Source organism: Bos mutus, chromosome 8 (assembly GCF_027580195.1).
Source record: "Bos mutus isolate GX-2022 chromosome 8, NWIPB_WYAK_1.1, whole genome shotgun sequence".
Lineage (NCBI taxonomy): Eukaryota > Metazoa > Chordata > Mammalia > Artiodactyla > Bovidae > Bos > Bos mutus.
In genome coordinates this window covers 73,670,779-73,814,957 of record NC_091624.1, presented here as the reverse complement: position 1 = coordinate 73,814,957, position 144,179 = coordinate 73,670,779, and the positions used below count along the sequence as shown (strand labels likewise).

The 144,179-nt window shown below is 38.8% G+C and overlaps 1 protein-coding gene and 1 pseudogene across 2 annotated transcripts; one reads left to right on the top strand and one right to left on the bottom strand.

The window, feature by feature from the left end:
- Positions 1-26,111: 26,111 nt before the first annotated feature.
- On the bottom strand, positions 26,112-105,801 carry IL33 (interleukin 33). Of its 2 annotated transcripts, XM_070375863.1 has the most exons (10): positions 105,580-105,801; positions 58,254-58,305; positions 48,673-48,828; positions 45,840-45,947; positions 34,429-34,551; positions 33,812-33,952; positions 32,544-32,651; positions 31,631-31,681; positions 30,703-30,800; positions 26,112-27,675 (listed from the first exon to the last, which is right to left on the bottom strand). In XM_070375863.1, the coding sequence occupies exons 4-10, from the start codon at positions 45,934-45,936 to the stop codon at positions 27,469-27,471; spliced, it is 825 nt and encodes a 274-aa protein (XP_070231964.1). In that variant the 5' UTR covers positions 45,937-45,947; positions 48,673-48,828; positions 58,254-58,305; positions 105,580-105,801; the 3' UTR covers positions 26,112-27,468. The 2 variants fall into 2 exon arrangements, with proteins under 2 accessions (XP_070231964.1, XP_070231963.1); XM_070375862.1 differs by lacking the exon at positions 58,254-58,305.
- Positions 34,558-39,729, top strand: LOC138988910 (mitochondrial import inner membrane translocase subunit Tim8 A pseudogene; annotated as a pseudogene).
- Positions 105,802-144,179: the final 38,378 nt, after the last annotated feature.

Genomic DNA, 144,179 nt, shown 5'->3' with positions numbered 1-144,179 from the left:
AAAACACTTGGTTAGTTATGGGTTGAGAGAAATAGGTTGTCTGTGCTCTGCCAAAGAACCCAGGGTTTTTTTGTGTTTCTCTAGTCAGGATATAAAAACTAGGAGGATTCCTTAAAAAGGAAGCAGGGGATTATTGAAAGACATTTTGACACACTTGCTTCTCACTATCACCCTCTTCCCCAAGTAACACACTTCCTGAAGTACCTGCAGTTTCAACAAAGGCACAGACTGCTGTTAAAATGTGTATAAGGGACCCAGATTACTTGACACTTTAACTAAGCAGGAAAATTTGTCTGGAGGATGTTGAGATTTTGAGTACACCTTCCCTCAAGTGACTGGGCGCAGATTGGACATCTACAGAGAGAACAGATTAGAATCTCATGTAAAGGCTGGCCCTGAGCATAGAAGACTCCAAGAAGTAACTGGAAAGACTTGGCAGTGGAAGGTGTGCTTAAGTCCTGAAGCTTGGCCCTGAGGATTTAGAACTAGTGAAACATGGGGGCCAAAGCAGTTTGACTCACTTGTATCCATAGGCTGCAGGGGCCTGGGAACAATCAGGCTACTACCAATAGAAAATTCACAGTCTTTTAAAGGTTATGGCCATTGTGGTGAATTTGTCATAACACAAAAAGCCTAAGGCCTGGACTCTACTGCATAGTTGCCTAGCTATTGTCTTAAAACTGTCATGCCTTCTGTAGCAACAGCATAACTACTTTATTTCCTTGATTCTGAGACACAATCAATTGTGAGACACATCTTCATTTTAATGAGGTTTCTAGGAGGAAAAACCTGTATTAAATCCTGCTGATTAAATCATTCAATCCCAATTTTAGAAACATTAAAATGTCACAAAGTGTGAATATTAGAAGTGAAGAAATACAGTAGTAACAAAGCAAAGTATAAACATTAATGGCTGTGCTTGATTCTTCTATTGGAATTCCAAATGGACCTTCATTTGCACTGGTTCCTCTTCTCTTTTTGAAAGAAGGGACAGAGGGAAATTAGCATTTATTAAATACCTGCTACAGTAGTAAAAATAATGGTGATATCTAATATTTATTGATTACTTACTATGTGCCAGGAATTGTTCTAAGTGCTTTCATATATGTTATTTCATTTAATCCTCATAATTTGAGAGAGAGAGATTAGAAATACTGTTAAACTCTGTGAAACTAGTTTCTCCATTTCTGCAGATCAAGAAACTGATAGACACAGAAAATAACTTGTAACATAGTTATTAAGTAGCAAATTTGAGGTATTAATCTGTAAACTGAGGGCTGCTTCACTTTTTAAACTCACATTTAATCTTTTCATTATCTTCTCAATTCTGAAAAATATTATGCACACAAAAGTATATATAATATACATACTTCTAAAAATTATAAATATAACTATGTACTCACCACTCAACTAACAGTGTTTCCCGTGTTTTTGAAGCTTGATACATCATGTCCAACTCATTCTGTTTCCTCCCCAGTTAACCTCTACTCCAAATTTTGGGGTGATCATTCCTTTTTTTCTTCATAAGTTCTTACCAACTTTGTGTCTATAAATAATGTATTATTTAGTTTTGCCAACTTTTGAACTTTATTTTTATTGAGGTATAATTGACATAACAGTTTAGGTGTACAACATAATGATTTGATATTTGTGTATTTGTTGATCCTTGAACAACATAGATTTGTACTGCACATGTCCACTTATACATGGATTTTTTTCCCCAGTAAATACATACTGTAGTACTGCATGATCCACAGTTGGTTAAATTCATAGTTGTAGAACCATAGATACATAGGGCCAACTGTAAATTATATGTAGATTTTCAACTGTGTGGGGATTGGCATCCCTAACCTCCATGTTGTTCACGGATCAACTTTATTGTGAAATAATCACTATAATAAGTCTAGTTAACATCTGTCACCATTTTTGAATGTTATATAAATGGAATCATACCTTATGTATTCTTCTGTGACTTGTCCACGGCTTTTAAGATTCATTCATTTTGGTGTTATTGCTATAATTTATCCATTTTCAGTGCTGTATAGCTGGATGGCATCACTGACTCGATGGACGTGAGTCTCAGTGAACTCCGGGAGTTGGTGATGGACAGGGAGGCCTGGCGTGCTGCGATTCATGGGGTCGCAAAGAGTCGGGCACGACTGAGCAACTGATCTGATCTGATGCCTATAACACAATGTATTTGAACATTCTATCTATGAAAGTTCTTTACCAAGATGCTGAGTGACTAGAAGGCGAGTTTTTCTGGTATACCACCCCAGATTAGAGGCCTGTCCTAAGTCTATTCCTGCATATACATTTAATATTTTCTTGCACACGTGACTGCATTTGTTCACAGTAGACTCTTCTTTCCTGAAATGCATCCTGAAACATATTTGAGGTGTTATCTTTCCATCCACATTTCTTTCACTTCCCATCATACACTTTATACTCCAGGGCTACATTATTGCAGTTCTGAAAACTTCAAGTTTACTGTATCCTTTTGCCTATAGGCCTTGGCACATGTCACTCTTTCTGCCTGGAATGATTATTTCCTGGCCAACTCTTGCCCACCTATCAGGAGTTGTCTGATTAGAGAAACCGTCTTCCACTACCTTCTGGTTTGGAGTTTCTCCTTGAATTAATAGAGGGGACTTCTGCTGTCATCTCAGGGTTTAGTCAGAATTAGTTTTCTGGAGTATCCAAAGTACTATTGAATAAAACTGTATAATTATACTTGGTGCCTATAAAGATTGTATGAAAGGTCTGTTTTGTATACTAGTAACTCTAATAAACAGGAAATATGGAAATTCCATTGTTAAAAAATGTCCTTAGGTTGGGGGTAGGGCACGAATCATATCCTTGTTGGTAAAAGAGAGATGGAAAAATACAGATTATTTTCATTTGCTTTCAGGTCTTTTGGCTAGATTCCAGAGAACTTTCTCCAAGAGCAACAAGATAAAACCCACTTTCTTTTCCAGGAGTTTTTTCCTGGCATGGAAAGAAAATCTCTCATTTGTTTCCCTCTTTGTGTTTTTCTGACACTAGCTGCTTATCTGTTGGATATCTCACCAAGAAGTACCTCAAAGGATGAGTGGAGATGGCAAGTAAAAAATCATACATTTGGTTATATATTTTAAAAGAAATAGCCTTTTGATTTTTGAATGGTTTTAGATTTACATTTTTTAAAAAAGGAGTTTATGCAGACCATTTTTATTTATAACATACATTTTAAAAATGTTTTTGTAATTAAAAATTTTATTGGAGTATGGTTGATTCACAATGTTGTGTTAGTTTCAGGTGTATAGCAGAGTGAATCAGTTATACATTTACCCACTCTTTCTTAGATTTTTTTCCCCATGTAAACCATTACAGAGTAATGAGTAGAGTTCTCTGTGCTATACAATAGGTTCTTACTAGTTATCTATTTTATATATAGTATTTGGAGAAGGAAATGGCAGCCCACTCTAGTGTTCTTGCCTGGAGAATCCCAGGGACGGGGGAGCCCGGTGGCTGTTGTCTCTGGGGTCGCACAGAGTCAGACACGACTGAAGTGACTTAGCAGCAGCAGCAGCAGTATGTATGTGTCAACCCCAATCTCCCAAATTTATCCCTCTTCACCTTACCCCCTTGGTAACCATCAAGCTTGTTTTCTATCTATAACTCTATTTCTGGTTTGTAGATAAATTTATTTGTATCTTTTTTTTTTTTTTAAATAGACTCCATGTATAAGCAATAGCATATGGTATTTGTCTTTCTCTGTCTGACTTCACTCAGTATGACAATATCTGGGTCTATCCATATTGTTGAAAATGGCATTATTTTGTTCTGTTTTATGTCTGAGTATTATTTAATTGTATATATGTACTGTGTCTTCCTCTTCTTTTGTTTTTTTTTGCCGTGTTGTGCAGCATGCAAGATCTTAGTTCCCTGATCAGGGATCAAACCTGTTCCCCCTGCAGTGGAAGCACAGAGTCTTAATCACAGCACTGCCAGGGAAGTCCCTGTACCACATCTTCTTTATTCATTCCTCTGTTGATGGACATTTAGGTTGCTTCCATGTCCTGGCTATTCTTTTTGAACCATGATTTTCTCCAGATACATGCTCAAGAGTGGGATTATTGTGTCATATGATAGGTCTGTTTTTGGTTTTTAAAGGACTCTCCATGCTGTTCTCCAGAGTGGCTGCACCAATTTACATTCCCACCAGCAGTGCTAGAAGAGTTCCCCTTTCTTCACACCCTCTTCAGAATTTATTGTTTGTATATTTTTGATGATGATAATTCTGACTGGGGTGAGATGATACCTCATTATAGTTTTGACTAATTATTAGAGTTTCTCTAATAATTAGTGGTATTGACTATCTTTTCATGTGCTTTTTAGCCATCTATATGTCTTCTTTGAAGAAAGAAGATCTTCTATGCACTTTTAAATTGGGTTATTTGTTTTTTTAATATTGAGCTGCATAAGTTGTTTGTATATATATATTTTAGATTTACATTAAAGTTGCAGAAATAGTTCAGAGCATTCCTATATTCACTCACTCAGTTTTCTCTTATTAGTGTCTTACATTACTGTGCTATATTTGCCACATCCAAGGAACCAACATTGGCATATTTCTGTTAAGTAAATTCCACAATTTGAATCCTCTAATGAATCCCTGATGTCCATTTTCTATTCCAGAATTTCATCCACCATTTGTACCGCATTACATGATAATAATGATAATATTTACTGTAGTAAATTAGTAGATAATTTTTTACTGTATTAAATTGGATAATATTTACCATATTAAATTAGTAGATACATGAACAACACTTAGAGTAGTGTTTGGCACAGAGGAAGTAGGGTATTGAGAGGGTAACAGGCAGGAAGGCCAGGGGTCTCCAAATGGAGGAAATAGGCTGCAAGTGTCAGACATTTATTATCTCTCCCTTAAGCAGCAGGAGGAAACAAAGTTCAAGTGTCAGATTTTTTCTTCCTTCTCCATACAAAATTAAAAGGAGGTTTCTCTTAAAATTCTCTGTTGCCATGCCGACACCTGGTTCCACCGGAACTTAACTTTTCTCCAACCTTGAGCTAAGCAATGCATTTTTCTTATGGAAATGTTTTTCTTAAGATATTCGAATGAAACTATGCCTTTGCTTTGAGATTTGCCTTTCTTCAAAATGATTCCACCTAAGACTTTTTTTTTTCTTTTCTCAAACCTTGGGCTGATAATAGCTCAACAAACCAGTTCTGGTGTCAATTGTTTTGTGGCTAAGGGATACCACACCCTGTGCTAAGCTATCTCAAAAATGCATATTGTGGGAGAGCGGTGTGATGAAACTCCTCTTCAGCTTTGAGGTGTCTCTCTTATCTGATTAGGCCCAAGCAAAAGAATTACAGGGTTTATTTCAGCTTTTATTAGTATACAAATGAAGATTTATTTACCTTTTCACCACATAGTTAATGGTTGATCTGAATATCTCCAATAAGGGAAGTCAATTGCATTTACAAACTTGCATGTCCATTTTCTGATGCATTTTCCAATTTCCTATTTGAAATTCTCAGTGAGAATTAAACATATTTTTGAATTGAAATAATCCATGGGGTTGCAATCCATGGGGACACGACTTAGCGACTAAACAAGAATAGTTGATTTACAGTATTGTGTTAATTTCTGCTGTACAGCAAAGTGATTCAATCATACATTCTTTTTAAAATATTCTTTTCCATTATGGTTTATCACAGGAGACTGAATATAGTCCTCTGTGCTATACAGTAAGACATTGTTGTTTATTCCCAAGTGATAATTTTGAAAACTGATGATGAATATTGAAATATGTTCTTTTGATGTTAGAATTTTTGAAAATCCCATTGGAAACTTCACAGAATGTTTTATGCAAATTGAAATATGCATACTTTAAAATATTTTTGTCTAATACTTTATATTTTCCCTGGAAATGGTGTAATTCTGGCTGTTAGTCTCTTTTCTTTTTGCTTTATTTCTTGGTAATTTTGGCCAATAGAATAGAGGCATTTGTAGAGAATCTGTGTGTATGTGTCTGTGTGCGTATGTGTATGCATGCATGTGTGTGTGCAAGTGGGTGCTCAGGCATGGGCATGCTCCTGTGTTGGATCAAAAAAAAAGAATTTCTGTGTTTACTTATAGCAGCAGAGAAATTTTTCCTGAATACAATACCTACTAACTATTACTCACTTACTCTTTTAAGCACTTCACCTACTTTATCTTGTTTGATACTTACAATAATCCTGTGATATCAGTACTCTTATTTTTCCCATTTTTACAGATGAGAAATCTGAGACAGAGCGAGGTTGGATAACTTGCCCAAATTCACAGAGCTGATAAGTGGCAGAGCTGGAATTCAAACCTAGGTCTATCTGACTCCAAAGTTCAACCTCTTTACCATTTCATGTTACCTGGAACATCCGTATTATTTTTCTCTTGAGATATGGTATATATAACTCTCATAATTGGAGAGGGAAATGGCAACTTGCTCCAGTATTTTTGCCTGAGAAATCCTATGGACAGAGGAGCCTGGCAGGCTTTATAGTCTATGGGGTTGCAAAGACTCGGACATGATTGAAGCGACCGAGCATGCACACATGCACACACATATCCTTCCAGGCTTAATTTTAAAAATTGAGACATAACATATATAAAGTGGTCAAGTCTTGAGTGTATATCTCAAGATAATTGTACATATGGACACAACTATGTAACATCCCCCCAGATCAAGACATGGAGTATTTCTGACACTCTAGAAGACTATCTCATGCCCCTTTCCAGTCACAGCCATTCTTCCCACAGAGATAGTCACCAATCTGGCCTCTGTTAACATGAATTCTGCCTCTTCTTGAACAGTCTATAAATGGAATCATGTAATAAACACTTTTGTGTGTGTGTGACTTCTTTTATTTAAATTTACGTCAGATTTATTTATGTTGTTATGTGTTTATTTTGTTATGTCTTTTTTATAGCTATATATAATATCCATTTAAAGCTAACAATTCTTTCTAGCTGCAAAAGAAAAGTTTTCATTATACCCTGCCAGGCTTCTTTCCCTCTGTGCATATATGATTACTAGATTTGGATTATATATACATTTCTGTTTTATAACCTGTTATCTTCTCTTATCAGTTTATCATGAACGTTTTCCATGTCATTAAATATACATTCTTTTATTATGATTTTAAAATACTTTAAAAACATTTTTATTTTAAAAATTGTTCTTTTGTGTGTATGTGTGGTGATGGGAGAATATGTAAATCACTCACAAGACACAGAATTCAAAAGATACTAAAAGATATGCAATGGGAAATCTCCTATCCTTACCCTACCCTACCCTACCTGCTTCCCACCCCTACCCCAGGATCCTATGTGGCTATTTTCTTTCTTTTTTTAAAAACTTTTTACTTTATATTGTAGTATAGTTAATTAATAGTGTTATGCTAGTTTCAGGGGTACAGCAAAGTGATTCAGTTATACATACAGATGTATCTATTCTTTTTCAAATATGCCGCAGAAGTTTTTCCCCTGGAGTGAAAGTTCTGAGCCACACATCAGGCTTCCCAGCCTGGGGGTCTGACAATAGGAGAAGAAGCCCCCAGAGAAGCTGGCTTTGAAGACCAGTGGAGTTTATTTACAGGAATTACACAGGACTGGGGGAAATAGAAACTTTGCCCTTGGAGGGCATGCACAAGGACCTGTGAGCACCAGGCCCCAGGGGAAAAAGCAGACTGGGCTAGACCTACCTGCTTGTATTGGAGAGTCTCCTGATAAGGCAGGGTCAGCTGTGGTTCACTGTAGGGACAAAGACACTGGCAGCAGTGGTTCTGCGATGTACTCTTTAGTGTGAGCCCTCCCAACAGCCTGTAGTCTCCAGTGCTGGAAAGCCTCAGACCAAGCAAGCAACTTGGAGGAATCACAGCTCCACTCATCAGAAGACAAGCAGACTAAAGTCTTATTGAGCATGGCCCTGCCCACCAGAGGGACAAGATCCAACTCTACCCACCACCAGTCCCTCCCATCAGGATGCCTGCACAAGTCTCTTAGCCTCATCCACCAGAGGGCACAGAGCACAAACATGAAGAATTACAATTCTTATGGAACCAAAACCCCAATCACAGAAAGTTAGACAAAATGGAACAGCAGTGGAATGTATTCCAGATTAAGTGACAAGGTAAAACCCCAGAAGAACAACTATGTGAAGTGGAGATAGGCAACCTTCCAGAAAAAGAATTCAGAATAATGATAGTGAAGATGATCCAGGATCTCAGAAAAAGAATGGAGGCAAGGATCAAAAAGATGAAAGAAATGTTTAACAGAGACCTAGAAGAACTAAAGAACAAACAGAGATGGACAATACAATGTATGAAGTGAAAAATATTCTTGAAGGAATCAATAGCAGAATAATTGAGGTAAAAGAATGAATAAGTGACCTGATATATATAAAAATATATATATATAAATCAGAAAAACTTATAACAATTAACACTCCATCAGCAGAATGTAAGAGAGTTTATTTTCCTGTGTTCTCATTAACACTAGGTCATATCATTAGTCTGCCAATTTAATAGGGAAAAATTACATTTTACTGTTTAATTTATATTACTTTAATTACTAGTTGAACTTAAGAAAGATCTTCATTGGCCATCTGTGGCTTTGTTGTTTTGCAAAATTATCTCCCAGTTTGAGTACAAAATCTTTGCTCTCATTTGTGCCTTCAATACAAAAACCCTATTTTACCCTTTCCAGACAGTAAACTTTCAGTATTTTGTGATGATTTTGACATAGTTGCTTGACCACAGTTGGGGGAGGGGTTGTAGGAAGTCTAACTCCTTAACTGAATTTTCAACCTGTCTTCATGTTTTTAGTCCCATTTTCATTCCACCACCCTCCTTGTTCTACTTCCAGAGACAGCTGGTACTGCCACTTCTTAAACCTTTGGTAGTCATGCAATGTAACTTGCTTTGATTCTTGACTTTCTCCACTACCAGCTTAGGATTTGTCTTCCAAGCAAGTTACTACTCTTCCCTCTGCTTTCTTCATGTTTGTGGTGATTGTCTCCTCTCTCTCTTTGTCCTTATGGCTTGTGCCTTAAAAGTATGTAATTCCTTCTATTCTTATTTTGGTGAAATCATCGGAGGATGTGGAGTTTTAACAGAAGTCCAGAGTTGAATTTGTTGAATTTGTATCTTAAAGTTGAAAGTGTTTTACTGGACCTTGTTATATTGGTAAGTACTACAGATGTCTCATAGACTCAGAAGGGTTATAAAAGACAGCTGTATAGACCAGAAAACCTTGAAGTTTCCCATATCATTGTGAGGAAGACTCCTCTATTGATGAAAATTCTTTCCATAACCTCTTAGAATATCTTTGCATTGACATGCATAAAGGTACTAAACAGTTGGGTTGCTCATACAAAAACATTTATGAACTTGTTCATTTGCATACAATTTGATACATCAGACAGATACACATTTTTACATTCATAATTCAGGTTAAGCCTCCCAGGAATATAGCAAATTATTTAATAACTGATGATGCATGAGCATGGATAAACAGAATGGAGAGTGGCTGGAATAGGGTCCAGAAGACCTTCTGCTGTGCTGTTTATATGCTGAGTCATGAGATGATCTGCCACTGGGGATGTCAGTGAGGGAGAGGGGTGAGGAGAGGGGGACACTTTGAAGGCTCATTGCAACTGCTGTTTGCAAACTAGCATGGAAGTATTTTCATATTTTACAGTAGGTATTGTTATAATGGTATACATAACTAATTGTCAAACCTGAGCCTTTCTCTTTTACTTTAACCATGTTGTCCTTATGTGAATCATTCACTCTCTTTAGGATCCTTTAGATATTACTTTAGCCTATGTTGTCTATTACTGCCTTATTTTGTCACTCAGTGTTTTATCCAGCTCTGCAGATGATGTATCTTATCTGTTAGGCTCAAACTCTCACCAGTTCCTGAGTCAGCCCTGAAAATGGCAATCTAATCAACAGTATCAGTAACCTAGTGTTTGCTTTCCAACAAGAGCCCAGCTTGTCTAGACAATCCCCTGTTGTAGTTTTCCCTCCATCCCCTAATTTTGGCTTTATTTGTAGGGTAAGTTTTGCTTCAGTTTTGCTCCCCAGTGTGCTTGGTACCTGATTTCTTTTTTTTGCATTACACAGGACTGGAAAAGGTCAGTTTTTATTCCAATCCCAAAGAAAGGCAATGCCAAAGAATGCTCAAACTACTGCACAATTGCACTCATCCCACATGCTAGTAAAGTAATGCTCAAAATTCTCCAAGCTAGGCTTCAACAATACGTGAACCGTGAACTTCCAGATGTTCAAGCTGGCTTTAGAAAAGGAAGAGGAAGCAGGGATGAAATTGCCAACATCTGCTGGATCATAGAAAAAGCAAGAGAGTTCCAGAAAAACATCTACTTCTGCTTTATTGACTATGTCAAAGCCTCTGATTGTGGATCACAATAAACTGTGGACAATTCTTCAAGAGATGGGAATACCAGATCACCTGACCTGCCTCTTAAGAAACCTGTATACAAGTCAAGAAGCAAAAGTTAGAACTGGACATGGAACAACAGACTGGTTCCCAATAGGAAAAGGAGTATGTCAAGGCTGTATATTGTCTCCCTGCTTATTTAACGTACATGCAGAGTACATCATGAGAAACACTGAGCTGGATGAAACACAAGCTGAAATCAAGATTGCTGGGAAAAATATCAATAACCCCAGATATGCAGATGACACCATCCTTATGACAGAAAGTGAAGAACTAAAGAGCCTCTTGATGAAAGTAAAAGAGGAGAGTGAAAAAGTTGGCTTAAAGCTCAACATTCAGAAAACTAAGATCATGGCATCCAGTCCCATCACTTCATGGCAAATAGATAGGGAAACAGTGGAAACAGTGACAGACTTTATTTTCTTGGGCTCCAAAATCACTGCAGATGGTGACTGCAGCCATGAAATTAAAAGACGCTTACTCCTTGGAAGGAAAGTTGTGACCAACCTAGACAGCATATTAAAAAGCAAAGATATTACTTTGTCAACAAAGGGCCATCTAGTCAAGGCTATGGTTTTTCCAGTAGTCATGTATGGATGTGAGAGTTGGACTATAAAGAAAGCTGAGCGCCGAAGAATTGGTGCTTTTGATCTGTGGTGTTGTAGATGACTCTTGAGAGTCCCTTGGACTGCAAGGAGATCCAACCAGTCCATCCTAAAGGAGGTTAGTCCTTGGTGTTCATTGGAAGGACTGAAGCTGAAGCTGAAACTCCAATACTTTGGCCACCTGATGTGAAGAGCAGACTCATTTGAAAAGACCCTGATGCTGGGAAAGATTGAGGGCAGGAGAAGGAGATGACAACAGATGAGATGGTTGCATGGCATCACCGACTCCATGGACATGAGTTTGAGTGAACTCTGGGAGTTGGTGATTGACAGGGAGGCCTGGCGTCCTGTGGTTCATGGGGTCGCAAAGAGTCAGACACGACTGAGTGACTGAACTGAACTGAACTTCCTTTGACTCTCCCCCTCCCCTGTCACTTTCCTTAGTCTTGTTACAAATGAGTAAATATAGTCTGGGATCATGATGTAGTAACCTTTGTGGCTTTGAGAATACCTTCCATTTCCACTCTGCTCTGTACTCCTAGATTGTACTCCTTTGGTACTGACATTTGCCTAACTCATGGCCAAGAATTGCTGTGCCTTTTGGAAGCTGTGTTATAGGCTATGCAGCTGCTCCCACAGGACTATGTTTCATACCTTGGATTGAGGAAATTTACCATTCCAAAGAAAAACAAAATGGTGTTCTATTAGCAGCTGTGTAGGGAAGAATGGTCAACAGGTTAGCTATCAAACAACTTTTGGCATACTTTATCACATACTGGCATTGGAGATTCCCAGTTAAACAGACTCTCTGAAATATCTAATGATGAAACTCACAGTGAGCGTATGGCACCCAGGTACTCTGGACATCCAATTAGCTTTTTAGTTCTGCTCTCTTAACTGTGAGAAGACAACTAAAGAATATCAGAAATTTGAGGAAAGCTGTGTACACAAAAGGAAGCTATTAATACCAAAGCATGCAAACTAAGTAATAACTTAGAAAACAGAGACAATGTAGGAAGAAGGAAAATAGTTTAAAAATGATCATTAATATTTTCATAGAGATAAGATACTGTAATCTTGAAATAAGAGAACACTATAAAAGGAATATTTAAGGAATAAAAAAGAACTCTTGAAAACTAAAAATATGATTACCAAAATGATAAACTCAGTATAAAAATTAGGCAATGAAACGGAAAACATCTCTGAATGTAGAGCAGAAAACAAGGGAAATGAAAAATAAGAAAAGAAAACATTAATGTGTCATTCTAGCAGATTTAACAGCTGAACGTTAGGTTCCAAAAAAGAGAACTGCAAAAATGGAGGGGAGAAATTTGTCAGTAACTCAAGAAAATCCCCCAGAACTAAAGAAATCAGTTTCAATCTAATTTCATAAGGGACTTCATTGTGAATTTTCAGAACTCAAAGCAAATATTGGTGCAGAGAGAGGGAGGTGTGAAATACAAGAGGCTAGAAATCAGAATGACTTCAGATTTTTCACAAGCAACACTGGAATCTGGAAGGCAATGGAACAGTGCCTTCGAGATTTAACCCATAATTCTGTACCGAGCCAAATTATCAATCACCTGTGAAGATAGAATAAAGACATTTTTATACATGCAAGGTGTCATATTTTATTTATCATGCACCCTTTCCCAGAAAGTTACTGGAGGATATGCTCCACCAAAACAAGGAAGGGTAAAACATAGGGTACATGAAACAGGTGATACAAATGAGGTCAAGGAATTCCCAGGATTGATAATGACAGATGATCCCAGAATGAGAGTTATGTACCGAGGCATTGAAGTTAACTACCCCAGATTGGAACATCTCAGAAGGCTCTGGAAGATATAATTGATTGATTACCTGATACATATGGATTTCTCAAGTCAGATTCACGCTACTAGCAAAGTGCTAGAGATTAATTCAAACTTGGGAGACAAAATTAGGCCAGAGAGAAAGCCAACAGCGGATTCAGACATGGGAGATCGTGCAGAGTAGGAAGTATCAGCATAGTAGAGATACCACCTAATAATAGGAAAGTGAAGTCGCTCAGTTGTGTCCGACTGTTTGCGACCCCATGAACTGTAGCCTCCGTCCATGGGAGGACTGGCTCCTCCGTCCATGGGATTCTCCAGGCAGGAGAATTGGCATGGGTTGCCATTTCCTTCTCCAGGGGAATCTTCCCAACCCAGGGATTGAACCCGGGTCTCCCGCCTTCCAGGAAGACGCTTTAACCACTGAGCCGCCAGGGAAGCCCCATAATAATAGGAAAGGGATGCTTTTTCTCCAAGAGCCATGTATTCCACCTGGATCTTGGAAAAAGAACATCCCTTTCCTGACTGTGCAATTATTGGTATTTTATTCCTGTATAGCTTATTTCATCCTCACTTCTTCAGAAAGAAGTGGCCTTGAGAAATAAGTGACCACGAATATAACAATTATGGTTTTATTATTGCTTTCCATTAGGACCAAAACCGTCAAGCCCCTGGGCCTTAAGTCTTAGAATTGTGTCCCTTCTGTCTAGGTAGTTCCCCCCCAAAGACTCAGCTTTTCTAAAATATTGTGATAACAACTAGGGGCTTCCCAGGTGGCACAGTGGTAAAGAATCCATCTGCCAATGCAGGAGATGTAAGAGACCTGGGTTCCATCCCTGGGTTGGGAAGATCCCTGGAGTAGGAAATGGAAACCCACTCCAGTATTGTTGCCTGGAGAATCCCATAGACAGAGGAGCCTGACTGGCTACAGTCCATGGGATTGCAAAAGAGTCAGACATGACTGAACACACACATATTAGCAACTATGGGATTTATGTAACATGTGAACATCCAGATAGCAATATCTGCTTTGGTGACTCTAGGTAATGGAATCTCTACTGTAACTATCATTTAAAGAAGTAACAACTTACTAATTTAGGTTGGCCTTGATCTTTTTCTGTGTCTGGTTCTCCAGGAGGTGATTTGCTCATTTTCTTGTATCACGAACTTCATACTAATACCACTATTTTTCAGTCCTTCCACCTGAACAACTACTACATTTAATACAGTGCCTTCAATAACTACATGAAAATTTATAGCCCTTTCTAAAAAAAGTTCTCTCTCAACCTCTCTCTGTCTCACTCTCTTGTGTGTTGCTCTGAGCTTTCCTACACAGGCAGGAGGGGTATTTGGATCCCCACTTTTTGAAAATAGAACAGATTCCAGGTTTTGAAAAAAGACTGTTTAGAGCATTGTCTTAGCCCAATTGAAACATATTAAAGGGTACAAATGTCATTTCCTCAAATGAACCGCTAGATGGTAGTGTGGACTCTTCTCATGATGGCCTCTTCAGCTATTCCAAGGTGAATTCAGATTTGTGTATTTGCACCCTTGTAATGTTTTATCTATTGATATTTCCCTGTCGATTCACAGAGCTTTATTCCTATCCTGAAGGAACTATTTCACATGATTTTGCAAGCAGGATACATTTTTTTATTTGATACCTCTTTTTCAATCTGTGTGGAAGAGAGATTTAGAAAAATAAATACTTATTGCTTCTGATATCCCCAAAAGGACCTCATTTTACATTCAGTATGTCTTTCTTTCCTATATTATTTTTATATGACTTTAAAGAATTATTTTCTGTTATTTAATTATTTAACATTTAAAACTATATTTCTTTCAGAACGGGGAGTCTATGTGGGCCATTTTTGTGAATATAAACCCCAAATCTGAAACATTTTTATATTTATTTTCTCCTGAGAAAGAAAATAACTACTCTATAAGATTTTTTTTTCCTCCAGCTGTAGGAGCGTTTGCCAGATAATTTATGCATGTACTTGGAGCTTCTGAGGGAGATGAGCATGAAGACAAATGCTGTTTGTTGGGGTTTCAGGGTTAAACAGACTGAACAATTGAGCCCTTCTTCAACCACACCTTCCTCATAGCTTAAGCTTGCAGAAAAAGAGAAAAAAACAGATGGCTATTCTTGAAACTTTCTTTCTATCCCCCTCTCCCTTCTCCTACTCAAGTTCTCCTTTAAAAAAAATAATTCAAGAGTGTAGAAAAGAGAGGAAAGGATAAGTGTGATGGTTAATTTTATATGTCAGATTGGTTGGGCCATGGTGCCCAGGTATTTGGTCAAACATTATTCTTGATGTTTTTGTTAGGGTATATTTTGGATGAGGTTAACATAGTAAAGTAGATTGTCCTCTACTTTAATGGGTGGGTGAGTCTTATCCAATCAGTTGAAAGTTTCAATAGACTTGACACCTTTCCTTCATCCTCCCCAAAGTAAAAAGGAATTCTGCCAGCAAACTGCCTTTGGGCTCAAACTGTAGCTCTTTCCTGAATCTTCAGCATGCTGGCCTACCCATCATATTTCAGACTTCCGAAGCCCCCTCGATCGTATGAGTCAATTCCTTAAAATCTCTCTCTTTCTCTGTATGTGTTATACATACATTCACAGCTACACATTCATCCATTTGGTTTGTTTCTCTGGAGAACTCTGACTAATACAAGAAGTAAAAGGATAAGTAAGAAAGATAGGGGACTTCAGAATGGTTAACGCAGCTTACAAATCAAAGATTCAATTAAAGCAAACAGAAATACAATTAGAACACTGCTATTCTGTCTTCTGTTCTTTTCTCACTATTTCCTATTTTCTAAAGCCTTGACAAATCCAGGGACTTTTCTGTTTCCTGCACCATTATATCCTCAGTGTTTACCACAACTTTTTCCATATTCAAGGCTCTTGGTAAGTATTTGTTGGTTGAATGAATGAATTAATTAATGGTTAAGATTCTTAATTGTAGAACAGGTAGGACTGAGTGCTCAAAGTCACAGAAGATGAAAATGTATGACAGGTTTAGAGAATAGTGGATCGTGCCGTGTTGAAGGTGTTTGGGGATAAGGTAGCTAGAAGTGAATCTGGAAGGGTATTCTGCCAAGAATTGGGACTTTATCCTTGTGAGAAGCAAGGAACTATCAGGACATTTTAAGGATTATGTCCATGTTTGAACCTCAGAATGATAACCAGAATTTTCTGAAGTTTTAGCAAAGCTCTAAGGCTTTTATTTTTAATTTTTACTTTGGGTTAGATTGTCTTAAATACAAATGTATCCCCTTGCTTCTGCCTAATTTAAGTCTCTCTGGTTAAATTTTTGGCCACTGACACAAATTGATTTAAAAAAAAAAAAAAACATGGGTCTTGGATTAATGTTGAATCCTGGAGTTATCACTTAAAGGCTTTATGATCTCGAGCAACTGGTTTACTGCTGAGCAGTATGATTTATTCAGCTTTAGATATAGGCATAATTCAGTGTTGAAATGTTGAAAGAATTTGCTTTTAGATTAGGAACAAGAAGAGTGTCTATCATCTGCTTTCTTTTAATATGGTACTGAAGGTTCTAGCCAGTGTGATATAGCAAGAAAAAAGAATAAAATGTATAAAGATTGGAAAATCAACAGATAAATTACTAGAATTAATAAGAAAGTTTAGCAAGCCTATTAGGCACAATATAAATATGCCAAAAAAAATTACATTTCTATACAATAGCAACAAAAAGTATGCTTTAATAAAATTTACAATAAAATTAAGAAATGTTAAGTTCTGGAGCAAACCTAACAAGGTGTGTCCAAATAAGTTTTGGCATAAATTATAAAACATTACCAAAAGACATTAGAAAATACCTAAATGGAGAAATAAATCACATTCATGGATTAGAAGATGTGTTATTGTAAATATTTACCTTGTTCCAAGTGATCAGCAGATTCAGTGCAATTTCAATCAAAAGTCTCAACTGTTTATTCATTTATTTATAATTTAAAAAGACTTTATTTTACTTTTTATTTTGGCTAAATGGGTCTTGGTCGTGGTACACAATCTTTCTGTAGTTGCAGTGCCCAGGCTTCTCTTATTGTGGAGCACAGGCTCAAGAGTGCACAGACTCAGTAGTTGCAGCGCGTGGGCTTAGTTGCCCTGTAGAATGTGGGCTCTTAGTTCCCAACCAGGGATCGAACCTGTGTCTCCTGCATTCAAAGGCAGATTCTTAACTGTTGAACCATCAGGGAAGTCCCCCAATTGTGTATTTAAACCTGATGAATCAATTCTAAAATTCATGTGGAAATGCAAAGAACTATAAGAATACATGTCATTCTTGAAGAAGTATTAGATTGGGGGACCTGCTGTACCAAAATGCTATTAGATATCAAGACAGACAAATAGAGTAATGGGACAGAATAGAGGCATAAGAAACTGGTCCATGTAAATATGAAAACTTACAGTGTATATGAAACCTTACAGCAAATAAGTGAAGGAAAGAATGAATGTTTAAAGAAATGATACTGGGAAAATCAATTATCCACATGGCAAAAATAGGCTGTAGATGCATTCAGATTTCAACATGAAGAGCAAAATTATGAAATTGTTAGAAACAGTATAGAAAAATGTCTTAATGATGTGGATGACATGGAGTAGGGAAGGATTTCTTTAAAAAATACAGAAAACATAAATCAAAAAAGGTGCATAAACTCAGCTATGTTAAAATTAAGAATTTCCCTTTACCAAAGACAGCACAAAGAGAAATTACTAATATAGGGCACTAATTGGAAGAAGACGTTGGCAACTGATAAAACCGACAAAAAGTCAGTATCCAGGATATATACATAAGTTCTACATTTAAGTTAGAAAAAAGTTCATAAAGAAACAGGAAAAAGCTCAAAAAGCATTTCACAGAAACAGAAAGCTGCATAACAAATTAACCTATTAAAGAATGTTCTACCTCAGTAGTTAAGGAAATACAAATTAAAATCATAACATAGTACCATGTCATTTTACCCATGAGACTTGCAAAAATAAAAAGGTAACAATAAGTAGTTTTGGTTAGAATGTGAAATAAGAGGAATACTTAGACTGTGGATGGGGATGTAAATTGGCATAACCACTTTGAAATTAAAGAAAAGTAATATAATACCCCATGATTCATCAGTCCCACTCTTAAAGAGAAATTTTTGCACATTTGCCCTGGAAGACGTATAAAGAAAGTATAGGAATATTAACAGCAGTGCAGCTTGTAACAATGAAAAGCAGAAAACACTTCAGATGTCTTTTGAAAATGATAAGCCTCATTATTCATGAACTAAGAGGAGGGATGGTCTTGACTATCCCACATGTTATGTAGATCATGAGCAGTGTCTGCTATACCATACAACAGGAAGATTCACAATAGCTCAAATTACTTCTTAAATCCAGGAAGTGTTAACATAGTCCATTATGTTCTTTTTTCCTTTCATTTAAAAAATAATTCATAGGTCTTTAGGTATAAAGAGTATGGTGTCAACAATTGGCTATGTGAGAGGAATAATTTGCCAAATTGAACACTGGTATTCTGGAAAGTCTAGAGGGAGAATATACAAGAAAATACTTTAAAAGACAATTTCAAGACCAACATTGAAGTCAATTTTGGCTGTCTCTAATTTGTATACTTCAGTTCAGTTCAGTTCAGTGGCTCAGTCGTGTCCAACTCTTTGTGACCCCATGAATCGCCGCACGCCAGGCCTCCCTGTCCATCACCAACTCCCGGAGTTCACCCAGACTCACATCCATCGAGTCAGTGATGCCATTTGTATACTTACTTTGTATTAACTTTGAGACTGACTTACACACAGTAAAATGAAACCATATGAAGGGTGTGGTAAGTTGTTTTGCAAAAGCAGAATGTCCTTTCCTCATAGTCTACTTGAGTAACTAATGAATATAACAGCTGTTGTAACAATAGTTCATACCCCATCCATCAAATCATAATGGTTTTATAATGAAGGCAAATGAGTTTTATTCCAGTACCAGACCAGAGTGACTATTTTCTCTCTGTAGCTCTCAGTTAGTAGCATATTTAACAGTGCCTCGAGAAAGCCAAAATTAACCAGTATCATTGGAATATTTGATTCTTACCCAAGGCAATGGCACCCCACTCCAGTACTCTTGCCTGGAAAATCCCATGGACAGAGGAGCCTGGTAGGCTGCAGTCCATAGGGTCTCGAAGAGTCGGATACGACTGAGTGCCTTCACTTTCACTTTTCACTTTCATGCATTGGAGAAGGAAATGGCAACCCACTCCAGTGTTCTTGCCTGGAGAATCCCAGGGACGGGGGAGCCTGGTGGGCTGCTGTCTATGGGGTCGCACAGAGTCAGACACAACTGAAGTGACTTAGCAGTAGCAGCAGCATCCTTCCTCATCCATCACTCAGATAGGAATTGTTTGGGTTTTTTTCCAAATGAAAGTAAGAGGAGAGAGAAGGAAAAGGGTTGGGGAGGAAATCTAGTAGAGAAAAAGGAGACTTGGGACTGGGGAGGGAAGTAGTATTTCATATTCTAGGAAAAGAAAATGCTGCTGCTGACATTTTGGGTGGTCATGTTGCATAAGATGACCTCCAAGAAAACAATGAAAGATCGAAGAGTTCAGATAAACTTGACTTCTAGTCCTAGCTTTATTAGTCACTAAGCTGTGATGCCAAATATCATTAAGAAAATGCCTTAATCTTTCTAAGCCTTGGTTTCTTCATTTGTAAACTAGGCAGAGTAACAGAATCACTTTGCAGAATATGATAATGTATGTAAAGCATGTAGCCTAGCACATCGGTGGGTGCATAATCAACCTTAATTTGAAGGCCCTTGGGTTCATGAGCTCAGTGATCCATTTCATTTGTTGAAGTTTGCTTTGTAAGTGTTTTTATAACAAGTCTTTAAAAAGAGTTTCCATACTGCCAAGCTTATGCTAGGATTTAAGCTGCAATTTTGTGGCGACTAAATCTAGAAGATACAGTGATGAAATTGCTCTCTTACTGAAAACAGAATTAGGTAACAGTAAATCAAGCCCCTTATGATTATACAGTGGAAGTGAGAAATAGATTTAAGGGACTAGATCTGATAGACAGAATACCTGATGAACTATGGACGAAGGTTCGTGCTATTGTACAGGAGACAGGTATCAAGACCATCCCCATGGAAAAGAAATCCAAAAAAGCAAAATGGTTGTCTGGGGAGGCCTTACAAATAGCTGTGAAAAGAAGAGAAGCAAAAAGCAAAGGAGAAAAGGAAAGATATAAGCATCTGAATGCAGAGTTCCAAAGAACAGCAAGGAGAGATAAGAAAGCCTTCCTCAGAGATCAATGCAAAGAAATAGAGGAAAACAACAGAATGGGAAAGACTAGAGATCTCTTCAAGAAAATCAGAGATACCAAGGGAACATTTCATGCAAAGATGGGCTCGATAAAGGACAGAAATGGTATGGACCTAACTGAAGCAGAAGATATTAAGAAGAGGTGGCAAGAATACACAGAAGAACTGTACAAAAAGAGCTTCACGACCAAGATAATCACGATGGTGTGATTACTCACCTAGAGCCAGACATCCTGGAATGTGAAGTCAAGTGGGCCTTAGAAAGCATCACTACGAACAAAGCTAGTGGAGGTGATGGAATCCCAGTTGAGCTATTTCAAATCCTGAAAGATGATGCTGTGAAAGTGCTGCACTCAATATGCCAGCAAATTTGGAAAACTCAGCAGTGGCCACAGGACTGGCAGAGGTCAGTTTTCATTCCAATCCCAAAGAAAGTCAATGCCAAAGAATGCTCAAACTACCACACAATTGCACTCATCTCACACGCTAGTAAAGTAATGCTCAAAATTCTCCAAGCCAGGCTTCAGCAATTTGTGAAACGTGAACTTCCAGATGTTCAAGCTGGTTTTAGAAAAGGCAGAGGAACCAGAGATCAAATTGCCAACATCCGCTGGATCATGGAAAAAGCAAGAGAGTTCCAGAAAAACATCTATTTCTTCTTTATTGACTATGCCAAAGCCTTTCACGGTGTGGATCACAATAAACTGTGAAAAATTCTGAAAGAGACGGGAATACCAGACCACCTGACCTGCCTCTTGAGAAACCTGTATGCAGGTCAGGAAGCAACAGTTAGAGCTGAACTTGGAACAACAGACTGGTTCCAAATAGGAAAAGGAGTATGTCAAGGCTGTATATTGTCACCCTGCTTATTTAACTTCTATGCAGAGTACATCATGAGAAACGCTGGGCTGGAAGAAACACAAGCTGGAATCAAGATTGCCAGGAGAAATATCAAAATCCTCAGATATGCAGATGACACCACCCTTATGGCAGAAAGTGAAGAGGAACTAAAAAGCCTCTTGATGAAAGTGAAAGAGGAGAGTAAAAATGTTGGCTTAAAGCTCAACATTCAGAAAACAAAGATGATGGCATCTGGTCCCATCACTTCATGGCAAATAGATGGGAAACAGTGGAAACAGTGGCTGACTTTATTTTTCTAGGCTCCAAAATCACTGCAGATGGTGACTGCAGCCATTAAATTAAAAGACGCTTACTCCTTGGAAGGAAAGTTATGACCAACCTAGATAGCATATTGAAAAGCAGAGATATTACTTTGCCAACAAAGGTCTGTCTAGTCAAGGCTATGGTTTTTCCAGTGGTCATGTATGGATGTGAGAGTTGGACTGTGAAGAAAGCTGAGTGCCGAAGAATTGATGGTTTTGAACTGTGGTGTTGGAGAAGACTGTTGAGAGTCCCTTGGACTGCAAGGAGATCCAACCAGTCCATTTTGAAGGAGACCAGCCCTGGGTGTTCTTTGGAAGGAATGATGCTAAAGCTGAAACTCCAATACTTTGGCCACCTCATGCAAAGAGTTGACTCATTGGAAAAGACCCTGATCTGGGAGGGATTGGGGGCAGGAGGAGAAGGGGACGAGAGAGGATGAGATGGCTGGATGGCATCACTGACTCGATGGACATGAGTTTGAGTGAACTCCGGGAGTTGGTGATGGACAGGGAGGCCTGGCGTGCTGCGATTCATGGGGTCGCAAAGAGTAGGACACAACTGAGCAACTGGAATGAACTGAACTGAACTGACTGAAAACAACTATGATGCAGATTATCTCTGTGAATAGTGTCTCTGAGCTGCAGAATTGAAACTTGTTTTGGTATCTACATGTGGGTACATCAACCATCTCAAACTATTCAAAATGAAGCACTTGTTCATTCATCTGTGAATCTGTTTCTCTTCAGGTTTTGCCATCTCAGTGCCTTTGTGCGTCTCTGCTCAAGTCAGAAAACTGAATCATTTCCAAATCACTTCATCCTTCAGTTCTCAATCCAGTTCATCTCCAAGTGCTGTTTAAAATCTTTCAAATGTATCTTCAATCTGTGCACTCATTCCATTGTCTACTGCTGCTGCTGCTAAGTCGCTTCAGTCGTGTTTGACTTTGTGCCACCCCATAGACGGCAGCCCACCAGGCTCCGCCGTCCCTGGGATTCTCCAGGCAAGAATACTGGAGTGGGTTGCCATTGCCTTCTCCAATGCATGAAAGTGAAAAGTGAAAGTGAAGTCGCTCAGTCGTGTCCGACTCTTAGCGACCCCACGGACTGCAGCCTACCAGGCTCCTCCATCCATGGGATTTTCCAGGCAAGAGTACTGGAGTGGGGTGCCATTGCCTTCTCTGCCATTGTCTACTGCCATCACCTTAAACCAAACATCATTTTAAAAACTTGGATTATTGTAATAGCTCTCCAAATAATCTCTCCACTTCTTTTCTTCCTTCCTTCCTTCCAATCCACTGAATCTCGTCATCTTGCTCGAAAGTTTGATGGATTCCCTTTGCACATAGAGTAAAAACCAAATTTTTAACATGACTTATAAAACCCTGAATGATATGTTCCATGCCTAACATTTTAGCTTTATCCATCAATATTCACTCCCTTACCCCGTTAATGTGGGAACTGTTTTCCCAGTGTGAGTATTTTGCATCAGTAATATGGTACACTTGAGAAGACTTTACCAAGATCTAAAGAATTAATTTGTTGTTCCATCATGCAGTCCTGTCCAACTCTTTGTGACCCCATGGACTATAGCACACCAGGCTTCCCTGTCCTTCACTATCTCCTGCAGTTAGATCAGACTCATATCCATTGAGTTGATGATGCCATCCAACCATCTCATCCTCTGTCACCCACTTCTCTTTTTGCCCTCAATCTTTCCTAGCATCACGGTCTTTTCCACTGAGTTGGCTCTTCAAGTCAGGTGGCCAAAGTATTGGAGCTTCAGCTTCAGCATCAGTCCTTCCAATGATTACTCGGGGTTGATTTCCTTTAGGATTGACTGGTTTGATCTCCTTGCAGTCCAAGGGACTCTCAAGAGTCTTCTCCAGCACCACAGTTAGAAAGCATCAATTCTTTGGCACTCAGCCTTCTTCATGGTCCAACTCTCACTTCCATACATGACTACTGGAAAAACAATAGGTTTGACTATATGGATCTTTGTTGGCAAAGTGATTAACAGATGTTTGAGAAGAGAATGACATAGGACAAAGAAGTTTGGCATATTCTCTGAAAGATGTGTTCTGACAAAAGTTTGCTATAATCCTGAAATGAAGATACAAATAAGAACAGAATAAAATTAACTTGTCCTAGTTATAGATCACTGTGTGTCCTAGAAGGAAGATTAAAAGAAAAAAGAACATGTCCTCATGGTATTACACCCCTTTATGGAAGATAAATTATGCATACATACATTGCTAGGCAGAATACAGTCAACTTTGTCACTACAGTCAGAGTCATCCATAAATCTTGAAAAGATAATAAGATGATGGAGACAACTGGATTTTGAAGGAAGCATGGGAAAGACATTGATAGAAAAGAATCAAGAAGATATATCAGATGTGAAAAAATAGACTGGTAGGAATGAATGTTTCAGGTAGAGGAGCAATAAGGAGTCTGCAGGAGAGAGGCATCCTTAGAAGACTAGCAGGTTTGGCCAAAGTGAGCCAACACCTGTTAAAGTTTAATATGAAAAAACAAAGGTGACTAATGCTAAATGTTAAATGTGTATGAGTTCCAAACTTTAATCTGAAAAGATAAATTGCTGAGCATCAGTCGAGTGGTTCTGAACTGGTGATGGAGTTGTGTTAAATCATCAATATCATGTAACTTAATTCTTTCTAGGAACAAAGGCACTTATATGACAGATGGTTACTGTTGCAAAGAGTTTAATCTACTGGAATCTTTTTAAAATGAGATATAATTGACATAACATTATATTAGTTCTAAGTGTGCTTTATAATGATTTGATATTTGTTTATATTGTAAAATGTAACAAATATATAATTATAAAATATTCTTCCATTCCAAGAAATTGGTATATCTTTCCATCTGTTTGTGTCTTCTTTGATTTATTTCATCAGCATCTTACAGTTTTTGGAGTACAGTTCTTTTGCCTTCTTCAGTTCAGTACAGTTTAGTTGCTCAGTCATGTCCAACTCTTTGCGACCCCATGGACTACAGCACACCAGGCATCCCTGTCCGTCACCAACTCCTGGAATCTACTCAAACTCATGTCCATTGAGTCAGTGATGCCATCCAACCATCTCATCCTCTGTCATCCCCTTCTCCTCCTGCCTTCAATCTTTCCTAGCATCAGGGTCTTTTCAAATGAGTCAGTTCTTCACATCAAGTGGCCAAAGTATTGGAGTTTCAGCTTCAGCATCAGTCCTTCCAATGAACACCCAGGACTGATTTTCTTTAGGATGGACTGGTTGGATGTCCTTGCAGTCCAAGGAACTCTCAAGAGTCTTCTCCAATATCACAGTTCAAAAGCATCAGTTCTTCAGCACTCAGCTTTCTTTATAGTCTAACTCTCACATCCATACAAGACTACTGGAAAAACCAAAGCTTTGACTAGACGGACCTTTGTTGATAAAGTAATGTCTGTGCTTTTTAACATGCTGTCTAGGTTGATCATGGCTTTTCTTTCAAGGAACAAGCATCTTTAATTTCATGGCTGCATCTGCAGTAATTTTGGAGCCCAAGAAAATAAATTCTGTCACTGTTTCCCCATCTATTTGCCATGAAGTGATGGGACCAGATTCCATGATCTTAGTTTTTTGAATGTTGAGTTTTAAGCCAACTTTTTCCACTCTCCTCTTTCACTTTTATCAAGAGGTTCATTAGTTCTTCTTCACTTTCTGCCATAAGGGTGGTGTCATCTGCATATCTGAGATTATTGATAGTTCTCCTGGCAATCATGATTCCAGCTTGTGTTTCATCCAGCCCAGCGTTTCTCATGATGTATTCTGCATAGAAGTTAAATAAGCAGGGTGACAATATACAGCTTTGACGTACTCCTTTTCCTATTTGGAACCAGTCTGTTGTTCCATGTCCAGTTCTAACTGTTGCTTCCTGACCTGCATACAAGTTTCTCAAGAGGCAGGTTAGGTGGTCTGGTATTCCCATCTCTTTCAGAATTTTCCAGTTTTTTGTGATCCACACAGTCAAAGGCTTTGGCATAGTCAATAAAGCAGAAATAGATGTTTTTCTGGAGCTCTCATGCTTTTTCCATGATCCAGCAGATGTTGGCAATTGATGTCTGCCTTTTCTAAAACCAGCTTGAACATCTGAAAGTTCACAGTTCACGTACTGTTGAAGCCTGGCTTGGAGAATTTTGAGCATTACTTTGCTAGCATGTGAGATGAGTGCAATTGTGCGGTAGTTTGAGCATTCTTTGGCATTGCTTTTATCCACCATCAAAACACAGGCATCTAAGTGACAAAAACCACCATACATTTGAATATTTTAATCAAATAACACTGACTATAGCGATGACAGAAAGTGTTTTTTAAAGGAAAATTAATCATGTAAAATAAGAAAACCAGGTTGGAAGTCTTAGGTTAAAATTATAATGCAAGTATGTGTTGGCTGTTTGATCTTGGGTTTAAGCCACTGAATACCTACTTTGTGCTGGCCACCATGATGGGCACTGGGAGTGCAAAAATGAAAAAGACACAATCTCTTCTCTGGAAAATTTTACTTACTTTTGAATCACCAAAAATATTAGAGAAATAACTTCCTCCACTTACTAGCATTGATGGATTAGGGTATGTGTACTTTCACTTAAGAATTTCACAATATTGAGTCATTTTATGACAAAATCACTCTGGTCTCATATGCTTTTGAAAAACACAGTTTATTTAAGAATATGAACAATGTAATGGATATATTTGGTTACTTAATAGTAATCATTTTAAGTATATTATACAGATACACATCATCAACATTTAGTGTTTTTCAGAGGGAATGATATAGATTCTGTTTTTATTGTTGTTTTTATAGTTAAATTATTGACAAAGTAATGAAACAAAGATATATTGTTCTATAAGTTTTTGCCCTCATATAGTAATTCACAGCCTCTTTTATGTTGCACCAGCAGTTATAGTCAATATATCTCAACAACTTAAAAAGCCTACACTTTCAGAAAAAGTCTTATTTTGTAAGTATTTTGTCATTATGTTTATCATTTATTGTCAGTATTACACCTATGAAAAATTACAGTAGAAATTGCAAAGGTTTTAAAATAAGCAAAAACTAGTAGTTGAGAAATGTTATTATATGATTGACTATAAACTTTAGTACCTTAGTAACAATAAAACACAAAGATGTTTAATGAAAAATATTGCCACCAATAGGTTTATGTAAAATTCTACAGCATCAGGTAGAAAAAGCAGAGTAAACATATTGGCATGAGAGATCAGGTGATGTAGAAGTGAGGTCAGGGAGTACAAAAGGACACAGTTGGTCAAAAGAAAAGAGGAAGGAACAAGTCACACATTCCATAGTAAGCAGGGTCATTGGAAAATCAGACAATAAAAGGAATTGTGCATGTGAGAAGAAAGGATTAGAAAAAATTTTGTTTAAGGTGATGAATATATCAAAAGTCATGGGTTCCTGAAAGTCAGGGTCAGAAGGACATATGAGGGATAGCCAGTTATTGAAATTGTAATATTAATCCTGTGTCCCATGTAAGCTCTAGTAGGCTGAGGACTCCTGGCCCTTCCATAGCACTTGCAGTCCATGGTACTTGGATGCCTGAACATATGTTGTGGCTCAATGCTTCAAAAAAAAATTCTAGTTTGTTAGATATTCCTAATAATTTCAGTTTTATGTCTGAAATAAAATTTATTTTACTTTCTAATGTAAGAATGCCTTACTTAAAGTTAATGCAATCTATAAAAATTGGAATTTTAAAAATGAGAGATGAAATTATTCACTTTTAAATACTAGATTTAATTTTCTTAATTTTAAAATTATTCTTGCCTTTTCACATATTCATATTACCTGCTTAGCCATTTAGGCATCTGAAATTTTGAGTATTTATAAACAATCTTGATGTTTTACTCTGGTTGTGAAATGGTCAATCTGTATAGCTTCGAGTTGTCTTTTTATTAGTGCCTCTGTCTCTTTATATCTCATCTTTTTTGCAGTGGTAGCTATTTGGGCTACTCAACCCAAGATCTGCAGCTTTCCATCACATTAAGTTTGAGAGCTTAAACGTGATATTCTGTGAATTTGAATCCTCAGGGTGTTCCCCTCTTTTAATTAGAGCTAGTTGGTTATCCTTTACTCCTAGAAACACTCCAGGACTGCTCTTACATTCAAATGAAACACACTGGGAGGACATCTCATGAAGGACAAAGAAGGTTTGTTCTGGCAACTGGTTTTCACATTTTTGTAGCTGAGGAAAACAAGAGAGAAAGTAACCAATATGTGAGTGGGAAGTTCAGAGTCAACTTTACATCCCTGTGTTGAAAACTAAAACAGAATAATTATTCATAACTTGATATTTCTAGCAAGCCTGCTTACTGGATAGGGGATAGGAAGTGGGGAGGAAGTGAGCAGAGGGCCCAAGTAGGGGAATTTGATTTGATTCACTGATAGTATATTTTGAGAGACATAATGGCTTAGAATAAGTGGATCTTCATGCAGTAGTTCTGGATTCATACTTCTCTTTTTGCTATGTGGTATCTCTGAGAACTAGACACTTTGCTTTATGTTTCAAGTCTCAAGTTTTTATTGCAGCCAGTTTTCTAGTTCAACCCCTAACTTACCCATAGATATGTGAGTGATATAAATGAGTATTATTTTAAGTTATCAAGTGGTTCGTTACACAGTGTATCTGACCAATACAATGACTTCGTAAGAGAGAATTACTGTGAGAATTAAATAAGACAGTACTTAACCTTTAGCACACAACTTGGTATATATAATAAAGCTCATTAGGAGTCAGCTTGTATTGTTGAGTAATTATATATGCCAAACACTGTTATATAAACTTAGAAATGTTTTGTTAAGGGAGATGCATCCAGAGTTTACATTAGTACCTTGCATGGCTATACTGCTGTTGTTGTTCAGTCACCAAGTCGTGTCCAACTCTGTGATTTAATGAACTGCAGCACGCCAGGCTTCCCTGTCCTTCACTATCTCCCTGAGTTTGCTCAGACTCATGTCCATTGAGTCAGTGATGCCATCCATTTTACCCTCTGTTGTCCCCTTCTTCTCCTGCCCTCTATCTTTTCTGGCATCAAGGTCTTTCCCAGGGTATCGGCTCTTCAAATCAGATGACCAAAGTATTAGAGCTTCAGCTTCAGCATCAATTCTTCTAATGAATATTCAGAGTTGATATCCTTTAGGATTGACTGATTTGATCACCTTGTTGTCCAAGGAACTCTCAAGAGTCTTCTCCAGCACCACAGTTCGAAAGCATCAATTCTTTTGTGTTCAGCCTTCTTTATGGTCCAACTCTCCCATCTGTACATGACTAATGGAAAGGCCTTAGCTTTGGCTATATGGACCTTTGTAGGCAAAGTGATGTTTCTTTTTTTTAACAGACTGTCTGGGTTTGTCATAGCTTTTCTTCCAAGGTACAAGTGTCATTTAATTTCATAGCTGCAATCACCATCTACAGTGATTTTGGAGCCCAAGAAGATAAGTCTGTCACTGTTTTCATTTTATTCCCATCAATTTGCCATGAAGTCATGGGACCAATACCATGATCTTAGTTTTTTGAATGTTGAGTTTTAAGCCAGCTTTTTCACTCTTCTCTTTAACCTTCCTCAAGAGGCTGTTTAGTTCCTCTTTGCTTTCTGCCATTAGGGTGGTTGTCATCTGCATGTCTGAGGTTATTGATATTTCTCCTGGCAATCTTGATTCCATCCTGTGCTTCATTCAGCCCAGCATTTCACATGATGTACTCTGCATATAAGTTAAATAAGCAGGGTGACAATATAGAGCCTTGATGTACTTCTTTCCTTAGTTTGAACCAGTCCATTGTTCCATGGCTGGTTCTAACTGTTGCTTCTTGACCTGCATACAGGTTTCTCAGGAGGCAGGTCAGGTGGTCTGGTATTCCCATCTCTTTAAGAATACTCCACAGTTTGTTATGATCCACAGAGTCAAAGGCTTTAGCCTAGTCAATGAGGGCAAAAGATGATGTTTTCCTGGCATCCCCTTGCTTTTTATATGATCCAACAGATGTTGGCAATTTGATCTCTGGTTCCTCTGCCTTTTCTAAATCCAGCTTGTACATCTTCAAGTTCTCAGTTCACATATTGTTGAGCATTACCTTGCTGGCATGTGAAACAAGCACAATTGTGCAATAGTTTGAACATTCTTTGGCAGGGCCCTTCTTTGGGATTGGAATGAAAACTGACCTTTTCCAGTCCTATGGCCACTTTTTGAGTTTTCCAAATTTGCTGGCATATTGAGTGCAGCACTTTCACAGCATCATCTTTTAGGATTTTAAATAGCTCTGCTGGAATCCTATCACCTCCACTGGCTTTGTTTGTAGTGATGCTTCCTAAGGCCTGCTTGACTTCATACTCCAGGATGTCTGGCTGTAGGTGAGTAATCACGCCATTGTGGTTATCTGGGTCGTTAAGATCTTTTTTTTGTACAATTCTTCTATGTATTCTTGCTGCCTCTTCTTAGTATCTTCTGCTTCTGTTAGGCCCATACCTTTTCTGTCTTTTATTGTGTCCATCTTTGCATGAAATGTTCCCTTGGTATCTCTAATTTTCTTGAAGAGATCTCTAGTCTTTTCCATTCTATTGTTTTCCTCTATTTCTTTTCATTGTTCACTTATCATGACCAACATAACAGTTCTATTTACTAACTGAGGAAGACAGGGAAGTGAATCCTGTGATTAGAATGTAGGTTGTTATGCTATCTCTATATCTTGGCATATGGAAATGTTTATGAACCCACCCCTTTAGCAGTTTCAGACTATAAAATGACTTTTCAGTTGCCCAAGATAATGATATTTTACAAGGAAATACTGCCTGGAAGAAAACAGCAGTTCCTACAGCCAAATAGAAAGGATTTTATATCATTCTATTCAGCAGTGCTTCTCAAACTTTAATGAATCTATGTACCTATGAGTACCTATGTACCCAGGAGTACCTATGAGTCTCCTGGAGATTTGTTAAAATGCTTATTTTGATTCAGTTGTGAGGGAGTCTGAAAGTCTACATTTCTAACAAGCTCCCAGGTAATGCTGCACTGCTGGCAGAGACCAGACTTTCAGTAGGAAGGCTACACATGCCAATTTTACTCCCTTCCCTATTTCAGAAGCAAGGTATTAATTGTAACTGATTTTGTTTTATTTACAATATTACAAACAAAACTTCTTCGAAGTACCGCCAACCCCCAAATCTGCACAGATGAGTAGAGTCAATCATGACAATTAGGTGCATGTTTCTGTTACCTCCACAGAGTGCTCCTTACTGTTGGCATGCAGCAAGAAGTCTTTGTCTTTTGTGGGGCTCAGGTTTACCATTAACTTCCGATGACTGCCACCACCATCTTGCAATTAAAACACACAAATTATAAAGTTAAGAATTGTAACTCATTTTAATTTAAATGAATTTAACACCCAGGAAAAGAGACCAAGATGTAAAATGACTATTTCTTTCACCAACACATCTATTAGAAATATTTGTACCCAGATAAAACTAAAGAGTCATTGGACAGTAAGGTGTAATTCTAAGGCCCTTTAGGAGAGAAGTTAGTTTTCTTATATGCTTTCTAATAGTAGAATTGAGACTCTAATGGGTATTGCTCTCAGTGTCAGCTTCCGTGTCTGCATAGAAAGCCACTGATAGTTGTCTCCCAATATCTAACTCCTCTAGAATATTTCCAAGCCTGCCTTATGTAGCAATATGTCTTAGTTCTGACCAACATGAGGTGAATGGTACAACTTCCAGGTTGTGTTCTTAAAGGAAATAAAACTCATAGTTTGTCTTCCTCTGTCCTTCTGATAAGATATTTCATGGTGGCAAGGAATCTTGAATCATATAGATGCTACAGAGCCACAAAGATGAAAGGAGCTTGGTCCCTGGGCAACATGTTGAACTGCCATTATGCCCTAGCTAAAACAGAAATAAAATTTGTGTAACTTAAGACACTGTTATTCTGAATCTCTGTTAAATGCAGCCAGTTTGTCCTAATTATTAAACTGCAAAATGGATGAGATGGAATAAGTCCTTTTAAAATCTAAAATCCAATATTTTTTACCATGAACTGGGTAGGAGAGAACCTTCTGAGACACCTTCCTTTCCCATGGAACATGTTTGGATTTGTCTTTACCAAATTTAAGAATTCTAGCCCCAGAGCTACCCAGCTTCCCAAATTACCTGTTTCACTTGAGGGGAATTGGGAATCATAGTAACGGAGTAACACCTTGTCTGAAAGAGAATGCATAAAATCCCTTTAGTGAGATATAATTTTATCAAATGATTTCGGTTTCAACATATATAACATCAGAAAACATCCTCTTATTATGTGTCAATAAAAGCAAAACTTTTGTGGCTTTGAGAAAGGTCTTAAAAATGTATAAATATGCTCTGAGGATTTCTCCAACAATGTTGGTATTAAAATATTTAAAATGTTGTTCATAGCATTGGTATACTCTTTTGCTAAAATTACACTCTATTCTATGCTATGCTATGCTAAGTCACTTCAGTCGTGTCCGACTCTGTGTGACCCCATAGACGGCAGCCCACCAGGCTCCCCCATCCCTGGGATTCTCCAGGCAAGAATACTGGAGTGGGTTGACATTTCCTTCTTCAGTGCATGAAAGTGAAAAGTGAAAGTGAAGTCGCTCAGTCGTGTCCGACTCTTCGCGACCCCATGGACTGCAGCCCACCAGGCTCCTCCTTCCATGGGATTTTCCTGGCAAGAGTACTGGAATGGGGTGCCATTGCCTTCTCTGGAATTACACTCTAGTGGTATTGATAAAACTGGAAAGACCTAGTAGATATTAATAATTTAATGACAGTAAATATGTGTGGTACTTCCTTCCATATTTCACAACAGATGCGACTTCTCAAGATCATCATTCTTCCTTGATGAACCCTGAATAAGCTTCTGAATCCTCCCCAATACAGTGATATTCAAGCATCTATTGCCAGTGCATTGGAGTAAGCACATAGCATGAAATCTATTAGCCATATCTGAGTTAATCTATTGTTTACAGTTTGCTAAGTTTATTAATTTTTACTTTACTAGTCATCATTATATTATTATAGACAAAAGGAAATAGTCTACCTTTCTCTTGGTTGTCTATCAAGTCCTCCACATAGATCTCATAGCTTCCATCCTCCAAAACAAAAGTAATGAACTGATCGTTGTATGTACTCAGGGAAGCAGAATGTTCTGTAACAAGTAAAAATCTTGTCATTAAGAATTTAAAAATTTGTTTCCATGAAAAATCTTTTGGAAATTAAGAAACCTTCTAAATGTGTTGTGATTTTTTTTTGTTTGTTTGTTTGTCTTTGCAATTTGAGTTGTACTTTGTCTATCACCGTTGAATAGATGAAAGTCTCAGGCACAAACTTAACATAGCTCAAAGGTTGAGCTACGTTATGGGATCATAAGATGCTAACCATCTGCATGAAGGAGATCAAAGATGCTAGCCTCCTGTGTGAAGGCCGTGGGAGGCCATATTAGTGTGCTTAAGGGGAGGGTTTGATGGGGAGAAAGAAACCGGAAAAGTGATAGACGTTGCCTGAAGAAAACTCTGCTTCTTAATTTATATGATCTAGGGAACTGTGGACAACAGGGGACTGTATTTTGATAGACATGGATAAGTGAATACCCATCTATAAAGATGGAGTTACTTGGAGACTTTCAACAATCCTGGAGGATGCAAGTGTGAGCCTCATTTTGTCTTCTGGCTAAAAAAACTGCAACACTTAAATCAGTACTCTCAATTTTTTAAATATATCAGCACATGCAAAAAATGATATTTCTGCAGCATGCTGGGGTAAACTGGGTCAGATTTAGAGACTACATATATAGGCCCTAGAGGAAAAAAAATTATATTTTATTTATAGTGTAAAATTATGCTAAAGAAAATAATATATAAAACATTAAGAACTTTAAATATTGAATTTATTCACATGTGTGTGATATAATTTAAAACAATCAACAATTATTTAAAATTTTTGAGTTGAAATTGTATTTGAAAATATAATAGCTCTTCCTTTTCTTTCATTGTCAAAATGTTGAAATTTGGAGAGATAATGTGTTTTTTTCCCCCCCCAAAAAGGATAATATATTTTTCTCAGGAATTATGTAGATGAAATTCCAATCCATAGCAAGCATTTCAAAACAATAGTATAGTTCTGACTATAGAGTGCACAAGTACTGTTACAGCAGATACCCTGTACTACTTTGGATACCACTTAAAAAGGACAGAAGTTTCTGATATACATGAAATTGTAGAGTTGGGGCTGCTTCTTGCACCAGCACTTGCGAGGGTCCCATGTCCTGCCTCTCTTCTCACCCTCACATACCCCTGTGACCAATCTTACCTTTGATACTTGGAAGGCCAGTTGCTGTAGTGTATTTCGGGACCATCGTTTTACCCAAGGTGAAGCCCTGCTCCACAGACTGTTGAAGGTGGTTCAGCTGCTCACAGGCAACTAATGCCAGATGCTCTTTGTACTTCTCAGCTGCAGGACGGGGGTGGGGATAGGAGTGGACTGTCAGTCCTCATTCAGTGCAGACCCCTTCCCATCACCCCTTTGAGGACTTCCAGTCAAGGCTGCTTGCTCACAGTGATGACTGGCTTTGGTCATGCTATGGTCTGAAGGGATCAATACTTTCTACATACTTTTATCCCAATAGGACACACTCATTGGAGTCCAGGCATTAAATGAAAGAAAAAACATTTAAAAATATTATAAAATATATTTATAATTTTGTATCCTCTATTTTTACTTAACATGATATAACCATTTCTTCCACACTATTAAAAACTTTATATGCCCTTCTGAAAATGACTTAAAAATAGTTTTTCATCCTTACTCTTTTCCAGAAGGAATTTGGGTGAGGAAAGAAATTACGTATCTTTATGTGATAAGTGAAGGCAAATCAACGCCCATCATTATGTTGAAAAATTATCAGGAAATGCATAGTTTCTCCTTACCTGTTGATGAATGCCTTTTGGTGGTTTCTTTCCTAAAGTAACAGACCTTTTTTTCTATTTTAAGGCCAGAGCGTAGCTGCATATAGTACATCTGACAAACTTCTTCAGCCTTCTGTTGGGATTCTAAGTAATTGAAAAAATCGTGATACCATTTCATTCCATCCTTCTTTATCCTTTTACAAACCCTGAGTGTAGCAGATCAAGAAAGCAACCACAGTCCACAGTATCTTATCACAAACCTTGGGGCCAGTTGTTTTTCAAAATTCAGTTTTTTTAGATTTTAAGATTGTCGTGTAGAATACATATTGTCTATAACTAGCACACCCAGCGGGGACTAGGGGAGCACACCCAGCAGGGACTAGGGGAGCACCTCATAATAAAAAATTAATGACTTTATAGTGAGCACAGGAAAATATACATTAAGTGAAATAAATAAAGACATCATGTTGGTTTAGGTCAGGATTTAACTGTTAATGCTGCTGCTGCTGCTAAGTCGCTTCAGTCGTGTCCGACTCTGTGCGACCCCGTGGTCGGCAGCCCACAAGGCTCCCCCATCCCTGGGATTCTCCAGGCAAGAACTGGAAATGAATTCAGGCCATATTTTGCTATCAAATGAGTTATGAAAAGTTTTAGGTCTTTAGAAAAAATTTTGGTTTAAAAACTGACATAAGAGTGTGTGGCTCTACATCCAACATATATCAATCTTTGCCTAGCTGGCAGGGAGCTCTTTGGTTATATGAAATCTATAATCCTTTCTACTTATCTAGAATCTATTTTTAATAATTTTAGAGAGATGACTATAGTCTGTAAAGGTTATTAAGAATAGCTGACCCGTCTAGTCAAGGCTATGGTTTTTCCAGTGGTCATGTATGGATGTGAGAGTTGGACTGTGAAGAAAGCTGAGCACTGACGAATTGATGCTTTTGAACTGTGGTGTTGGAGAAAACTCTCAAGAGTCCTTTGGACTGCAAGGAGATCCAACTAGTCCATTCTAAAGGACATCAGTCCTGGGTGTTCTTTGGAAGGAATGATGCTAAAGCTGAAACTCCAATACTTTGGCCACTTCATGTGAAGAGTTGACTCATTGGAAAAGACTCTGGTGCTGGGAGGGATTGGGGGCAGGAGGAGAAGGGGATGACAGAGGATGAGATGGCTGGATGGCATCACCGACTGGACGGACATGAGTTTGAGTGAACTCCGGGAGTTGGTGATGGACAGGGAGGCCTGGCATGCTGCAATTCATGGGGTCACAAAGAGTCGGACACAACTGAGTGACTGAACTGAACTGAACTGAACTGACCCAGGTCAGGGAGCTTTTTGACTATGTTTTCTTCTAGGAGTTTCATGGTTTCAGGTCTTACATTTAAGTCTTTAATTCACTGTGAGTTAATTTTTGTGAGTGGTGTAGATAGGGATTGTTTCATGCTTTTACATGTTATAATCCAGTTTTCCCAGCACCATTTATTGAAGAGACTATTTTTATTCCATTGAGTATTCTTGGCTTCCTTGTCAAATATTAGTGTGTCTACAGTGGGCCAAGCACTGTGCATAATTTTCATTTAAACCTTCACAAATAATATTACAAGGTAGGTATTATTCATTTCATTTTACAAATGATGATTTGAAGTTCTTAGCAGTCATGATATTTGCCAAAGTTCTGATGAGAAGTTGTGACTCAAGTGTGTCTAATATCAAAGCTATACCTCCATCTACTCCATCTAAGAAAATGCTATATTGCAATTTTAGAGACTAACAAAACACAAACTGAAATTAAATCAGTTGAAGTAAAAAAAATCAGTTATTCATTAATTCTTATTTAATTTATCCAAATAAAAATTAAAATTTCAAATAAAAATTAAACTTGCCACTTGAAAATCATTTTTAAAAAAGCCTTTAAAAGTCAAATAGAAAAGAAAGTGATAACACCTAGGTGATAAGATCTCGATTTTCAAAATTATAGCCAATGGGTGGTTCCGGTTCCACCGCGGAGACACGTGAAGGTCGGTGAGTTGGTGTGGAGTTCGTCTCCGCACGTGTGACCGCGGTGGGATGGATTCCTCCTCGTCTTGCTCCGCGGCGGGTTTGGGCTCGGTAGACCCGCAGCTGCTTTCGACCTTTCATTGAGGTGGAGACACAGAAGCAGCGCTTCTAGCAGCTGGTGCACCAGATGACGGAACTTTGTTGGGGAAAGTGCATGGACAAGCCTGGGCCAAAGTTGGACAGTCGGGCTGAGGCCTGTTTTTGAACTGCGTTGAGCGCTTCATTGACACAAGCCAATTCACCTTGAATCGACTGGAACAGACGCAGAAATCCAAGCCAGTCTTCTCAGAAAGCCTTTCTGACTGACCTGAGCATTACCTCTTTGGAAAAGGAAGGTAGTTCAAGAGATGAAGAGCAGTTGATGGGGTAGTTGAAGAAAAGGCTATGGGGGAGTTGGCCCCCACCTTTGTCACTCTTGGGACATCCTGTCATCTGAGAATGAACAAAGACCAATTTTTGATGTGGGGGATTTGAGGGTCAGATGTATTTGGGGTTGTGTTTTTATAATGCTAATCTTGTGAAACAATTGACAGATGAATGAAAAACTCTACTAGATGCATATTACTGTTTGTGGGATGATGCTTTTCTTGTAGTCCCATTAACTGCTTCCTATAATTTTAATGGTGGAATTGCTCTATAATTTGATACTGGGACCGGATAGGTAATAATCTGTTATTTGTGTGGATTCATTTCAGATTTTGGGGGAGATCAGTATACATCTTTGTGTCTCTCAGAAATGGCAGCAGTAGGGGAAGAGTAATTTGGTACTCAACTGTAGGCCTCCTTATCCAGTGTTTAATTATCAGTGCTGGAAAAAATATATTTCAACTTTCTAGATTCTCTGTCTCCCTTATACCATGATTCACTTAAATATCTATATGACATATGATCTCGAGCTAGTACAGGTTGCCTGAGAGTCTAGAGGCCTTTAGTTAAAGGAATCTAGCCAGTGAAAGTAATTTTCATACTAAACTGCAACAAGGAAGAAGTTAACTTACCCTGTGTATCAGGGTTCAAAAAATTTTAATGATGTGCCTCAATGAAAAAAATTAAGATTTGGGCCAGTCAGAAACTAACAGCAGTATCAGGTCAAGGTGCATGCCTAATGTAAATCAGTGTAGTTTCCACTTACTGCATCTTTTAATGACTGAAATAAATGCTACAAGATTCAAAAAAAAAATTATAGCCAATGAATTATCAAGAAATTTATACAATATAGCCAAATTCAATAATTGACAGTAATTCAGAAAATGAAAATAATTACTTGTGATTTTCAGATATATCCTATGATCTTTTTTTAAATTCTGTAGATTTGCCTTCCTAATATGATTATCAAAATTAAGTGGAATAAACTTTTGTTAGTTACTGGTTTGACTTTTCTATATCTTGCCTCCAATTCGGATGAACATCTACCTTTAGGTGTCTTCAACTGTTTGAACAGGGTAAGGCCATTTAATCGTACTCATTTGCCCTGGAAATTCCTAATATTCCTTTATAACTTTAGATATGTCAACTGTGGTATTTTACCTGTATTTAAGGCAAAGATAATTTACAAAGCTGTGCCAGAGTCAACCCTGAACTTGGCCTTCTGACAATAATTTAATACAATATGTTATAAATTGTATGTTTTGTGCTGATCTTAGCCTGTTAATAATAACCAATGTTGGATTTGGACTGGCCCTTAATGTTCTTATTATGATTGCAAAATGCCCTTCAGCAATAACCATCAGGAAATTGAAGAAATAAAGGTTAATTATTTGTTGTTGTTGTTTAGTCACTCAGTTGTGTCCGACTCTTTGTAACCCCATGGACTGCAGCACACCAGGCTTCCCTGTCCTTCACCATCTCCCAGAGTTTGTTCAAACTCAAGTCCATTGAGTCAGTGATGCCATTCAACCATCTCATCCTCTGTCATCCCCTTTTCTTCCTGCCTACAATCTTCCCCAGCATCAGGGCCTTTTTCAATGAGTCAGTTCTTCACATCAGGTGGCCAAAATCTTGGAGTTTCAGCTTCAGCATCAGTTCTTCCAATGAATATTCAGGGTTGATTTCCTTTAGGATTGACTGGTTTGATCTTCTTGCAGTCCAAGGGACTCTTAAGAGTCTCCTCCAACGTCACAGTTTAAAAGCATCAATTCTTTGGCACTCAGCCTTCCTTATGGTCTAATTCTCACATCCATACATGACTATTGGAAAACCCATAGCTCTGACTATAATTATAGGATTTGGAAATTACACTGCATATCTGGGACCACACAGAGAGGTCACAGGTAGAGAGAGTGCATGGGCCTGAGGTTCTGCTTTTTATTGGGATTGAGTGTGTGATCCTAGGATAGTGAGAGCTCACTGTTTATTGGTGAATTTAAAATATACAAGCAGGAATTTAAAGCATGGGAAGAGTAGGAAAAAAAAAAAAAAGCAAGTAGTCCAAACTGTCAGTTATGGAAATCAACCAAGATCTTCTGATCTTTATCTAGTTTTGTGACTGGCTGTGTATATTTGGGCTTCTCTGGTAGCTCAGTTGGTAAAGAATCTGACTGCAATGCAGGAGACCCCGGTTTGATTCCTGGGTCAGAAAGATCCACTGGGGAAGGAATAGGCTACCCACACCAGTATTCTTGGGCTTCCCTTATGGCTCAGCTGATAAAGAATCTGCCTGCAATGTGGGAGACCTGGGTTCGATCACTGGGTTGGGAAGATCCAACAGAGAAGGGAAAGGCTACCCACTCCAGTATTCTGGCCTGGAAAATTCCATGGACTATATGTGTGTTTATTTGAGATGATCGTTTTTGAAGTAGGTGCCTCAGCAATCAAAGCTTAAGTCAGGCACTTGCATTACAAAATAGAAAAGCAAAATCCAACTGTCATGGCTTACACTATATTGTATCACATTGTCTTTTCTGAGTTAAAAGGCATAAGATGATACTCTAAACATGTTCATTCCTTATAAGCTTATCTTAATGAGTAGTGTCCCATAGGGCCATGCCAGGTATGTCCAATATTGGAAGTGGACTCTGTGGGGAGTAGGATATGGGTCTTGGGCAGTTAGAAGTGAAGGTCATAGTACTGAGGAAATATTGTGGATGTGAAAGAGGATTAGGGGCTGAAGATAGTAGTGTAGCAAGTAGCATCTAGTAAGACAAAATCTGGATATAATTCCTTGGGAGCTGACTGTGTTTGAAGTAATACTTTCAGTTCAGTTCAGTCACTCAGTCATGTCTGACTCTTTGCGACCCCATGAATCACAGCACACCAGGCCTCCCTGTCCATCACCAACTCCTGGAGTTCACTCAAACTCATGTCCGTCCAGTCGGTGATGCCATCCAGCCATCTCATCCTCTGTCGTCCCCTTCTCCTCCTGCCCCCAATCCCTCCCAGCATCAAGGTCTTTTCCAATGAGTCAACTCTTCCCATGAGGTGGCCAAAGTATTGGAGTTTCAGCTTCAGCATCATTCCTTCCAAAGAACACCCAGGACTGATCTCCTTTAGGATGGACTGGTTGGATCTCTTTGCAGTCCAAGGGACTCTCAAGAGTCTTCTCCAACACCACAGTTCAAAACCATCAATTCTTCAGCGCTTAGCTTTCTTCACAGTCCAACTTTCACATCCATACATGACCACTGGAAAAACTGTAGCCTTGACTAGACAGACCTTTGTTGGCAAAGTAGTATCTCTGCTTTTCAATATGCTATCTAGGTTGGTCATAACTTTCCTTCCAAGGAATAAGCGTCTTTTAATTTCATGGCTGCAATTGCCATCACCATCAGTGATTTTGGAGCCCAAAACAATAAAGTCTGCCACTGTTTCCACTGTTTCCCCATCTATTTGCCATGAAGTGATGGGACCAGATGCCATGATCTTTGTTTTCTGAATGTTGAGCTTTAAGTCAACTTTTTCACTCTCCTCTTTCATTTTCATCAAGAGGCTTTTTAGTTCCTCTTCACTTTCTGCCATAAGGGTGGTGTCATCTGCATATCTGAGGATTTTGATATTTCTCCCAGCAATCTTGATTCCAGCTTGTGCTTCTTCCAGCCCAGCGTTTCTCATGATGTACTCTGCATAGAAGTTAAATAAGCAGAGTGACAATATACGGCCTTGATGTACTCCTTTTCCTATTTGGAACCAGTCTGTTGTTCCATGTCCAGTTCTAACTGTTGCTTCCTGACCTGCATATAGGTTTCTCAAGAGGCAGGTCAGGTGGTCTGGTATTCCCATCTCTTTCAGAATTTTCCACAGTTTATTGTGATCCACACAGTCAAAGGCTTTGGCATAGTCAATAAAGCAGAAATAGATGTTTTTCTGGAGCTCTCTTGCTTTTTCCATGATCCAGCAGATGTTGGCAATTTGATCTCTGGTTCCTCTGCCTTTTCTAAAACCAGCTTGAACATCTGGAAGTTCGCATTTCACGTATTGCTGAAGCCTGGCTTGGAGAATTTTGAGCATTACTTTACTAGCATGTGAGATGAGTGCAATTGTGCAGTAGTTTGAACATTCTTTGACATTGCCTTTCTTTGGGACTGGAATGAAAACTGACCTTTGCCAGTCCTGTGGCCACTGCTGAGTTTTCCAAATTTGCTGGCATATTGAGTGCAGCACTTTCACAGCATCATCTTTCAGGATTTGAAATAGCTCAACTGGAATTCCATCACCTCCACTAGCTTTGTTCGTAGTGATGCTTTCTAAGGCCCACTTGACTTCACATTCCAGGATGGGAGAATTTGGAAGAAGGTATACTCTGATGTTTGAAGTAGCTGAAACTGGTATGAGGGTTGTGTTCTTGAGAGGAAAGCATAAAGCTGGCATGGCTATGAGAACTCTGTTGAAGAGAGTGTTCCATTAGGGTCAAAGCCTTTCAGACTTACTGTTGCCATTTCCTATGTCTCCATCCTGCTTGATATCCGAGGGCACTGTCTTTAAAGGCTTTTAAGTAAATTCTCATAACCTATAATTTTATCATAGCAACAGCATGATGAAATCCCTCAGGCATGTCATGGGAATGGGCCCAGAAATTTTTTTTTAATTCTGCTACAGAGAGAGCCAGACCATGGCTGACAGGAACTGCCGAAGTGAGTGACTTCATCTTTCTTTTTTCCCCCAAGCACTAATTTCACCAAAGGTCTCCCCTCACTGTTTACTATCTTTGACCTGTCTGTGATATTTGATCTGGGGACCACATCCTTTCTGAATCCTTCTTCCCTTACTGTTGTATCATCACTCCTCTTGGATTCTTTTTGTTCCCCTCTGATCACTCCATCTCTGTCTCTTTGTTGTTCTTCCTTCTCTGCTTGCTCCTAAAATGTTGGTCTTCCTAAAGGTTTTGTCCTTTGTCTTTCTTCTCAGTTTAGACTTTCAGGGCAATCTTGCTTGCTCCAATGACTTCAATCATCTTTTTATATGTTGATGATTCCCCAAACTGTAAGTAGACCTTTGGTCTCTCTCCCAAGCTTTGTATCTTTTGTTTTTTCTGCACAGAAATTTTGATGCCATGGGGCATTTTGACTTAAGTTCCCAAGAAAGGCAATGCCAAAGAATGCTCAAACTACTACACAATTGCACTCATCTCACACGCTAGTAAAGTAATGCTCAAAATTCTCCAAGCCAGGCTTCAGCAATACATGAACCGTGAACTTCCAGATGTTCAAGCTGGTTTTAGAAAAGGCAGAGGAACCAGAGACCAAATTGCCAACATCTGCTGGATCATGGAAAAAGCAAGAGAGCTCCAGAAAAACATCTATTTCTGCTTTATTGACTATGCCAAAGCCTTTGACTGTGTGGATCACAATAAACTGTGGAAAATTCTGAAAGAGATGGGAATACCAGACCACCTGACCTGCCTCTTGAGAAACCTATATGCAGGTCAGGAAGCAACAGTTAGAACTGGACATGGAACAACAGACTGGTTCCAAATAGGAAAAGGAGTATGTCAAGGCTGTATATTGTCACCCTGCTTATTTAACTTCTATGCAGAGTACATCATGAGAAACGCTGGGCTGGAAGAAGCACAAGCTGGAATCAAGATTGCTGGGAGAAATATCAAAATCCTCAGATATGCAGATGACACCACCCTTATGGCAGAAAGTAAAGAGGAACTAAAAAGCCTCTTGATGAAAGTGAAAGAGGAGAGTGAAAAAGTTGACTTAAAGCTCAACATTCAGAAAACAAAGATCATGGCATCTGGTCTCATCACTTCATGGCAAATAGATGGGGAAACGGTGGAAACAGTGTCAGACTTTGTTTTTTGGCACACCAAAATCACTGCAGATGGTGACTGCAGCCATGAAATTAAAAGACGCTTACTCCTTGGAAGAAAAGTTATGACCAACCTAGATAGCATATTGAAAAGCAGAGATATTACTTTACCGACAAAGGTCTGTCTAGTCAAGGCTATGGTTTTTCCAGTGGTCATGTATGGATGTGAGAGTTGGACTGTGAAGAAAGCTGAGCACTGAAGAATTGATGGTTTTGAACTGTGGTGTTGGAGAAGACTCTTGAGAGTCCCTTGGACTGCAAGGAGATTCAACCAGTCCATTCTGAAGGAGATCAGCCCTGGGATTTCTTTGGAAGGACTGATGCTGAAGCTGAAACTCCAATACTTTGGCTACCTCATGTGAAGAGTTGACTCATTGGAAAAGACTCTGCTGCTGGGAGGGATTGGGGGCAGGAGGAGAAGGGGACGACAGAGGATGAGATGGCTGGATGGCATCACTGACTCAATGGACATGAGTTTGAGTGAACTCCGGGAGTTGGTGATGGACAGGGAGGCCTGGCGTGTTGTGATTCATGGGGTCACAAAGATTCGGACACGACTGAGCAACTGAACTGAAAGCATCCCTATTTCTATCTATGTAGAACCTCCTGAATTCTAGATATCTTGACCCAGATGACCTACACCTACCCCAAATGCAAATACATTTACAATTAAAAAAAATAAACTTTTTCTTTCTCTACCCCCAATATATTCCTGAAGAATTCCCCATCTTTAAAAATAGTACTGCTCTCTGCCATTATCTGCCCAACTTTAAAATCAGAAAGCTGAGAATTATCCATTTCCCCGCCTATCTCCATTCTTCAATTTATTCAGTTTGTTATTAAGCCTTATTGATTTCATTTTCTGAATGTATCTGAATTTTAGTTTTTCCTTTGCATTCTGTCATCTTAGGTCAGGCCCTCATCATCAGTCCCCTAAGATGAATGCAGTAGACCTCTGACCAGTCTCTGTTTCTTCTCTTTCCTCTTTACTCTATCTTCACTACCACCAACATGATCTATCCAAAGTAAAAATGTCTTATTATTTCCCAATTAAACATTTTCAGTCATTCCCTGCTATCCACAGGATAAAGTTAAAGCTCCTTCACTGTAACAGAAGATTATCTTATAGACAAATCCAAACTAAAGGGGAGGTCCCTACTCTGTTCTGCCTCCAGCTATTGCCATGTAGGGATATGTGGGCCCAGTTGTTGCTAGATCTTCAAATTTCTCCTGAGAAGCTGTAATTCAGATTTTTATGCAAAATCTCCCAATTTTTATATGTTACCTCAATTGAAAAACAACAGTAACACTGTTCAGGCCAACTAAAATACTTCTGTTGGATGGATATGGGCCAAGGCTTCCTTATTGTGACTTCTGAATAGATCCATAACGACACTGGATTGTCAGGGCAGGGAAAGGATTAATGGGTATGAGGGAGAGGAGATAGTAGGGGAGAATGGGCTAACTCTAAGGAGTAGCTTCCTGGAAAGGAGATACATTTGGGGAGAGGCTTTCCTCTAGTTTCCTTCAGAACTCCTGAAGTTCTGTACTGTGTTGGCACTAGAGGTGAAATGCTCTGGTGCTGACCAGAACTCATGTGGGATCTGACTGTATGGATACTGGTAGAGGTTAAGTACTGAGTTTTGTGGCTTTTCCACTGTGTAAGATCCTGCTAGCCCAGGGGAGGAGAAGGTATTAAAATGGACTTTGTTGCTTGGGTACTCAGGGCAGTTTATTTACAAAAATAAGGTGTGACATTTCTTGCACCTTCAGTTTTGAGAAGCAGTTCATATCTGTCAGATACCACACATTTATCTGTTGAAATTTTAGCCAAGAGTGTTTAAATAATGACAATTTTAGTATTAAACTGAACCAGTTATTATTGGAAGGGAAAAATCTGCTAAGGAATGATAAAAATAGTGTAATGTGACTTGGGGATAATCTTAATCATTGTTTCTCTAAATGGCATAAATAAGCTGTTGGGTCCATTGCACCCTTAAAGGATGGGTTACGTTTTCATTTTCTATTAATGCCAGTGACTCTGGTGTATATTCCCAGCCTGCTGCCTCATATCAGCATCTATAGAGAGCCCACATCTTCTAGGGTACAAAGAAAATGCATTCTTTATTAAGAGGGAATTTGGGGGCACAGAGTCACTTCTAATGAGTCACTGTTCCTGAAAGGAGCATTTTGACTCAGACATAAATAAAACAACTAACTTAGCTGTGATTTCCTGGCGATTCAGAAACCACAGCAGATTGGTCTTCCTACTTATAAGAGAGGAGCATTAATGGGCCAGAGCCTCAGGGAAGACAGAAATGATATTCTGTCTGACATTGTTTTCTCTTCTAGCCTTACATGTTCAGGGAAATGAAGAGGAGCACAAAAGACAAAGATATGGAGTCCCACTACCATTTTTCATTCTCTTTTTTCTCTCAGTACACCAGAGCTCTGTTAATTCTCTTGTGTTACTGCTCTCAAATGAAAAACATGAGTGTAAATTTGCATAATTCTTTCCTAGGATAGATAATTTTAAGAATCAAAGATGTTAATAATTCTTTCATCTTGAAGATATGGCTACTTTTTGATTTTATCTGCCCTTCGACTTATTTCAGACACTTTGAGTTTGCCACTAGATAAACTTGAGCATCATTTGGTCAGTTCTGCTTTATTTGGTGCCTGGATTATTCAAATACCTTCACTTGTTATTCTCTCCCTTATCTGAAGTCAAGAACAAAAACTTGATATACCAAAGGTCTTAAAAAATGTTTGTTGAATAAAAGTCAGTCAGTTTAAATTTTTGTTAGGTGATCTGGGAAAAGTTTTGGGATTCAGTGGCAGTAGGTTTGGGTAGAGAAGGAATTGATATGACAGGCTGTAATTATATTTATCACTATTAGCAAGTTTAAATCACCTAAGCCACTCCTGTTCTGTGATATATCAAATAAACAAAAGTTGGCCCTTTATAGTCTGATTTTACAACCAAAGCCTTCTCTATTATACACTTATGAGCCATCTTAGTAGTTTTTAATAAGTTTGCATGTATAAACATTGGAATAATAAAGATTTGGTAACAGATAAACAATAGTGTGTAAAACAATCAGAAAGACTTAAGTCCTTACTTCTCAACTTGGGAGATTTTACCAAGGCTTTGCCTGCTGAGCATTTCATCTTTGCTGGAGAAATTTTGGTGGTTGAATACTTCATTTTAGGCTTCATTTTTCAGGCTTCTGTTGAATTAAAGTATAATGTTAGTTCAATTGTCTCAACTTGAAAACAAACAGAAACAACTGTGGCTAACTCAATGTAAAATTGATAACAAAGCTACATAGAAAAATAATTCAGTAAAATTTGAATATAGTATTCTGTATACACACACACACACACACACACACACATACTAGAACTATTGTCAGAGGGTGAAAAGAATTCCAATCTTAAACTTTACTTTGTGGGCTTGTTGTTAGTGGAAATATTGGTTTTGAAATTCTGAGACTTTTTTGCTATACTATGGAATAGAACAATGTATTGGTGTTATAGGATTTTCACTGCAGGGAAAAGGAGATATAAATATAAAATAAAAATAGAAAAGAAAATCCCTCTAGTGCTAAATTTGAATTATCAATATCAATGTGCCTGTATCTTAGTTTCTAACTACCTTTTCCACTGAAGGGAACAAGGATTCTAGATCTGGGTTGGGAAATAATAGAAGTGAATACTGAGTATGTCATTGTGCCAGAAAGCAGTGAATCATTCAAAAACTAGTGAGATTGTGTCAAAAGGACATAGGAGTCCCCTTGAAGGGTCTCCTGTTGCACAAATTTGGCATAGTTTGAGCATCAGAAAAAATGATGGTAATTGACCATAAAGCATTTTATTTAAAAAAAAAAAAGCTGCAAGTCCATAACATTTCTTAAGAATGAATAAGATTTATTCATTATGGAAGGAATGATAGAATTAGAAAAATCACCATTTGCAGCCCCCAATTTAATATTTGATTCAGGCAAGGATCATCAATGATGCTGTTCCTTAATTATCAAGCTGGGTCATAGTACCATTTTGAAGGAATATGGAGTTGTCCTATAAATTGCCTAGGTCAGGAAGATTCCCTGGAGAAGGGAATGGCTACTCACTCCAGTATTCTTTCATAGAGAATTCCGTGGACAAAGGAGCCTAGTGGGCTACAGTCCGTGGGATCACAGAGTCAGACATGACTGTGTAACTAACGTTTTCACTTTCACTTTCATGTGTTCTTTCAGTAGGGTACTGCAACCAGGCTTCATGGTCAAGGTAAGGCACTGTTGCTGTGGTTTGTGGAGGGAGCAAGATTGCTCCTCCAGTCTTAAACTTTCTCTAATATTACCTGAAGTTCTATAATAGTTAATACTTCTTTTAGTAAGCATTGCTTTCTTTGTGCTAGATTTTAAAGAAATTGAGTCCAAATTATCCCAAGAGTGGTTATTATTTAAATCTCTTATAAACTTCATTAGGACCAGTTCTTCTAGCAGAGTAAAGGAGGAACATTGAGTTCCTGGGTTAGAGGACTCATTGGAAAATAAACTTCCTGCACCTTTACTTTTGTCCCTTGCCAAGTCCCCAGTAGGCTGAAATTCCAAATTTTCTTGTTTAAATGGAACTAGAATCTTACATAAAGCCATTCTATTTACAGCCTGTCTGATGAGCAAAATCCTTCAATGATAGCATAATTGAGATTCCCTATTCTGCCCCTAGAAATGAATGTATCATCCATGGGAGTAAATATTATCCTCAAAGAGCATGAGGGACTCGCATCAATCCTTACCTTCTTCTTCTGATTCTGCCACCTTTATTGATCAAGAACAGTTGAAGATAAGAAGCAGAGAAACTTAGACATCATTTACTGAGCACCCCACCCTCCCAACTCTAGTTGAGTAGGCTAGGACTGAAAGGTTAAGTGCCTCGCCCAGGTTCACAGAAGCAGAACCAGGACTAGAATCTAGTCTCGTGATTTCCATCTTTATGCCAGAGCTTCCTGACCCTGGCTATTCTCTTCTCCCTCCAAATGTAGAAAGAAAGTAAGCAGAAATGAGAATTCAGCTTCAAATGCTCAAGCAATTGTCCAAATTCTTTTAAATAATAAATTTCAGAATATGATATTTAATTTCTAACCATAATGTGGGATAGTGCATTTTGGTAGCTTTATTGTGTTAAATTTTAAATTGTACAGAAAATAGTTCAAATAGTACCCTGCACACAGTAGGTGTTCAGGTAATATTTTACTGATAACATGATGATTACATTGCAGGATTTGTTTTTCTCTTTTATCCAATAATCCTTATGTCCTAGAAAAAAGATCTCTTGGATAGACATTTTTAAAAGTTGTATTTTCAAATAAATCTGGGAAATATTTCAGTCTATATTCCACTTCTTGGAAAGTCAGAATTCATATTAGCATAGTAAAGGTGCTAACATTCCCTCACTGTAGAATTTGGATACTTTTGTTTAACTAATTATTTTCAGTGATTATTTGATCTCGAATAATCTCCTCAACTCACTCTGTTAACATTCCCATGGTTAGTTTGAGAGAACACACTTGGAGGAACTCTGTTCTAAACCAGTATTAGCCTGCGGATTCATGTAAGATAGATAAGAAAATGAAATATAACATTTAAAATGGAGTCACGGACACAGAAAAGGTCAACTGCTTTTTAAGGAGCATGCAATAAGTCAAAAACAGGAAATATTTTCTAATCTTTGTCTGAAAGACAAAACATTTTCTTTAAACAACCTACAAATCTTTTACCTTAAAAAATACAATCACTTAAAAAAATTTTACACTTAAAAATTTACTGTTTATTCTCTTATTTTAAAATCAGAAATATTAGAGTATGGCATTGTAAATGCTACTGGTTTTTTTGAGCTGCTCTTTCCAATAATATATGGCACATATTCTCGCATACTGGTTATGATACCCACCTAAGTTATAAATGTGAAGGGCTGGTCTCAAATGATGAGGCTTCCTGTTGTCCACACTTGGTAGTAGTTGATGCAGTTATATTCCAACTCCAGTTATATATACACACTCTTGGATTAGGCAACGTTGGGTGACAGCATTAGATGAATGAGGCAATCCTAACAGAGCCAGTTGAATGGGTTAGAATGGGTGGGAATGCATTCTCATTCCCACAACTAAATCCTAAACAAAGCTTTTTTTAGATTATTTTAGCCATAGCACTTTCAATGAGTTATACTCAGTTAATCATTAACTTTGATAAAACCTCTATCATTTGGACTCTACATACTGTTTGTTACTCACTGTAGAGCATATAAGGACCCAGATTATTTAATTGCCTTTCTCTTTCCTACAGAAAGTTGAGAACTTTTCAAGTAATCTTTTTCTGGTTATAAAAATGATATATGTACACTTAGAAAATGTGTAAATGACAGGAAAGCATGTATACTGTGGATCCTAACATTCTTTTTTTCAGTGAATAAGTACTATATATATATTTTAATAAAAAGTAGAATCATACTGCTAATGTTATTTTGTAAGCTTTTTCATTATACAGTTAACACGCATCATAAGCATAAACATGACATTTCTACATGTCAGAATAATTCTTTTTACAGGAAGCATTACAAATTGTCATTTAACAGACCGATTCCTGCATGCTGTTTTCTATTTCTCAAGGATTTTCTGTTCCTTATTGGTTCCTATTTGGAGAACGAGTAGAGCTGCACACAGTTCTCAGGACTGAAGTCATAGGATGAGACATGCAGTGACTCTTTGCAGCGTCAGCGACCTTGTATGTATTAGACTATCCATATTGTGGCTATTGATAAAAATTCATCCTGTGTAATAGCTGAGTAATCATCTTCAGTTCAGTTCAGTTCAGTCGCTCAGTTGTGTCCAACTCTCTGCGACCCCATGAATCACAGCACGCCAGGCCTCCTTGTCCATCACCAACTCCCGGAGTTCACTGAGACTCACGTCCATCGAGTCAGTGATGCCATCCAGCCATCTCATCCTTTGTTGTCTCCTTTTCCTCCTGTCCCCAATCCCTCCCAGGATCAGAGTCTTATCCAGTGAGTCAACTCTTCGCATGAGGTGGCCAAAGTACTAGAGTTTCAGCTTTAGCATCATTCCTTCCAAAGAACACCCAGGACTGATCTCCTTCAGAATGGACTGGTTGGATCTCCTTGCAGTCCAAGGGACTCTCAAGAGTCTTCTCCAACACCATACTTCAAAACCATCAATTCTTCGGCGCTCAGCTTTCTTCACAGTCCAACTATCACATCCATACTAGAAAAACCATAGCCTTGACTAGATGGACCTTTGTTGGCAAAGTAATGTCTCTGCTTTTGAATATGCTATCTAGGTTGGTCATAACTTTCCTTCCAAGGAGTAAGCATCTTTTAATTTCATGGCTGCAGTCACCATCTGCAGTGATTTTGGAGCCCCCCAAAATAAAGCCTGATACTGTTTCCACTGTTTCCCCATCTATTTGCCATGAAGTGATGAGACCAGATGCCATGATCTTTGTTTTCTGAATGTTGAGCTTTAAGTCAACTTTTTCACTCTCCTCTTTCACTTTCATCAAGAGGCTTTTTAGTTCCTCTTTACTTTCTGCCATAAGGGTGGTGTCATCTGCATATCTGAGGATTTTGATATTTCTCCCAGCAATCTTGATTCCAGCTTGTGCTTCTTCCAGCCCAGCATTTCTCATGATGTACTCTGCATATAAGTTAAATAAGCAGGGTGACAATATAAAGCCTTGATGTACTCCTTTTCCTATTTGGAACCAGTCTGTTGTAAAGATATATAAGCCTGCATTTCTGCTAATAAAGCACCCTTGCTCCATCAGAGCTTGGGTCCCCGTGTCTGTCTTTCTTTCTCTCTCTCTCTCTCTCTTTCACTTTCTTATCGTCGACTCCGGACCACCAGGTTCCGGTCCATTAAAGGACCACAAGAACAAATATACATAATCATATAAATATACTATAAGCAATCTTGTATTGATTAATTCTTTGGCTGTTTCCAGTTTTTCCCTTTTCTTCTTTTCTGCTATAACCAGTGTTGTAACTGACAGGTCTATGTGTGTGTGTGTTTTTGTGTTGTGATTCTGGTAAGCCTTTGTAAGTTCATTGGTAGCATACATTCCTTGTAGCAAGATTTCTGGATCAAACTGTATAAGCATCTTATATTTTGATAGATATTATCCAACTGACTTCAAAAAGTTTGTACTGATTTATAATTTCAGCAATTCAAGTGTGTGCCCTTTCTCCATTGCCTTAGCATCAGGGGTCCAGTGGGGGTAGGGGAAGTCATCACCTTTAAAATGTTTGCTTTCTAAAGAGTGGGAAATAGCTCATGTTTTGAATTTTGTTTCTTTAATTATTTAGTGAGATTTAACATTTTTTTTTAAAACATATTTGTTGTCAGTGTCTGTAAATTAATGACTTACATGGACTCTTTGTAAATTAAGAGGTGAAATTGTTGTCTGTGAAAAAATTTCCCCAGTACCAATTATTACTTTATTAATTGCATTTAAATTTTTTGACAAAAATTTTCAAGTATTATGTGGTAAATTTTTTAAAGATATTTAAAATTTTTATTTTTAATTGAAGGATAATTGCTTTACAGTGTTGCACTGGTTTCTAGCAAACATCAAGATAATCAGCCGTAGGTTTACTCATGTTTGATTGATTTTTTGCCAATTTATTTATTTTTTAATTGAAGGATAGTTGCTTTACAGAATTTTGTGGTTTTCTGTCAAACATCAACAAGAATCAGGCATAGGTACACCCATGTTACATGGTAAATTTTAATCAACTTTTCCTCCTATAACTTCTGGATTTTGTGTCCTGCTTTGAAGATGCCCCCTCCTCAAAGATTATAAATTAATTTCTCATGCCACTTTCTAAAAGTTTTATTCTTTACTATTTAATATTTCAATCTTTAATCACTTATTATGTCTAGTATAAAGAGTAATTTAGGGATTTTTTTTTCCCCCAAATGCTTATCCCAAACACCTTTGTAATCCAATTTAGATAAAGTGAGGCTTCATATGTTATGTGGGGAGTAGAATGCAGGGAGCTGCGAATATAATGGTAAGGAGTTTGAGTTTTACTCTGTAGCTAACAAGAATCTTTTTTAAGTTTTTTAAGCAAGTGAGAAATATCAAAGATGTGTTTTATGAATGTAATTTTATGGCTGTATGAAGGACTAGAAGAAAGGAAAGAACGCCAGTTAGGAGGCCAATTAAATAACCCAGGCAAAAAGCAGTGAGAATAGAGCTAGGGCAGTGTCAGTGAGACTAGTCAGGCAGGGATGAAGGTGATTAGTGCTTCAGGCGTATTTCATAAGTCCTTGAATGTTGAATGAGAAAGGGCTCCAGAGATCCCTGGTCCTACTTCCATTGTCACATAGCTCTTTAGTGGCTGAGTCAGGATTAGAACCAAAGTTCATTCACAGTTCAGTGTTGTGTCTGCCACAGAGCCTCCATAGCTCTTTTTGGATGTGGGTATATCAGCTCTGGACAGGGGAAGGGAAGGCAAAGGGAAGTGAAATTGGTGCCAGTGGTCTGGTTAGGAAACTCATGTGAAGAGTTTCATTGACAGGAACAAGTAATGAGTAATATAGGGCAAATGGTATCTCAAATTTAAGGAACAATTATATGGAAATTTCAGCAGGGAGCTGGAGCTGGGTTGTGGGTTGAGAAGGCCAGACTTAGCCATGTGGATTTGTTCATTTGTGAAAGCATAACTGTTAATTATGTGGGAGCAAAGTGAGATTGGCTCAGCTGAGTGTGGAGCAGGAAGAGAAAGCTGTGTCTAGATGGAACTGTGGAGACTCTTACATTTAAGGGGTAAGAGAAGAAAAGGAGTTAGCAAAGAACATCAGAAAGAGAAGGAGAAAAAAAAAAAAACAGGTCATATTATGAAGGCTAAGAAAGCAGATCCTCTCAAAAAGGAACATTTGATGAGCAGTGCAGAGAACTAGCAGATTAGAGACCTTGGAGAGAGTCCTTTAAACATGGGAGGAAACTGTAGTTTACTGCACAGTGTGAAGAAGAAAGGAGAAAGACTTTTAAAAAAGTATAGTAATGAAAGGGAAATGCAGAGAGAATGGTATCTTGACAGCAGCATGGAGAAGGGAGGATGCTGCTAACTAGTCAGGTGAAAAGTCTAGGGCAAGTTACGTGATGTCTCTAAAGCCTCAGTTTCCTCATAATAACACTTTTTCTTATAATATTTTGAACTCATGGGATTTTTATGAGAATTATATAAGGAGGTACATTTTAAGCACTTAGCATAATAGCTAGAACATAGTAAAACTTAACACATTATTATTTTTTTTTATTAGAATATTAAACTCCTAGGTGTATTTCAATGTAGAGAGAAAGTAGTGAATGAGAAAGAGAAAACTGATATAGTTTTCTATATCAAAACTATATAAATAGTTTTCTATATCAAAGTCCCAGAGGAGACAGAAGAGAGAGGGGGAAAGAATACTAGTGGAAGGTCAGCTTTGAAAAGGAGGAGGCATATTTCTTTGTGTAGGAGAGGAGGAAAAGTGAGAGAATGGGGGAGATGTGAAATGTCAGGTCTAGGAACATGAACTTGAGGATCTTGTAAAATGGCTTGATTCTTGTTCATAAAGTAGGTTGTGAGAAGCTTTACAGCGATTAAGGGGAATATAAATATGCTTAAAAGACTTAACTAGGGAATGAGATAATGCTGTTCATGGATATCAAGCTTCATTTTTGGAAGATGAAAAAAATTTTGGAGCTGGATTATGATGGTTGCTCACTAATGTCAGTGTATTTCATATACACTTAAAATGATTAAAATGAAGATCAGATGTATTATATTTATTGTTACATTTTAGCACAATTTCTAAAGGTTTTAAAAATGGGAGTGGGAGAAGTAAAAATACAGATGCTTGTTTTATATTATAAACAGGTGAATTCCAGTGTTCTTATCTTGGAGGTAGATATGTTCTGATGATAATGGTGGTCAGGATGAGGCTTTGTGAGTGATCTGTGCATTGCAGGCGGGTTCTTTACCACCTGAGCCACCAGCAAAGCCCTGTAGAGGACTGCTGCTGCTAAGTCGCTTCAGTCATGTCCGACTCTGTGCGACCCCATAGACGGCAGCCCACTGGAAGGTTTGCCATTTCCTTCTCCAATGCATGAAAGTGAAAAGTGAAAGTGAAGTCACTCAGTCGTGCCCGACTCTTAGCGACCCCATGGACTGGAGCCTACCAGGCTCCTCCGTCCATGGGATTTTCTAGGCAAGAATACTGGAGTGGGGTGCCATTGCCTTCTCCGTGTAGAGGACTAAAGAATCATTAAAACAGGCAATGAAGTCAACTGAGGGTGATGATAGAGGAGGCAGCTCAAACAGAAAAGGATGTTGGGATCCCTGGTAAAAAGAATGGAAAGACATTAACATAAGTAGTTGGGCCCAGGGTTGAGGTTACCAAGGGCAGTGGAAAGTGAGAAATGTGCCGCTTCCTGTATTGGTGCTGGGAAATGGGCACACAATGAAAGAGAGTGGGTTTAAGAATAGTGGTGTCACCAGGGGAAAGCCATGTTTTAGACAACACAAGGAAAGAGAAGGAACTTTTTAAGAAAGAAGGAGAAAGAAGAGGGTAAGAGTGTACGTGTAGTGGAAAGGAACATTCCAGAGGAAATGACATACATTTAAATCACTAAACCCTGGAGAAGGAAATTGCCACCCATTCCAGTATTCTTGCCTGGAGAATTCCATGGACAGAGGAGCCTGGCTGGCCTCAGTCAATAGGGTCACTGAGAGTTGGATACGACTGAGTGACTAACACTAAATCACAAAAAAGTAAGATAAAAACCTGAAATGAGATTTTAATCAAGGAATAGTATCTTAAATAGAAATTCATTAGTTGGTAATTCATTTCTGAGCAACAACAACAACAAAAATGTATGCAATGTCATTTCCAAAGTTGCCATGTGTATGATTGCTTCTTTGGCTGGCTGAAGGCTCCAGATTGGATTGAAATCCAATCCAGAGTTGGATTTCATTCAAAGTGCAATGGGAAGCCAAAGAAGGGTTTTAAGTAATGTGGAATATGACTTAGTTTTTTAAAGAGTGCTCTGGCTGCCATGTGAGGAACAGATGGAGGGCAGGAAGAGAGAAGGAATGAAACCAGCAGGGAGTCTGCTTTAGTCTACATTCCACAAATACTGAGTGCCCATTAGTTGCCAGGGACTGTGTATTCCATCAGCATTAACCCGTGGGACACTGCACAACAGTTTTCATTTTACTTTGTCATATAATCTACATTTGATCACATGGAAAATTGTTTATTGAATCAGTAAATGTCTCTTATATGTCAGGCGATGCTCTTTGATTAGCAATTTCTCTCTTCCAAAATACTGATACCCTTAAGAGTGTTAAGTTGGCTGCTGGTCTTTCTTTCCTCTTTGTGAATTTTACTTTTAAAATAAATGAATTTAATCAAATTGGAGTGAGGAGTCTTGTTAAAATGCAGAGTTTAAGAGAAATTTTTATTAAAAATATATGTTCATTATGGAAAATTTGGATGATACAGAAAATAGAAAGTTTAATCTTTGATGTCCTAGAAAGTAGTTAAATGCTTTGAAAAGAAATATAGCTAGTAATCATTATAGAGAAATCCCAACCTCTCTGAGGTCCCGAGTTCACAAGTAGTATGGATTTGTATCTGCACAGAGTGCTAGGAATAACGATAATAAATCAAACACTTTTTTAGTGCCCAGCTAGGTGCTAGGGATACAGTAGTGAATAAAGCAAACTTCTTCCTGCCCTCCTGGAGTTTATTCTTTTGGGGGGAGATATATTTTGAGAAAATAACCATACAAATAAATTATTTATGAATATGATAAGTAAGAATTAGATTGATGAGGAAGTTTAAGGACTAGAATGGTACTAAGATAGTGTGGTCAGAGAAGGTGGCATTTAAGCTGTGCCCAAAGGGTGTGAAGAACATATGGCCGAGAGGGGACAGAGGATGACTTCTGGATAGAGAAAACTCCAGGGGCAAAGGCCCTGACAGAACTTGCAGTTTTTAGGGAACTAAGAGCGCCAGTGTGGCTGGAGCAGGTTGGGCAATTGGGAGAGTATAATGTAATGGGGTTGGAGAAGGAAGGAGGAAGAAACCAAGTAGGGCTGGGCCCTGGAGGCCAGGGGAAGGAGTTGTATTTCATTCAAACTGCAATGGGAAGCCAAAGAAGGGTTTTAAGTAATGTGGAATATGACTTAGTTTTTTAAAGAGTACTCTGGCTGCCATGTGAGGAACAGATGGAGGGAAGGAAGAGAGAAGGAATGAGACCAGCAGGGAGTCTGCATTAGTTCAGACTCTTAATAATGATGGTGGTGGCAATGACACTAATGGTGATAACAGTTACAGTATCTTGGGCATCTTCTGTGGATCACATGTTTTACATACATTGTTTATAATAGTCACCATATCACCAGTATTTGATATTATTTCCTCCATTTTAGAAGTGAGGAAATAGAGACTCAGAGTGATTAACTGTCTTGCAAAAGGCCACATAGTCAGTAAGTAGCAAAGGCAGAATTTGAAATCAAGTCCATTTGGTTCTTTCTCTTATTCCATGGGAGCCATTGGTAGAATAAGGTGAAACTGAATTCCCTGGCCTTCGATTCTATTCACTGTGTTGTCAGGCTTGCATGTACTTGTTTGTGCAGAGGAACTCTGAGGGTATGGTGGAATTATACTAACCCATTGTTGGGTACCAGAAAATTATTGAAAGAAGTCAGCACCCCAAAGTTGATCTTGGCTGGTAGGAGAGAGGGGAAATGGAAAATATGACTAAGCTTGGCAACACTGAATGCCTTAATTCTGAGAGATTTTACAGGGAAGCAGAAGGGAAAAGATAAGAGGGAAGTGTGCTCACACTGACCCTCTCCTCCACTGGTTGTGGTGGCTTTAATTTTTTCTTGGGGGAGAACTGATACAGAAGAAGGGGGCAACAATGAGATAGCACTCAAACTGAATCACTTCCTGTTCTCCTTTCCCCACCACTCTGAAAATTTCTACGTGCCGCCTAGGGAGAGGAAACACTCTATTAAGAAATCTGGCAAATCAGTCTATGACTTAAGCCAAATCTTTTGTGAGTTTTCAGGGAAGGGATGATGTGAGTTTCAGGGAGGGATGATGTGAGTTTTCAGGGAAACTTTCTTTTATGTATTCAAGGTAAATAACAGCATTTGTAAAACACTCTATGCTTTCTTACAGTTCCTCTAGATGCATCTTATCCAATCATTTTTATACCCTGGTGTGACCCACCCTTTCAAACTTTCTGGTCTCACACACCCCCTTCCTCATTACCCTGTACATTTTAGACCCACTGGATGATTTACTGTTCCTCAAGTTACCATGCGCTTTCACACCTGCATGCCTTGTTCAAGTTATTCCTCTTGCTAAATTTGTCTCTTCCCCTTTACATGGGAAACTTCTACTTAACCTTTAGAGCTCAATTGAAATGATTTTGTCTACCAATCCAATGGAATTTATTGCTTCCTTCCTTACTTGCTTATCATATCCAACGTTGTTTCTCTTTGTTTCCTCCATTGGCTGTTATCTCCTTGGGAACGAACATTATACCTTAGTCATCTTTTGTTTTCCAAGCAACTACTCATGAGCAGACACTCAATAAAATGTTGTATAATTTGTATAGGTCCTTGCAGAAACCCTACAAACTAGGCAAGGCAGGCATCACCAGCTGGACAGATGTGGAAGCCCTATCCAAATCCCAAAGATCACCACAGAGTGGTGTAGCAGGAACTGTGGGTTGAGCATTATGAAACTGGCACTACTGAATTTTGACCTATAAAAATAACACTTTTATATGACTCAACCTGATAGAACCCAGGTCTTCTTGTTCTTGGGTCAGTGCTTGTTCTAAAGCATTTAAAGAAGCTGACTTTGTTTAGTCTCTGGCTCTGTGGTTTTAGTGTGATCAACATTTTGAATTATTCAGTTCAATGTATTGTTTTATTCCCTTTGGTTTCCCCACCTCATGTCTCACATATGTGACAAATAGATTCAAGGAATTAGATCTGGTAGACAGAATGTCTGAAGAACTATGGACAGAGGTTCCTAACATCGTACAGGAGGTGGTGACCGAAACCATCCCGAAGAAAAAGAAATGGAAGAAGGGAAAGTGGTTGTCTGAGGAGGCCTTACATATAGCTGAGAAAAGAAGTGAAAAGCAAAGGAGAAAAGGAAAGATATACCCAATTGAATGCAGAGATCCATAGAATAGCAAGAAGAGATAAGAAAGCCTTCTTAAGTGAACAATGCAAATAAATAGAGGAAAACAATAGAATGAAAGAGACTAGAGATCTCTTTAATTGGAGATACTAAAGGAACATTTCATGCAAAGATGGGCACAATAAAGGACAGAAATGGTGAGGACCTAACAGAAGCAGAAGAGGTGCCAAGAATACACAGAAAAACTATACAGAAAATATCTTAATGACCAGATAACCACAGTGGTTTGGTCACTCACCTAGAGCCAGACATCCTGGAGTATGAGGTCAAGTGGGCCACAGGAAGTTTTACTGTGAAAAAAAAAAAAACTAGTGGAAGTGATGGGATTCCAGCTGAGCTGTTTAAAATCCTAAAAGATGATTCTTTTAAAGTGCTGCACTTGGGGGGCAGTCCTAAGATGGCAGAGGAATAGGACGAGGAGACCACTTTCTCCCCCACAAATTCATCAAAAGAACATTTGAACGCTGAGTAAATTCCACAAAACAACTTCTGAATGCCAGCAGAGGACATTAGGGACCTAGAAAAGCAGCCCATTGTCTTCGAAAGGAGGTAGGAAAAAATATAAAAGATAAAAAGAGAGACAAAAGAGGTAGGGATGGAGCTCTGTCCCGGGAAGAGAGTCTTAAAAAAGAGAGAAGTTTCCAAACACCAGGAAACACTCTCACTACTGAGTCTGTGGCGAGCCTTGGAACCACAGAGGGCAACATAAACAGGAGGAAAAATAAATAAATACTTAAAATCCACAGATTACATGCCCAATGGTAACTCCCCCAGTGGAGAAGCAGTGCAGACGCCTGCACCTGCCACTAGCAAGCAGGGGCTGGGCAGGGAGAAGCGGGCTACATTGCTTAGAGTAAGGACCAGGCCTGAATGCCCCGAGGGCAATCTGAGGAAACTAACTTGGGAAAGCAAACCAGACTGTGGGATAGCTATCGTGTGAAAAGCCCTAACCTAAGACACCACCAGGCCTGCTCACAGAACAAAGGACTGATTAGAGCTATGTGAAAAGCCCTAACCTAAGACACTGTCAGGCCTGCTCACAGAACAAAGGACAGGCAGGCGAGGGCAGCCAGAGCCGGAAGGGGGCAATCATGGCCCCAGAGAGGCATTATCTACCAAACTGCAAACAGGCTTTGTTGCTAACCAAGACTTCTTGCACGGTCAACATCCGCCTGAGAAGGTGTGCCTGTTGTACACCCAGAAAGCCAAGCGGCAGGGATGAGGGAGGCAATAAGTCACAGCGACCGCGCTCGCCAAACACCTGGTCACCTGAGCTGCTCAGACCTGGGAAGGGCACAAAATGCAGGCCCAACCGAGTCTGCACCTCTGAGGACTACCCAAGTACCTGAACCTGAGTGGCTTAGACCTGGGAAGTACATACAACCCAGGGCTGGCCTCAGACGGTTCCCGGCAGAACAACCTAGAGCCTAAGCAGTGTAGACTGGAAAACCACACATGCTGTGAGTGGGGATAAACCCAGCTGAGACACTGTGAGCACACACCAGTGTTATTTGTTTGCAGCGTCCCTCCCTCCCCACAGCATGACTGAACAAGCGAACCTAAAAAAGTGTCTACCACCACCCCCTTGTGTCAGGGAGGAAATTAGACACTGAAGAGACCAGCAAACAGAAGAAGCTAAAACAGAGGGAACCTCCTTGAAAGTGACAGGTGCAATGATTAAAACCCTAGTTAGTACTGACTACATAGGAAGGGGCCTATAGATCTTGAAAATTTATGCTGGGTTAAGGAATTATCCGAAAATGAATTGACCCCACACTGCCCATAACAACACCAGAGAAAGTCCTAGATATATTTTTACTATTTTTACTATCATTCTTTAATCTTTAAAAAAGTTTTTTTAATTTTTAAGTCCTCTATTACTCCTTTAATTTTCATTTTTGTAATCTACTATTACTTTTCAAAAAAAAAAGAGAGACCTATTTTTTAAAACAAACTTCATATATATATATATTTTATAATTTTTGTGACTTTTTTTCTTTAATATTGTATTTTTGAAAATCTAAACTCTACTCTAGATTTTTAATCTTTGACTTTTGGTATTTGTTATCAATTTTGTACCTTTAAGAACCTAATCTTCAGTACCCATTTTCACTTGGGAGTGAGATTACTGGCTTGACTGCTCGCTCCCCCTTTGGACTCTCCTTTTTCTCCACCAGGTCACCTCTATCTCCTCCCTCCCCCTTCTCTTCTCTACCCAACTCTGTGAATCTCTTTGTGTGTTCCAGACGGTGGAGAACACTTAGGGAACTGATTACTGGCTGGATCTGTCTCTCTCCTTTTGATCCCCACCCCCTTTATCCTCCTGGCCACCTCTGTCTCCTTCCTCCCTCTTCTCTTCTCTATATAACTCCATGAACATCTCTAAGTGGTCCAGACTGTGGAGCGCACATAAGGAAGTGATTACTGGCTAGCTTCCTCTCTCCTCTTTTGATTCCACCTCAAATGGCAACCCACTCCAGTGTTCTTGCCTGGAGAATCCCAGGGATGGGGGAGCCCAGTGGGCTGCCATCTATGGGGTCGCACAGAGTCAGACACGACAAGCAACTTAGCAGCATCTCATCCTGGTCACCTCTATCTCCCTCCTCCCTTTTCTCTTCTCCATGTAACTCTGTGAACCTCTCTGGGTGTTCCTCACTGTGGAGAAACTTTTCATCTTTAACCTACATGTTTTATCAGCAGTGCTGTATACATGGAGAAGTCTTGAGGCTACTGTAAAAATAAGACTGAAAACCAGAAGCAGGAGGCCTAAGTCCAAATCCTGAGAACACCAGAGAACTCCTGACTCCAGGGAACATTAATTGACAGGAGCTCATCAAATACCTCCATATCTACACTGAAACCAAGCATCACCCAAGGGCCAACAAGTTCCAGAGCAAGACATGCCACGCAAATTCTCCAGCAACACAGGAACATAGCCCTGAGCTTCAATATACAGGCTGCCCAAACATTTCATAACTCATTACTGGACAATTCACTGCACTCCAGAGAAAAGAAATCCAGCTCCACCCACCAGAACACTGACACAAGCTTCCCTAACCAGGAAACCTTGACAAACAACCCATACAATCCCACCCACAGCAAGGAAACTCCACAATAAAGAGAACTCCACAAACTGACAGAATACAGAAAGGCCACCCCAAACACAGCAATATAAACAAGATGAAGAGACAGAGGAATACCCAGCAGGTAAAGGAACAGGATAAATGCCCACCAAACCAAACAAAAGAGGAAGAGATAGGGAATCTACCTGATAAAGAATTCCAAGTAATGATAGTGAAAATGATCCAAAATCTTGAAAACAAAATGGAATCACAGATAAATAGGCTGGAGACAAGGATTGAGAAGATGCAAGAAAGGTTTAACAAGGACCTAGAAGAAATAAAAAAGAGTCAATATATAATGAATAATGCAATAAATGATATAAAAAACACTCTTGAGAGAACAAATAGTAGAATAATGGAGGCAGAAGATAGGATTAGTGAGGTAGAAGATAGAATGGTAGAAATAAATGAATCAGAGAGGAAAAAAGAAAAACGAATTAAAAGAAATGAGGACAATCTCAGAGACCTCTGGGACAATGTTAAACTCCCCAACATTTGAATCATAGGAGTCCCAGAAGAAGACAAAAAGAAAGACCATGAGAAAATACTTGAGGAGATAATAGTTGAAAACTTCCTAAAATGGGGAAGGAAATAATCACCCAAGTCCAAGAAACCCAGAGAGTCCCAAACAGGATAAACCCAAGGCAAAACACCCCAAGACACATATTAATCAAATTAACAAAGATCAAACACAAAGAACAAATATTAAAAGCAGCAAGGGAAAAACAACAAATAATACACAAGGGGATTCCCATAAGGATAACAGCTGATCTTTCAATAGAAACTCTTCAGGCCAGGAGGGAATGGCAGGACATACTTAAAGTGATGAAAGAAAAATAACCTACAGCCCAGATTATTGTACCCAGCAAGGATCTCATTCAAATATGAAGGAGAAATCAAAAGCTTTACAAACAAGCAAGCAAAAGCTGAGAGAATTCAGCACCACCAAACCAGCTCTCCAGCAAATGCTAAAGGATCTTCTCTAGACAGGAAACACAAAAAAGGGTGTATAAACTCGAACCCAAAACAATAAAGTCAATGGCAACCTTTTTCTCAAGCACACACGGAACCTTCTCCAGGATAGATCACATCCTGGGCCATAAATCTAGCCTTGGTAAATTCAAAAAAACTGAAATCATTCCAAGCATCTTTTCTGACCATGATGCAGTAAGATTAGATCTCAATTATAGGAGAAAAACTATTAAAAATTCCAACATATGGAGGCTGAACAACACGCTGCTGAATAACCAACAAATCACAGAAGAAATTTAAAAAAAAATCAAAATATGCATGGAAACGAATGAAAATGAAAATACAACAACCCAAAACCTGTGGGACACTGTAAAACCAGTGCTAAGGGGAAGGTTCATAGCAATACAGGCATATCTCAAGAAACAAGAAAAAAGTCAAATAAATAACCTAACTCTATACCTAAAGCAACTAGAAAAGGAAGAAATGAAGAACCCCAGGGTTAGTAGAAGGAAAGAAATCTTAAAAATTAGGGCAGAAATAAATGCAAGAGAAACAAAAGAGACCATAGCAAAAATCAACAAAGCCAAAAGCTGGTTATTTGAGAGGATAAATAAAAGTGACAAACCATTAGCCAGACTCATCAAGAAACAAAGGAAAAAATCAAATCAATAAAATTAGAACTGGAAATGGAGAGATCACAACAGACAACACAGAAATACAAAGGATCATAAGAGACTACTATCAGCAATTATATGCCAATAAAATGGACAACGTGGAAGAAATGGACAAATTCTTAGAAAAGTACAACTTTCCGAAACTGAACCAGGAAGAAACAAAAAATCTTAACAGACCCATCACAGGCATGAAAATTGAAACTGTAATCAGAAATCTTCCAGCAAACAAAAGCCCAGGTCCAGATGGCCTCACAGCTGAATTCTACCAAAAATTTAGAGAAGAGCTAACACCTATCCTACTCAAACTCTTCCAGAAAATTGCAGAGGAAGGTAAACTTTCAAACTCATTCTATGAGGCCACCATCACCCTAATACCAAAACGTGACAAAGACGCCACAAAAAAAGAAAACTACAGGCCAATATCACTGATGAACATAGATGCAAAAATCCTTAACAAGATTCTAGCAATCAGAATCCAACAAAACATTAAAAAGATAATACATCCTGACCAAGTGGGCTTTATCCCACAAATCAATCAATTCTTCAATACCCACAAATCAATGTAATACACCACATTAACAAATTGAAAAATAAAAGCCATATGATTATCTCAATAGATGCAGAGAAAGCCTTTGACAAAATTCAACATCCATTTATGATAAAAACTCTCCAGAAAGCAGGAATAGAAGGAACATACCTCAACATAATAAAAGCTATATATGACAAACCCACAGCAAACATTATCCTCAATGGTGAAAAATTGAAAGCATTTCCCCTGAAGTCAGGAACAAGACAAGGGTGCCCACTTTCACCACTACTATTCAACATAGTTTTGGAAGTTTTGGCCACAGCAATCAGAGCAGAAAAAGAAATAAAAGGAATCCAAATTGGAAAAGAAGAAGTAAAACTCTCACTGTTTGCAGATGACATGATCCTGTACATAGAAAACCCTAAAGACTCCACCAGAAAATTACTAGAGCTAATCAATGAATATAGTAAAGTTGCAGGATATAAAATCAACACACAGAAATCCCTTGCATTCCTATACACTAATAATGAGAAAATAGAAAGAGAAGTTAAGGAAACAATTCCATTCACCATTGCAAAGAAAAGAATAAAGTACTTAGGAGTATATCTACCTAAAGAAACAAAAGACATTATATATATATATATATATATATATATATATATATATATATATATAAAAAACTACAAAATGCTGGTGAAAGAAATCAAAGAGGACACTAATAGATGGAGAAATATACCGTGATCATGGATCAGAAGAATCAATATAGTGAAAATGAATATACTACTCAAAGCAATCTATAGATTCAATGCAATCCCTATTAACCTACCAACAGTATTTTTCACAGAGCTAGAACAAATGATTTCACAATTTGTATGGAAATACAAAAAACCTCGAATAGCCAAAGCTATCTTGAGAAAGAAGAATGGAACTGGAGGAATCAACCTACCTGAAGTCAGGCTCTACTACAAAGCCACAGTCATCAAGACAGTATGGTACTGGCACAAAGACAGAAATATAGATCAATGGAACAAAATAGAAAGCCCAGAGTAAACCCATGCACCTATGGACACCTTATCTTTGACAAAGGAGACAAGAATATACAATGGAGAAAAGAAAATCTCTTTAACAAGTGGTGCTGGGAAAACTGGTCAACCACTTATAAAAGAATGGAACTAGAACACTTTCTAACACCATACACAAAAATAAACTCAAAATGGATTAAAGATTTAAACATAAGACCAAAAACTATAAAACTCCTAGAGGAGAACATAGGCAAAACACTCTCCGACATAAATCACAGCAGGATCCTCTATGACCCACCTCCCAGAATATTGGAAATAAAAGCAAAGGTTCTGCACAACAAAAGAAACTATAAGAAGGGTGAAAAGATAGCCTTCAGAATGGGAGAAAATAATAGCAAATGAAGCAACTGACAAAGAATTAATCTCAAAAATATACAAGCAATTCCTGCAGCTCAATTCCAGAAAAATAAACGACCCAATCAAAAAATGGGCCAAAGAACTAAATGGACATTTCTCCAAAGAAGACATACAGATGGCTAACAAACACATGAAAAGATGCTCAACATCACTCATTATCAGAGAAATGCAAATCAAAACCACAGTGAGGTACTATTTCACGCCTAGATATCCATCAGCAGATGAATGGATAAGAAAGCTGTGGTACATATACACAATGGAGTATTACTCAGCCATTAAAAAGAATACATTTGAATCAGTTCTAACGAGGTGGATGAAACTGGAGCCTATTATACAGAGTGAAGTAAGCCAGAAAGAAAAACACTAATACAGTATCAGATCAGATCAGATCAGTCACTGTATGATTCTGTATGATTAAGCCATTTTGGAAGAGGTTGCTGTATCATTTCAGTTCAGTTCAGTCGCTCAGTCATGTCTGACTCTTTGCGACCCCATGAATCGCAGCACGCCAGGCCTCCCTGTCCATCACCAACTCCCGGAGTTCACTCAGACTCACGTCCATCGAGTCAGTGATGCCATCCAGCCATCTCATCCTCTGTCATCCCCTTCTCCTCCTGCCCCCAATACTAATGCATATATATGGAATTTAGAAATATGGTAACGATAACCCTGTATGCAAGACAGCAAAAGAGACACAGATGTATAGAACAGTCTTTTGGTCTCTATAGGAGAGGGCGAGGGTGAGATGATTTGGGAGAATGGCATTGAAACATGTATAATATCATATGTGAAACGAATCGTCAGTCCAGGTTCAATGCATGATACAGGATGCTTGGGGCTGGTGCACTGGGATGACCCAAAGGGATGGTATGGGGATGGAGGTGGGAGGGGGTTTCAGGATGGGGAACACGTGTACACCCATGGTGGATTCATTTTGATATATGGCAAAACCAATACAATATTGTAAAGTAATTTGCCTCCAATTAAATAAATTTATATTAAAAAAAATAAAGTGCTGGACTCAATATATGCCAACAATTTGGAAAACTCAGCAGTGGCCACAGGACTAGAAAAGGTCAGTTTTCATTCCAGTCCCAAAGAAAGTCAATGAGAAAGAATATTCAAACTACCATATTCATTTCACATGCTAACAAGGTAATACTCATTTCACATTCTAGCAAGGTAATACTCAAAATCTTTCAAGCTAAGTTTCAACTGTACCTGAACTGAGAACTTTCAGATGTACAAGCTGGATTTAGAGAAGGCAGAGGAACCAGAGATCAAATTGCCAATTGCCAATCTGTTGAATCATAGAAAAAACAAGGGAATTCTAGAAAAACATCTCCTCTGCTTCATTGACTGTGCTAATGACTTTGTCTGTGTAGATCACAACAAACTGTGGAAAATTCTTAAAGAGATGGGAATACTAGATCTTACCTACTTCCTGAAAAACCTGTATGCAGGTCAAGAAGCAACAGCTAGAACTGTACATAGAACAACAGACTGGTTCAAAATTGGGAAAGGAGTAGTACATCAAGGCAGTATATTGTCACCCTGCTTATTTAACTTATATGCAGAGTACTTCATGTGAAATAAATGCCAGGCTGGGTGACTCACAAGCTGGAATCAAGATTGCCAGGAGAAATATCAACAACCTTAGATTTGCTAATGTTACCACTCTAATGGCAGGAAGCAAAGAGGAACTAAAGAGCCTCCTAATGAGGGTGAAAGAAGAGAGTGGAAAAGCTGGCTTAAAGCTCAACATTCAAGAAACTAAGATCCTGGCATCTGGTCCCATCACTTCATGACAAATGGGCAAACAATGGAAACAGTGACAGACTTTATTTTTGGGGGCTCCAAACTCACTGTGGTTGGTACTGCAGGTATGAAGTTTAAGAGACACTTATTTCTGGGAAGGAAAGCTATGATAAACCTAGACAGTGTATTAAAAAGCAGAGACATTACTTTACTGACAAAGGTTCTTACAGTCAGAGCTATGTGTTTCCAGTAGTCATGAACAGATGTGAGATTTGGACCATAAACAAGGCTGAGTGCTTAAGGATTGATGCTTTTGAATTATGGTGCTGGAGAAGACTCTTGAGAGTCCCTTGGACAGCAGGGAGATCAAAGCATTCAATCCTAAAGAAAATCAACCCTGAATATTCTTTGGAAGGACTGATGCTGAAGCTGAAGCTCCACTACTTGGCCATCTGATGTGAAGAGCCAACTCATTGGAAAAGACCCTGATGCTGGGAAAGATTGAGGGCAGGAAGAGAAGCAGGTGACAGAGGATGAGCTGGTTAGATAGCATTACTGACTCAGTGGACATTAAGTTTGAGCAAACTCAGGGAGATTGTGAAGGACAGGAAAGCCTGGCATGCTACAGACTATAGAGTTGCAAAGAGTTGGACATGACCCACCAACTGAACAACAACAACATGAAAAATCAGCCCCCACAAATCTTTGCAGCTTGAAATCATACTCAGTACCTGTGTGCTTCCAAAAGCCTGAAATATAGAATTAAATATAAAATGGTTGTAGGTTGCTAGTATCCCAAGTCATATTGGAAAGACAAACTCAAATCTTATCTTGATGAATCTTATGAACTGCATCCCAAGCTGCAAAACATTTAAACAAAAAAAATTTCCCAGATGAATTAGTTATTTGCAGCCAAGATTTGTTAAGCAAACAAGAATAGTAGACACCATGTTGAGAGAGACAAAAGGGAACAGACAGCAGAAACCACCTTGCAAAGACTTTATGTATTAGGACAATCACAAATGACATATACAACAGCTGATTTTAATATGTTTAGGTAGTGTTCTAAAAAGATTGAAGACATGAACAAAGAACAAATGGATATGAAAAAGATCCAAATAGAATATCTAGCAATGAAAAACATATTGTTGAAATTATAGCTCCATGTATTGATTAAACAGATTAGACACAAATGAAGAGTCAATAAACTAGAAAATATACCTGAAAATATTCCTTGGAATATAGTCAAGGAATACTTAAAAGGGGCTAAGAAACTGAAAGAACAGGATGAAACAGTCTAATGTGTATCTAGTTGGAATTTTAAAAGGTGGTAGAATAAGAAAGAAGTGATATTTAAAGAAATAAAGGCTGAGAACTTTCCAGAATTATTGAGAGACTCAAATCCTGAGATCTAAAAATCCCAATGTGGGTTTAAAAAACAAAAGAAATAAATATACATCTTGACATATTAATTATGAAACTGCAGGACATTTTTAAAAAGAGAGAAGATTGTAATGTCAGCCACTAAAAACAATGAAACAATTTGGATTAGAAGAAAGGAATTTTTTATTGGATTTATGGATGAGTATGTAGTCTTAGAACTATGTAGTCCAGAATCCATGAAATTAGCATCAGATATTTTTAGAACCACTAAAGTACATTTTTTAGTCCACTGAGTACCATTAAAAACTGCAGGACTGGTCTAAAACTCCTTGTTTTACAGATGAAGGAAGTGACACTCAAAGCCAGTCTTCTTCAAGGTCACACAGCTAGGAAGTGAGTACATGGTGGAGCCAGGACCAGAACTTAAGTCCCCAACTCACAGAGCCATAGCTATGACTGCTCTTTCCTCTATAACCTGATGCTGTTTCTTTAAAAATTTAAGCAACAGCAGCAAAGAAAAACAAAATGAAGAAAGTACAGGGAAGACTTCCATTTTATCAGGTAACTTTTTGATGCTGTTGTTTTGTCTCACTTACATAATTTAATAAATATTTGAATAACTTCTTCCACAGTACAATGTCCCATCTCTAGGAACCAAGGAAACTGCTCACTTTTTTGGATGGGGATAAAGGCATGCAGCCTTGCTTTGTTTTCTTCTAGCTTGTAGGACAATGTGAGGGAAGAGTGAGAAAAGTTTTAGAAGATGTGATTAAAACTGAGTCACAGAAAATGTTACTGGCATAACATTACATTAGTGACAGGGGAACAAGGAGTGGGAGCAAAATTCCAGCCTGGACAAAGGTTTTGCTGAGAAATACACAAGGTAAAAGCAGGTGTTAAACCACAGTGTGTGGATATACCTGAGTCACTAGGTCATAAAATCAGCTTTCAAAACTGAAGATAAAATCCTATCTGTTTTGCTTCAGTTCACTGTTTAGACTTGCCTTGCTTTGCTTTCTAAAAAGTTTATATCTAAGAACTATGAAGTAGCTTGTATATGATTCCTGCTGGTTATTGCCACATCGAAATAACTGTCCAGTGTTGTTGAATCTCCTTATTTCTTGAGGAAAGCCAGAAATCCAGATTTATGAGAAGTTTACTTAATTTAAATCCTGACAACAAATTCAGTATTTTACAGAAGCCTGGTAGACCATCAGTTTAGAGATATCTAAATATTTTCTGTTTCCACTCTCCTAATTCATTTATTTCAGCCACTGAAGTCTGGTTGCTGCCTACCCTCCCTTTTTAAGAGTTCTCCTTACCTCTTAAAGGGAGAATCCCCAAGATTCTATCAACCTGATTTACTCTTTTCTGTCATTTGTGGCTGACCTTACCCACTCCATGATTTCAGTACTACTCACCCCTGCATTCATCATGCCCAAATCTAGACCTTTATTAAACTTTCAGCATCCACATACCTAACCACCTATTGCACATCACCCCCAGGACTGTGGCTGTGCAAACTCAACTTGTCTACACCTGCACCTTTCCTGTATTCCCACCACCATCCAGCCAGCTGCCCAGATTAGAAATCTCTGCTCTTCCCTCTCCTTCACCACCAGAGTCTAAAATCTTCCACCTTAGAAAAATCCCCACAATCCAGCCAAGCCTGTCTCTCCACTTCTCATGCCACAGCTTAGTTTGTTCCACATCTCTCACCTTGACTATGAGGGTAGCCTGAACCATTTCTGGGGGATTTCAGAGCTAAGCAGTAAAAAGAGCAGATTTAGATATGTTGTGGGGAGGGGTGAAAAAATGAGAAGAAAAACTAGGATGGGAAGTAGCCACATAGCCACAGGTCAAGCTAGTTGAGATCATGAGGTATGACACTCTTCCTGGTAATGCATGCCAGAACTTCCACTCCCCTTAACATAAGTTCATTTTACCAAAGTAATGTTTTTTATAAGAAATTTAGGAAATAATGAATAAAATTTATAATTCCATTACTCAAGTGGAATTACTTTACATTCTGTTATCTTAGAGTTTTTATATATGTATATTTTTAAATAGCCACCATCTGTTACTATTTTATAATTGTTTTCATTTAGCAATATACTATGATAAGCTTTTTCTGATTATAAAATTAATCTATGTATCAGAAAACTTGTGAACATAAATATTACCAGAAATTGCACTGCCAAAAAAAAGTTTATACCTAGATCCACAAAGGAAGACAACTTGCAAGGTTAGACAATGAAGATATATCAAACTCTATTATTCCTGTTTATTTATAAAATGATAGTAATTTTATCTGTTCGTATGTATGCTTGGAAGTGTTATTTCTGGATCTTGCCTAGTCTCTGCAAATACATGCTAACAAGTGTGAATGCCAGTATGGATGGCAACAATTCAACCAAAACAATTGCTTAATCAAAGATAAGAATTTGCCCATTAATATCACCACTGACTCTGGGAATAGTGCCCAGATTCCAGAGCCTAACACGACTTATTATTTGTGAATTATTATAATTCCAAATCCTAACAAGGATAGGGTTCTTTGGGCAGCATCTGAAATTCTATCAGATGACTTGATGTTTGTTTTTTTTTTAAGAGAGACATCAGATTTTAGACAAGAAAAGCATTAGATTTTGAAGTCTAACCTCAAAGAATGCAATAGTTATCTTTCAATTCCTAAAGTAGTAGCCTTTGGGTGTGGTGCATTTATTAACTACGTAAAACATTGATAAGAAGAGTTTCCTCCAGATACCACAAATATATATATATCTTTAAAGCCAGTGAAAGTGTACCTAACTTCCATTCCCAGTGCAAAGGGATGCCACTAGATACTTCTGGAATCGATCCTGGAGGTAGTAGACTTCATTTGAAGGCAGATTTGGAAAACTGAGGAATAACAAGAGGAGCTTCTGAAAGGGTGAGCCAGATATTTATAGTAGTGGGGAAATAAGGAATCTAATCTCTAAAATTTAAGACCAAAGGGGACTTCCACAGCAACAGTGTAGGCAAAAAAATAAAATCAAGGGCCAAGAAAAGGCAACCCAAAGCAGTAGTTGATATAGCAAATCTTTGCATTGGTGGAAGATAAATGTACCAGACCTGCTTTAAAAATAAAAACAGTTAAGGAAAAAGCTTCTTTAAGGATGGAAGTCAACTGCTACGTAGTACGTTCTAGCAATATTATGAAGATTAAATGTAAGTTCTAAAAATATGTTTTCCTTTGTCTGAACTTTCTACTTTAAAGCTTCTGACACTCAGCAAAAAATATGAATTGCTGCTGAGCATCCAGGAAGACAGTGAACTCTGAGAGATGGTGTTTTCAGTGTCATTTCAAGCTGGTTTTAGAAAAGGCAGAGGAACCAGAGATCAAATTGCCAACATCTGCTGGATCATTGAAAAAGCAAGCGAGTTGCAGAAAAACATCTATTTCTGCTTTATTGACTATGTCAAAGCCTTTGACTGTGTGGATCACAATAAACTGTGGAAAATTCTGAAAGAGATGGGAATACCAGACCACCTGACCTATAGAGAACCTATACACAGGTCAGGAAGCAACAGTTAGAACTGGACATGGAACAACAGACTGGTTCCAAATAGGAAAAGGAGTACATCAAAGCTGTATATTGTCACCCTGCTTATTTAACTTAAATACAGAGTACATCATGAGAAACACTGGGCTGGAAGAATCACAAGCTGGAATCAAGATTGCCAGGAGAAATATCAATACCTCAGATATGCAGATAACACCACCCTTATGGCAGAAAGTGAAGAGGAACTCAAAAGCCTCTTGATGAAGGTGAAAATGGAGAGTGAAAAAGTTGACTTAAAGCTCAACATTCAGAAAACGAAGATCATGGCATCTGGTCCCATCACTTCATGGCAAATAGATGGGGAAACAGTGGAAACAGTGTCAGACTTTATTTTTTGGGGCTCCAAAATCACTGCAGATGGTAATTGTAGCCATGAAATTAAAAGACGCTTACTCCTTGAAAGGAAATTTATGACCAACCTAGACAGCATATTAAAAAGCAGAGACATTACTTTGCCAACAAAGGTCCATCTAGTCAAGGCTATGGTTTTTCCAGTGGTCATGTATGGATGTGAAAGTTGGACTGTGAAGAAAGCTGAGCACCGAAGAATTGATGCTTTTTTTTTTTTTTAGGTTGCCTGTTAAATTTTTTTTTAATTTTATTTTATTTTTAAACTTTACAAATTGTATTAGTTTTGCCAAATATCAAAATTAATCCGCCACAGGTATACATGTGTTTGCCATCCTGAACCCTCCTTCCTCCTCCCTCCCCATACCATCCCTCTGGGTCGTCCCAGTGCACTAGCCCCAAGCATCCAGTATCGTGCATCGAACCTGGACTGGCAACTCGTTTCATACATGATATTTTACATGTTTCAATGCCATTCTTCCAAATCTTCCCATCCTCTCCCTCTGCAACAGAGTCCATAAGGCTGTTCTATACATCAGTGTCTCTTTTGCTGTCTCATACAAGTTCATAGCAAAACAGGCATACCTCAAGAAACAAGAAAAAAGTCAAATAAATAACCTAACTCTACACCTAAAGCAACTAGAAAAGGAAGAAATGAAGAACTCCAGGATTAGTAGAAGGAAAGAAATCTTAAAAATTAGGGCAGAAATAAATGCAAAAGAAACAAAAGAGAACATAGCAAAAATCAACAAAGCCAAAAGCTGGTTCTTTGAAAGGATAAATAAAATTGACAAACCATTAGCCAGACTCATCAAGAAACAAAGGGAGAAAAATCAAATCAATAAAATTAGAAATGAAAATGGAGAGATCACAACAGACAACACAGAAATACAAAGGATCATAAGAAACTACTATCAACAATTATATGCCAATAAAATGGACAACGTGGAAGAAATGGACAAATTCTTCGAAAAGTACAACTTTCCAAAACTGGACCAGGAAGAAATAGAAAATTTTAACAGACCCATCACAAGCATGGAAATTGAAACTGTAATCAAAAATCTTCCAGCAAACAAAAGCCCAGGTCCAGACGGCTTCACAGCTGAATTCTGTCAAAAATTTAGAGAAGAGCTAACACCTATCCTACTCAAACTCTTCCAGAAAATTGCAGAGGAAGGTAAACTTCCAAACTCATTCTATGAGGCCACCATCACCCTAATACCAAAACCTGACAAAGATCCCACAAAAAAAGAAAACTACAGGCCAATATCACTGATGAACATAGATGCAAAAATCCTTAACAAATTCTAGCAATCAGAATCCAACAACACATTAAAGAGATCATACACCATGACCAAGAATTGATGCTTTTGAACTGTGGTGTTGAAGAAGACTCTTAGACATCCCTTGGACTGCAAGGATATCCAACCAGTCCATTCTAAAGGAGATCAGTCCTGGATGTTCATTGGAAGGACTGATGCTGAAGCTGAAACTCCAGTACTTTGGCCACCTCATGTGAAAGTTGACTCATTGGAAAAGACCCTGATGCTGGGAGGGATTGAGGGCAGGAGGAGAAGGGGACGACAGAGGATGAGATGGCTGGATGGCATCACCAACTCGATGGACATGAGTTTGAGTGAACTCCAGGAGTTGGTGACGGACAGGGAGGCCTGGTGTGCTGTGATTCATGAGGTTGCGAAGAGTTGGACACGACTGAGTGACTAAACTGAACTGAACTGAACCTAAGAAAAATTTGCTTTCCCCAGTGCCAATGAAGAGGTCTGGAAGAAAACTAAACCCCTAAGAGATGTGATTGCTGTCCCACTTCACAGCACAAGATACATCAGGAATACACATTCACACACAGAAGTGCATGCAGAACACCAGCTGAGAGCGAACAGGAGTAACTGACCAGCAGAAAAGAATATATAGACGCATTCAAAACTAGAGATCAAGCCCTGAGCCTTTGGAGTGGGAGCACTGAAGCCAAGACCCTAGACTACCAGAGAACTAACTCTGCTGCTGCTGTTAAGTCACTTCAGTCATGTCCGACTCTGTGTGACCCCATAGACGGCAGCCCACCAGGCTCCCTTGTCCCTGGGATTCGCCAGGCAAAAACACTGGAGTGGGTTGCCATTTCCTTCTCCAATGCATGAAAGTGAAAAATGAAGTGAAGTCGCTCAGTCATGTCCGACTCTTAGCGACCCCATGGACTGCAGCCTACCAGACTCCTCTGTCCATGGGGTTTTCTAGGCAAGAGTACTGGAGTGGGGTGCCATTGCCTTCTCCAAGAACTAACTCTAGGGGGTATCAAATAATGAGAACTCACACAAAGGAAACCACTTGAATACAAGACCCGGCATCACCCAACCACCAATAGCACCCTGTGTAGGACACCTCATCTAAACAGCAGTTCAGTTCGGTTCAGTCGTTCAGTCATGTCTGACTCTTTGCAACCCCATGAATCGCAGCATGCCTGTCGCAGCTCCCTGTCCATCACCAACTCCCGGAGTTCACTCAGACTCACGTCCATCGAGTCAGTGATGCCATCCAGCCATCTCATCCTCTGTCTTCCCCTTCTCCTCCTGCCCCCAATCCCTCCCAGCAGCAGAGTCTTTTCCAATGAGTCAACTCTTCGCATGAGGTGGCCAAAGTACTGGAGTTTCAGCTTTAGCATCATTCCTTCCAAAGAACACCCAGGACTGATCTCCTTTAGGATGGACTGGTTGGATCTCCTTGCAGTCCAAGGGACTCTCAAGAGTCTTCTTCAACACCACAGTTCAAAAGCATCAATTCTTTGGTGCTCAGCTTTCTTCACAGTCCAACTCTCACATCCATACATTACCACTGGAAAAACTATAGCCTTGACTAGATGGATCTTTGTTGGCAAAATAATGTCTCTGCTTTTCAATATGCTATCTAGGTTGGTCATAACTTTCCTTCCAAGGAGTAAGCGTCTTTTAATCATTGCAGTCACCATCTGCAGTGATTTTGGAGCCCCAAAAAATAAAGTCTGACACTGTTTCCCCATATATTTCCCATGGAGTGATGGGACCAGATGAGACGAGCAACCCCATGTCCAAGGAATGGTGGCTGCAGGAGGGCCTAGAGGAGTTATTCCACGTTCAAGGTCAGGAGGGGTGGCAGTGAGGAGATACCCCTCATCCAAGGTAAGGAGCAGCGGCTGCACTTTGCTGGAGCAGCCGTGAAGAGATACCCCACGTTCAAGGTAAGAGAAACCCAAGTAAGATGGTAGGTGTTGCAAGAGGGCATCAGAGGGCAGACACACTGAAACCATAATCACAGAAAACTAGTCAATCTAATCACACTAGGACCACAGCCTTGTCTAACGCAATGAAACTAAGCCATGCCTGTGGGGCCATCCAACACAGGTGGGTCATGGTGGAGAGGTCTGACAGAATGTGGTCCACTGGAGAAGGGAATGGCAAACCACTTCAATATTCTTGCCTTGAGAACCCCATGAACAGTATGAAAAGGCAAAATGATAGGATACTGAAAGAGGAACTCCCCGGGTCAGTAGGGGGCCCAATATGCTACTGGAGATCAGTGGAGAAATAACTCCAGAAAGAATGAAGGGATGGAGCCAAAGCAAAAACAATACCCAGTTGTGGATGTGACTAGTGATAGAAGCAAGGTCCGATGCTGTAAAGAGCAATATTGCATAGGAACCTGGAATGTCAGGTCCATGAATCAAGGCAAATTGGAAGTGGTCAAACAGGAGATGGCAAGAGTGAATGTCGACATTCTAGGAATCAGTGAACTAAAATGGACTGGAATGGGTGAATTTAACTCAGATGACCATTATGTCTACTACTGAGGGCAGGAATCCCTCAGAAGAAATAGAGTAGCCATCATGGTCAACAAAAGAGTCTGAAATGCAGTACTTGGATGCAGTCTCAAAAAAGACAGAATGATCTCTGTTCATTTTCAAGGAAAACCATTCAATATCACAGTAATCCAAGTCTATGCCCCAACCAGTAATGATGAAGAAGCTGAAGTTGAATGGTTCTATGAAGACTTACAAGACCTTTTAGAACTAACACCCCAAAAAGATGTCCTTTTCATTATAAGGGACTGGAATGCAAAAGTAGGAAGTCAAGAAACACCTGTTGTAACAGGCAAATTTGCCCTTGCAATACGGAATGAAGCAGGGCAAAGATTAATAGAGTTTTACCAAGAAAATGCACTGGTCATAGCAAACACCCTCTTCCAACAACACAAGAGAAGACTCTACACATGGACATCACCAGATGGTCAACACCGAAATCAGATTGATCTAAACAGCAAACAAAACAAAAATACAAACAAAATCATCAGCAGACAGGATTACCACCTCACTCAGCCTTGCCCATCAGAGGAAAAACAAACAAACAAACAAAAACTCAGTACAAATCTCACCCTATAAGAAGCTTACAGAAATCACTGGACCAAAGTTATAAGGCAGAAACCAAAAGGAAGAAGAATTCAACCTTGAAGCCTGGGAAAAGGAGACTTCAAACACAAGAAGTTAAAATAATAATAATAATGAAAAGGCAGAGAAATACTACACGAATGAAGCAACAAACTAGAAACACAGAAGTCCAAATAAATGGAGAGGAAATAGGCAAACTACCTGAAAAAGAATTCAGAATAATGATAGTAATGATAAAAAACTTTGAAAGCAAAATGGAGAAAATACAAGGATCAATTAACAAAGACCTAGAAGAGTTAAAGAATATACATAGAGAGACAAACAACATGATTACTGAAATCAAAAATACTCTAGAAGGAATCAATACCAGAATATCTGAAGCAGAATGAATCAGTGAGCTGGAAGATAAAATGGTGGAAATAACTTCTGAAGAGCAGAAAAAGTAAAAAGAATGAAAAGAACTGAAGATAGTCTCGGGGACCTCTGGAACAATATCAAAAACACCAACATTCAAATAATAGGGGTCCCAGAAGAAGAAGAGAAAAAGAAAGGGAAATGAGAAAATTTTTGAAGAGATTATAGTTGAAAATTTCACCAACATGGGAAAGGAAATAGCCAATCAAGTCCAAGAGGCACAAAGGGTCCCATACAGGATAAAACTATGGAGAAACACATCAACACATATGCTAATTAAGCTGACAAAGACTAAACACAAAGAAAGAATATTGAAAGCAGCAAGGGTTAAAAGCAATAAGTAATGTACAAGGGAAACCCCCTATGCTTAACAGCTGATCTTTCAGCAGAAACCCTGCAGGCCAGAAGGGAATGGCAGGATATATTTAAAGTACTGAAATGGAAAAATTTACAACCAAGATTACTGTACCTGGAAAGGGTCTCATTCAAAATTGATGGAGAAATCAAAAGTTTTTCAGACAAGCAAAAGTTAAGAGAATTCAGTACCACCAAACCAGCTTTACAACAAATGTTAAACAGACTTATATACTCAAGAAATACAAAAGAAGAAAAAAGATTTACAAAATCAACCCCAAACAATTAAGAAAATGGCAATAGGAACACATATATCAATAATTACTTTAAATGTAAATGGATTAAATGCTCCAACCAAAAGACACAGACTGGCTGAATGGATACAAAAACAAGACCCATACATATGCTGTCTACAAGAAACCCACTTCAGACCTAAAGACACATATAGACTGAAAGTGAGAGGATGGGAAAATAGATTCCATGCAAATGAGAAGTAAAAGAAAGCTGGAGTAGCAACCCTCATTTCAGACAAAATAAACCTTTAAATAAAGAATATTACAAGAGATAAGGAAGGACACTATGTAATGATCAAGAGATCAATCCAAGAGGAAGACATAACAATTGTAAATATCTATGCACCCTACGTAGGAGCACCTCAACACATAAGACAAACACTAACAGACATAAAAGGAGAAATTGACAATAACACAATAATACTAGGAGATTTTAACACCCCACTCACACCAATGGACAGATCATCAAAACAGAAAATTAATAAGGAAACACGTCTAATAATACATTATGATTCATTAGATAAGATGGATCTCATTGATCTTCAGGACATTCCATCCGAATGCAGAAGAATACACTTTCTTCTCAAGTGCACATAGAACATTCTACAAGATAGACCACATCTTGGGTCACAAATCAAACCTCAGTAAATTTGAGAAAATTGAAATCATATCAAGCATCTTCTTTGACCACAATGCTATGAGACTAGATATCAATTACAAGAAAAAAAAATGCAAGAAACACAAACATATGGAGATTAAACAATATGCCATAAATAACCAACAGGTTACTGAAGAAATCAAAAGGTAAATCAAACAATTTCTAGAAACAAATGACAATGAAAACATGACAACTTAAAACTTACGGGATGCAGCAAAAGCAGTTCTAAGAGGAAGTGTATAACAATACAATTCTATCTCAAGAAATAAGAAAAACATTGAATAGACAACCTAACTTTACACCCAAAACAACTGGAAAAAGAACCAAAAAAGCCCCAAAATTAGTAGAAGGAAAGAAATCATAAAGATCTGAGCAGAAATAAATGAAAAAGAAATAAAAAAATAATAGTAAAGAATAATAAAACTAAAAGCTGGTTCTTTGAGAAGATAAACAAAATTGACAAACCGTTAGCCAGATCATCAAGGAAAAAAGAGAGAAGAATCAAATCAACAAAATTAGAAATGAAAGAGTAGGTTACAACAGACAATGTAGAAATACAAAGGATTGTAAGAGACTATTATGAACAACCACACAGCGATAAAATGGATAACCTGGAAGAAATGGACAGATTCTTAGAAAAGTTCAATCTTTGAAGACTGAACCAAGGAGAAATAGAAATTGTGAACAACCCAATTACAAGCACTGAAATTGAATCTGTGCTCAAAAATCGCCCCAAAACCAAAAGCCCAGGAACAGATGGCCTCACAGAGGAATTCTGTCCGACATTTAGAGAGGAGCTAATGCCTGTCCTTCTAAAACTTTCAAAAAATTGCAGAGGAAGGAACACTTCCAAACTCATTCTACGAGGCCACCGTCACCCTTATACTAAAACCAGACAAAGACAACACACAAAAAGAAAACTACAGGCCAATATCACTGATGAACATGGGTGCAAAAATCCTCAACAAAATTTTAGCAAACAGAATTCAGCAACACATCAAAAAGCTCATACACCACGATCAAGTTGGGTTTATTCCAGGGACGCAAGGATTTGTCAATATATGCAAATCAATCAATGTGATACACCATATCAACAAATTGAAAGATAAAACCATATGGTAATCTCAATAGATGCAGAAAAAGCCTTTGACAAAGCTCAGCACCCATTTATGATTAAAACTCTTCAAAAAATGAGCATAGAAGGAATCTACCTCAACATAGTAAAGGCCATATATGATAAGCCTACAGCAAACATTACTCTCAATGGTGAGAAACTGAAAGCATTCCCCCTAAGAACAGGAACAAGACAAGCGTGTCCACTCTCACCACTACTATTCAACATAGTTCTGGAAGTCCTAGCTATAGCAATCAGAGAAGAAAAAGAAAGAAAAGGAATCAGATCAGAAAAGAAGAAGTAAAGCTCTCACTCTTTGCAGATGACATGATACTGTACATAGAAAACCCTAAAGATAGTATCAGAAAATTACTAGAGCTAAGCAGTGAATTTAGCAAAGTTGCAAGATACAAAATCAATACACAGAAATCACTTGCATTTCTGTATACTAACAATGGAAAATCAGAAAGAGAAATTAAGGAATCAATCCCATTCACCATTGCAACAAAAAGGAATTAAATATCTAGGAATAAACTTACCTAAGGAGACAAAAGAACTGTATACAGAAAATTATAAGACACTGATGAAAGAAGTCAAAGATGACATAAACAGATGGAGAGATATTCCATGTTCCTGGGTAGGAAGAATCAATATTGTGAAAATGACTCTACTACCAAATGCAATCTACAGATTCAGTGTGACCCCTATCAAATTACCAATGGAATTTTTCACAGAACAAGAACAAAACATTTCACAATTCATATGGAAACACAGAAGACCCTGACTAGCCAAAGCAGTCTTGAGAAAGAAGAATGGAGCTGGAGGAATCAACCTTCCTGACTTCAGATTATACTACAAAGCTTCAGTCATGGAGACCGTATGGTACTGGCACAAAAACAGAAATATAGACCAATGCAACAAGATAGAAAGCCCAGAAATAAACCCATGCCCCTACGGGTACCTTATTTTTGACAAAGGAAGGGCAAATTTACAATGGGGCAAAGATAGCCTCTTCAAAAAATGGTACTGGGAAAACTGGACAGCTACATGTCCAGAATGTAACTAAGAATGAAATTAGAACACTTCCTAACAACACTCACAAAGATAAACTCAAAATGGATTAAAGACCTAAATGTGAGACCAGAAACTATAAAACTCTTAGAGGAAAACATAGGCAGAGCACTTGATGACATAAATCAAAGCAAGGTCCTCTATGACCCACCTCCTAGAGTAATGGAAATAAAAGCAAAAGTAAACAAGTGGGACCTAATTAAACCTAAAAAAGCTTTTGCACAGCAAAGGAAACTATAAGCAAGGTAAAAAGACAACACTCAGAATGGGAGAAAATAATAGCAAATGAAGCAATTGACAAAGGATTAATTGCCAAAATAAACAAGCAACTCATACAACTCAATACCAGAAAAACAAACAACCTAATCAAAAGTGGGAAAAGACCTAAACAGACATTTCTCCAAAGAAGACATACAGATGGCTAACAAACACATGAAAAAGATGCTCAACATTGCTCATTATTAGAGAAATGCAAATCAAAACCACAATGAGATATCACCTCACACCGGTCAGAATGGCCATCATCAAAAAATCTACAAACAATAAATGCTGGAGAGTGTGTGGAGAAAAGGAACTCTCTTACACTGTTGTTGGGAATGTAAATTGATACAGCCACTATGGAAGACAGTATGGAGATTCCTTAAAAACTAGGAATAAATCTACCATATGACCCAGCAATCTCTGAGGAATATACCCTGAGGAATATACCTTGAGGAAACCAAAAATGAAAAAGACACATGTATCCCATTGTTCATTGCAGTACTATTTACAGTAGCTAGATCATGGATGCAACCTAGATGTCCATCGGCAGATGAATGAATAAAGAGGTTGTGGTACATATACACAATGGAATATTACTCAGCCATAAAAGGAATACATTTGAGTCAGTTCTGATGAAGTGGATGAACCTAGAACCTATTATACAGAGTAAGTTGAGTCAGAAAGAGAAAGATAAATATATTCTAACGCACATATACGGAGTCTAGAAAAATGGTACTGAAGAATTTATTTGCTGCTGCTGCTGCTGCTAAGTTGCTTCAGTCGTGTCTGACTCTGTGTGACCACAGAGATGGCAGCCCACCAGGCTCCCCTGTCCCTGGGATTCTCCAGGCAAGAACACTGGAGTGGGTTGCCATTTCCTTCTCCAATGCATGAAAGTGAAAAGTTAAAGTGAAGTCGCTGAGTCCTGTCTGACTCTTAGCGACCCCATGGACTGCGGCCCACCAGGCTCCTCAATCCATGGGATTTTCCAGGCAAGAGTGCTGGAGTGGGGTGCCATTGCCTTCTCCGGAAGAATTTATTTACAGGGCAGCAATGGAGAAACAGACATAGAGAATAGACTTATGGACATGGGGAGAGGGAAGGAGAGGGTGAGATGTATGAAAAGTGTAACATGGAAACTTACATTACCATATGTAAAATACATAGCCAACAGGAATTTACTGTGTGGCTCAGGAAACTCAAACAGGGGCTCTATATCAACCTAGATGGGTGGGATGGGGAGGGAGATGGGAGGGAGGTCCAAGAGGGAGGGGATATATGTATACCTATGGCTGATTCATGTTGAGGTTTGACAGAAAACAACAAAGTTCTGTAAAGCAATTATCCTTCAGTAAAAAAATAAATTAAAAATAAATAAATAAAAAGAAAAAATAGTAAAATAAATAGACAACCAAAAAATTAAAAATAAAAAGATTAAGAATTGTCCTTGTGCTCGATAAAGAGCCCAAACCAGCCAGTTTGTCAGCCTTTAAAGCTTTGATGTCACAAGTAGAGCCTCTATTTATTGGTTTATTAGTTTGCTTGTTATAGCTTAAATTCTATGTCATTTGAACTATGTTTTAATTAAGAAAACATTGAGGTGGATTATTAGCTCATAATAACTCAACAATACTTGACTAAATTTTCTTAAAGTATGTTGTGTTCAAGGTCTATAGAAACTCCATTTGTGATCGTGGGGATAAGAGAAATTATCCATTTTTTCCCACTATAGTGTAACTTTTTATTTTATTTTTAATTGGAGGATAATCACTTTACAATATTGTATTGGTTGCTGCCATATATCAACATGAATCAGTCATAAGTATACGTATGTCCCCTCTTAACCTCCTTAAACTCCTTCTTGCCTCTCACCCCATCTGACCCCTCTAGGTTGCCACAGAGCACTGGATTTGAGCCCCCTGCATCATACAGCTATCTAATTTTACAAATAATAATTATATGTTCACGGTTCACATATTGCTGAAGCCTGACTTGGAGAATTTTGAGCATTACTTTACTAGCATGTGAGATGAGTGCAATTGTGCGGTAATTTGAGCATTCTTTGGCATTGTCTTTCTTTGGGATTGGAATGAAAACTGACCTTTTCCAGTCCTGTGGCCACTGCTGAGTTTTCCAAATTTGCTGGCATATTGAGTGCAGCACTTTCACAGCATCATCTCTCAGGATTTGAAATAGCTCAACTGGAATTCCATCACCTCCACTAGCTTTGTTTGTAGTGATGCTTTCTAAGGCCCACTTGACTTCACATTCCAGGATATCTGGCTCTAGGTGAGTAATCACACCATCGTCATTATCTGGGTCATGAAGATCTTTTTTGTACAGTTCTTCTGTGTATTTTTGCCACCTCTTCTTAATATCTTCTGCTTCTGTTAGGTCCATCCCATTTCTGTCCTTTATCATCTTTGCATGAAATGTTCCCTTGGTATCTCTAATTTTCTTGAAGATCTCAGCTACTGCTAAAGTCCTTCAGTCGTGTCCGACTCTGTGCGACCCCATAGGCAGCAGCCCACCAGGCTCCCCTGTCCTGGGATTCTCAGGCAAGAATACTGGAGTGGAGTTGCCATGCTTTCTTTATCTCTTCTTGCTATTCTTTGGAACTCTGCATTCAGATGCTTATATCTTTCCTTTTCTCCTTTGCTTTTCCACTTCTCTTCTTTTCACAGCTATTTGTAAGGCCTCCCCAGACAGCCATTTTGCTTTTTTGCATTTCTTTTCCATGGGGATGGTCTTGATCCCTGTCTCCAGTACAATGTCTCCAGTACAATGTCACGAACCTCAGTCCATAGTTCATCAGACACTCTATCAGATCTAGTCCCTTAAATCTATTTCTCACTTCCACTGTATAATCATAAGGGATTTGATTTAGGTCATACCTGAATGGTCTAGTGGTTTTCCCTACTTTCTTCAATTTAAGTCTGAATTTGGCAATAAGGAGTTCATGATCTGAGCCACAGTCAGCTCTTGGTCTTATTTTTGTTGACTGTATAGAGCTTCTCCATCTTTGGCTGCAAAAAGAATATAATCAATCCGATTTCGAAAGCGAAGATCATGGCATCTGGTCCCATCACTTCATGGGAAATAGATGGGGAAACAGTGGAAACAGTGTCAGACTTTATTTTTTTGGGCTCCAAAATCACTGCAGATGGTGACTGCAGCCATGAAATTAAAAGGCAGCTTACTCCTTGGAAGGAAAGTTATGACCAACCTAGATAGCATATTCAAAAGCAGAGACATTACTTTGCCAACAAAGGTCCATCTAGTCAAGGCTATGGTTTTCCTGTGGTCATGTATGGATGTGAGAGTTGGACTGTGAAGAAGGCTGAGCACTGAAAGAATTGATGCTTTTGAACTGTGGTGTTGGAGAGACTCTTGAGAGTCCCTTGGACTGCAAGGAGATCAACAGTCCATTCTGAAGGAGATCAGCCTGGGATTTCTTTGGAAGGAATGATGCTAAGCTGAGCACCCTGTGTAGGACACCTCATCTAAACAGCAGTTCAGTTCGGTTCAGTCGTTCAGTCATGTCTGACTCTTTGCAACCCCATGAATCGAGCATGCCTGTCGCAGCCCTGTCCATCACCAACTCCCGGAGTTCACTCAGACTCACGTCCATCGAGTCAGTGATGCCATCCAGCCATCTCATCCTCTGTCTTCCCCTTCTCCTCCTGCCCCAATCCTCCCAGCAGCAGAGTCTTTCCAATGAGTCAACTCTTCAGCATGAGGTGGCCAAAGTACTGGAGTTTCAGCTTTGGCATCATTCCTTCCAAAGAACACCCAGGACTGATCTCCTTTAGGATGGACTGGTTGGATCTCCTTTCAGTCCAAGGGACTCTCAAGAGTCTTCTTCAACACCACAGTTCAAAAGCATCAATTCTTTGGTGCTCAGCTTTCTTCACAGTCCAACTCTCACATCCATACATTACCACTGGAAAAACTATAGCCTTGACTAGATGGATCTTCATGAAAAGGCAAATGATAGGATACTGAAAGAGGAACTCCCAGGTCAGTAGGTGCCCAATATGCTACTGAGATCAGTGGAGAAATAACTCCAGAAAGAATGAAGGGATGGAGCCAAAGCAAAAAACAATACCCAGCTTGTGGATGTGACTGGTGATAGAAGCAAGGTCCGATGCTGTAAAGAGTAATATTGCATAGGAACCTGGAATGTCAGGTCCATGAATCAAGGCAAATTGGAAGTGGTCAAACAAGAGATGGCAAGAGTGAATGTCGACATTCTAGGAATCAGTGAACTAAAATGGACTGGAATGGGTGAATTTAACTCAGATGACCATTATATCTACTACTGAGGGCAGGAATCCTCAGAAGAAATGGAGTAGCCATCATGGTCAACAAAAGAGTCTGAAATGCAGTACTTGGATGCAATCTCAAAAAGACAGAATGATCTCTGTTCATTTTCAAGGAAAACCATTCAATATCACAGTAATCCAAGTCTATGCCCCAACCAGTAATGCTGAAGAAGCTGAAGTTGAATGGTTCTATGAAGACTTACAAGACCTTTAGAACTAACACCCCAAAAAGATGTCCTTTTCATTATAAGGGGACTGGAATGCAAAAGTAGGAAGTCAAGAAACACCTGTTGTAACAGGCAAATTTGCCCTTGAATACGGAATGAAGCAGGGCAAAGATTAATAGAGTTTACCAAGAAAATGCACTGGTCATAGCAAACACCCCTCTTCCAACAACACAAGAGAAGACTCTACATGGACATCACCAGATGGTCAACACCGAAATCAGATTGATCTAAACAGCAAACAAAACAAAAATACAAACAAAATCATCAGCAGACAGGATTACCACCTCACTCAGCCTTGCCCATCAGAGGAAAAACAAACAAACAAACAAAAACTCAGTACAAATCTCACCCTATAAGAAGCTTACAGAAATCACTGGACCAAAGTTATAAGGCAGAAACCAAAAGGAAGAAGAATTCAACCTTGAAGCCTGGGAAAAGGAGACTTCAAACACAAGAAGTTAAAATAATAATAATAATGAAAAGGCAGAGAAATACTACACGAATGAAGCAACAAACTAGAAACACAGAAGTCCAAATAAATGGAGAGGAAATAGGCAAACTACCTGAAAAAGAATTCAGAATAATGATAGTAATGATAAAAAACTTTGAAAGCAAAATGGAGAAAATACAAGGATCAATTAACAAAGACCTAGAAGAGTTAAAGAATATACATAGAGAGACAAACAACATGATTACTGAAATCAAAAATACTCTAGAAGGAATCAATACCAGAATATCTGAAGCAGAATGAATCAGTGAGCTGGAAGATAAAATGGTGGAAATAACTTCTAAGAGCAGAAAAAGTAAAAAGAATGAAAAGAACTGAAGATAGTCTCAAACCTCTGGAACAATATCAAAAACACCAACATTCAAATAATAGGGGTCCCAGAAGAAGAAGAAAAAAAAAAGGAAATGAGAAAATTTTTGAAGAGATTATAGTTGAAAATTTCACCAACATGGGAAAGGAAATAGCCAATCAAGTCCAAGAGGCACAAAGGGTCCCATACAGGATAAAACTATGGAGAAACACATCAACACATATGCTAATTAAGCTAACAAAGACTAAACACAAAGAAAGAATATTGAAAGCAGCAAGGGTTAAAAGCAATAAGTAATGTACAAGGGAAACCCCCTATGCTTAACAGCTGATCTTTCAGCAGAAACCCTGCAGGCCAGAAGGGAATGGCAGGATATATTTAAAGTACTGAAATGGAAAAATTTACAACCAAGATTACTGTACCTGGAAAGGGTCTCATTCAAAATTGATGGAGAAATCAAAAGTTTTTCAGACAAGCAAAAGTTAAGAGAATTCAGTACCACCAAACCAGCTTTACAACAAATGTTAAACAGACTTATATACTCAAGAAATACAAAAGAAGAAAAAAGATTTACAAAATCAACCCCAAACAATTAAGAAAATGGCAATAGGAACACATATATCAATAATTACTTTAAATGTAAATGGATTAAATGTCTCCAACCAAAAGACACAGACTGGCTGAATGGATACAAAAACAAGACCCATACATATGTTGTCTACAAGAAACCCACTTCAGACCTAAAGACACATATAGACTGAAAGTGAGAGGATGGGAAAATAGATTCCATGCAAATGAGAAGTAAAAGAAAGCTGGAGTAGCAACCCTCATTTCAGACAAAATAAACCTTTAAATAAAGAATATTACAAGAGATATAGGAAGGACACTATGTAATGATCAAGAGATCAATCCAAGAGGAAGACATAACAATTGTAAATATCTATGCACCCAACATAGGGAGCACCTCAACACATAAGACAAACACTAACAGACATAAAAGGAGAAATTGACAATAACACAATAATACTAGGAGATTTTAACACCCCACTCACACCAATGGACAGATCATCAAAACAGAAAATTAATAAGGAAACACGTCTAATAATACATTATGATTCATTAGATAAGATGGATCTCATTGATCTTCAGGACATTCCATCCGAATGCAGAAGAATACACTTTCTTCTCAAGTGCACATAGAACATTCTACAAGATAGACCACATCTTGGGTCACAAATCAAACCTCAGTAAATTTGAGAAAAAATTGAAATCATATCAAGCATCTTCTTTGACCACAATGCTATGAGACTAGAGATATCAATTACAAGAAAAAAATGCAAGAAACACAAACATATGGAGATTAAACAATATGCCATAAATAACCAACAGGTTACTGAAGAAATCAAAAGGTAAATCAAACAATTTCTAGAAACAAATGACAATGAAAACATGACAACTTAAAACTTACGGGATGCAGCAAAAGCAGTTCTAAGAGGAAGTGTATAACAATACAATTCTATCTCAAGAAATAAGAAAAACATTGAATAGACAACCTAACTTTACACCCAAAAACAACTGGAAAAAGAACCAAAAAGCCCCAAAATTAGTAGAAGGAAAGAAATCATAAAGATCTGAGCAGAAATAAATGAAAAGAAATAAAAAAATAATAGTAAAGAATAATAAAACTAAAAGCTGGTTCTTTGAGAAGATAAACAAAATTGACAAACCGTTAGCCAGATCATCAAGGAAAAAGAGAGAAGAATCAAATCAACAAAATTAGAAATGAAAAAGAGTAGGTTACAACAGACAATGTAGAAATACAAAGGATTGTAAGAGACTATTATGAACAACCACACAGCGATAAAATGGATAACCTGGAAGAAATGGACAGATTCTTAGAAAAGTTCAATCTTTGAAGACTGAACCAAGGAGAAATAGAAATTGTGAACAACCCAATTACAAGCACTGAAATTGAATCTGTGCTCAAAAATCGCCCCCAAAACCAAAAGCCCAGGAACAGATGGCCTCACAGAGGAATTCTGTCCGACATTTAGAGAGGAGCTAATGCCTGTCCTTCTAAAACTTTCAAAAATTGCAGAGGAAGGAACACTTCCAAACTCATTCTACGAGGCCACCGTCACCCTATACTAAAACCAGACAAAGACAACACACAAAAAAAAAAAAACAGGCCAATATCACTGATGAACATGGGTGCAAAAATCCTCAACAAAATTTTAGCAAACAGAATTCAGCAACACATCAAAAAGCTCATACACCACGATCAAGTTGGGTTTATTCCAGGGACGCAAGGATTTGTCAATATATGCAAATCAATCAATGTGATACACCATATCAACAAATTGAAAGATAAAACCATATGGTAATCTCAATAGATGCAGAAAAAGCCTTTGACAAAGCTCAGCACCCATTTATGATTAAAACTCTTCAAAAAATGAGCATAGAAGGAATCTACCTCAACATAGTAAAGGCCATATATGATAAGCCTACAGCAAACATTACTCTCAATGGTGAGAAACTGAAAGCATTCCCCCTAAGAACAGGAACAAGACAAGCGTGTCCACTCTCACCACTACTATTCAACATAGTTCTGGAAGTCCTAGCTATAGCAATCAGAGAAGAAAAAGAAAGAAAAGGAATCCAGATCAGAAAAGAAGTAAAGCTCTCACTCTTTGCAGATGACATGATACTGTACATAGAAAACCCTAAAGATAGTATCAGAAAATTACTAGAGCTAAGCAGTGAATTTAGCAAAGTTGCAAGATACAAAATCAATACACAGAAATCACTTGCATTTCTGTATACTAACAATGGAAAATCAGAAAGAGAAATTAAGGAATCAATCCCATTCACCATTGCAACAAAAGGAATTAAATATCTAGGAATAAACTTACCTAAGGAGACAAAAAAGAACTGTATACAGAAAATTATAAGACACTGATGAAAGAAGTCAAAGATGACATAAACAGATGGAGAGATATTCCATGTTCCTGGGTAGGAAGAATCAATATTGTGAAAATGACTCTACTACCAAATGCAATCTACAGATTCAGTGTGACCCCTATCAAATTACCAATGGAATTTTTCACAGAACAAGAACAAAACATTTCACAATTCATATGGAAACACAGAAGACCCTGACTAGCCAAAGCAGTCTTGAGAAAGAAGAATGGAGCTGGAGGAATCAACCTTCCTGACTTCAGATTATACTACAAAGCTTCAGTCATGGAGACCGTATGGTACTGGCACAAAAACAGAAATATAGACCAATGCAACAAGATAGAAAGCCCAGAAATAAACCCATGCCCCTACGGGTACCTTATTTTTGACAAAGGAAGGCAAATTTACAATGGGGCAAAGATAGCCTCTTCAAAAAATGGTGCTGGGAAAACCGGACAGCTACATGTCCAGAATGTAACTAAGAATGAAATTAGAACACTTCCTAACAACACTCACAAAGATAAACTCAAAATGGATTAAAGACCTAAATGTGAGACCAGAAACTATAAAACTCTTAGAGGAAAACATAGGCAGAGCACTTGATGACATAAATCAAAGCAAGGTCCTCTATGACCCACCTCCTAGAGTAATGGAAATAAAAGCAAAAGTAAACAAGTGGGACCTAATTAAACCTAAAAGCTTTTGCACAGCAAAGGAAACTATAAGCAAGGTAAAAAGACAACACTCAGAATGGGAGAAAATAATAGCAAATGAAGCAATTGACAAAGGATTAATTGCCAAAATAAGCAAGCAACTCATACAACTCAATACCAGAAAAACAAACAACCTAATCAAAAAGTGGGAAAAAGACCTAAACAGACATTTCTCCAAAGAAGACATACAGATGGCTAACAAACACATGAAAAGATGCTCAACATTGCTCATTATTAGAGAAATGCAAATCAAAACCACAATGAGATATCACCTCACACCGGTCAGAATGGCCATCATCAAAAAATCTACAAACAATAAATGCTGGAGAGTGTGTGGAGAAAAGGGAACTCTCTTACACTGTTGTTGGGAATGTAAATTGATACAGCCACTATGGAAGACAGTATGGAGATTCCTTAAAAAACTAGGAATAAATCTACCATATGACCCAGCAATCTCTGAGGAATATACCCTGAGGAATATACCTTGAGGAAACCAAAATTGAAAAAGACACATGTATCCCATTGTTCATTGCAGTACTATTTACAGTAGCTAGATCATGGATGCAACCTAGATGTCCATCGGCAGATGAATGAATAAAGAGGTTGTGGTACATATACACAATGGAATATTACTCAGCCATAAAAAGGAATACATTTGAGTCAGTTCTGATGAAGTGGATGAACCTAGAACCTATTATACAGAGTAAGTTGAGTCAGAAAGAGAAAGATAAATATATTCTAACGCACATATACGGAGTCTAGAAAAATGGTACTGAAGAATTTATTTGCTGCTGCTGCTGCTGCTAAGTTGCTTCAGTCGTGTCTGACTCTGTGTGACCACAGAGATGGCAGCCCACCAGGCTCCCCTGTCCCTGGGATTCTCCAGGCAAGAACACTGGAGTGGGTTGCCATTTCCTTCTCCAATGCATGAAAGTGAAAAGTTAAAGTGAAGTCGCTGAGTCCTGTCTGACTCTTAGCGACCCCATGGACTGCGGCCCACCAGGCTCCTCAATCCATGGGATTTTCCAGGCAAGAGTGCTGGAGTGGGGTGCCATTGCCTTCTCCGGAAGAATTTATTTACAGGGCAGCAATGGAGAAACAGACATAGAGAATAGACTTATGGACATGGGGAGAGGGAAGGAGAGGTGAGATGTATGAAAAGTGTAACATGGAAACTTACATTACCATATGTAAAATACATAGCCAACAGGAATTTACTGTGTGGCTCAGGAAACTCAAACAGGGGCTCTATATCAACCTAGATGGGTGGGATGGGGAGGGAGATGGGAGGGGAGGTCAAGAGGAGGGGGATATATGTATACCTATGGCTGATTCATGTTGAGGTTTGACAGAAAACAACAAAGTTCTGTAAAGCAATTATCCTTCAGTAAAAAAAAAATAAATTAAAAATAAATAAATAAAAAGAAAAAAATAGTAAAATAAATAGACAACCAAAAAATTAAAAAATAAAGATTAAGAATTGTCCTTGTGCTCGATAAAGAGCCCAAACCAGCCAGTTTGTCAGCCTTTAAAGCTTTGATGTCACAAGTAGAGCCTCTATTTATTGGTTTATTAGTTTGCTTGTTATAGCTTAAATTCTATGTCATTTGAACTATGTTTTAATTAAGAAAACATTGAGGTGGATTATTAGCTCATAATAACTCAACAATACTTGACTAAATTTTCTTAAAGTATGTTGTGTTCAAGGTCTATAGAAACTCCATTTGTGATCGTGGGGATAAGAGAAATTATCCATTTTTTCCCACTATAGTGTAACTTTTTATTTTATTTTTAATTGGAGGATAATCACTTTACAATATTGTATTGGTTGCTGCCATATATCAACATGAATCAGTCATAAGTATACGTATGTCCCCTCTTAACCTCCTTAAACTCCTTCTTGCCTCTCACCCCATCTGACCCCTCTAGGTTGCCACAGAGCACTGGATTTGAGCCCCCTGCATCATACAGCTATCTAATTTTACAAATAATAATTATATGTTCACGGTTCACATATTGCTGAAGCCTGACTTGGAGAATTTTGAGCATTACTTTACTAGCATGTGAGATGAGTGCAATTGTGCGGTAATTTGAGCATTCTTTGGCATTGTCTTTCTTTGGGATTGGAATGAAAACTGACCTTTTCCAGTCCTGTGGCCACTGCTGAGTTTTCCAAATTTGCTGGCATATTGAGTGCAGCACTTTCACAGCATCATCTCTCAGGATTTGAAATAGCTCAACTGGAATTCCATCACCTCCACTAGCTTTGTTTGTAGTGATGCTTTCTAAGGCCCACTTGACTTCACATTCCAGGATATCTGGCTCTAGGTGAGTAATCACACCATCGTCATTATCTGGGTCATGAAGATCTTTTTTGTACAGTTCTTCTGTGTATTTTTGCCACCTCTTCTTAATATCTTCTGCTTCTGTTAGGTCCATCCCATTTCTGTCCTTTATCGAGCCCATCTTTGCATGAAATGTTCCCTTGGTATCTCTAATTTTCTTGAAGAGATCTCCGCTGCTACTGCTAAGTCGCTTCAGTCGTGTCCGACTCTGTGCGACCCCATAGACGGCAGCCCACCAGGCTCCCCTGTCCCTGGGATTCTCCAGGCAAGAATACTGGAGTGGGTTGCCATTTCCTTCTCTAGTCTTTCCCATTCTGTTGTTTTCCTCTATTTCTTTGCATTGATTGCTGAGGAAGGCTTTCTTATCTCTTCTTGCTATTCTTTGGAACTCTGCATTCAGATGCTTATATCTTTCCTTTTCTCCTTTGCTTTTCACTTCTCTTCTTTTCACAGCTATTTGTAAGGCCTCCCCAGACAGCCATTTTGCTTTTTTGCATTTCTTTTCCATGGGGATGGTCTTGATCCCTGTCTCCAGTACAATGTCTCCAGTACAATGTCACGAACCTCAGTCCATAGTTCATCAGACACTCTATCAGATCTAGTCCCTTAAATCTATTTCTCACTTCCACTGTATAATCATAAGGGATTTGATTTAGGTCATACCTGAATGGTCTAGTGGTTTTCCCTACTTTCTTCAATTTAAGTCTGAATTTGGCAATAAGGAGTTCATGATCTGAGCCACAGTCAGCTCTTGGTCTTGTTTTTGTTGACTGTATAGAGCTTCTCCATCTTTGGCTGCAAAGAATATAATCAATCCGATTTCAGTGTTGACCATCTGGTGATGTCCACGTGTAGAGTCTTCTCTTGTGTTGTTGGAAGAGGGTGTTTGCTATGACCAGTGCATTTTCAAGCTTGTTTTAGAAAAGGCAGAGGAACCAGAGACCAAATTGCCAACATCCACTGGATCATCAAAAAAGCAAGAGAGTTCCAGAAAAACATCTATTTCTGCTTTATTGACTATGCCAAAGCCTTTGACTGTGTGGATCACAATAAACTGTGGAAAATTCTGAAAGAGATGGGAATACCAGACCACCTGACCTGCCTCTTGAGAAACCTATATGCAGGTCAGGAAGCAACAGTTAGAGCTGATCATAGAACAACAGACTGGTTCCTAATAGGAAAAGGAGTATGTCAAGGCTGTATATTGTCACCCTGCTTTATTTAACTTCTACACAGAGTACATCATGAGAAATGCTGGGCTGGAAGAAGCACAAGCTGGAATCAAGATTGCCAGGAGAAATATCAATACCTCAGATATGCAGATGACACCACCCTTATGGCAGAAAGTGAAGAGGAACTAAAAAGACTCTTGATGAAGGTGAAACAGGAGAGTGAAAAAGTTGGCTTAAAACTCAACATTCAGAAAACGAAGATCATGGCATCTGGTCCCATCACTTCATGGCAAATAGATGGGGAAACAGTGGAAACAGTGTCAGACTTTATTTTTGGGGGGCTCCAGAATCACTGCAGATGGTGACTGCAGCCATGAAATTAAAAGACGCTTACTCCTTGGAAGAAAAGTTATGACCAATCTAGATATCATATTGAAAAGCAGAGACATTACTTTGCCAACAATGGTCCGTCTAGTCAAGGCTATGGTTTTTCCAGTGGTCATGTATGGTTGTGAGAGTTGGACTGTGAAGAAAGCTGAGCGCTGAAGAATTGATGCTTTTAAACTGTGGTGTTGGAGAAGACTCTTGAGAGTCCCTTGGACTGCAAGGAGATTCAACCAGTCCAGTCTAGAGATCAGCCCTGGGATTTCTTTGGAAGGAATGATGCTAAAGCTGAAACTCCAGTACTTTGGCCACCTCATGCGAAGAGTTGACTCATTGGAAAAGACTCTGCTGCTGGGAGGGATTGGGGGCAGGAGGAGAAGGGGACAACAGAGGATGAGATGGCTGGATGGCATCACTGACTTGATGGACATGAGTCTGGGTGAACTCCGGGAGTTGGTGATGGACAGGGAGGCCTGGCGTGCTGCGATTCATGGGGTCAGAAAAAGTCGGACACGACTGAGCCACTGAACTGAACTGAATGTATATCTTTCAGTGCTACTCTCTCAATTTGCCCCACTCTTTCCCTCCCTCCTGTGTCCACAAGTCTGTTCTCTATGTCTGCATCTCCACTGCTGCCCTGGAGATAGGTTCATCAGTACCATCATTCTAGGTTCCATATATATGTGCTAATAAACAGTATTTGTCTTTCTCTTTCTACTTAGTGCCCTCTGTATAATAGGCTCATTCACCTTGTTAGAACTGAGTCAAATGCATTCCATTTTATGGCTGAGCTTTTTTTTTTTATTCCATTGTGTATATGTACCACAACTTATTTATCCATTCATCTGTCCATGGACATCTAGGTTGCTTCCGTGTCCTAGCTATTGTAAATAGTGCTTCAGTGAACATCTGGGTACATGTGTCTTCCTGACTATATTTTTCTGAAACCCAAATATAGTATAATGGTTTGTTTTAATGTTTTCCTAACTAATGTTTTCTTGCTATTGGTGTACAACAAAGGAATACTTAAACTCCAAAATATAGTCATAGGGAAGATATCTTTTTCTAAAGTGTGTTTGTCAACTAACTTAAGCATAGTTGCATTAATTACAAATAACATGTAATTATTACATATTAATATATAATATGACTCACATATTAAGTCAACTAACTTAATATGTAGTTAACTGTACATATTAACTTAAGTGTAATATATAAATAAAAAGTTACATATTTCTAGAAAAAGTAAAAAAAAAATGCATGCATTAAAGGACAACCACAATGCCTATAAGAATGAATACAGTGAAGACGACAGAAAATACCAGTTATTTGCAAGGGTTTGGGATAACTGTAATTCTTATACACGGGTGCTGAAAGTGTAAATTGCTACAACCACTTTGGAAAAAATATATATATATCCGGTCCCACCACTTCATGGGAAATAGATGGGGAAACAGTGGAAACAGTGTCAGACTTTATTTTTCTGGGCTCCAAAATCACTGCAGATGGTGACTGCAGCCATGAAATTAAAACATGCTTGCTCCTTGGAAACAAAGCTATGATTGATCTAGACAGCATATTAAAAAGCAGAAACATTACCTTGCTGACAAAGGTCTGTCTAGACAAAGCTATAGTTTTTCCAGTAGTCATGTATGGATGTGAGAGTTTGATATAAAGAAAGCTGAGCTTCAAAGAATTGATGCTTCTGAACTGTGGTGTTGGAGAAGACTCTTGAGAGTCCCTTGGACTGCAAGGGGATCCAACCAGTCCATTCTGAAGGAGATCAGCCCTGGGATTTCTTTGGAAGGAATGATGCTGAAGCTGAAACTCCAGTACTTTGGCCACCTCATGCGAAGAGTTGACTCATTGGAAAAGACTCTGATGCTGGGAGGGATTGGGGGCAGGAGGGGAAGGGGACGACAGAGGATGAGATGGCTGGATGGCATCACTGACTCAATGGACATGAGTCTGAGTGAACTCTGGGAGTTGGTGATGGACAGGGAGACCTGGCGTGCTGCAATTCATGGGATCGCAGAGAGTCGGACACGACTGAGGGACTGATCTGATCTCATCTGATGTATATATATATACATAACATATATATACCTTGACCTGACTGCTGCTGCTACTGCTAAGTCGCTTCAGTCGTGTCTGACTCTGTGCGACCCCAGAGACGGCAGCCCACCAGGCTCTCCCGTCCTTGGGACTCTCCAGGCAAGAACACTGGAGTGGGTTGCCATTTCCTTCTCCAATGCATGAAAGTGAAAAGTGAAAGAGAAGTCTCTCAGTCGTGTCTGACTCTGAGCGACCCCATAGACTGCAGCCTACCAGGCTCCTCCATCCATGGGATTTTCCAGGCAAGAGTACTGGAGTGGGTTGCCATTGCCTTCTCCATTGACCTGACAAGTTTGCTTAAAGGTAACATATCTAACAGAAAGACATAAAAGTATTTGCCAAAATATATGTAAGGGAATGTTCCTAGCAGTCCTAGTCATGTAACTCCAAGCTGGAAACAATGCAAATGTCCATCTACATCATAATGGATAAATTATGGCATGTTCATTTAGAAGAATTCTAACTAGTAATGAGAGTAAACAAGCTACTTCTATATGCAACACAGAGGCATCTCACAAGCATAATCTTGAGTGAATGAGGCCAGACAAAAAAAGGTAAATAATGTGTGAATTTATTTATAAATAGGTCAAAACCCCCACAGGCAAATTGAATGTATGTTAGAAAACCTAATAATGGCTTTTCTTGAGGTAGAGACAAATGACTAGAAAAGGGAAAGAGGAGGCTTCTGGAATCCTTTACTCTTCTGTTTTTATGGTTGCATACGTTTGTGCAAGCTGGAATCAAGATTGCCAGGGGAAATATCAATAATCTCAGATACGCCGATGACACCACCCTTATGGCAAAAAGCAACTGAACTGAAGAGCCTCTTGATGAAAGTGAAAGAGCAGAGTGAAATAGTTGGCCTAAAACTCAACATTCAGAAAACTAAGATCATGGCATCCAGTCCCATCACTTCATGGGAAATAGATGGGGAAACAGTAATAGACTTTATTTTCTTGGGCTCCAAAATCACTGCAGATGGTGACTGCAGCCATGAAATAAAAACATGCTTGCTCCTTGGAAACAAAGCTATGATTGATCTAGACAGCATATTAAAAAGCAGAAACATTACCTTGCTGACAAAGGTCTGTCTAGACAAAGCTATAGTTTTTCCAGTAGTCATGTATGGATGTGAGAGTTTGATATAAAGAAAGCTGAGCTTCAAAGAATTGATGCTTCTGAACTGTGGTGTTGGAGAAGACTCTTGAGAGTCCCTTGCATTGCAAGGAGATCAAACCAATCAGTCCTAAAGGAAATCAGTCCTGAATATTCACTGAAAAGACTGATGCTGAAGCTGAAACTCCAAAACCTTGGCCACCTGACGTGAAGAACTGAGTCACTGGAAAAGACCCAGATGCTGGGAAATATTGAAGGCAGGAGGATAAGGGGACGACAGAGGGTGTGATGGTTGGATGGCATCACTGATTCGATGGACATAAATTTGAGCAAGCTCCAGGAGTTGGTTATGGACAGGGAAGCCTGGCATGCTGCAGTCCATGAGGTTGCAAAGAGTCAGACACGACTGAGCGACTGAACTGGACTGAAGTTTTTTCACTTTGTGATAACTCATTAAGCTGTATAGCCATGACTTGTACAATTTTCTGTGTGTATGTTATATGTTAATAAACTTTTTAAGTTAAAGGAAACAGAGACTGTCAGTGAATTCTAAAATATATGGATTCAAGTGTGGTGGTCAAAGAGATTGACAGAACTAAGTAAGCAATCTGTTTCATGGCTAAAAAAGAATTAAATGAACACCATTGTCTGTATTTAAGAATGAATTTGAGCTGACTAGAAAATGGTTAGATGGGAAATGAACACATTCCTCTCTTTCCTTAATATGGTAGAAGTGCTTCTGATATACCTGATTAAAGACTTAGTTTTTGTTCTGAAAGAATTGAAAAATCACATTAAAGATGACTTTTGGTATTTTTTTCAGACTGAGGCAGAATCCTCGGGATGACTTTGAAAAAATTTGGCTGCCATTCTTAGCAATGGGCAAGAAGTTCTTAAAAACCAAAAATGCTTGGAATTCTGCAAAAATGAAATGGTGCTGAGACTTGCCTAGTATAAATGTTGTTTCTTATCTGACAAGTATCTTTTCTTCCACCAAAGAAGAAATTTAGATATGCAGAAACCTAAGCCATTCGTGGCAATACTGTTTCCATCTGCCAATAACAGGTCTAAGTATGGGCATGTGACACAGATCTTGCTAATGAGACAAGGGTGAGGCATGTCTGAGACTTCTGAGAAAACTTTTCTCCTTAGAAGTAAATGCTGTTTAACTTTCACTCACTTGGCTTCTGTGAGGATGTGATGCTCAGAGCTAGGCCAGCCATCCTCTCCCTTGAAGGGAGAGATCATGGACAGTCTAAGGATGGCAGAGCAGAAGGATAAGATGAGCTTGGGTCTTTTGGTGATGTCCTTGATTCTTTGTACTGACTCTGGGGCTGCCAACTTTGGAACCTCTTGTTAAGTGAGCACTAAGTGTCCTTATATAGTAAATTTATCTTTTATTCTAGTTAAAGCTTATCAAGTGATACAAATTATCTTTATATATTTTTGGCCTAAATGTGATCTGCATTGGCTTTTTCTAAATCCTAAAAAGAAGTAGCTAACAACTAATGTATTCTGGACACTGAATTAATAATATCTCTAAATAAAGTTGGGTTGTTTAAACATTCTTCTTTATCCCCTGCTCAAAGCTCTTCTTAAAAATTTTTTTTAATTGTAAAAATGGATAATGTAAAATTTACCATCTTGCCCATTTTAAGTATATTTCACTAGTGTTAACTGCATTCAAATTTTGTGCAGCAGACCTCTAGAACTTTTTCATCTTGCAAAACTAAAACTATAGTTTAGTTTTAAACTTAAAAAACTCATTTCACCTTCCCAAAGGCCATGGCAACATCGTTTTACCCTCTGTTTCTTGTGTTTGACTACTTTAGTACCTCATATAAGTGGGATCATATAGTACACAGTATTTGTGTTTGGCTTATTTCACTTAACATAATGTTCTCAAGATTCATCCCTGTTAAGAATGTGACAGGATTTCTTTCTTTTTTAAAGCTGAATGATATTTCATTGTATGTGTATACTATATTTTCTTTATCCATTCATTAGTGGACATTTGGGTTGATTCCACCTCTTGGCTATTTTGAATAATATTATAATGAACATAGGTGTGCAGCTCTCTCTTCAACATCCCATTTTTGATTTTTCTGGATATGTACCCAAAAGTGGGAATGCTAGATCATATGGTGATTCTATTTTTAATTTTTTTGAGGAATCTTCATACCGTGTCCTATTGCAGCTGGTTTAAAATTTTAATATTCAAGTAATGTTATATTTTAAGCAAAATTTTAATAAAATAATATGAATATATAAAATGATATTTTAAAATCAATAAAAATATTATTTATCAGAAAACAGCATGATACACCAGAAACAGAATGGGTAAACTGAATTTTTTGTGTGTATCAGGAAAAAATTTTGAAATTTATAAGTAACCATTTCATGTCTGTTCTTTTTCTTTTTTCAAATTCAGATTGCCAATAATGGTACTGTTATTACTGTTTTTACTACTAATTTTACAGATTGCCAATATAGTACTTTTATTGATATTTTACTCTTGTAAAACACCAGTTGAGCTTGTTTGCCATAATTTTTATGTATATTAATTTGTGTATGAAATTGATTATGAAAATCATATCTTATAATGATGCATTATCTCATTATGAGTGGACAAATAATGACAAAATGAAATGACTTATAAAGACACTGAAGATCAAACTTCAGTTAGCATCCTACTTATACAGTGAACTGTTTAGCAGGTAGAACCATGCAGAGACTAGTAACCTCGAGGACTGTGGTTCACTGGTAGATCCAGATAACTTCTGTACATATCATATGCAATACCTCTATTTGGTAAAGTAATGGACACCAGTTACACCATATCCTCCAATAATGTGTTCACTTCTTTGCAACCCCATGGACTGTAGCCTGCCAGGCTCCTCTGTCCATGGAATTTCCCAGGCAAGAATACTGGAGTGGGTTGCCATTTCCTACTCCAAACTAATATAGGAACCAAACAAAAGCTGTCAATTAATAAGAAATCAATATTTTCAAAGTTAAAAGAATTTAAACAATTGGACCACAGTGTAAATCAAACAAATGATTATATACTCATAACAAAATAAGATATTAAAAATAATTGTAAGAAGTATTTTGACATATATCATAGAATTCCAATGACAATACAAATATGAACTAATGATTTCATTTAATATATAATTTTCTTCCCTATATCTGATAACTGAACTGCTTTAATTTCAGTATTAAGATGAAATAATCCAATGTGTATCCCAGGGCCCAGATTTTCGGTAGCCTGATAATGTTCTCCACTAAAGAAATTGAGATTCTTTGGAGAATGGCTGATTTATTATTTCAAGTAAAAGAAATGCAGGATAAGCCTGAATAACTTTTGCCTGAAAGCAGTGATGCATATTTTAAAATTCTGAGAAAATTTTAAAAAGAGCCACCATGAAGGGGCTTCTGTGTGATAAATTGTGACCATGTGGCTCAGCACAACAAAAAATTGTAGCTAATCAAACCAAGTCTGAAAATGAGTTAATTATAATATCACCAAAATCATGAGTCCATAATGATGGACTAAAAGGCTGTTTTTAGATCAAATATTATCTCACATTACCTCCATTCAGAAGTTAATTATAAATATAGTCTCATAGTATGTGAAAGTGTTTCCTTGTACAAAGACTAAAGTTATTGCTAGCATAACTTTTATAGAATTTTTCTCTTCTGTTTGGGATTTGAATATTGAACGGTAACAGAAACACTGGCCAACTTATTAAAAGCTCTGTAAACCTTTAGCTTTTCCACTGCTCTGTCATTCCCGTTATCCTAGATTGGCTGATACAGGTCAAAGCCACAGTGAAGTTCCCTCCCAGTGCTGGCATTCAGCTGGCATGCTCCAAATGGCTAGTACCTTTCTCACTATTATATCTGCTTATGTCATGCCAGCTGTTAAATGCTTTGTACCTCACCCTGTACAGACTATGAGATTTTCTTTCTCAAGCCAGTGGCCACCCAGTGATATACTGCATTGTGTATTAGATATTAAATTTTATTGTTAGAAGACATTTAAAAATCAAGAGTATAAACTCTTTCTACTCACAGATGTTAGAGTCCCTGCACATTGACCTGAACAGGCTAAGTTGCAGTCCACATCCTGTATATTTAATTCCCATAAGAGTTTCAATAGAGTTACCTTGTTCAATGATCAGAAAATACAATTCAGAGGTCTGGAAACTTGTCCACCATGGGATGATAAACCTTGTCTCCCACACTGCCTAATTCGTGTGTTGCAACCATTTCCCAAATTACTGACTTCATCATCCTTACATGGGAATCTAAGTAGGCTTACCTGGTAGCTGGGCTTAAAGTGAAAAGATTGTGCTAGATACTTCTCTTATTCTTCAAGATAGACCTAATCATTTTCCTTCTTTGGACAGAGTTGACCTCTTTCTGAGTATATCTAATGATGCAGGGCAGAAGAATGTAACTGGGCTCTCTTACTTTGCCAAGAAGGGGTGTTACATGGGATAGGTAAAGAAGTTATACAGATCTAACAGTGAACCACAATCCTTGAGGCTACTAGTCCCTGCTTGGGTCTACCTAGATAGTAGGGAGAACCAATAAGTCTAAAAACAGATGCTCTTTTAGGAGCATTTGTCACAAATAACCAGAAAAAAAAATGGATGCTCTGAAAATTGGATTTGTACCCAATTTTTATACTTTTATGAATTAAAAAAATACAAGGATTTACAGATAGTATTTTTTTTTCCAACTGACATATCACAATGCAAATGACTTTAATGCTTCTAAATGCTGAGTCTACTCTCATGGACCTTTAGTACTGAGTAGAAATCTTTCCACGTGACATTTGAAAGGTAATGGTAATTAGACAGCCAGATGTCACATCCTAGGCATGGCACTCTCCAAACTTGTTTATTAAAACAGCCTATACTGTTTTATACCACATAGTGACAATTATGATTATGATTATGATTTCACAAGCCATATGGCACTTGAGTAAGTAAGTGAAGAAAAAACTGTGCCTGCTCTTTGATAAATAATGCTACGTATACATTGATATAATATGAATCTTATAAAAGTCACATTGAAGAAAAAAAAAGAAGCTAAAAATAGCCACCAAATTATATTAAAATGAATGTTGGCACCTAGGTCTGTGGCTCAAACTTTTAAAAAAGACTAGAAGAAAAGAAATATTTACTCAAGAAAACAATCCTACTAATATTCATTGATTAGTATGAAGTAGCCATGCTGACTACTGATAAGCTATTTAAACACCTTTGCTAAAGAATGTAGACAATTGCTATATGATATATGTATAAATGGAGAAGGAAATGGCAACCCACTCTAGTGTTCTTGCCTGGAGAATCCCAGGGACGGGGGAGCCTGGTGGGCTGCCGTCTATGGGGTCGCACAGAGTCGGACACGACTGAAGCGACTTAGCAGCAGCATATGTATAAAAGATAATGGATAAGTAAAACCTCAGAAAGGAAAAATTTTGGGCCTAGTAAATTCAGGTTAGAGGAAAGTTTGTGATTGGGTTTAATAAGCTCCCAAATGAAAGAACATGGGAGAAAGGCATATGATTTTCTTTTTAAAAAGAAAATATAAACTACTTAAAGTCTTCCCAGGTGGTGCCAGTGGTAAAGAATCCTCCTGACAATGAAAGAGACTCAAGAGACACAGGATCAATTCTTAGGTCAGGAAGATCTCCTGGAGGAGGACATGGCAACCCATTCCAGTATTCTTGCCTGGAGAATTACATGGACAGAGGAGGCTGGTGGGCTACAGTCCATGGGGCCACAAAGAGTCAGACACAACTGAGTGACTGAACACACAACACACACATAAACTACTTACATAGCATTTCTTAAACAGCAGCCAATGACAGAGCCAGCAGGCTAAGGAGTTAGAGTGGCTGGGATTTGAACACAGCAGATATGCAAAACTATGAAGTTCTTCAAGAAAATATCTAATCTTTGCTAGGAAATCCAAGAGAAGTAATGAGCAAAACATTCTTACACTTGCAAAAGGTCTCAGGTGTATTAGCACTTCTGGGGAAAATTGTAATGATGACCCAATTCATGATCTGTGCAAAGTGAGAGGGAACTAGATGTAGACTGCTATGCTGGTTAAAAGTGAAGCCAAGTTTATGGGTGGATGCTGTACTGGCTTTACTAATGGCAGTGACAATAGAAAATTACTTAAGAGAATAGTGGCTGACAGGAACCTTTTCCTTCAGATGGCAATAAATGTAGTCCTAAAGAAAATAGCTGAAAGATTTTAATGTTATTTCATTAAAATTTTTGTTTGAAAATGACTGAAACCTTAAATAGAAGAAAATGGCTTCACAAAGATGATTAGAGATGCATTAAATGAAGTCATTTGGAATCTGTCTTCCCTGTTGGTTCTTTCTCCTTCCTGGAACTTGACTCTGGGTTTTAATTGCTGGTTTGAAATTTTCTGGTTGTGTCATCTTGGGTTAGTACAATCTTTCTAAATCTCACCTGTTTAATTTTATAAATGGAGAAGATAATATTTATTTCATAGAGATTCTATGAAGATTCAATGAGAGAATGTGGAATTAATGTCTCACATTTAATGAAATTTCAGTGATTATTAACAGTTACCTTTCATGACTGCTTCTTAATTGCTTTACCTTCAAAAGCATCTCAACACCTCTCTAAGGTAGAGTATCTTATTATTCTTTTGTTTTTGTTTTACATTTTACACAAGAGAAAATAATTCAGGCTTAGGAATGTTAAGATACAAAATCACACAGCTAGTCAATGACAGATGATGGAGTTGAGGCCTATCTTCTTCTAAAATTTTGTGGTTTTTTACTATTATGCTACACTGTAGTCTACACTTAAAGCAAAAAATGAACAGAAACAAAAATCTTCACAGTTATAGGATGATTTACCAATAATAGAAAGGACAGCATGTGAGCATGTCATGCCAGGAGTCTGCTACAGTGAGGAAGTGCCCCAAACTCCTTATACCACCTTTAACACCCCCAACAATGAACTTTGCCTGTCCTCTAAGACTGTGTACCCTTAAAGATTCCTTCTGTGTACAGATATCAACACCAGGGAAACCAGACAGAAAATGAAAAGAGATTAGAGGCTCTACTATGTCCCAAAGTCCTTGAACCAAATATTATTATATTTGGTTTGTTTGTTTGTTTTTAATGGAATTAAAATTATTTTCTGCTGTTCAAGATTATTTTTGGCCTTAATGTTTCTAAATGTCCCTGCTGCAAATTGAGATATAAAAGAAGAATTCTATCACTTGATTACCACCGTGTTTTCCAAAATTTCACGTTGTCGAATGAAAGATACAATGATTTTGGCACAGTCACACTCTTATCTCAAAAACAGACCTCCTGCTGTCAGATTTAGTGGCATAAATTTCTCTGATGTAATATTTTTCTTCCCCAGTGCTATCCCCTCTGCAGTACTTCCATGTAATGATTTAACTTTGCACTCATATTCTCCAAAAAAGACCTCATGTTATCAGATTTATTGGTGTGAACAATTCTTGGTGCTTTTTTTTTTTTTCCTTCCCTCATTGCTGCACTGCTATCCTCCTTCTCACCTCCCACAGTATTTGCTGAAATGATTTAATTCCTTCATGGAGCAGAAGCTTTTACAGTGACTCAGTACATTCCCTGAAGTTGGTTGAAAGCTGTTTCTTTAATCCTTTACAGACTGTGTCCAGGAGAGGTGGCTCCCATTTCTCAGTCTCTTCCTTTACTTTTTAGCACTGTTTCAATGTTTCAGTGAAAATTCCCCTCAGAATTCTTCCCTCTCTATAAATGGGAAAGGAAAAGAGGTATCTTTTGGCTTTAGATATTGTAAGTTAAACAGTGATGGGAAAGAGTAAAACATCTAGGTCAATACATTGCTGAGAAAATGAATTAGGCAGCCACCAGTTAAAGATTAGTAGGAAATCTAGGATCCTTTCAGAGAAGCATGTAGAAGAACATGTGAAATTTGAGTTGCAGAAAGTGATGCCTGTGAGAGTTCTTTACAATTTAAGGATACTACCCAGTAGTGTGATTCAGCTCAAGCACCCCAAACTCTAAGAAATAGAGAATTCTGAAGTTTTCTGAACACAGAGCTGTGCCTTTTCAGGGTCAAAATTAAAAGAAGAGCATTAAGTATTCAAAAGAGAAATATGAGAAGCAGTAGATAGGAATATAGAGAATAGCATAGGATGACATATAGCAATGACTCAAACAGAATAAATGCGGTGCTGAGGAAGGAGTGAGAGTCAAGTCCAGCCACACCTAGCCCTAGTTACTTCACTCTCAAGTCTCCAAAAACCCTCTAGAATCAACTTGTGTGCAGCCACAGTACTTAGGACTTTGTGCCATTTTTTATTTTAATTAAAATAGCCAGGAGGCACGTATTTATGCAAGGAAATATAAGGCAGAGAAGAGTGCAAGACAGTAAGAATTAAAGAGGAAAAAAAAGCGATTTTCACTCTAAATGAATAGTATCAAAACTAATAAGCTTTTGAATTTACTCATTTAGAATGTCAATTCCTTATTTTTTCCACAAATTGTTTTTGAGAGGATGGCATCTTTAGTTCTTATATTTGTCCTTCTTTCTTAAAAACCAGTTGTAAACAATTGTGAGTAGGTTTGCCTTGGATAAGCATTTCAGGAGTAAGAAGTAGAATATCAACTTGCTTTATGAAGTTTTGTGGTGAGAAAGGGGAACATGTACTATAAAGACAACTTATTTTAGCAATTTATTAATAATTTTATAAATCACTCAAAAGAGAACAAAGTGGAATTCTAAGTTAGCAACAACTGTTATCAACTTTTAATTCTATTGGCAATAATAATAAATCAACCTAATTCTTTATTTTATAGAAATACAAAGCATTTCTCTGTGGTTCTCAAGATTTTACTTTGTAAGACCTTATTAAAATGTACCAGAATATTGGTTTCATTCTTACCTTGCGATCTTGTTTTGATTTCTCCTCTGAAAAGCTGCAGCTCTGTGTTCAGAGTGCTTGCAGGCTCTATTTGTTATGGAAAGTTTGGCAGAGAACCAAATTGCTGTGGAAGGAAGAGCTGATTGGGTGACATTTTAACAGATTTTTAATAGCATGTAAACAACCAATAGTTAACAATCCTGTCAGCTAAAATTCATTGTCTTCTCCCCATTTCCATCTTAAGTTAATCCTGCAATTATGAATTTGATGTTCTGTGTTTTTATGCTTCCAATTTCCATCAAAATCAACTCATATGCAACCCTTTCATCATCCCCAAACTTGAGCAATGATCTTGAGCAAGCCAAGTGTTGCATTTCTGAGGAATGAAAGAAGACTATATCCACTCTTGAGATAAAGCAGTGAAGGAAGAACACAAACAGACAGGAAGCTAGACAATCTGTGCTGATTAGGAATTGAGCTGTGTACAGTAAATGGGAGGGAGAGATGACAGGTATTAATAGCAACCAAGGGACTGTATTATGTTCTGCCTTGGAAATTCTTGCAAATACTAAGAATACAAAGAATGAACAGTGCGATTCTTTGACTTTGTTCCTACAAAATGCCCCTCTTTATCTACTGAAAGTGAAACTCGCTCAGTCATGTCCAACTCTTTGCGACCCCAGGGACTATACAGTTTATGGAATTCTCCAGGCCAGAATACTGGAGTGGATAGCTGTTCCCTTCTCTAGGAGATCTTCCCAACCCAGGGATCAAACAGAGGTCTCCTGCACTGCAGGTTGATTCTTTACCAGCTGAGCCACAAGGGAAGTCCCTCTTCATCTATTATCTATTGATGTTTATTTAAGAAGTGTCTCATAAGCAGGGTATAGTTGACTTTTGTTTTGTTCTGGTTTTAACCAGTTTGTCTTTGTACTAGACTGTAATTGCTGGTATGCTGCTGCTGCTGCTGCAGCAAAGTTGCTTCAGTGATGTCTGACTCCGTGCGACCCCATAGACGGCAGCCCACCAGGCTCCTCCGTCCCTGGGATTCTCCAGGCAAGAACACTGGAGTGGGTTGCCATTTCCTTCTCCAATGCATGAAAGTGAAAAGTGAAAGTGAAGTCGCTCAGTCGTGTCCGACTCTTCGCTACCCCATGGACTGCAGCCCACCAGGCTCCTCCGTCCATGGGATTTTCCAGGCAAGAGTACTGGAGTGGGTTGCCATTGACTTCTCCCAGTTGCTGGTATATTTGCATTTATTTCTGAAATTTTGCTTTATTCTTTCTATATTTTGTCAATCTTTTTTATGCCTCATTTTCTTTCTATGTTTGCTTCTTTCAGATTAACAAAATGTTTAAATAATTAAAATTTCCCCTAGCATTCATGCTCTATAACTCTTGTCTCCTCAGTGGAGTAAGATTGCAAAATAAAAGCCGCCAAAACTTCAGCTCTGCTTTTAAGTGGCTTTCTTTCTTTCTTTCTTTTTAAGCCTCTACCTAATGCAGCTGTGTAATTTGGCAAATGTTTTGAGGTGAAAATTCCTTGAATGTCAGGCTCAGTTCTTGCCAGCCCTTTTGTTCTCTGAATTCTTGACCCTTCAAACCTCCAATTTTGTCACTTCATCCCCACAAGACAACCAAAGACTTTGTTGATTTTCCTATTTCCCAGCAGTGGCCTTCTGCCCAGAAATCCAGATTGCCTGCTTCCTGGTACACAATGGAATTGTCAAATGTCCCTGGAAAAAAAGCAGCTGTAGCTTCAATTTCTGTCTTCCTGGAATCTTGATTCCTCATCCTCAATGCTTCTTTTCTTTCTCTTATGTTTATATGGATTTTTAATTTGTTTTTTGTTTGTGGGGCTTTTTCAGCCCTTCTGGTTAATCTTAATGACTATACTGGACTGCCACAAGGCACGCCTTCCATTCAAATTGAAATTTGAGTTCAGTGTAGATGAAAGCATGTCTTCAGAAGCCAGGAGGACTGCAGGTCTTTTGGGCTTTATCCAAGTGACAGTAGAATAATTTATTATCAAAACTAAAACTTTTGAGAATGAAAAGAGTGTTATTAATAATTAGTCCAGAGTAACAGGTGAACATTGAGATATGGTCACCCCAGTTTTATGACTTTTATAGTTGTTTCTCCTCTCCTGCTGCTGCTGCTGCTGCTGCTAAGTCGCTTCAGTCGTGTCCGACTCTGCGCGACCCCATAGAAGGCAGCCCACCAGGCTCCCCCGTCCCTGGGATTCTCCAGGCAAGAACACTGGAGTGGGATGCCATTTCCTTCTCCAATGCGTGAAAGTGAAAAGTGAAAGTGAAGTCGCTCAGTCGTGTCCGACTCTTCACGACCCCATGGATTGCAGGCTACCAGGCTCCTCCATCCATGGGATTTTCCAGGCAAGAGTACTGGAGTGGGGTGCCATTGCCTTCTCCTCTCCTATTCCTTCTCAAATACCAGCTGCCTTCTTTCAGGGTAGATGCAAGGTGACTGTCTGAAATTTTGCTGACCCACAGACGCATGTAAATATGATGATGATGATGATGTTGTTCAGTTGCTAAATGGTGTCCAACTCTTTGCGACCCCATGAACAGCAACACACCAGGCTTTCCTATCCTTCATATCTCCCTGAGTTTTCTCAAACTCATGTCCATTGAGTCAGTGACGCCATTCAACCATGTCATCCTCTGTCACCCTCTTCTCCTCTGCCCTCAATCTTTCATAGCATCAGGGTCTTTTCCAACAAGCCAGATCTTCACATCAGGTGGCCAACGTATTGGAGCTTCAGCACTAGTCCTTCCAATGAATATTTAGAATTGATTTCCCTTAGGATTGGCTGGTTTGATCTCTTGCTGTCCAAGGGACTCTCAAGAATCTTCTCCAGCACCACAGTTTGAAAGCATCAATTCTTTGGCACTCTGCCTTCTTTATGGCCCAACTCTCATACCCATACATGACTACTGGAAAAATCATGCAGATGACATGATACTATACATTAAAAAATAAATAAATAAAGATGCCACAAGAAAACTACTAGAGCTAATCAATGAAATGGTAAAATTGCAGTATACAAAATTAATGTGCAGAAATTTCATGCATTTCTGTACACTAACAACAAAAGATCAGAAAGAGAAATTAAAAAAACAATTTAATTTACCACTGTAAGAAAAAAATAAAATACTTAGGAGCAAACTTACATAAGGAGACAAAAGACCTGTACTCAGAAAACTATTTCTCAGGGAGAAAATCAAAGATGACACAAACAGGTGGAGAGATATACCATGTTCTTAGATTTGAAGAATCAGTATTTTGAAAATGACTATGCTACCCAATGGAGAAGGCAATGGCACCCCATTCCAGTACTCTTGCTTGGAAAATCCCATGGACAGAGGAGCCTGGTGGGCTGAAGTCCATGGGATGGCTAACAGTCGGACATGACTGAACGACTTCACTTTCTGTTTTCACTTTCATGCATTGGAGAAGGAAATGGCAACCCACTACAGTGTTCTTGCCTGGAGAATCCCAGGGACAGTGGAGCCTGGTGGGCTGCCATCTATGGAGTCGCACAGAGTCGGACACGACTGAAGTGACTTAGCAGCAGCAGCAGCAATGCTACCCAAAGCAATCTACAGATTCAGTGCAATCCCTATCAAATTACAATGGTATTTTCCACAGAATTAGAACAAAAAAATTTTTAATTTGTGCCGGGAGCCAGCACGGGAGTCCCCACCCATGACAAGGTCATGTGGGACAGTTCTGGGGGGCAAGGCGAGCCAGAACTCGAGGGGTGCCCCTCTGGGCCTGCCTGAGCATCTACCCCAAAATGACTTTCACCAACTCCTCTGACAGTCACGGGGGACTATCCCTCACCACCTTTTCTCTGAAGGAAATCAATTTAGAGCTCTAGTTAATTAGCCTCCTGGGCATAATAGGAGTGTTTCAATCCAAACCCCTCAGATGGCTCTCTAACTTGCCTGACAGGTTTACCCGGACTCCTACAGCTATGCATACGGTTGTTTACAGTCTCCCAACCGTGAGAGGCATGGGAAGCTTAAAATATTCAAATAGTATAGAGCCTCTCTGAGAGTTAGAAGTTGTTAGAACTAGTAGAAGATTTCATTGTTGAGCCAATGCTTGCTGCCAAGTTTCCACATCCCCTGTATTGTATCCTTGTAAATGTATTAATTAATATAGTTGGTATGTAGAAAAAAATAAGTAGTGGCCTTGGTGTTAACAGCTTTAGACCCTCAAAGTAATAAATTCTTTCCTTTGTTGTAAACCCACTGCACTTTTGCCCTATAGGAATGCAACTTTATCTAACACCTTCGGAGGATGGCGCCAAACTTTAAAATAATTATTCTTAGAGAAAATAAGTCTTATGGTTGACAAACCTTTATCAGAGTCATAAAATGTTAACAGGCCTTCTGGCCAGAAGATGATGTAAATCACCTAAACCATTTGTATACGATAAGTTTGCAGAAAAGAAAGCCTGGTCTCAATAAGGATCAAAGACTACTGACTTTGCATGATTTCACACCCCCTATTATCCCAGCTTGGTGGCACAATTAATTATAAAAGGAGGAAAAAAGAAGTGTGGAACTTTTTAGAAAAGAAGTAACAAATATAATAATTTCACTCAATAAGGATCAACTGCAAGTCTTTTACAAAATAGTGATAATTGGCAAGTTGCCCTGATAGATTTCAGGGGTCAAATTTTGTTTCATTTGCCCTCAAGCCCCCACAGTCGTTAAAAGTTCAAAAATGTTAGATTGGCAGTTTGAGGATACCTGTGGAACTTTCCAACCCTATGTAGTTCCTACGCTCCCCTTTACCCTATGGGGGAGGGACGTGCTGTCTCAAATAGGAGATACTCAGAGAAGGGTTTTCTCAATTTCTTAGTTATCAACAGGTGGTACAATTAACAATACTTTATATATTGTTATAAATACATAATATATTTGCCTAATTAGGTATGGGTATAAATGAAATATAATAAAGGTATACCTAATTCTATTTATGGATCTATACTTAATTAATTTGTATATAAGTTAATATGTATACCATATATGCATACTATATATATACTGTATAATTAAATATATATTGCAGTAGTATAATGTGTGTGTGGCTGATATTAATTGGTATAGATTGATGTGCTGTGATGATATATGTTCTATATACTGTATAATTATATATGTGTGACATGTATTATTGCAGTACCTTGGTTTGTGTTGGTTGGTATTAGCTGTGTACGTGTTGTATTGCTGTAATATATATTAATATATTAATTATAAAGATTAATTCAAGTATATTGATTTATATATATGTCAATAAGTTTATACTTGTTGCCAAATATAAATACATATATAAATACATTTTGCATTTAGATATATCTGTATACCAAAATGAAATAAGGAGGTTATACATTTATTATTTAAATTTATAGAGACCTAAACTAAACATTAGACCTAAATTAACATGTCCCTAAATTAATGTTGCTAAAATGTAAATTTTAAAAATTTTAAAAATTAAATTGACAACTGTTTGACAATTCCTTTGCCATAAAACCCCCATAGGTGTAATTGGCGTAACCAGACAAAAAATTGGTTTTATAGCAAAACGGCCCCCTAGAGTGGGTCCATCTTCCCGCTCAAACTAAAAATGTAGTGGCTTCTTATCCAGGATTGATAGCTACTTTGATATTAAAGGAAAAAAGCAGAACATTAAATTATTTGGTAAAGAGCCATCAGAAATTGTAATTCCATATAATAAAGAACAACTTGATGCACTTCTAATGTTTGATGAAAATTGGCAGATTGCTATAGGAAACTATTTTGGTCAAAATTTTTGCATCATTTACCTTCACATGTTTTGCTGAATTTTATATCCAGACATCCAGTTATTTTTCCTGTCAGATGTAAACAATCTCCTATTCCAAAGGCTCAGATAGTTTTTACTGATGGGTCAGCAAACGGTAAAGCCTCCATAGTTACTAAAAATCACCAAAAGGTTTTAGAAACACAGGAAACTTCAGCTCAAAGAACTGAAATAACAGCAGTCATAAAGGCTTTTGCTATGTTTGCAGATGAGGAATTTAACCTTTATTCTGATTCTCAGTATATTGTCAGGTTGTTTCCACACATTGAAACTGCGGTTTTTGTCTGAAAATAAACCTACCATATTTCATTTGTTAACTAAATTACAGCAACAAATTTGGAAAAGAAATAAAATGTTTTTCACTGGGCACATTCGGGCTCATTCCGGATTGCCCGGCCCTTTAAATGCCTTTAATGATTTGGCTAACTTGTTAACAGTACAAGAGCATTCCCTTTTTTCCACAATCTCTTCAGCATTAATTGTGTGTAGACTTTTTTGATAATGGCCATTCTGACCAGTGTGAGGTGATATCTCATTGTGGTTTTGATTTGCATTTCTCTAATAATGAGCGATGCTGAGCATCTTTTCATGTGTTTGTTAGCCATCTGTATGTCTTCTTTGGAGAAATGTCTGTTTAGGTCTTTTTCCCACTTTTTGATTAGGTTGTTTGTTTTTCTGGTATTGAGTTGTATGAGTTGCTTGCTTATTTTGGCAATTAATCCTTTGTCAATTGCTTCATTTGCTATTATTTTCTTCCATTCTGAGAGTTGTCTTTTCACCTTGCTTATAGTTTCCTTTGCTGTGCAAAAGCTTTTAAGTTTAATTAGGTCCCACTTGTTTACTTTTGCTTTTATTTCCACTACTCTAGGAGGTGGGTCATAGAGGACCTTGCTTTGATTTATGTCATCAAGTGCTCTGCCTATGTTTTCCTCTAAGAGTTTTATAGTTTCTGGTCTCACATTTAGGTCTTTAATCCATTTTAAGTTTTGTTAGAAAGTGTTCTAATTTCATTCTTAGCTACATTCTGGACATGTAGCTGTCCAGTTTTCCCAGTACCATTTTTTGAAGAGGCTATCTTTGCCCCATTGTAAATTCGCCCTTCCTTTGTCAAAAATAAGGTACCCATAGGGGCATGGGTTTATTTCTGGGCTTTCTATCTTGTTGCATTGGTCTATATTTCTGTTTTTGTGCCAGTACCATACGGTCTCCATGACTGAAGCTTTGTAGTATAATCTGAAGTCAGGAAGGTTGATTCCTCCAGCTCCATTCTTCTTTCTCAAGACTGCTTTGGCTAGTCAGGGTCTTCTGTGTTTCCATATGAATTGTGAAATGTTTTGTTCTAGTTCTGTGAAAAATTCCATTGGTAATTTGATAGGGGTCACACTGAATCTGTAGATTGCATTTGGTAGTAGAGTCATTTTCACAATATTGATTCTTCCTACCCAGGAACATGGAATATCTCTCCATCTGTTTATGTCATCTTTGACTTCTTTCATCAGTGTCTTATAATTTTCTGTATACAGTTCTTTTGTCTCCTTAGGTAAGTTTATTCCTAGATATTTAATTCCTTTTGTTGCAATGGTGAATGGGATTGATTCCTTAATTTCTCTTTCTGATTTTCCATTGTTAGTATACAGAAATGCAAGTGATTTCTGTGTATTGATTTTGTATCTTGCAACTTTGCTAAATTCACTGCTTAGCTCTAGTAATTTTCTGATACTATCTTTAGGGTTTTCTATGTACAGTATCATGTCATCTGCAAAGAGTGAGAGCTTTACTTCTTTTCTGATCTGGATTCCTTTTCTTTCTTTTTCTTCTCTGATTGCTATAGCTAGGACTTCCAGAACTATGTTGAATAGTAGTGGTGAGAGTGGACACGCTAGTCTTGTTCCTGTTCTTAGGGGGAATGCTTTCAGTTTCTCACCATTGAGAGTAATGTTTGCTGTAGGCTTATCATATATGGCCTTTACTATGTTGAGGTAGATTCCTTCTATGCCCATTTTTTGAAGAGTTTTAATCATAAATGGGTGCTGAGCTTTGTCAAAGGCTTTTTCTGCATCTATTGAGATTACCATATGGTTTTATCTTTCAATTTGTTGATATGGTGTATCACATTGATTGATTTTACATATATTGACAAATCCTTGCATCCCTGGAATAAACCCAACTTGATCATGGTGTATGAGCTTTTTGATGAGTTGCTGAATTCTGTTTGCTAAAATTTTGTTGAGGATTTTTGCACCCATGTTCATCAGTGATATTGGCCTGTAGTTTTCTTTTTGTGTGTTGTCTTTGTCTGGTTTTAGTATAAGGGTGACGGTGGCCTCGTAGAATGAGTTTGGAAGTGTTCCTTCCTCTGCAATTTTTTGAAAGTTTTAGAAGGACAGGCATTAGCTCCTCTCTAAATGTCGGACAGAATTCCTCTGTGAGGCCATCTGTTCCTGGGCTTTTGGTTTTGGGGCGATTTTTGAGCACAGATTCAATTTCAGTGCTTGTAATTGGGTTGTTCACAATTTCTATTTCTCCTTGGTTCAGTCTTCAAAGATTGAACTTTTCTAAGAATCTGTCCATTTCTTCCAGGTTATCCATTTTATCGCTGTATAGTTGTTCATAATAGTCTCTTACAATCCTTTGTATTTCTACATTGTCTGTTGTAACCTCCTCTTTCATTTCTAATTTTGTTGATTTTGATTTTTCTCTCTTTTTTCCTTGATGAGTCTGGCTAAAGGTTTGTCAATTTTGTTTATCTTCTCACAGAACCAGCTTTTAGTTTGATTACATCATGAGAAATGCTGGACTGGATGAAGCACAATTTGGAATCAAGATTGCTGGGAGAAATACCAATAAACTCAGATATGCAGATGACACCACCCTTATGGCAGAAAGTGGAGAAGAACTAAAGAGCCTCTTGATGAAAGTGAAAGAGTAAAAGTGAAAAAGTTGGCTTAAAACTCAACATTCAGAAAACTAAGATCATGGCATCTGGTCTCATCACTTTATGTCAAATAGATGTGGAAATGGTGGAAACAGTGACAGACTTTATTTTTGGGGGGGTGGGGGGCAGGGCTCCAAAATCACTGCAGATAGTAACTGCAGCCATGAAATTAAAAGACGTTTGCCCCTTGGAAGAAATGTTATGACCAACTTAGACAGCAAATTAAAAACAGAGATGTTACTTTGCCAACAAAGGTCCATCTAGTCAAAGCTATGGTTTTTCCAATAGTCTTGTATGCATGTGAGAGTTGGAGTATAAAGAAAGCCGAGCACAGAAGAATCGATGCTTTTGAACTGCGGTGTTGGGGAAGACTCTTGAGAGTCCCTTGAACAGCAAGGAGATCCAACCAGTCCATCCTAAAGGAAATCAGTCCTGAATATTCATTGGCAGGACTGAAGCTGAAGCTGAAACTCCAATACTTTTGCTACATGGTGCGAAGAACTGACTCATTTGAAAAGACTCTGATGCTGGGAAAGACTGAAGGCAGGAGGAGAAGGGGACGACAGAGGATGAGATGGTTAGATGGCATCACCAACTCAATGGACATGACTTTGAGTAAACTCTGGGAGTTGGTTACTCAGAGAGGCCTGGCATGCTACAGTCCATGGGTTTGCAAAAAGTCGAACACAACTGAGTGACTGAACTGAACTGATTGTTTCTTTCATTTCTTTTTCATTTATTTCTGCTCGGATCTTTATGATTTCTTTCTTCCACTAATTTTGGGGCCTTTTTGTTCTTTTTATAGTTGTTTTAGGTGTAAAATTAGATTGTCTATTCAATGTTTTCCTTATTTCTTGAGGTAGGATTGTATTGCTATAAACTTCCCCCTTAGAACTGCTTTTGCTGCATCCCATAGGTTTTGAGTTGTCATGTTTTCATTGTCATGTGTTTCTAGAAATTGTTTGATTTCCCTTTTGATTTCTTCAGTAACTTGTTGGTGATTTAGAAGCACATTGTTTAATCTCCATGTGTTTGTGTTTCTTGCAGTTTTTTTCTTGTAATTGATATCTAGTTTCATAGTGTTGTGGTTGGAGAAGATGCTTGATATGATTTTAATTTTCTTAAATTTACTGAGGTTTGATTTGTGACCGATGATGTGGTGTACCCTGGAGAATATTTCATGTGCACTTGAGAAGAAGGTGTATTTTTCTGCATTTGGATGGAATGTCCTGAAGATATCAATGAGATCCATCTCATGTAATGTATCATTTAAGACTTGTATTTCCTTATAATTTTCTGTTTAATGTAAAATCTCCTACTATTATTGTATTATTGTCAATTTCTCCTTTTATGTCTGTTAATGTTTGTCTTATGCATTGAGGTGCTTCTATGTTGGGTGCATAGATATTTACAATTGTTATGTCTTCCTCTTGGATTTATCCCTTGATCATTGTGTAGTGTCCTTCCTTATCTCTTGTAATCTTCTTTATTTTAAGGTTTATTTTGTCTGATAGGAGGATTGCTATTCCAGCTTTCTTTTGCTTCCCATTTGCATGGAATCTACTTTTTCATCCTCTCACTTTCAGTCTATATGTGTCTTTACATCTGAAGTGGTTTTCTTGTAGACAGCGTATATATGGGTCTTCTTTTTGTATCTGTTCAACAAGTTTGTATCTTCTGGTTGGAGCATTTAATCCATTTACATTTAAAGTAATTATTGATATGTATGTTCCTATTGCCATTTTCTTAATTGTTTGGGGTTGATTTTGTAAATTTTTTTCTTCTTTTGTATTTCTTGAGTATATAAGTCCGTTTAAGATTTGTTGTAAAGCTGGTTTGGTGGTACTGAATTCTGTTAACTCTTGCTTGTCTGAAAAGCTTTTGATTTTTCCATCAATTTTGAATGAGATCCTTGCTGAGTACAGTAATCTTGGTTGTAGATTTTTCCCTCTCAGTATGTTAAATATATCCTGCCCTTCCCTTCTGGCCTGCAGAGTTTCTGCTGAAAGATCACCTGTTAAACCTATGGGGTTTCCCTTGTATATTACTTGTTGCTTTTCCCTTTGAGAGAGTAACAGGCAGGAAGACCAGGAGTCTCTAAATGGAGGAAATAGGCTGCAAGTGTCAGACATTTTAAAATCTCTCTCTCTTAAGCAGCAGGAGGAAACAAACTACATGTCAGATTTTTTTCCCTTCTCTATACAATTTTTAAAAGAGGTTTCCTTTAATATTCTGTGTTGCCATAATGACACCTGATTCCACCTAAACTTAACTTTTCTCAAACCTTGAGCTAACCAATGCATGTTTCTTATGGAAATGTTTTTCTTAAGCTATGTTAATAAACTATGTATTTACCCCAAACTCTGTCTTCAAGTGGGTTTGACTAAGACTCAGAAACAACTTGACAAACCAATATGTTTTACTTATGCAAATGTTCTCTTAAGCTATGTTAATGAGACTGTGTCTTTGGAAACTTGCCTTACTTCAAGATTCATGTCAATCATTTTATGGTCTGGGACAACTCACCTTGTGCCAATGTTATCTCAAAATGCATGTTGTGGGTGAGGGGCCTGATGCCAGTCTCTGAGTTTTGAGACATCTCCTTACTCTAATTAGCAGCCTGCTAGTAGCTATATAAAATCAAGCTAAAGACTAGCAGGGGGCACTCTTTCTGCCCACTGCTGATGTCTATGTCAGAAGCTTTCTCCATCTCTTTTATACTTTAATAAAACTTTATTACACAAAAGCTCTGAGTGATCAAGCCTCATCACTGGCCCCAGATTGAATTCCTCTCCTCCAGAGGCCAAGAATCCTGGTGTCTTTCACTGCTCAGCCACAACTTTTCCCTTGGTGCTTTTAATATTCTTTCCTTGTGTTTAGTCTTTGTTAGTTTGATTAATATGTGTCTTGGTGTGTTTCTCCTTGGTTTTATCCTGTATGGGACTCTTTGTGCCTCTTGGACTTGACTGACTATTTCCTTTTCCATGTTGGTGAAATTTTCAACTATAATCTCTTCAAAAATCTTCTCATACTCTTTCTTTTTCTTTTCTTCTTCTGAGACCCCTAATGTTTGAATGTTGGTGTGTTTGATATTGTCCCAGAGGTCTCCAAGACTATCCTCAGTTCTTTTCATTCTTTTTACTTTATTCTGCTCTTCAGAAGTTATTTCCACCATTTTATTTTCCAGCTCACTGATTCATTCTTCTGCTTCAGATATTCTGCTATTGATTCCTTCCAGAGTATTTTTATTTTCAGTAATTGTGTTGTTTGTCTCTTTATGTTTATTCTTTCATTCTTCTAGGTCTTTGTTAATTGATTCTTGCATTTTATCCATTTTGTTTTCAAGGTGTTTGATGATATTTACTATCATTATTCTGAATTTTTTTTCAGGTAGTTTTCCTATTTTCTCTTCATTTATTTGTACTTCTGTGTTTCTAGTTTGTTGCTTCATTTGTGTAGTATTTCTCTGCCTTTTCATTATTTTTTTTTTTACTTATTGTGTTTGAGGTCTTCTTTTCCCAGCCTTCAAGGTTGAATTCTTTCTTCCTTTTGGTTTCTGCCCTCCTAAAGTTGGCCCAGTGGTTTGTGTAAGGTTCGTATAGGGTAAGATTTGTGCTGAGTTTATTTGTTTGTTTGTTTGATTTTCCTCTGATGGGCAAGACTTAGGGGTGGTAATCCTGTCTGCTGATGATTTTGTTTGTATTTTTGTTTTGTTTGTTGTTTAGATGAGGTGTCCTGCACAGGGTGCTATTGGTGGTTGGGTGATGCCAGGTCTTGTATTCAGGTGGTTTCCTTTGTGTGAGGTCTCACTATTTGATACTCCCTAGGGTTACTTCTCTGGTAGTCCAGGTTCTTGGAGTCAGTGCTCCCACTCCAAAGACTCAGGGCATGATCTCTGGGGCTGGGTGATCAACTTCCAAAATGTCACACTCACAGGACTAGTGGTAGAAGGTCTCAGCTCCTTGCTGACTGTTGGCAGGATGCTCAGTTTCTCTCAGCACATGGATTTCTCCTCAAGGCTCCCTAAAGCCAGTGCTGTGGTTTCTTCTTAACCATGTTCAATAGTTGAGGAAGCAGCATAAACTGGCCAGCAATCCAGATGGAAGGGACTGGCAGCCTGACTCCTTCACTCAGTCGGAATCCCAAAGCAACTCTTAGAACCACACAGATTACGCAACACCTAAAAGGGAAAAGAAATTAACTGGAGATCTTCTGGATTCTGAGAGTGAGCCACGTGAGCTTTCTGTCGAGTTTGTGTTTGCTGTCCCATTTTCCAGGGTGCTTGCTGTCCCAGTTTCCAAAGTGCTTGGTTTCTTGTCACTTCCACTGTGCTGGGTTTTCTTTGCACTCAGCTTCCACCATGGCAGCTTTCACCAAGTTGGGCTACTGCTGTGTTTGGCCTCTGCCTTGAAGGGGCCAAACCAAGGTTGTTTCAACCAGGTTACATCCAGGAAACGGCACCAGATATGTCAGGGGAGTTTGTAATTTCCTTGGTTCTGTCTCTCCACAGCAAAGATTTGAAATGGCATATCAGGCAAATTGGAAGTGGTCAACAAGAGATGGCAAGAGTGAATGTCGACATTCTAGGAATCAGCGAACTGAAATGGACTGGAATGGGTGAATTTAACTCAGATGACCATTATATCTACTACTGCAGGCAGAAATCCCTCAGAAGAAATGGAGTGGCCATCATGGTCAACAAAAGAGTCCGAAATGCAGTACTTGGATGCAATCTCAAAAACAACAGAATGATCTCTGTTCGTTTCCAAGGCAAACCATTCAATATCACAGTAATCCAAGTCTATGCCCCAACCAGTAACGCTGAAGAAGCTGAAGTTGAATGGTTCTATGAAGACCTACAAGACCTTTTAGAACTAACACCCAAAAAAGATGTCCTTTTCATTATAGGGGACTGGAATGCAAAAGTAGGAAGTCAAGAAACACCTGGAGTAGCAGGCAAATTTGGCCTTGGAATACGGAATGAAGCAGGGCAAAGACTAATAGAGTTTTGCCAAGAAAATGCACTGGTCATAACAAACACCCTCTTCCAACAACACAAGAGAAGACTCTACATGGACATCACCAGATGGTCAACACTGAAATCAGATTGATTATATTCTTTGCAGCCAAAGATGGAGAAGCTCTATACAGTCAGCAAAAACAAGACCAGGAGCTGACTGTGGCTCAGACCATGAACTCCTTATTGCCAAATTCAGACTTAAATTGAAGAAAGTAGGGGAAACCACTAGACCATTCAGGTATGACCTAAATCAAATCCCTTATGATTATACAGTGGAAGTGAGAAATAGATTTAAGGGCCTAGATCTGATAGATAGAGTGCCTGATGAACTATGGAATGAGGTTCATGACATTGTACAGGAGACAGGGATCAAGACCATTCCCATAGAAAAGAAATGCAAAAAAGCAAAATGGCTGTCTGGGGAGGCCTTATAAATAGCTGTGAAAAGAAGAGAAGCCAAAAGCAAAGGAGAAAAGGAAAGATATAAACATCTGAATGCAGAGTTCCAAAGAATAGCAAGAAGAGATAAGAAAGCCTTCTTCAGCGATCAATGCAAAGAAATCAAGGAAAACAACAGAATGGGAAAGACTAGGAATCTCTTCAAGAAAATCAGAGATACCAAAGGAACATTTCATGCAAAGATGAGCTCGATAAAGGACAGAAATGGGATGGACCTAATAGAAGCAGAAGATATTAAGAAGAGATGGCAAGAATACACAGAAGAACTGTACAAAAAAGATCTTCATGACCCAGATAATCACGAGGGTGTGATCACTGACCTAGAGCCAGACATCCTGGAATGTGAAGTCAAGTGGGCCTTAGAAAGCATCACTACGAACAAAGCTAGTGGAGGTGATGGAATTCCAGTTGAGCTATTCCAAATCCTGAAAGATGATGCTGTGAAAGTGCTGCACTCTATATGCCAGCAAATTTGGTAAACTCAGCAGTGGCCACAGGACTGGAAAAGGTCAGTTGTCATTCCAGTCCCAAAGAAAGGCAATGCCAAAGAATGCTCAAACTACTGCACATTTGCACTGCCTCACACGCTAGTAAAGTAACGCTCAAAATTCTCCAAGCCAGGCTTCAGCAATATGTGAACCGTGAACTTCCTGATGTTCAAGCTGGTTTTAGAAAAGGCAGAGGAACCAGAGATCAAATTGCCAACATCTGCTGGATCATTGAAAAAGCAAGAGAGTTCCAGAAAAACATCTATTTCTGCTTTACTGACTATGCCAAAGCCTTTGACTGTGTGGATCACAATAAACTGTGGAAAATTCTGAAAGAGATGGGAATACCAGACCACCTGATCTGCCTCTTGAGAAATTTGTATGCAGTTCTTGAAGCAACAGTTAGAACTGGACATGGAACAACAGACTGGTTCCAAATAGGAAAAGGAGTTCATCAAGGCTGTATATTGTCACCCTGTTTATTTAACTTATATGCAGAGTACATCATGAGAAACGCTGGACTGGAAGAAACACAAACTGGAATCAAGATTGCCGGGAGAAATATCAATAACCTCAGATATGCAGATGACACCACCCTTATGGCAGAAAATGAAGAGGAACTCAAAAGCCTCTTGATGAAAGTGAAAGTGGAGAGTGAAAAAGTGAAGAGGAACTCAAAAGCCTCTTGATAAAAGTGAAAGTGGAGAGTGAAAAGTTGGCTTAAAGCTCAACATTCAGAAAACTAAGATCATGGCATCTGGTTCCACCACTTTATGGGAAATAGATGGGGAAACAGTGAAAACAGTGTCAGACTTTATTTTTCCAAATATCACTCCAGATGGTGACTGCAGCCATGAAATTAAAAGACGCTTACTCCTTGGAAGAAAAGTTATGACCAACCTAGATAGCATATTCAAAAGCAGAGACATTACTTTGCCAACAAATGTTCATCTAGTCAAGGCTATGGTTTTTCCTGTGGTCATGTATGGATGTGAGAGTTGGACTGTGAAGAAGGCTGAGTGCCGAAGAATTTATGCTTTTGAACTGTGGTGTTGAAGAAGACTCTTGAGAATCCCTTGGACTGCAAGGGGATTCAACCAGTCCATTCTGAAGGAGATCAGCCCTGGGATTCCTTTGGAAGGAATGATGCTAAAGCTGAAACTCCAGTACTTTGGCCACCTCATGCGAAGAGTTGACTCATTGGAAAAGACTCTGCTGCTGGGAGGGATTGGGGGCAAGAGGAGAAGGGGACGACAGAGGATGAGATGGCTGGATGGCATCACTGACTCGATGGACGTGAGTCTGAGTGAACTCCGGGAGTTGGTGATGGACAGGGAGGCCTGGCGTGCTGCGATACACGGGGTCTCAAAGAGTCGGACACGACTGAGCGACTGATCTGATCTGATCAGTGTTACAGCTCAGTTACAGCAGAGTTTTATTCAGCAAGCAAAGGAAAGTACACCCTTGAGGCATGATGGTGGGCGGATCCCAAAGGAGAGTAAATATCTCTCTTTTAAAAAGCTTTGCTGAAAAGAAGATGACATCTGGAGGGTGGTGATCTGGACATAAAGAGGAATATTGTGGGAGATAATTACAACAATTTGTATGCTGATGTGAATTAGAGAGTAGAGATGGGGGAACGTAATGATGTAAGTGAAAGAAGGGACAATCACAGTGTCGTAGTCTCTGAGCTGGCTCAAGGATATGGGATTTAATGCCCATATGGAGGAGTTACACTTATATCCCTTACTTTTAAAGGTATTCAGAATATATGGCACAGGTGAAAGTAGGCTGGCATATTTAAGGTCTATCAGGTAGGTATGTGTTTTTCCTGGGCTATGTGCAGATGCATTGCAAGTGCTGAGTAGGTGGAAAACTGGATTTAACCCATGTTGGAATATATTTGGTAAGAATGAGGGAAGGAGATAGGATCTAAGGAGCTGAGGATGTATACAAAGAGGTCATGACAGTGACTGTTCATGGAGTGTCAACTAAGATCTCCCAGGGGCTCACAGGTATATGGAGGGTCCTCTTCTGTTTTCTTCCATGACTTGACTCATGAGTTGTGAATCCAGGAGTCATGTCCTGGTACTTTGACTGCTCTGGGAATAGAAAGTATTACAGGGTAGGAGCCCTTCCATGTGGGCTGGAGTTGAGCCTTTGGGGACCTGTCTTTCCAGACTTTAATTAGGACTTGAGTCCCTGGAGCATATAGTGGTGAACCCAGTATGGTGGTGAACCCAGCATATACCCCACAAGTGTATATCCTGTTGGAATTGCCCAATGGCCATGGTATAAGACCAGAAGGTCCTAGCCTCTGGATCTAGGAAGAGGTCATTGACACAAACAAAAGGTCTCCCATATAACATTTCAAGAGGACTAAGACCAACCTATTCCTTAAGGGCAATACGGGTGTGGAGGAGAGCCATTGGTAAAGCCTCATTCCATCCCAGGGAGGTCTCCTAGGTTATCTTTTTTATCACTGATTTTAAGTATTGGTTGGCTCTTTCTACTTTTCCTGAAGACTGAGGCCTCCAGGCACAATGGAGATAATTAGTAATGCCCAATGCTTTAGAGACCCCTTGGGTGACCTTAGAAGTAAATGATGTCCCATTGTCACTTTGTAATGACCTGGGCAGACCAAAGCTTGGAATGATTTCATGGAGCAATTTTTTTTACCACCTCCTCAGCCTTCTCAGCCTGGTGGGAAAGCCTTCAATCCATCCTGTGAATATATCTATCATGACTAATAGGTACTTATACCCTTGAGAAACTGGCATCTGAGTGAAATCCATCTGCCAGTCCTGTCCTGGGTAGGTCCCAAGTCATTTGGACAGGCTGGGCCAGCTGTGCTCTTTGAGCTTCTTGGGAGTTGTTTAATTGGCAAGTGGGACAAGAGGAGACCACTTGCCTTATAGTCGTTTGGAGGCCTGTTCCTCTGAAGGAAGATCTTTCAAGTAATCCTTGGAGAGCCTTTTCCCCTAAATGAGTGGTAGCATGTACAGAGTTAAACAACTTCCATTGGAGGTTCCCAGGCAGAAAAAGGAGTCCCTCCTTTTGGAACCATCCCATATGATCTTCTTGAAAGCCCTTACTCTTAACTTTAAGAATCTCACCTTCAGTATATGAAGGAATTTCTGGCAAATTAGTCTGTGGAACTAGGGTGGCAACCCCTATTAGGTCATTGTTCTGTAATGCTGCTCTCTTAGCTACCTGATCGGCTGCTTGGTTCCCTTGTGCCACTTCCATGCTCCCTTTTAGGTGTCCTTTACAGTAGGAGACTGAAACCTCAACAGGCAGATGAACTGCTTCCAAGAGTCTAAGGATTTAATCACCATCCTTGATTGGCAACCCTCGGGTGGTCAAGTGGCTTCTTTGTTTCCAAATAGCAGCATGTGCATGTAGAACCAGAAAAGGCATACTTGGAGTCAATGTAAATGACTACTCTTTTTCCTTTTCCCAGCTCTAAAGCTCTAGTCAGGACCTTGAGCTCAGATAACTGGGCTGAAGTACCTGGTGGCAAAGGTTTAGCCTCTATGGTCTCAAAATTAGAGACTACTGCATATCTGGCTTTTCTTTTCCTGTCCAAAACAAAGCTGCTTCCATCAGTGTACCAGATTTCTGCAGGATTGGTCAGAGGATCTTCCAACAATCTCTCTCTGGGTTTTGTCCAGTGGTCCAAGGTTTCTAGGCAAGAATGAAAGGGAAGAGAGCCCTTGGGGGTAGGCAGGAGGTTGGCTGGGTTAAAAACCTCACAAGGGGATGTAGTGAAGTCTGGATTTTCCATCAGCACTACTTTATATCTGAGGATCCTTTGATCAGACATTCATAAATGGCCTCTCCCATTCAGGAGTTGTTTCACTTGGTGGCTGATAAAAATGGTTTGCCCCCAAGAGAGTTTTAAAGCATCTTCTATCAGGACTGCAATAGCTGTAAGATTTAAAAAGCAGGAAAGATCTCTTCCCAGTAAGGGAGTAGGACACTCAGGGACCACCAGAAACTGGTGGGAAAATATTTGTCCATCCCAGCAATGATGAAGTACTCGGGTGAATCTTTTGTAATTGTTTTTCCAGTAGCACCCAAAATAGTACAAGTTTGGGAGGAGAAGGCTCTGGAGTAGGAGGTCAGGACAGAGTAAGTAGCCCCTGTGTCAACAAAGAGATTTTTGAACCTACCTGCCACATCCAACTGTACCCTTGGCTCCAGCCCCATGATGGTTATCTGTGACAGGAAGGCTGGCTGGAGTGGGCCACTTTAGTCCTATTGAACCAACGTGAGGGAAAGCTTGGCGCTTGACCTTGAGGCTCTTGGGTCCCGAAGGCAGGGTGCCGCCCAGTGTCCCAATTGATGGCATTTGTAGCAAGCCATTTTGGGAGACTTGTCACTGTTTGGACACTCTTTGGCCCAATACCCCGCCTGTCTTCAGATTAGGCATTTGCCTGGTGCCTTGTCCTTCAAGGACCCAGGGTTTGCCATAGGGCTTCCCTGGAGGGCGGCCACCTTCTGAGCATGGCTTGTCTCTTTCCTTTTCTCTCTTTCCTGGGCCTTGGCCTCCCTTTCCTGTTCTCTGTTATAAAAGGTATGGGTGGCTGTCTGGAGCATCTCATCTAAAGAGACAGCAGGGTCCTACTGCTGTAGCTCTTGTAACTTTATCCTGATGTCTGCTGCACATTAGGACAGGAATTTGTCCCTTAAAATCACCTGTCCCTCATAAGAATCTAAGTCCAAATTGGTCAACTTTTGGAGGGCCTCTTTTAGCCTTTCCAGAAAGGCAATGGGGTTCTTGTTGGGCTCCCGAGTTATTGCTGAAACTGGGCATAGTCCCACAAGTAATAGGCTTCCTTCTGTTTCCATGGGTTGACTTCCTTAGGGGTGAGTCTTTCTGAAGCTTATCCTACCCAATACTGTTGCAACCTGAAAGCCAGATGGCCCTGGGTCAGTGTGCAGATCCCCAGGCAAGCTGAGGTGTGACAGCCACCTGGAGATTGAATCCCCAGGCAGGTTGATTCATGTCGGCCTCCTGAGAATTGGGTCCCTGGCCAAGTCGAGGTATGTCGACCTCCTGGGACCCCTGAACTGGCAGATCCCCAGGCAGGTTGAGGTGTGACAACCTTTCAAGGACCAGATCCCTAGGCAGGTCAAGGCAGGTTGACCTCCTAGAACCCCTAAACTGGAGTTGGGCATCCCCAAGGTCTCCAGCATGACCAGTGCTGGATTAAGAGGTTGTAATTTTTAACTCATTGCCAGTTTGTTCACCACATATAGGAATAGATATCATGATGTAAAGCAATCCAAGCCTGTGCCCTGAGACTGGAAACCTGGTGGAACAGCCATAAGCCTTATCCTCTTACTGCTTTAAGGGAATGTAAGTCAGTGATTTCCTCCCCTAGTCCTTCATAAGAGCAGGTTAGGGTGTCTCCAATGGTAAATATTTCATTATCATAGACCCACTTTAGGTAATAACAGAAATAATGACAAAGGAGTGGGTTATGTGGCCCTGTTAGGGGCATTAAGAATATTTTAATAATAAGCGGGGTGGAGCAATGCTGCCTACAAGGGGGCAGGGTTCTGGTCATAAGAGTTAGTAATTGGCTTAAGAACAAATTGATAAGAGGCAACAGACCAGATGTTCCATAAAAGTGGAGTGGAGATTGATCCGGGGGTATGTTTGTAACTTTAGGAGAAGGGTGGTAAGGGTTTGGGCCTAACGGCCTGCAGGGCTAACTCCCAAAGTGGCCAACATTATCCCTGGAAGCCCAATTGCCTTTGAAGGGATGCCAACAGATGGACTTCTAGCAGGCATTGTGTGCCTGTCTCTCACCCTAGTGGGTTCACTGAGAGATGCTGATGTTGCACATGTTGTAGGAAACAGGGACGATGAAGGCCTGAATATCTAGAGAGATTGGATATTATACAGTATTTCCCTCCCAAGGGCCAGCTCGTCTCTGGTTGTCCCTCTAGAAGATTGTAGAGGCAACATTGTGGGCCTGGACAGGGCTCAGAAAAAGAGCATGAAACAAGAGGGAAGGGAGCAGGGCACAATTTTTGAAAGAATTACATAGCCCAAAGGCATAACATAAACCAATTAAAATCAAATGGATCCAAGATGACAAGCCAAATTCAACTAAACCCTGATCCCCAATCTGCAAGCTAAATGACACATCCAGAGGTGGCAGGACAGTTCCAAGGCACTGTCAAAAGATGGAAGGGTGAGTGGTTCCCCAATGGTTGGGATGATCCTCCCGCTCATTAGCATATGAATTCATCCAGCTCACAAAAACTAGCCACACCATATTCCATGGCCTCAGCACTTGCCCTCTGCAATGACCCACACCCTGCAGAGTGTGCTTCTCTCTGAATCCCAACAAATCCACCTCTTAACTATTGCTGTGTCTCTAGCTGAATTTTTGCAATGAGACCTCAGAGCCTGAGCTTCATTAGGTCCTGAACCCAGGCATCATGGGTTTTGGCCGGGCTCTAGTCCTGGGAGAGAAGAGCTGAAAGATAGGAGGAAAAAGCAGTGTGGGAAAATGTGCTGAGGAATCCCCTTCATAACCTGCTGGAAAATCTGCTAAATACCTGACCTGTGCTCACAATTTTCATTGGCCTGATCCATGGCACAAAGAAGATTAAGGACAGAAGAACCCCCACCAGCTTGGGTAATAGTTACTAGAATGCAGAGGATAGTCTTCAGGACACACTGAGGAGTAACCTCTCCAGAGTACCTCAATTGCACCTACTGCTGCTCACCTGTTCACAGGGGGTTCAAGAAAACAAGAAACGAGAGACTGTAAAGGAATTAAGATTTTGTTAGGCATATGTCCTTCCAGCCATAGGACCAAGGACCTCCTACCTTAACTGGAGGTCTTCTGGAATCTGAGTCTGAGCTACGTGAGCTTTCTGCTGATTTCTTTTTTCGCTGTCCCATTTCTAGCATGCTGGGCTTATTGTCACTTCCCCTGTGCTGGGTTTTCTTTGTGTTCAGCTTCTACCATGGGAGCTTTCGCCAAGTTGGGCTTCTGCTGTGCTTGGCCTCCTCCTTGCAAAGGCCATGCCAAGGTTGTTTCAGCCAGGTTAAATCCGAGTTATGGCACCATATATATCGGGGGAGTGTGTAATTTCCTCGGTTCTGTCTTGTCACAACAAAAATTTGAAGCAACATACCTGTGTTACAGCCCTCGCATGGACCAGTGTTACAGCTCCGTGTTACAGCTCAGTTTTATTTAGAAAGTAAAGGAAAATACATCCTTGAGGCATGAGGGCATGCTGACCCAAAAGACACAAAGGAAAGAGAGAGACCCCTGGCCCTTTGGCTCCTGTTTTTATATGTCTTTTCTCCTCCCCCGGGCCTGCCCTATGTAAATTGGTCTAGCAAGGAGTGCTGGTTGTTTTACCTGAGGTCCTCACTCCAGTCCTTGGACCTTCCTTTGTTCTACTTTTGTGGGCTTTTCCCGTCCTTATCTTTTGGCCACCGCCATTTCGGACTCCTTGTTCCTATTCTAACTATCTAACACAAAAGAAACAGGAAGGTGTGATATATAGGAAAAATAGCAGGCAATAGAGACTTCCTGTGAGAATACCCAAATGGACTCAGCAGAAAAAGACTGCAAGAAAGCTATTAAATATATGTTCAGAGAACTAAAAGGAATCATGCTTTAAAGCCTAAAAAGGCAAGATTATGGTGTCTTACCAAATACAGAGTATCAATAAAGAGATAGAAATTACAAACTCATGGAAGTTCTGGAGGTGAAAAATACAGTAACTGAAAGAAAAATTGACTAGAAGAACTCAGTAGTAGATTTCAACAAACATTAAACAACAACAACAACAAAAAAAACAGTGAACTTAAAGATAAACTGAACAGATTATGCCATCTGAAGAACAAAAAGAAAAATAAATGGAAATGAACAGTCTTAGAGAAATGTGGCACACCATTAAGTATGTGTATATCTGTTTAATGGAAGTACCTTAAAGAGAGAAGAGAAAGGAGCAGAAAAAAATAATCAAAGAATTAATGATTGAGAACTTCCCTGGTGGCCCAGTGGTAAAGAAGCCACCTTGAAATGCAAGGGACACCAGGAAGATCCCACATGCCACAGAGCAACCAAGCCAGTGAGCCATAACTACTGAGCCAATGCTCTAAGCCTGCAAGCCGCAACTACTGAAGCCCGTGTGCCTAAAGCCCTGGCTCCACAACAAGAGAAGCCACCTCAGTGAGAAGACTGCGCACAGCAACTAGAGAGTTGCCCCTGCTCACTGCAACTACAGAAAAACACATGCAGCAACAAAGACCCAGCACAGCCAAAAAATAAATATAAATTAAAAATTAAAGAAGATTTAATGTTTGAAAACTTCCCAAATTCATGAAAAGTTTGAATTTACACATCCAAAAAGCTCAATAAATTCTAAGTGGGGTAAATATAGAGATACACAATGTATCATAAATGTAAAAATCCAAAAATAGAAATTCTGAAAGCATAAGAGAAAAATGAGTGATTATATGAAGTGGAATTCCAATTAGTTTGATCACTGAATTCGCATAAGAAACAAAATACCAGAAGGCAGTGGGATCACATTTTGAGAATACTGAAAGAAAGTGACTATCAGGACGTATGTACAGCAAAACTTTCTTCCATAAAAGGATAGCTTTTTAAAGAAAATAAACAAGTGGCTAAAAAAATACATGAAAAGACTCAACATTATTATCTATTAGGAAGTGCAAATCAAAACCATCAGGTACAACACCTTATAAACTAGAATGGCTAAAATAAAAAAAGAGACAAAATAACAGATTTTTGAAGGGATGTAGAAAGTTGGAACCCTCTGATACTGCTGGTAGGAATATAAAATGGTGCAACCACTTTGGAAAACAGTCTAGAAATTTCTCAAAAGGTTAATCATAGAGTTACCATATGACCTAGGAAATCCACTCCCAGGTAGATAGTCAAGAGATGTGAAAGCATTATGTCTATGCAAAAACCTGTACCTGAATATTCATACTGAATTTTGTAATAGCAAAAATGAGAAACAACCTAAATGTCCATCAACTAGTGAATGAATTTTAAAAATGTAGAATATTTATATAATGGAATATTATTTAGCAATATAAAGGAATGAAATACTGGTACATACTATAACATGGACAAACCTTGAAAACATTCTGTTAAGTAAAAGAAATGACACAAAAGGCCATGTATGAGTGACATAGATATTTCATCTATATGAAAGGTCCAGCATAGGCAACTCCATTGAGACAAAAAGCAGATTAGCGGTGGCCAGGGTCTGAGATGGGATGAAGGATGAAATGGGGAGTGACTGCTGATGGGTACAGGGTTTCATTTAGAAAGTCTTCTAAAACTGAGTGTAGTGATAGTACCACAACCCTATGAATATATTAAAACCATTGATTTGTATACTTTCAGTGAGTGAATTGTATATATGTGAATTGTATTTCAATAAAACTGTTTTTTAAAACATAGTGGTTAAAAATAACAACAGCAACACTCAAAATGTCTGGTTTCTTAACTGCCAATACCGTTTCTCTTTCTTTCCCCTTTGACTGGATCCTGTGGGGATGACTCCTCAGCATCATCACTTGTCAACACATTTAAAGAACAGTGTGAACTAAAACTAACTTCTGGCTATCTTTTCATCCCTCACATTGTCAAACATGTTCTTCAAGCTTTCTAGAAATAGTAGTAATACTATGATGATCCTTAGTAACCATTAGTGTAATATTAAAATATTTACTTTAAATTCTTTGATTGTGCCTCCTAGAAATTTAGACCAGCTATTACAAGTCTCTTTTTTAAGGGAAAATAAAGTCTTCTTATAAAACACATGAAGGGCACTGTATTTTAATACTTTTGTAAGCTATTGTTAGGTATTTTGGAGAAACTAGAAAAACATAAGACTGAATATCAAAAGGCATGCTCTCCAAGCCAGTTTCTGTTCCTTGCTAGAACAGAGTGGAGCAGTCACTCTTCATTTTATATGCATTTGTCAAAATTGAGGCCTTTTTGATCATTTGTAATTATAAAAGTTGCAAAGCTTATGATGAAAGTATATGGAAGGATATATGTGAAAGCAAATGTCTGTCTATTCAATACTAGATCGAAACATATGTGGTAGAGAGTGGCATATTTTTACGTGTGACCTTACTAACCAAGAATGGGAGATCACTGTTGGAGCTCCCCAAAGTCAAAGATCTGGACAGAGTTTGCCCAGAGGGCACTGTATGGTGCTGCCCTTCCCCCGGAACCAATGTACCTGGTATGGTTGCACTGCAAGGAGTGAACAGCTGGTGCTCCCCCTGAGAGAGAGGCTGAGCTTTCCTGATAGATGGTTTTTTTTAAATGTCTAATGCTTGTTAGCCCTAAGAAGGTGAATAGCAATGATTATCCTCCAGCCCCACCATCAGAAGCTAAAGACTGTGGCCAAAGCCATTCCAGAAAACATCAAAAGATAGCACATTTGGGGACCTCCCTCCCAATATAGGAAACCTCATTACATTTCTGCCTTCAAATATATGTGTGACTTAGGAGTGGGTCCCTTCTCCTCTGACCTTAGATTTCCTCATACAAAAATAAGAATGAAGGTAAGGATCTCCTCATCCAATACTAGTATCCTATAATTTTATTTAGGCTTAAACATCTTTAATCCCTAATATTTCCTCATGAAGTCCTTGTAATAATCCTTTAGTCATTTAGTCATTTTTATTTATCTCTTTTGGATTTACTTCAAATAATTCGTTCTAAAAAGCCAGTGCTCCACAGGGCTAAAGGGGCCCTATATGAAAAGGCATTTTTGTCTCTGTTAACATCCGTGATGACTCATACTAAATGACACAAAATATGACCTATACAGATAGGTCAAAAATAACTCATTCCATCTTCCAAGTAAGATTACGAAAATTAGCCACAGTGGGATTAGTAGTAAATTTTTTGCCAAATTAATATGTAATTCCCACACTTACTAAGAACATAATTTTTCTGAGTAGAGCCCTATATTTATGCTTTGAGCTAGGTTGTTATGAAGTGAGGATTTAAATTTTGTGTGTGTATGTCATATTTATCTTCTGGAAGGCACTCTTTCTGCAAACTCAGCTTAAATTTCCTATCACCAACTGACAGGAAATGTTTCCTCTCCGTTTCTGACTTCTTATAGTCCGATTCTGTTGTACCTTAGTTCTTGAGATAAGCTTGTCTGAAGTAAAAATTTCTGAACTGTGTCTGTACTGACGTACCCAAACCATGTGTTGTTTAGTTGCTAAGTCATATCTGACTCTTTCGTGACCCTATGGACTGTAGCCATCCAGGCTTCTCTGTTCTTGGATTTCCCAGGCAAGAATACTGGAATGGGTTGCCATTTCCTCCTCCAAGGGATCTTCCTCACCCAAGGATCAAATTCACGTCTCCTGCATTGGCAGGCAGATTCTTTACTACTGAGCCACCAGGGAAGCCCCAAACCATGTGTAGGCAAGTGCTGAAAAAGAGATATACAGGAAACTAAAATTTGTTAAGTGCCTACTAAGTGTTAAGTACATAAATATTATCATTTAATCTATATAATATCTCTTTGAGGAATCTTGTCATCTCTATTTTACAGATAAGGAAACTGAGGCATGTTTAAGTTAGGTTACTTGCCCAAGACACTGGCTCGGTGAAAGAGCCAGGTTTAAACACAGGTCTGTCTGACTGCAGTACACCTTGCTGATTCTAAGTCCAACTCTTTGCAACCCCATGAACTGTGCCATGCCAGGCTTCCCTATCCTTTGCTATCTCCCTGAGTTTGCTCAAGCTCATGTCCATTGAGTGAATGATGCCATCCAACCATCTCATCCTCTGTAGACCCCTTCTCCTCTTGCCCTCAATCTTTCCCAGCATCAAGGTCTTTTCTAATGAGTTAGCTTTTCGCATCAGGTGGCCAAAGTATTGGAGCTTCGGCTTCAGCATCAGTCCTGCCAATGAATACTCAGGGTTGATTTTCTTTAGGATTGATTGGTTTGATCTCCTTGCAGTCTAAAGGACTCTCAAGAGTCTTCTCCAACACCACAGTTCAAAAACATCAGTTTTTTGGCCCTCAGCCTTCTTTATGGTCCCACTCTCACATCCATACATGACTACTGGAAAATCCATAGCTTTGACCAGATGGACCTTTGTCAGCAAAGTGATGTCTCTGCTTTTTAATACACTGCCTGGGTTTGTCATAGCTGTTCTTCCAAGGAGCAAGCATCTTTTAATTTCATGGCTGAAGTTACCATCTGCAGTGATTTTGGAGACCAAGAAATGAAATTTGTCACTGTTTCCACTTTCCCCCCCATCTATCTGCCATGAATAATGGGACCAGATGTCATGATCTTAGTTTTCTGAATGTTGAGTTTTAAGCTAGCTTTTTCATATACTATTGTCTTTCACCCTCATCAAGAGGCTCTTTAGTTCCTCCTCACTTTCTGCCATTAGTGTGGTATCAATTGCATATCTGAGGTTGTTGATATTTCTCCCAGCAACCTTGATTCCAGCTTGTGCTTCATTCAGCCCAGCATTTCGCATGATGTACTCTGCATATAGGGGCTTCCCTGGTAACTTGGTTGGTAAAGAATCCTCTTGCAATGCAGAAGACCCTGGTTAGACTCCTGGGTTGGGAAGATCTGCTGGAGAAGGAATAGGCTGCTGCTGCTGCTAAGCCACTTCAGTCGTGTACCACTCCAGTATTCTTAGGCTTCCCTTGTGGCTCAGCTGGTAAAGAATCCACTTGCAATGTGGGAGACCTGGGTTCGATCCCTGGGTTGTGAGGATCCCCTGGAGAAGGGAAAGGCTACCCACTCCAGCCCAGCATTTTGAATGATGTACTCTGCATTTAAGTTAAATAAACAAGGTGACAATATACAGCCTTGACAACTCCTTTCTCAATTTGGAACCAGTCCATTGTTCCATGTCTGCTTCTAACTGTTGCTTCTTGACCTGTATACAGATTTCTCAGGAGGCAAGTAAGGTGGTCTGGTATTCTCATCTCTTTTAGAATTTTCCACAGTTTGTTGCAATTCACACAGTCAAAGGCTTTAGCATAGTCAATATAAGAGATGTTTGGAATTCCCTTGCTTTTTCTGTAATCCAGTGGGTGTTGGAAGTTTGATCTCTGGTTCCTCTGCCTTTTCTAAATCCAGCTTCTACACTTAGAAGTTCTCAGTTCATGTATCATTGAAACCTAGCTTGAAGGATTTTGAGCATTACCTTGCTAGTATATGAAATGAGGGCAGTTGTGTGGTAGTTGGAACCTTCTTCAGCATTGCCCTTCTTTGGGATTGGAATGAAAACTGACCTTTTCCAGTCCTGTGGCCAACTGCTGAGTTTTCCAGATTTGCTGGCATATTGAGTGCAGCACTTTCACAGAATCATCTTTTAGGATTCGAAATAGTTCAGCTGGAATTCCATTACCTGCACTAGCTTTGTTCATAGTAATACTTCCTAAGGCCCATTTGACTTCACATTCCAGGATATACGACTCTAGGTGAGTGACCACACCATCATGGTTATCTGGGTCGTTAAGAACTATATTGTATAGTTCTGTGTGTTTTTGCCACCTCTTCTTAATCTATTCTGCTTGCCATTTCTGTCCTTTATCGTGCCCATCTTTGCATGAAAAGTTCCCTTGTATCTCTAATTTTCTTAAAGAGATTTCTAGTCTTTCCCATTCTACTGTTTTCCTCTATTTTTTGCATTGTTCACTTAAGAAGGCTTTCTTATCTCTCCTTGCTATTCTCTTGAACTCTGCATTCAGTTGAGTATATATTTTCCTTTGTCCTTTGCCTTTCACTTCTCTTCTTTTCTCAGCTATTTGTAAGACCTCCTTAGACAATCACTTTGCCTTCTTCCATTTCTTTTTCTTGGGGATGGTTTTAGTCACCACTTCCTGTACAATTTTACAAATCTACGTCCATAGTTCTTCAGGCATTCTGCCTACCAGACTTAGTTCCTTGAATCTATCTGTCACCTCTACCGTATGACATAAGGGATTTTTAGGTCATACCTTAGTGGCCTCATGGTTTTCCCTACTTTCTTCAATATAAGTCTGAATTTTGCAGTAAGGAGCTCATGATCTGAGCCACAGTCAGCTCCTGGTCTTGTTTTTGCTGACCGTATACAGCTTCTCCATCTTTAGCTACAAAGAATAGAATCAATCTGATTTTGGTATTGACCATCTGGTGGTGTCCATGTGTAGGGTCATCTCTTCTGTTGTTGGAAGAGTGTGTTTGCTATAACCAGTGTGTTCTCTTGGCAAAACTCTATTAGCTTTTGACCTGCTTCATTTTGTACTCCAAGGCCAAACTTGCCTATTACTCCAGGTATCTCTTGACTTCCTAATTTTGCATTCCAGTCCCCTGTGATGAAAAGGACATATTTCTTTGGTGTTAGTTCTAGGAGGTCTTGTGATTCTTTGTAGAATCATTCTACTTCAGCTTCGACATTAGTGGTTGGGATATAGATTTGGATTCGGCAGATGTCAACGGCCATGGGATCCAGGAGTGGCTCTGGGAGCTTGTCCAGTGCGTCCGGCGGCGGCTGGATGGCTCACAGGATTGACACCGGCTGCCTTCTCACCCCTGCTCCTGGCTGAGTCGTGTGTTCTGGGCCTCCGTGTATTTGGCTCCGGTGTCAGCATCCCTAGATGCTCCAGGCGCCGGCAGTGCTGTGCATGGGTGTGGCTGCTTGGTGCGGGTAGGCTCAGGGGGCTGCAGGCCAGCTGGATGACGGCAAGTTTCTGGAAGACAAACAGTAGCTCAGCAAGGTGTCCCAGTACAACCAAGAGGCCGGACAGTGGAACGGCTTCAAAGACTATGATTATTTCTGCACTGGGAGTCCAGGAAAGACTTCTGTCAGGCTAAAGGATGAAATGTAGTCTCCACAAAGTGTGCATTGTTCAAGGTTCTCAGACTGCGGTCTGCAGTTGATCATCAGAGGCTCATGCACAGTATGAAAGATTTGGGACTTGGGCATAAGCCCTGGAAGGGGCCCCCTCCATCCACCCGCAGGCAGTGCCGTGGGCCATCTGTGGTTCAGATGGACAAACATACCCTTCTTAGTGCAAACTAGAATACCAAGCATGTGTCTTAGGAAAACATATCTCAGTAAGTGTGAATGAATGTCGTTGCCCATGTCCCTCAGATACACCCATGAGCTCAAGCAGGAATATGCAGAGAGAGTCCACTTATAAGGGCGGCCAGTGTAGAGGAGAGGCCTGTGTGCCCTCCGCTCCTGGGTGCCATCAAACATCTCCTCCAGCCTTTCTCAGATCCCCTTCCGGGGGGACTCCAGCAGGGCCTCTGCCTTGGCTCCCTGGCAGCACGTTGACCAAAATTCAATGGCCAGTGAAGGTTTATACACTCAAGGAGGACCAGCAGTGGGACAACCAGGGCACCAGGCATGTCATCCAGCTATGTGGAGCTACTGAAGGGCCTGTCCTCCTATGCAGGGTTTGACAAAATGTGGTCTACTAGAGAAGGGAATGGCAAACCACTCCAGTATTCTTGCCTGGAGAACACCAGAAATAGTATGAAAAGGCAAAAAAAATTTGATACCAGAAGATGAACCACCCAGGGAGGAAGGTGTCAATATGCTACTGGAGAAGAGCTGAGAAATAGCTCCAGAAGGAATGTAGAAGCTGAGCCAAAGCGGAAATGACGTGAAGTTATGGTTGTGTCTGGTGGTGAAAGTAAAGTCTGATGCTGTAAAGAACAATATTACATAGAAACCTGTAATGTTAGGTCCAAGAATCAGGGTAAACTGGATGTGGTCAAACAGGAGACAGCAAGAGTGAACATCGACATTTTAGGAATCAGTGAACTAAAATGGACAGGAATGGGTGAATTTAATTCAGATGACCATTATATCTACTACTGTGGACAAGAATCTCTTAGAAGGAATGGAGTCAACAAAAGAGTCCAAAATGCAGTACTTGGGTGCTTGATTCTACTTGTGTGTTAACAGTCCCATAAAAACTGTACTATTAAATCACCCAGTTATTAGTCAGTGCCTAGTCAGAAAAGCAGAAGTGCTCTAGGCAGTTCAGATAAAGGGAATAAAATCCAAAGAGGCCAAAATGGGCATATGATGGTACCCAGAGCTCACAAGAGTTGTAGTACTAAGGCTATGCTATTGAGACCCTTCTGTATTTGTTACTTCTGGGAGCTGAGAATTTGCACTCTTACTGAAGCTGAAAGAACATGGAAGCCCATGGTTCCACTGGTGTTACTGGAATAACCAGGACTTCTGGGGCTTATGGTTGCCTGTTGCCACTGATCCAGATGCAAAAAATGGTAAAGACACCTTCTCTCTTCTCTTGCCTAGTCTTTCTCTAGGCCTGCGTTTGGTGGAATCTCACTGGAAACTACCTGGCAAGGGAACCTAGAAAATCTAGTTTGCAGATTTCCAGCACCCTGTAATATAAAGAATGTTAAAAGGCATGAATGAAAACTAAAAATCAGCTTTCCCAAGGAGTGATATCATATTATTGACTTGATCACCTTCTTACTTTTAGAGGCGTATTTTCTTGTAAATTGTGTTGTAATTCAATGCCATCACTGAGCAACTGGATTTCTATCTCTCATGTACTTAAGAAGAAAAGAGATTCATTGGAAAGATAATTGGGTGCTAACAGAAGTGGAGGGAAAGCTGGAACTGGAAAACAGAAACCGATGGGGTAGGGTAAGGGTAGGAACTCTGCTAAGCACTCCCGTTTAGAGGAATTCATTGTATCCATTTTTCATTTTTAAATCTCTACTGAAGATTCAAAGTTCAAGAAAAGATAATTAAGTTGATCAGTCTTCGAAAGGATGGCAACTTCATTGTCATTGTTGTTCAGTCACCCAGTCACGTCTGCCTCTTTGCGACCCCATGGACTGTAGCACACCAGGCCTCCCTGTCCCTCACCATCTCCCAAAGTTTGCCCAAGTTCATGTCCATTGCATCGGTGATACCATCCAGCCATCTTATACTCTGACGCCCTCTTCTCCTGCCCTCAATCTTTCTAAGCATCAGCGACTTTTCCAATGAGTCAGCTCTTTGCATCAGATGACCAAAATACTGGAGTTTAAGCTTCAACATCAGTCCTTCCAACAAGTATTCAGGGTTGATTTTCCTTAAGATTGATTGGTTTGATCTTGCTCTTCAAGGGAATTTCAGGAATCTTCTCCAGCACCACAACTCAAAAAAATCAATTCTTTGGCGCTCTGTCTTCTTTATGGTCCAGCTCTCACAACTGTACCTCACCACTGGGAAGACCACAGCCTTCACTATACAGACCTTTGTCGGCAGAGTAATGTCTCTGCTTTTCAGCGTACTGTCTGGGTTTGTCATAGCTTTCCTGCCAAGAAGCAGTCATCTTCTGGTTTCATGGCTGCAGTTACCATTTGCAGTGATTTCAGAGCCCAAGAAGAGGAAATCTGTCACTACTTCCACCTTTTCCGCTTCTATTTGCCATGAAGTAATGGGGTCACTTTCACTCTTCTCTTTCACCCTCATCAAGAGGCTCTTTAGTTCGTCTTTGCTTTAGTTCCTCCTTTGCAACTTCATTAGGAAAGGTAATCTTCCCAAAGTAAAATAGGGAGCTCTCACTCAGATACAGAAATGGCTCTTGGACAGAAAATATAAACCAGACAAACATGGAGACAAATAATACCAGCTATGCTTGCAGGTCCCATTCCCAGGTATTTTCTCTAGTGTTTTCCCTACAGCCTGATTCTATTGTTGAGTCCTCTGGGATGATGATTCCATTTCACCTCCCTGAAAATCACAACCCCATCTCTAATTGGAATTTTTTTCTTAGAAATTTTTGTTTGAACACAAAAAGAAGTATTAATGAACTTTTGCTTCTCTTTTTTGACCTGGTGAACCTTTATTCATATGCTTTTCACCCAGGACAGCTTCCCAAGTGACCCTCCCACCCTTATATTGTCTCTTCCAGTTTCCCTGAGAAGTGAATAAAAGGCCATGAGATTCTCTTCCTTTTCTGTCTACTCCTTTCCTTTCTTTCTTCCTCTCAAGAAATGTTTTCTGGGCCCGCTCCATTCTTCTGTCTGGTTTAACCCTCCATAGTAAATATCATCATGACTTCCATTTGTTGGGTACCTACTGTGTTCCTGAAGCTTTATACATATTATTTCATTTAATTAACACAGGACCCCAGTGAAATTATCATTACACAGATAGAAAAATTAAGGTTCATAGAGTTTAAGTGGCTGATCCAAGGTCACAAATCGGCTTAGTAGTGAAGCTCAAAGTTGAGCCCAAGATTGCCTAATTCCAAAACTTATGTTTTTTTTCATAGAACTGTGGGGCCTGTGCTGCCTATTAGAAGAGAGGTAAGAAAGAGATTAGATACTCAGGCATCTTGCCAAGTATTTGTTTTGAAAGAATGCTTTAAAACATAACAAAAGAATAGTTCATTATAAACAGAATGAAAATCAGGAAATCCCCGTCATTATCAGATTGATTTAATTTCAACCTTTCAAGATGAAATATACACAGTGACCCTTATATTTCCTGATATTTAGGAATTTAGCCTTAGGCTTGCCAATAGGAAATGGAAAAAAAAAAAAAAGAAAGGTTTCAAGAAATTATTCTGCAGTTTTATTCAGAGGCATGGTGCCTGTTCCCTGAGAAAAGCATTTAGTCAGGTTTGGTTTAGAGGTAGTACTCTATACTGATTAGGAGAAATTATTTGTGAACCAAATAGTGTAAATAATCATTTACACTATTGATGTAAAGGTACAGAACACATTATTCCAAGAACTATATTACCTGCAGTTGTGAAGGCAGCTGCTTTCATTTGGGAACAGCTTGCCATTAACCATGTGTTTTAATCAGCTCTTTGGATTTCTATCAACTCTGAGGGACATGGAGTTCAGAGAAAGGGCTCACATTTACTGAATATCTACCGTGTTCCAAGCTCAGTCATAAATGCTTTAATTTATCTCATATCATTTGATATAGAATGTTATGAAGTAAGTGCTATTATTATCCCTGCCTTCAAAGAAAGAAAAATTTAAGAGTTGAACTCTAAATTCTGGCTATTCCTTTGCTCTTTGGAGAGACTCAAAATATAGGGAGGTCAGGATTGTGTGATTTCACGGAAAGATAACAAAAGATAGCTTGACTGGGTCCATCATCCTCCAGCTCCCCAAGAAGAGTGAGCCAGGGCATAGTTTAGAGTTATGGGGGCAGGGAGGGCAATGTGGAGGCCAGAGGAGAGTAGGAATGATGGGACTGACTCTAAATTTTGGTGCTCCGTTGTAATCTGCTATATCTACTTTATTCAGTAAGTTTAAGAAGGGTATTGCTAGATTCATAGACAAATATATTGTTAGGGAAATTCTCTAAAGAATCCCAAAAGGTCAGCTTTAAGAAAGGACCATTGTAGGCTTTAGTCTCAGACCATCTCTTCCTGTATTCTCCCAGGACCATTTTATCCATGTCCATAGCTACAAATACCTTTTATAAACCAGTGACTCTCAAATCTATACAGCAATCCAGACCTCTCCCCTAAATTTCTTTTCACATATCCAACTCCCTTGTGCAGATCTAACTTGGATGACCCACAGACCTCAAATGGAAATATCTCCCTGCTGCTCTTCTCTTGCTCCTTGTTTCACATTCACATAGTGAATGACAGCACTATCCACTCAGTTGTCCAAATGAGAAAACTAAGCAACTTCCTTGGCTTTATGTTTTCCCTTAATGCTCTTCATCCACTTCACTCTGAATCTAGTCAATAACTGAACCTGTCAACTCTGTCTTCCAATTATTTCTGGAATCCACATGCTTCTGTCTGTTGGGAGCTCAAGTGAGCCAGAGAACGTTTAGCTGTCAGGTGTTGGAGTAGCTGATTAACAATGAGCTAAAAGTAACAGTCAAGTCTTTAATCACTTAACTACAATAGTACAAGGAAGAGGATAAAAGCAAACTAAGTGTTGACACCCTCCATTTCGTTTTCTGCTGTGGAATTATGAACAGATTAAGCTGACCCACTGTTGAGTGAACTCCAAACAATTTTATGAACCGTGGAGCCAAAGGAGAGGAAGATGGAGAAGGGCTAGAAGTGGAAAAATACTGAGTACTGTGTTGGAATGGGAAAAGCATTTTCCAGGGTCCCTGATAAGGAGACCTCCTAGTGGAGATATCTGGACAAGGAATAGAGTATGTAAGAGTATGGCTGCAACTCTCTTTAGAGACTGCAGTGCATTGGCTAGTGTGGGAGAGAGGCTTTTCCCTATGCTGCCTGCCTGGTAAAGCCTTTGTAATTGCCTATTGTAGGACCTGAAAAGTCACAAATAGGATTTTGGCAAGAAGCTGGACTCCTCATTCCCTATCTCTTGTTCTGCAACCTTAGCCCAAGCCACTGTCCTCTCTTACCTCTGAAACAGCCTCCTTACTCATCTCCTTGAAGACAGGCTTTCCATCCTCTGGGTTGTTTTCCATAAAGCTGCCTAAAGGATCTTTGTAAAATAGAAATATGATCTAATCATTTCTTTATCAGTCAGATTCTCTAAAGGAAATAGACTTTAACTGAGATGGTTCAGATGAAAACTTTCCATAGAGAAGTTTCTTACAGAGATGTGAGCAAAATTAAGAAGACTAGGAACAGGGAAGTCATATCCATCTTTAAGGCCTGTAGGGTCAAGAAATAGTTACTCCGTGAGAGCTGGAGACCCAGGAGAGATAAATAGTCACTGACAGAGATACAGCACTGAAGCAAGAGGGCATGAGGCATAGACAACTCATTGGCCAAACCGAACCAAAAGCCAGCAGGCAAAAGAAACTGGGTGGTGGACCCTGTGGGGATCAGCTTTCCATGGCAAGATCAAGGCAAAGAGTGGGTTTTCATGTAAGGGAAACAGAGAAGAACCAACACAATACCCCTGCTTAAACCTTACCAATGTCTTCACTGTGCTTATAGGATAAAACCCAAGATCCTTGATATGGTTCTAGCTGTTTCCTGACCTAGACTGGGTCTTCTTCGTCAATTTTATCACATATTTCCCTCTCTTCCTGCTCTATACTTCACTCACATAAACTTTGGGTCTTTCATATCCAGGCCTTTGTAAGGACTATTCTCTCTTTCAGAAATGTTTTCTCCAAACACTCTACCTTTTTCTTCAGTTTTATTGAAATATAATTGACATAAAACACTGTGTAAGTTAAAGGTGTACGGCATAATGATTTGACTTACATGCATTATGAAATGATTATCACAGTAAGTTTAGAACCTATATCATTTCATAGAGATGCCAAACTTAAAGAAAAAATTCCTTATAATTAGAATTCTTAGCATTTAGTCCCTTAGCAACTTTCATATATAAAATGCAATTACATTTATCATGTTGTATACTACAATCAGTCACTCTCACTTTAATCTAGATGCAGTGAACTCACTTTTTCAATTTCATTAAATGTCACTTCCTGCAATAATTCTATTCTTACGCGACCCTGATTGGGTTTAGTGCTTTCTCATGGGTTCCCATATCCTACTTTCACATCAAAACCTTAAGTGAACTTCCTGTCACTCCCACTATACTGTAAGCTTTAGGGAGCACAGATTGTATCTATCATGTTCACTATTGTATCCTTGGTGTGCCTGGTACTGGTAAGTACTTACTGAATGAATAAGCATTTAATAGATTTCATGTACTTGTCATTCACTACCTTTTCCATTGATTTCTTTTTGTATCTATTTTACGTAGAGAGTTTATTAGGAGAGGCTGCTAGATTTTATCAGTGTCTTTTCAGCAAGTGTTCATATGGTCATAAGGTTTTTCTCTTTAATTTTCTGTTGTAATAAATAATTGATTTTAGACCATACACTTGGATTCCTAAAATTTTTACCATCTAGTAATAATACATGTAATTCATTTTATTAGATGTTAAATTTTGTTTGCTGATAACTTATTTAGAATTTTTATATCTAGATTCATTAGTGAAAGTGGCCTGAAAGTTTTGCTTTTTCATGCTCTATTTGGTTTCAGCAAAAGGATTATCCTGGCTTATAAAATAAATAGAGGAGCTTAAACACATCAGAATTACCTGTTATTTAAGAGTTAGAGCACAGTTATGAAGCATTGATCCTTGTTTTAGTGGCTTTAATAATCACCTGCATTAGTTTCCTATTGCTACTGCAACAAAGTAGCAAAAAATTAATAAAACAACACAAATTGATTCTCTCAGAGTTCTGGAGGTCAAATAAGCAAAATCAGCTTACTGGCTAAAGTCATCAGGGCTGCACCTCCTCTGAGGGCTCTAGAGGAGAATCTAGTTCCTTGTCTTTTCCAGCCTCTGGAGGCCACCTACATTTTTTGGCTCCTGGTCTTTTCCTGCATCTTCAAGCTAGTAGTGTAGCATCTTCAAATTTCTGCTTCCCAGTCACACTGTCTTCATTTATGGTCAGATCACCCTCTACCTCCATCTTATAAAGATACTTGTTATTACATCTGGGGCAACCCAGATAAAAAAATAAAATGCTGAAGTTACACCTGCAAAAATCTCTTTGCTACAAAGGGTAATGTTCACAAATTCCGGGTAATAGAACCTGAGTATACTTGAGGGTCATTACTTATCCTACTACTCTTCTTATTATATACAAACCCTTGAGATTGCAGGAGGAGAAGGGGATGACAGAGCATGAAATGGTTGGATGACATCACTGACTCAATGGACATGAGTTTGAGTAAACTCTAGGAGTTGGCAATGGACAGAGAGGCCTGGCATGCTGCAATACAGGGGGTCACAAGGAGTTGGACACGACTGAGTGACTGAACTGAACTGAGATTGCATCATTTGGACCAACCAGATAATGCAGGATAATTTCTTTATCTTCCAAACATAATCCTTTGACCATATAAAACAACTCATTCACAGATTCAGGGACTAGCACACAGACCTCTTTGGGGGATCATTATTCAGTCTACCATATTACCTTTCAAATCTTTCCTATGGAAATTTGTCTTTTTATGTTTTATACTTCTTTAGCTCAGGTCTAGCCATTTCCATTGTGGAAGGAAATAATCAATTTCTCTCTACTCCTAAAATGTGTTCCTGTAGATTTGTATAAAATATTATCATATATTTATTTATTTTTAATTAATTAATTTATTTTAATTTGGGAATGATTACTTTATAATATTGTGATGGCCATAGGTAAATCCCTTTTCATTGTTTTTTTTTACAATATTTTGCTAGAATTAGGTTTGTGAAGGATGTTTTTACTGATCTTTTCAAAGGAGTAGCTTTTAAATCAACATTTTCTTTCTGCATTTTTTTTTTCTGTTTAATCCATCAATTTTAGGTTATATTTTATTTTCCTAGTTTGAGTGCTCATTTGTTCTAAATTTTTGTCAAGTTTTTAATTTTTCTTCACAATTTGGAAATGCTGCTAAAATGTTTATACATTTCCTGTCTTACTATACAAATAAGCCTAACAACCATTCTCATAGTTAAAATTCATTATTAAAAGCAGCAGTTCTAATTCAGCAATGAAAAAATACCCTTGAGGTAGGCAAAATCATTACTCCTAAACTAAGTGGGTCAAGATTGACTTCTGTTCTTCCTAATTTTTAAGATCCTCTCTATATTATATATTTCTGATTTTATTGGATTATAATGTGTCTGGTTTTAAAAGCCTTTGTTGTTTTATTTTTAAATTTTTTCCACCAAATATTAATTTTTGTAAATGAATAATACTCAGGTAAAATACATGTTATCAATTCTAAATATATAGGTTCTATATGTATCTATTAAGTCAAGTTTTATTGATATGTTAAATTTTCTGTATTATTAGTTATTCATTGTTTAGAAAATTAA

What these genes read in the sequence shown, in the direction of transcription:
- IL33 (XM_070375863.1), bottom strand. Translation starts at nt 45,936, where the DNA reads ATGAAGCCTAAAATGAAGTATTCAACCACCAAAATTTCTCCAGCAAAG. An exon ending in CAAAAGGCATTCATCAACAG is followed by an intron (nt 33,953 to 34,428) that starts GTAAGGAGAAAC and finishes CCCGTCCTGCAG; the next exon opens with CTGAGAAGTACAAAGAGCAT. An exon ending in TGGCCTTCCAAGTATCAAAG is followed by an intron (nt 32,652 to 33,811) that starts GTAAGATTGGTC and finishes TACTTGTTACAG; the next exon opens with AACATTCTGCTTCCCTGAGT.